We start from the raw sequence: 144,179 nt of genomic DNA on the forward strand, positions 1-144,179 counted from the left end.
TAATTTTTTTATTGTTATGGTCTGAAAAATAAACTGTGAAGCATTGCACAGACCATATACAGAGACCTCTGTTAATTTAATACATTTTAGCAATAAATTGCATTGTATTGTTTTTGTTTTTGTTTTTGCAAGATACAATAAAAATAATTGTTGATCATGTTTTACATTAATTTTATAAAATAAACGAGTAACATGTTGACGGTTAAAACTATTTACATTGTTTTCTCTATGATTTATTTATTTATTTGTAAATTAATTTTAGAACTACAGGTTAAACAAATAAAGTTTGCTGGCACATTATTTTGAAATATAAGCCACTTCCGGTTCCGCCACCGCTTGTTGTTGTTTCTGTCCGAACAGAGCTGTCAATAGTGAGTCGATTCTCAAAGATTCATTTGACTCTCTTGGACGTAGACTTGTTCAAGACAGTGACAGAGGGAATCGATTCCTTGTCGGAAACAACTCTCAACAGCAACTTCTTCTTGTAGCTCAACTTGGAAAAGATGAAACGGAACGCAGCGAAATCATCAAATTAAAACACTAGAAAGTTCGTTTGAGCGACAGACAGATGTTTGATTGTGTGCAGGCCAAGACACCAAACAAACCCTAAAGTGTGTTTTCTGTGTGATGTACTGCTCCAGTGTGGTGTAGTGTGTGAGTAAGATGTCTTTACAGGAGTATGAGAGGCATTACGCCTCTTTAAACTCGGGAGTCTGGATGTGAATCGTCAGTGGAAGATCTTCAACATCTTACAGTGGAGAAGAGGAGAAGTTACATTATATTCCCAGTCGAGTGCTGGGAAAAGGGGCTTTTGGAGAAGCGACACTGTACAGACGCACTGAGGTATACAACAACAAGTCATGAATATACTAATGAAAACATATGCAGTGTTGACAGTGTGGTCAAAAGTATGTGGAACCACTCTGATTGGTGGATTGGGGTGTTTTGGTCACGCCCACTGCTTATATGGCTATAAAGACAAGTAACCTCAGCAAATTAATCTCGATGATCACTTTAAAGTCCACTGAACCCAATAGGAAGAATACAGTAGAGTTTATACAGAGAGATATCAGTCATTTTAAAATAGTGATTTCTAGTCCAGCAGAAGGTTTGGAAATTAATGAAATCTCAGAGAAATTTCTATAGTGAACACACTTTTTTCTACATTTGCTCTGCTCTAAAATTTTCATTTGCTAAATGTTGCACTTTGTTAGTGTTTGTGAAAAATAAAAGTTGATGTGATAACCTGATATGGTCTGTGACCTTTATCCAATAAAGACAAATGCCTGGAAAAGTCATGGAAGTGCATCTGTTTTGCATCAGTTTTTGAAATGGAAAAGGTCATTTGAGAGGATATAAAGAAAGTACTATGGAATATGGAGTTGCGTGTGAAAACATTGCTGTTGTTTGTTCTTAATTGCAAGTATTGTAATAAACGGATACACACATGTTTTTAACCAGATTTACACTAACACTTTAATGTGCAAATGAATCTTTCTGAGTGGATTTACACACATGTTGTGGTCCCTTCAGGATAATTCTCTGGTGGTTTGGAAGGAGATCGATCTGAACAATCTCTCCGATAAGAAGCGCAGAGACGTTATGAATGAAATCAGCATCCTGTCCATTCTACAGCACAACAACATCATCGCATACTTCAACTACTTCATGGACAAAAACACGCTGCTCATAGAGCTGGAATACTGCAACGGTACGACACCACCGTCTAATGTTAAATACAACACTCCAGAGATACAGAGGATCATTATAAACCAATAACATCTACAGTAACATTACTGTTTTAACTCCATCCTAGTGTTTGCATTATTATTTAAAGATGATTTCCATTGTTATGATAATGATGATAATCAAAATGTTTGGATGATGATTTATTTTTGCTGGATGATACAATGAACGTAATAAATTTGATCAGAAAAGAATAAAACAAGCAATAATTTGAATGTTTTTTATGCAGGTGGAAATCTTTATGACAAAATCAACCAGCAGAAAGGGACACTCTTCAAGGAAGAGGTTCAGTATTGATCACGCGATATAATCAAAACCTGTTCAGATGCTTTATTTTGCATGACACATATGGCACAAAACGATTCAGAACAGTTTTTTGTGCAGTTTGTTATTTTAAAGGTCTCTTTCTTATAGGTTGTCATATGGTACTTGTATCAGATCACCGCAGCTGTTGCTCATATTCATAAAGCAGGTGTCTTGCACAGATAAAAGGGAAATTGTCTAATTTTCTGCATTGTTTGATCAATTCTTTATGAATATAATTCTATAATCAAAGCTCTTCTAGGATATGCATTAAATAGTGTTTGTTTTTCTTTAAAAGGGACATCAAAACCTTGAACATCTTCCTCACCAAAACCAACCTGATTAAGTTAGGAGATTACGGGTTGGCAAAGAAACTCGACTCGCAATATTCAATGGCTGAAACCGTGAGTTAATGCATACATTATCTTCTGTATATGACTCAATGGCAGTATAAAACAGTTATTCCATGTCAAATCAACCAGTTTTTATTAAGGCTTTTTCTGAAGAAAAATAAATATAAATGATGAAAGCCAAAATATGAAATGTCATGGATCAGTATTTACACTGAAAAAAGGGAAAGCAGCTCTTTTGAAAATACCAAACCAGTATACTTGAAATCAACTTAACACTTTCTGTTTGAGATGAGAACTTGGTTATATTGTGTAAAGTCCAAGTGATATTCAACGCAGTCATCAAAAAGTGATATGATCACATTGCTATGAAATGTTCAAATGGATTCAGACTTCTAACACGGATTGTGTTCACTCAGTATAATTTTTTCTGCCTGCTTAATTAACATATTTAAAATGAGCTAATGCAACACAATTCTTTAGCATTTGGTCTCAACTTTAATCGATGTTCACTTAATCTAATTGTGTTGGGACTATGTGAATAATATTTGTTGCATCAACGTGTTGCTGAAACCGGGCAGGGGATTTCCAGTTCCCAGCCTGCTTTGCATGGGGCTGGATTGGGAGAGTACATTGTAAAATTAAGTGTTATTTAAGTTGTCTTTCTATGCAAAATGAAACGTAGGAGACTTGTTAGTGTTGAATGTTCTTATGTTGAGATTAAGAGGAATGTCTGTCATGTTGAATGTTTTTGGAGGTTAGCATTGTGGAGGAGAGTGGAGCTAATGGTTTGGTCGAGGTTGGGTACATTACTACTGAAAAATCAATGCTTTTCTCATGATGCAAATACTGAAGGATCATCAGTATAATGACTGTAAACTCTCAGCAGCACCATACTTCTTATAAAGTTAAAAAAGATAAATATAATATGCTAAAGTGTTCATTGCTAGCTAGCAACAATCTGCAAGGTTCAATAGAGTTATTTGAACAGATCTAAGTTAAGTTGGGTTAACCCAACTAATTTAGGTTTTCGCTACACAAGGTATTTGAGTAGAGCCTACATTTGAATTTCATGTCAGAGAAACAAATTTTGTTTGTGTGGAACCAATGCGCACAATTGAATTAAGTTAAACCAACTCATTTTTTGTAGAGGGGGGTCAAAATGGCAATTTTCACCAATGATTTTGGAGCAAAACTACAGGTGAAAAAATAACCCTAGAAAGGTGTCAGCTTGATGATTTTCTATTTCTAAAATCAGTTGACTTCTGCACCTCTTGTTGCATTATACGCCGATGGTGCAAGTACAAAAATGGGGGGAAAAACACAATTTTGTGTTGTTTTTCCAAAGTTGAATTGCCTATAACACCAGAAGTATTAAAGATATCTTAAAATCCTTTTAGATTCTGTTTCAGAACAAACTTTCCTTTTTGTTTTTCATTTTAAAGGCCCTATTGTCTTCTTTACAGTTGCCTATGATTGATTTGATGTTCTTGATTTACTATCAAATTAAATCGCTCACATTTCTCATTGAAGTTGTTGTTTTTTCCTAACGTGATGTAATTTTACTCTAGTGTGTCGGCACTCCTTACCACATGTCTCCTGAGCTCTGTCAAGGAGTGAAATATAACTTTAAATCAGACATCTGGGCAATGGGATGTGTCTTATTTGAGCTGCTCGCCCTCACCAGGACCTTTGATGCAACGGTAATTATCCTCATCTGAAACATGAATCAACATAAATGTCCTTTAAGAGTTACTTACTTTCAGTCACAAACTTTAGATTGTAAAGCACTCATCTTATTTTGTTAATCAAATGACATGAGGTGTTCTTCAAGCTTTCGTGACATATGTGTGTTTGCTCTTTTCTCAGAGTCCTCTGAACTTGTGTGTGAAGATCGTGCAGGGCAACTGGACCATGGAGATCAACTCTGATGTTTATTCATCTGAACTCATCAAGCTGGTGTATGAGTGTTTAGATCAGGTGCTGCCCTGCACTTATTCTTCATATCAATGAGTGTTTATGGGTGACCGTGCCTGTCATGATGTCACGATGACAGTCGATGTGTGTTGATTTTGAAGGACCCTGAAAAACGACCCACAGCCGAGCAGATATTAGAGCAGCCCGTCATCGCTCATGTCAGACCGTGAGTGAACATGTGATCTGCTGTACGCTTACTGTACATTCATACTCTGAATCTCATAAAACCTGTCAAGAACATTTCCAGGTCAAATTTCACCCTAAAATCAAAGGAACGAAATAAGACATTACATTTAGTATGAAGAAAGCAAAGCCTATTTGTAGGAGCATTAAGGTTTTTAAAATATGATATATAATTTAAATTGTTAAGTATTTACTGTACACAGTACAGCACTTGTTGTACTACCCTGAATTTATGCTGATTTAAATCATAATAAAAAATATATATATTATATTAATTTATGAAGAACTAGAGTTTAGGGGGAAATGTGCTTGATTGTCATATTGCTAAAATATTAATGGTCCTAAAATAGTCTTTATTTTCTTTATAACATTTATAATTTATTTATTTATTTATTTATTTTTTTATGACGTGCCATGTTTTATTTATTTTAACTTTTTCTTTTCTTTTATAATAAAGAAAAGCCAGTTAAATAATATAAATACTGTACATAACAGATTTAACATATCAGATTTTGCTCTTATGTAAAGAAATTGGTACTTTTATTACCAAAGTGGCATTCAGCTGATCACAGTGTATAGTCAGGACATTAATAACGTGAAAAATTACTATTACAATTTGAAAAAAATGTTAAACTACTTCAAATAGTTCTCATCAAAAAATCCTCCACGTGCACCAATGACAGCTTTGCAGATTCTTGTTATTCTAGCTGTCAGTTTGTCCAGATACTCAGGTGACATTTCACCCCACACTTCCTGTAGTCTTGTCGGTAGGGCTGCACCTAACGATTATTTTTTTATCGATTAATCTAACAATTCTTTTTCCGATTATGCAGCCAGTCAGGATGCTCTCTACAGTGCAGGTGTAGAACCGTGTGAGGATGTGGCGGTTCATTCCAAACTTCCTCAGCCGTCTCAGGAAGAAGAGGCGCTGATGAGCGTTCTTCACAACGACTTCAGTGTGGATGGACCATGTGAGTTCCTCAGTGATGTGGACACCCAGGAACTTGAAGCTGCTGACTCTCTCCACTGGTGCTACATTGATGGTGATGGGACTGTGTTCTCTATCTCTTCTCCTGAAGTCCACCACAAGCTCCTTTGTCTTACTGACGTTGAGGGAGAGGTTGTGCTCCTGACACCAGTGTGTCAGAGTGTGCACCTCCTCTCTGTAGGCTGTTTCATCATTGTCAGTGATCAGACCTACCACCGTTGTATCATCAGTAAACTTAATGATGGCACTGGAGCTATGTGTTGCCACACAGTCATGTGTGTACAGGGAATACAGGAGTGGGCTAAGAACACAGGCCTGCAGGACTCCAGTGTTGAGGGTCAGTGATGAGGAGATGTTATTGCCCATTCTAACCACCTGGCGTCTGCTTGACAGGAAGTCCAGGATCCAGTTGCACAGCGAGCTGTTTAAGCCCAGAGCCCAGAGTTTCTCATCAAGCTTGGAGGGCATTATGGTGTTGAATGCTGAGCTGTAGTCTACAAACAGCATTCTCACATAAGTGTTCTTTTTTTCCAGGTGGGAGAGAGCAGTGTGTATTGTAGATGCAATGGCATCATCAGTGGAGCGGTTGTTGCAGTAAGCAAACTGCAGTGAGTCCAGTGATGGAGGCAGCACAGAGCAGATGTAATCTCTGATTAGTCTCTCAAAGCATATGCTGATGATGGGGCTCAGAGCAACAGGACGCCAGTCATTTAAGCAAATTATTTTTGATTGCTTTGGAACAGGCACAATGGTGGATGTTTTAAAGCATGTGGGGACTACAGACAAAGAGAGGGAAAGCTTGAAAATGTCCGTAAAAACACCAGCCAGCTGGTTCGCGCACGCTCTGATGACATGGTCCGGAATGCCATCTGGGCCCGCGGCTTTGCGGATATTCACCCGTCGGAAGGATCGGGTTACATCCGCTACAGAGACGGAGAGTGAACTAACCTCTGTAGCTTCGGCCGCGAGAGCTCTCTCCGCAAGGGCGGTGTTATTTTCCTCAAAATGAGCATAAAAAGTATTTAGCTCATCCGGGAGAGAGGCAGCGGTGTTCATGGCGGAGTTTTTATTCCCTTTAAAGTCCGTGATGATGTTAATTCCCTGCCACATGCTTCTAGAGTTGGTGGTGTTAAACTGTCCTTCAATCTTGCTCCTGTACTGATGTTTTGCGGTTCTGATAGTTTGTCGGAGGGCATAACTGGCTTGTTTATGCTTCTCCGCGTTCCCAGAATTAAAAGCGGAGGTCCGCACATTAAGTGCTGTTGGGCCTCATGTATTCAGATAGAAGACAAAGGCAGGCCTAACAGTCATAAAAACATTCCTCAAGCCCCCACCTTCTAAGTCGTAAATTTTACTGATAAAAATCGCGCCAAAATCAAACAAAGGGAGTCCAAAACAGACTACAAATCCAGGAAGCCTTGCTCACTAAAGGATCGAGCTCTCAACTCCTATTGGATGAGGCACACCACAGAACGTCCCTCAAACATGACATCATCAGGACTTCAAATAATTCTGAAATGCTTCCAGAGTTGCTTCCAGCGACTTAGTTCACCGAATACGGACGTAGCTTTTTGCTGCTCTCCGGTGCAGCCTCGTGGCATAAGGAAGTAATGTCCGACTTGAAACTGTAGCCATACAATCTCCATCTCGCTGGACGAGTTGAGATTACTCTGTGTTCAACCGAACACTCTAACGGATCCGAAGGAGACCGCCGAGCAATTCGCATCTTCATCCGTTTGCCTACAGAAGTGAAGAGATTAAAGATTTCTCTTCCATCTTCAATCAAGTCGACATTTCTGAGTTCTCCGCCAGCCCGCCGAGAATCAACAGCCGTACCGCCCTCTGAGAATCAACAGCCGTACCGCCCGCCGACAGCGCGAGAAAACGGCCTCTCGTCATCACACGAGCCTCAAGGAACCGGGTCAGAGTTAAGGGACGGAGGAAAACACATTCTACCTGTGTCCTCATGCGATTCAAGTAAGAGGTTACGTCTGGGCAGAGATAGAATATTATAGCATGTTATTCTTGTGTTTCAAGGTTTTTTGCTTGTACAGTTTACGGATCGCCATGTCCACTCATTATTAATACTCAGGGTACTAATTATCACGAATTTGTTTGCTGTATTGTGGTCCAACCAAATTGGATTGTTGTGCATTTTCGCCATCGCAGGTGAGACAGAAACAGAGTTCATCCATTAGAGTCAAATAACGCAGGACTTTTACGAGCCCCGCTCGTAAAACCGCGTCTCTGAGTGATGAACACGGCTGCTTTATCTCCAGCTATCGCGAACTCAGCTTTCGGGCTGTCACTGAATAATCTCTCTCTCTCTCTCTCTCTCTCTCTCTCTCTCTCTCTCTCTCACTAACCACACTGACACACACACACCTTGTGTTATAGAATTATTTTTATTTCCATATCTAATCATATCACTGTTTAGTTTGTAGTTGTAAGTCGGAAGTTTATTGACTGCATTGTATTAATTATTAATTGATATTACTGCATAAATAAACTTTGTTTATATTACAAAGAGAAGTGTTTTGGTTTGTTTTGCATACGGCTGTGTCATGCTGACGGGATGTCAGTGCTCGGATTCAAACCTTCATTCATTGTTTTTTTTTCCCGAAAATCGATATTCTTCGGATGCCGATTTTCCTAAGAAAACAATGTAATATTGAGACTGTTTTACTATTTGGCTATTAGTCCCTGATTTCAGGGTGGTGCCCCGTCAATGTTAATCCTTATTAATATTCTATTGATTTTTGATAATTGATAATTATCTTTGATTGAATTTGAATGATCAATAAGCTAGTGTTAATTTTAATTAATGTTTCATCAATGTTAACAATTAACGATTATCTTTGATAATTGTTCATTTTAAAGGATTAAAAAAAAGCTAACATTGATTCTCATCAATGTTCTATTGATTTTAATAATTAATAATTATCTTTGATAATTATTAATTATTGCTAATAACCAAACTTGCTCTTAAACGTAGCACACTACATTTACTGGAGTCCCATATGAGGTTTTAATGAGTTAGATCCAATTAATTAATTTAAATATTGATTAATAACTACAGAAATAATTATTAATTATTTCTGATAGTAACACTGATCTAAACAACCAGTAAAGCCCTACAGTGCCGCGCGAACATCGCTATTTATCCATGGTTTCTGATTCGGATAGATCCGTATTGTTCTGGTCGGAACCACGTCCTCTATATTTCTGTTATTAGCATAACAGAAATATATGGAAAATTTTATATATTTATAACATTCTTTTGAATGTCCATGTACTAAAATAAAATATTTGATGCCATGAGTGTACCTTCATTAACTATTACTATTATTTTGAATGGCCATGGAAAATGAAGCAATGTGATCATTTTACCTGGTCGTAAAAAGTAGTCCGTTAATTCACCTGATGAACTTTCACCTTTTGCTGATCCTTTATGCTTTGCAGAGCTAATGTGTGCTTCTAAATCACTTGCACCTTTATTAGCAACTGACAATTAAGTGCCAGCTTTACATGTCATACATTCTGCTTCAAACGGATCTCGACCTGGACGAAAGCATGGGAATTTTTTGTGCAAATCTTCTGTAAATTTGCACTTTCGTTTGGGCATTATTTCCACTAAGCTGTCATTTGCTGCTACTGTCAAGCAACTGTTTGATGCTGAACACAACAGCGCTTCGCACGTTCGCGGAGAGATTGACAGGCAGTAATTTGGCCAATAGTTGCTGCAAGCCTCTTATAATCGACCAACTGGTGTGCAAGAAGGCGGGACTTACAAAGAGGGGTTAAAGCAATGCAAATATGCACGCACACACAATGAAGTATTAGACCAGATGCACATCATAATACAACTAAAGCCGAATCCCGGACATTATCACAAATTTAGAAATCCCTGCCGGATGCTTTTTTAAGGTCTGAAAAAGAGGACATGTCTGGGAAAGAGAGGATGTATGGTAACCCTATGTTAGCAGTGGTGCAGAAATTACTTTTAATTTTTAATTATATTTATTTATCACACATTGTACATTTGCACATATACAGTGAAATTCTTTTTTTCACATATCCCAGCTAAGCTGGGGTCAGAGTGCAGGGTCAGCCATGATATGGTGCCCCTGGAGCAGATAGGGTCAAGGGCCTTGCTCATGGGCCCAACAGTGGCATCTTGGCAGTGCTGGGGCTTGAACCCCTGACCTTCTGATCAGTAACCCAGAGCCTTAACCGCTGAGCCACCACTGCCCCCATTTTAATATGGGGGCGATGAGGAAACATTTAGAAAATCAATTTTAAGTGACTACTACTAACAGAAACGTGTTGTAATACTAATATGTCATGCTTGGGAGGGGACAAAAAGTAAACAGGACTTACGGTGGTGCCTTGCTGCTGTCTTGAAAAAGTGCTCTGGGATGCTTTCGCTTCAAGTGTTCGTTCATGGTGGTTGTACTGCTGTGATAAGCCATTCCCAATTTGCATAGCTTACACAGCACCACATTGTTTGGTCTCTGGCTAAAATACTCCCATGCTTTAGATGACCGTGGGCAAGTTTTTTTAGCTGCAGCTTGTTCTTCGGGGGAATCCATGCTTAAACCGGGCGCTGCCATTTTAATTACTCCATTGCAACGCGCAGATGCATGTTATGCAAATCTACATATTTCTGTAATCGATGACATCGATTACGTCGATGAATCATCCCAGCCCTACTTTTTGGGCACTTCTCACGCACCTTACAGTCTAGCTGATTCCACAAAAGCTCAATGGGGTTAAGATCCATAACACTCTTTTCCAATTATCTGTTGTCCAATGTCTGTGTTTCTTTGCCCACTCGAACCTTTTCTTTTTGTTTTTCTGTTTCAAAAGTGGCTTTTTCTTTACGATTCTTCCCATAAGGCCTGCACCCCTGAGTCTTCTCTTTACTGTTGTACATGAAACTGGTGTTGAGCGGGTAGAATTCAATGAAGCTGCCTTCTGAGGACATGTGAGGCATCTGTTTCTCAAACTAGAGACTCTGATGTACTTATCCTCTTGTTTAGTTGTACATCTGGCCTTCCACATCTCTTTCTGTCCTTGTTAGAGTCAGTTGTCCTTTGTTTTTGAAACTGTATTGTACACTTTTGTCTGAAATCTTCAGTTTTTTGGCAATTTCAAGCATTGTATAGCCTTCATTCCTCAAAACAATGATTGACTGACAAGTTTCTAGAGAAAGCTGTTTCTTTTTTGCCATTTTTGACCTAATATTGACCTTAAGACATGCCAGTCTATTGCATACTGTGGCAACTCAAAAACAAACACAAAGACAATGTTAAGCTTCATTTAATGAACCAAATAGCTTTCAACTGTGTTTGATATAATGGCAAGTGATTTTCTAGTTCCAAATTAGCAAAAGGTGTTGGAGTGATGGCTGCTGTGTAGATTTGATCAAAAATGACTTTTTTCAAATAGTGATGGTGCTGTTTTTTCCGTCAGTAATGACCTGACTTTACTTTGTGATCAGTTGGATGCCACTTTGGTGAATTAAAGTACCAATTTCCTTCCAGAACAGCAAAATATGTACATTATTCTAAACTTTTGACTGCCAGTGTGTGTGTATATATATACAGGTGCATCTCAATAAATTAGAATGTCGTGGAAAAGTTCATTTATTTCAGTAATTCAACTCAAATTGTGAAACTCGTGTATTAAATTAATTCAATGCACACAGACTGAAGTAGTTTAAGTCTTTGGTTCTTTTAATTGTGATGATTTTGGCTCACATTTAACAAAAACCCACCAATTCACTATCTCAAAAAATTAGAATATGGTGACATGCCAATCAGCTAATCAACTCAAAACACCTGCAAAGGTTTCCTGAGCCTTCAAAATGGTCTCTCAGTTTGGTTCACTAGGCTACACAATCATGGGGAAAACTGCTGATCTGACAGTTGTCCAGAAGACAATCATTGACACCCTTCACAAGGAGGGTAAGCCACAAACATTCATTGCCAAAGAAGCTGGCTGTTCACAGAGTGCTGTATCCAAGCATGTTAACAGAAAGTTGAGTGGAAGGAAAAAGTGTGGAAGAAAAAGATGCACAACCAACCGAGAGAACCGCAGCCTTATGATTGTCAAGCAAAATCGATTCAAGAATTTGGGTGAACTTCACAAGGAATGGACTGAGGCTGGGGTCAAGGCATCAAGAGCCACCACACACAGACATGTCAAGGAATTTGGCTACAGTTGTCGTATTCCTTTTGTTAAGCCACTCCTGAACCACAGACAACGTCAGAGGCATCTTACCTGGGCTAAGGAGAAGAAGAACTGGACTGTTGCCCAGTGGTCCAAAGTCCTCTTTTCAGATGAGAGCAAGTTTTGTATTTCATTTGGAAACCAAGGTCCTAGAGTCTGGAGGAAGGGTGGAGAAGCTCATAGCCCAAGTTGCTTGAAGTCCAGTGTTAAGTTTCCACAGTCTGTGATGATTTGGGGTGCAATGTCATCTGCTGGTGTTGGTCCATTGTGTTTTTTGAAAACCAAAGTCACTGCACCCGTTTACCAAGAAATTTTGGAGCACTTCAGGCTTCCTTCTGCTGACCAGCTTTTTAAAGATGCTGATTTCATTTTCCAGCAGGATTTGGCACCTGCCCACACTGCCAAAAGCACCAAAAGTTGGTTAAATGACCATGGTGTTGGTGTGCTTGACTGGCCAGCAAACTCACCAGACCTGAACCCCATAGAGAATCTATGGGGTATTGTCAAGAGGAAAATGAGAAACAAGAGACCAAAAAATGCAGATGAGCTGAAGGCCACTGTCAAAGAAACCTGGGCTTCCATACCACCTCATTAGTGCCACAAACTGATCACCTCCATGCCACGCCTAATTGAGGCAGTAATTAAAGCAAAAGGAGCCCCTACCAAGTATTGAGTACATATACAGTAAATGAACATACTTTCCAGAAGGCCAACAATTCACTAAAAATGTTTTTTTTATTGGTCTTATGATGTATTCTAATTTTTTGAGATAGTGAATTGGTGGGTTTTTGTTAAATGTGAGCCAAAATCATCACAATTAAAAGAACCAAAGACTTAAACTACTTCAGTCTGTGTGCATTGAATTAATTTAATACACGAGTTTCACAATTTGAGTTGAATTACTGAAATAAATGAACTTTTCCACGACATTCTAATTTATTGAGATGCACCTGTATATAGTTGTGCTCAAAAGTTTGCATATCCTTGGAGAATTGGTAATATATGTACCATTTTTAAAGAAAACATGAGTGAGCAGGCAAAACACATTTCTTCTATTTCTTATGGGATTCATATTCAACTGTAGGTTATAAATCAAATCAAAATCAAATCAAATCACTTTTATTGTCACACAGCCATATACACAAGTGCAATGGTGTGTGAAATTCTTGGGTGCATATACCAATTTACATAACATCAAATTAACACAACACAATTTAAAGTCTAATATACACATAATTACACACAACACAATATACAAATAATAACATACACTGTACAGTATACAATACACACAATATAGATACACATTATTCACCAGTATATACCAGTATATATAGAATGTACAGTTGGTTGTATTGTACTGTAATGACATTCGGGCTGTCGGTTGATAGTAAGTTGTTAAGAGAGAATATAATATAATAATAATATAATTTATGACAGTCCGGTGTAAGATATAAGAGTAATAAAGTGCAGTGCTGATGTATTTGATCGTGGGAGATCAAGAGTTCAAAAGTCTGATTGCTTGGGGGAAGAAGCTATCATGGAGTCGGCTGGTGTGGGTCCTGATGCTGCGATACCGCCTGCCTGATGGTAGCAGTGAGAACAGCCCATGGCTCGGGTGGCTGGAGTCTCTGATGATCCTCCGAGCTTTTTTCACACACCGCCTGGTATATATGTCCTGGGGGGAGGGAAGCTCACCTCCGATGACGTGTCTGGCAGTTTGCACCACCCTTTGCAGTGCTTTGCGGTTGTGGGCTGTGCTATTGCCATATCAGGAGGAGATGCAGCCAGTCAGGATGCTCTCTACAGTGCAGGTGTAGAACCATGTGAGGATGTGGCGGTTCATTCCAAACTTCCTCAGCCATCTCAGGAAGAAGAGGCGTTGATGAGCCTTCTTCACAACGGCCTCAGTGTGGATGGACCATGTGAGTTCCTCAGTGATGTGGACACCCAGGAACTTGAAGCTGCTGACTCTCTCCACTGGTGCTACATTGATGGTGATGGGACTGTGTTCTCTGACTTTTCTTCTGAAGTCCACCACAAGCTCCTTTGTCTTACTGACGTTGAGGGAGAGGTTGTGCTCCTGACACCAGTGTGTCAGAGTGTGCACCTCCTCTCTGTAGGCTGTTTCATCATTGTCAGTGATCAGACCTACCACCGTCGTGTCATCAGCAAACTTAATGATGGCATTGGAGCTGTGTGTTGCCACACAGTCATGTGTGTACAAGGAATACAAGAGTGGGCTGAGAACACAGCCCTGTGGGGCTCCAGTGTTGAGGGTCAGTGAGGAGGAGATGTTGCTGCCTATTCTAACCACCTGGCGTCTGCTTGACAGGAAGTCCAGGATCCAGCTGCACAGCAAGCTGTTTAATCCCAGAGCCCGGAGTTTCTCATCTAGCTTGGAGGGCATTATGGTGTTGAATGCTGAGCTGTAGTCTACAAACAACATTCTCTCATAAGTGTTCTTTTTTTCCAGGTGGGAGAGAGCAGTGTGTATTGTAGATGCAATGGCATCATCAGTGGAGCGGTTGTTGCAGTAAGCAAACTGTAATGGGTCTAGAGAGAGAGGCAGCACAGAGCAGATGTAATCTCTGATTAGTCTCTCAAAGCATTTGCTGATGATGGGGCTCAGAGCAACAGGATGCCAGTCATTTAAGCAAGTGATTTTTGATTGCTATGGAACAGGCACAATGGTGGACGTTTTAAAGCATGTGGGGACTACAGACAAAGAGAGGGAAAGGTTGAAAATGTCCGTAAAAACACCAGCCAGCTGGTTCGCGCACGCTCTGATGACGTTCCGTCTGGGCCCGCGGCTTTGCGGATATTCACCCATCGGAAAGATCGGGTTACATCCGCTACAGAGACGGAGAGTGAACTAACCTCTGTAGCTTCGGCCGCTACAGAGCTCTCTCCACGAGGGCGGTGTTATTTCCCTCAAAACGAGCATAAAAAGTATTTAGCTCATCCGGGAGAGAGGCAGCGGTGTTCATGGCGGAGTTTTTATTCCCTTTAAAGTCTGTGATGATGTTAATTCCCTGCCACATGCTTCTAGAGTTGGTGGTGTTAAACTATCCTTCAATCTTGTTCCTGTACTGACATTTTGCCGTTCTGATCGGAGGGCATAACTGGCTTGTTTATGCTCCTCCGTGTTCCCAGAATTAATAGTGGAGGTCCGCACATTAAGTGCCGTGCGAACATCGCTATTAATCCATGGCTTCTGGTTCAGATAGATCCGTGTTGTTCTGGTCCTCTACGCACTTTCTGATGAAACACATTACGCTATCAACGTAAAGCTCGATGTCGTTATCAGAGGCAGACCAGAACATCTCCCAGTCCGTGTGATCAAAACAGTCTTGTGCTTCCTATTTCAGTTTCTGCCTGTAAGCGGGCAGAAGCAGAATGGAAGAGTGGTCTGATTTGCCAGATGGTGGGCGGGGGAGGGGTTTGTAGCCATCCCAGAAGGGAGAGTAGCAATGGTCCAAAACCCGGTCCCCTCGTGTGTTGAAACTAATGTACTGGTGGTATTTTTGTGTGATTTATTTGAAACTGGCTTATTTGTTAAATTCCCCGGTCAAAATGAACACGGCCTCAGGGTGTGTGGTTTCCTGCTTGCTTATAATCCCATACAGTTCCTTGAGTGCCCGGTCTGTGTCGGCTTGTGGGGGGATGTACACAGCAGTGATAATGACTGCTGTAAATTCCCTCGGTAGCCAGAATGGTCGACACAGAAGCATGAGAAATTCCAGATCAGGAGAGCAGAAAGACTTGATAGAATGTACGTTCCTCTGATCACACCAGGATTTGTTGATCATAAAACATACACCACCACCTCTGCTTTTACCTGAGAGGTCTTTCGCTCTGTCCGCTCGGTGCACAGAGAACCCCGCAGGTTCAATGGCTGAGTCTGGAATCTCCGCAGACATCCAAGTTTCCGTAAGGCAGATAATGCAGCAGTCCCTCATCTCTCGTTGGAAAGAGATCCGCGCTTTCAGCTCGCAGAGCTTGTTATCCAGAGACTGAACATTTGCCAGTAGAATAGTGGGTAGCGGGGGTCGATTTGCGCGGCGTCTTACTCTGATGAGAACGCCGGCTCTGTTTCCCCTTTTCCTCCTGCATTTCCACGGCTGTGCAGCACAGACAAAGAGCTCCGCTTGTGTGTTTGTAAACAGCGGGTCGGCATTGAGGAATTTGAAGTCCGGTTTATGGTGTGTAATTGCTGAACCAATGTCCAAAAGTGTTTGTCTGTCGTAGACAATAAGGCAGACAACATCCAAGACAAAAAAACATAAGAATTGTGAACAAAACAAACAAAACACTACCATGTTGTGTCAGAGCTCGCAACGCAGCAGCCATACAGTTATTTCTTTATAACAGAATGGCACAATCATAAAACAAAACATGGCAACAAATAAAAAAATGAAATGACCCCTGTTCAAAAGTCTTCATACCCTTAGTTCTTAATACTGTGTATTGCCCCCTTTAGCATCAATGACAGCGTGCAGTCTTTTGTAATAGTTGTCTATGAAGCCCCAAGTTCTTGCAGGTGGTATAGCTGCCCATTCGTCTTGGCAAAATGCCTCCAGGTCATGCAAAGTCTTTGGTCATCTTGCATGAACTGCACGTTCGAGATCTCCCCAGAGTGGCTTGATGACATTAAGGTCAGGAGACTGTGATTGCCACTCCAGAACCTTCACCTTTTTCTGCTGTAACCACTGAAGGGTCAACTTGGCCTTGTGCTTAGGGTCACTGTCGTGCTGGAAAGTCCAAGAACGTCCCATGCACAGCTTTCATGCAGAAGAATGCAAATTGACTGCCAGTATTTTCTGATAACATGCTGCATTCATCTTGCCATCAATTTTCACAAGATTCCCCAGGCCTTTAGAGCTCACACACCCCCAAAACATCAGTGAGCCACCACCATGCTTCACAGTGGGGATGGTATTCTTTTCACTATAGGCCTTGTTGACCCCTCTCCAAACATAGCACTTATGGTTGTGACCATAAAGCTCTATTTTGGTCTCGTCACTCCAAATTACAGTGTACCAGAAGCTGTGAGGCGTGTCAAGGTGTTGTCAGGCATATTGTAACCGGGCTTTTTTGTGGCATTGGCGCAGGAAATGCAGACCATGCAGTTCATTTTTGTTCAAGTATCATCGTATTGTGCTCCTTGAAACAACCACACTGTCTTTTTCCAGAGCAGCCTATTTCTCCTGAGGTTACCTGTGGGTTTTTCTTTGTATCCTGAACAATTCTTCTGGCAGTTGTGGCTGAAATCTTTCTTGGTCTACCTGACCTTGGCTTGGTATCAAGAGATCCCTGTACTGACTGGCATTTTCAAGGCTTTGGATATCTTTTTATATCCTTTTCCATCTTTATAAATTTCCATTACCTTGTTAAACAGGTCTTTTGACAGTTCTTTTCTGCTTCCCATGGCTCAGTATCTAGCCTGCTCAGTGCATCCACGTGAGAGCTAACAATCTCATTGACTATTTATACACAGACACTAATTGCAATTTAAAAAGTCACAGGTGTGGGAAATTAACCTTTAATTGCCATTTAAACCTGTGTGTCACCTTGTGTGTCTAACAAGGCCAAACATTCAAGGGTATGTAAACTTTTGATCAGGACCATTTGGGTGATTTCTGTTACCATTATGATTTAAAAAGGAGCCAAACAACTATGTGATAATAAATGGCTTTATATGATCAGTCATATTTTCAAAATCAATGCCAAAATTTCACAATTTCTGCCAGGGTATGGAAACTTGAGCACAACTGTATATATTTATATATGTATTTGTAGTATATATAGTATATATAAAGTTCTGTGCAAAAGGTTTAGGCACTTAAGATGTTTCACAAAAGCATTTGTCTAAAGATGGTTATTTATATCTTCAGCTTTAGTGTGTCAATAGGAAATATAAATGTTAGACTCCCAAGCATTACTTTTGCAAATAAAAAAGATTAGAATAGAAGAACAGGGAGCTCTGCAACAGATGTCATTGCCCCCACAGACCCCTTACTGAACATCGAGTTAGTCTGAGATTACATAAATAGACAGAAGCAATTGAGACAGCCTAAATAGATAGGAGAACTGTGGCGTATTCTCCAAGAAGCTTGAAACATCCTATCTGCCAACAACCAAGAAAAACTGTGTCCAGGTGTACCTAGGAGAACTGGTGCTGTTTTAAAGGCAAAGGTGGTCACACCGAATATTGATTTAGCTTTTTTTTATGTTTACTGGAAAAAGTAATGTCATTACTTTGTATGACATTAATTGATAAATGAAAACTATTTATGGCATTATTTTTGAAGACATCCTCAATAAGCAACAATTTTCACCAGTGCCTAAAACTTTTGCACAGTATTGTGTATATATGTGTATATATATATATATATATATATATATATATGCATATATGCATACACATATAAAAATACATACCTATAGGTATATTGTGTATATATATATATATATATATATATATATATATATATATATATATATACATACATGTGACATGTTTGCATGAGATTCAGCTATTTGTCCTGTTAAGCAGAGAGATTTTTAAGCAGGATGTAGAATGTTATTGGCATGAATGTTCAGTGATTGACTTCTGTGTGTTTAGAGAGCTGGAGGAGAGAGTGGCAGTGCTCAATTCTGCCATCAAGAAACCAAAGTAAGTGAAGTTTCATTACCAACAATCCACAAATCTTTCTGGTATGATCTGTTTTTGAAATCAAGATGTTTAATTAAAGGCCATTTTATTCGATTCACATGAAATTTGCCATCATTCATCCTGAAAAAAGTTAGCATAAGATTATTTAATTTTTTATTAGTCAGCTTGTTTTACAGATTTGACCCAATTAAATACCTTGGCGTGGCCTTGAAAGACTTATTGACCTGTATCTTGTGAGCACAAGGATAACATTATGTTGTACACATGACATTTTGAAGACAAATGCCAAATGTCTTCAATTTCCAGTGCTGGGTGGCACTTTAACTAAACAGTCGTCATTACATTGTCAAAACATTTTTTTTCAAACAGCGGTAGCACAACATTTGCATGATCTATTCATTTAAATGACAAGTTGTGCTCATTTTACTGTGGATCATCTGGAACCCTGTTGATGACATTTCCGGCTATATTTGTTTCAGGTTAAGCACAGTGACAGAGATGTCAGTTGCTGTGGTGACCACCCGCTCACGGGAGGTGTATTTCTGGGGTGGTGGAAAGTTCACGCCGCAGAAGCTGGACATGTTTAAAGGGGGCAGCAGCCGCAGCACGTGTGCGCAGGAGAGATGCATTTCGCAGTCGTGACAGTAGAGAAAGAGCTGTACACCTGAGCTGTAAGTGTTGTGTCTTATTTTCTCATTGAGTACAACTGAACTGACCATCATTCTGTGTTGTTCATCATAAGTCTATACATGCATGTGTGGAAGGAGATACAATAAATGGACAGAGTAAGAAAAATAATGAAACAGAGATGAACATTCATGTGTTTGTAGAGTGTTCAGGGAGGGGCGAAGATGGTGGGTCAGCTGGGTCACGGTGATCAGGCCTCGTACCGTCAGCTGCGGCGTGTGGAGCGTCTGCAGGGGATAGCCATCAGACAGGTGTCCTGCAGTGCAGATTTCACCGTCTGCATCACCGGTGAGTAAAGACACGCTATTCAGTGCCAGAGAGTCTAAAAGCTGGAGTGTACATTTGAGAAAACAGTTGTTGAATTTATTATTATTAAAGACACTGAATGGGACTTTGTGCTGTAAGATGAGATATACAGTGGGGTCCAAAATCTGAGACCACAGAAGAGTGTTTCTTTAACTTCTGGCACTTTCATGTCCCAGGGATTCATTTGTATCAAAACAAACAATTTTCAATGTTTTTCTTTTTGTTATGTGAAGGTCTCATTAAAATTGACTTGGAAACTTTTAATCAGGCCTTCATCATTTATTTTTGGTACTTTTCAGTGCAAAAAAAGTGTAAAGATGTGACTGTTTTAGCTTTCAACATTAAACTATGAAAATCCATGTTAAAAATACAAATTATTACGTGTATAAAACAATGATCATCTAATCAACGAGTGAAATAAACACAAACCATTTCAATATTTATTGTGAAAATGATTTCTATACATCTCAATCATTTCAATCACACCATTGTGAAAATAAAATGAAATGTATTTTATTTTAAAGTTAGTGTACTAGCATGCTTGAGATGAAATATGAGACAAAACAAAGAAAAATCAATGGAAATATCACTTTTTATTGGCCGTCATTTCCTATTAAGCTGTAATATTGAAAAATTACTTAAAGTGTGAAAATAAGATCTAATTTTGTGTATTTATGACACATAAAATGTTAGCTATGAAAATGATCCAGCCATTTCATTTGAATAGCGTTAAAAATATCATTTCCATCAGCATCATTTCCAGCACAGAATTCTGTTAAACACAATACAGAATTTGAGATGTGCTGGAAATGAACTTTCATGACTTGAATGACATAAATCTCCTGTGATGCATCAACACACACTGTTAAACACTGTTAGTAGACAAATTAAATAATAGTGAGTGCTTTACTTTCTAGAAGTCCAAAGTGCCTGAAGTTGAAGAAACAGCCACAAATAAATCTGGGATTTAAAGTCTAATTTAAACTTACAAGTAACTGTTTTAAATGTTTCAAATCCTAATAATTTCAAAGAAAAATGACCATGTAAAATGATTAAGAATTATTAAAGGCGAAGATGCTGCATCACGCAAAAACAGAAGTTTTCCGTTACTGATGACAGTGTAAAAATGCGCTTTTCGCAGTCAGTCGTGATTAATTATTCTGCAAGTGAAAGCATCCAATGTAGAGATCATGTGATCATGGTGGCGGTCATGAATGTGCGTCCAGCACATTATAAAGCATAATTAAGCAGCTTTTCTGATATATCTAGAGTCTTAATATCATCAAAATCTATATTAGTATTTCTTTCTGTTTAAAAAATTAGCAATTAGCTAAATAAATAGTTTGTGCAACTTTTCAGATTCTGCACCATTTCTAGCTCACTAATCAAATGTTAGTTTGTAGTTAGTTTGTTGTTTGTGTTTGTATGAAGAGGTTTTCTCATGTTCTTTTGTCAGATGAGGATCAGATGTATATGTTCGGGTCAGACTACTACGGCTGCATCGGTGTGGAGAACGAGATGGGCATGGAGGTTCTGGAGCCGGTTTTGCTGGAGTTCTTCGAGGAGCGTCCGGTGAAGCAGGTGTCGTGTGGAGATAATCATGTGGTGGCTTTGACTCAGAGCGGAGAAATCTTCTCATGGGGATGTGGAGAACACGGTGAGCTCACTCGCACGATCACATCACTGATGTACTGTCAATCAAGATGACATCATCAGTGACGGTCATGATTTTTTCTCTCCGCAGGCCGACTCGGTCTCGACTGTGAGGATGATTTCTCCTCTCCAATGCAAGTGAGTGACACTCTATTATAGTTCAGGAATCAGGAAACAGAGATTGTGGAAAGTTGACAGTCCTGCAGTGTGACATCTTATACTTGCAGCTTTATGGTTTTCTATGAACATGTTTAGCTCCAATTATTTTAAGTTCTCTCTTATCTAACTCTTTGTGTCTCTTACAGCTTTGTTGTTCTTTCTAGCGATGTTTTGTTTTCTAGCTTTTACGGGAGGCTCCTGAACTTCTGGCTATCTTATCATAAATTTTATGCTGACTTTATGTGTTATACCGAATACTGATGTCTAAAGGCCAAGGAACTTTAATGCCTTTTTTGCTTCAGTCAGTAGCTATTTGCAGTCAATAGATGGCACCAATTAGCCATTCTAACTTGCATTTATAGAAAGAAAAATCCATGAAGTATTGTTGAAAACCAGTTAACAGTTTAGCACTCATTATACAGAAATATTTGACGACCCATTAAGTATTCTAGAGTCATGTATAAATTGTTTTATCTATTATATATCTGGATTATATTGGCCTCTTGATCCCTAGATTTTGGCATCAGTTATTGAAAATGCCTATTCATCAGTAGTTTTTTTGTTGTTGTTTTAATATCTTTTGTTTGTTGTTGTGTGTCACGTGTAGGTTGAGGTTCCTAAAGGTGCGTTCATTGACTGCGTGTTCTGCGGTAGTGATGGGACTAAAGTTTTAGCATGTGGCAACAATGAACTGAACAAACTGGGTCTGAATCAGGGCATCTCTGGCATCAAAAACCACCCGGGGGAAGTATGTACTATAAGCAGAACGTTCACTCTACAAACATACTCTGTTATACTTTATGATCTCATAAGATAATGGACTGTTACTGCTTTATTCATTAGCTCTGGTCTAAAATTCAGTGTGCTTCCTCGCTGCACAAGGAGCCTCACAAGTGACTGATTTGGAATACTCGACATAGGTGCGACACATAGCGCTGCTCGCACGAAGTGCACGAGACACTCGACTTGCGATTGATTTCAATATTTGATGTTAGTATGTTGCAAAGCTAAATGTGTGATACTCTAATAAGCATAACAATACACAGTACACACAACTATTGGTAAAATAGTCAATTTTTTGTTAGGTTGAATGTTTAGTGATACTTTCTGGTATTGAAGGAAATATATTAATCAACATTTTTCTCGTTTCATCCGCCATCTTGGATTATTTTTGTTTTTGCTTTGCTTTGATTATTATTTTAGAATTTGACAGAAAGAAGGTGTCTTAAATGAGGTACCTACATTTTGAAATAGTTTTATATCTGTAGTGTGCCTATGATGCTTTAACCCTCAAGTTCTCTACGGTCCTTTTTGACCGATTTGAACTTTTATTTTTTTATAAAAATCATATCATTCATCGCAGAGGTATAAAAATGTGAGACTTTTATTCTTTTTGCCATCTAAACACAAAAAAACTCCTGAAAAGATTCCATTTAGTTTAAGTGGTTTTCTGAAAAAAGTAACACTTGTACTGTTCATGATAAAATTTGACAGACCATTGAAATGAATGGGGAAATGAATGGGTGAGACTATGACACTGCCACTGTTCAGAACATACCCTCCCCCCCACACACACACACACACACACACACACACACACACACACACACACACGAAGACAGATAGAAATTAATGGGTGGAACTGACACAGCCACAATACAGATACTGTTACAGAGACCAAGCTACAATAAAGTGAACACTGAGGCCACCTATTGGCTAAATTTGCCATTCCTATGAAATTGTCATGTTTTTGGCAGATGCAGATCCAAAAATGCAGCGGATAAAAACTAAATGGTGTAATTTGAGCTTATTGAGGTCTAAATCCATAAAGTCCACCAAAATGCAAAAATAAATTGTGATAATGCCAGTAGTTAAGAGATGTGACACACAAAATGTGTTATTATTTTGTGTTAATTTGATTTGATTAGATTATTATGTATATTGGAAAATAGGTGTAACACAAAGACTGATCCGGTCAATTTTGACCAAGAACAGTATAAGTGTTAGTCCAGAATGAACAGAACTTGAGGGTTAAATGCTGCTTGCTTAGGTAGCTTAATAGGTTTTGGATCAGAGCCATTGATGACATCAGTGTAATTGAACATGTCACCTGTGGTTTGCTATTAAAGTAATGCTGTGTCTCATGTAGGGTTATCAGGGGATACCGTACACCACCACTCTCACTCTGGTCAAACAACTGTCACGTTTCAAGATCCAGTTCATCTCTCCTGGAAAAACACACACAGCTGCAATAGATGGTGATGTGTTTAATTCACAACTCACACCTCAGGTTTTTTACTAGTTCTGCTGTTGATTGTCTTATATTTGAGATTCATTACTTGTCCTGTGCTGTATATACACTACAAGTCACTGGTTTGGACATGTTTGACTGTATTCGGGTCAGTAACTTCACACACATTTTTAGCTGGATCTATTAAGATATTCAAAAATACATGAAGAATACAATTCACACAAAAGAGTTACTTGAATACACCTCTACTTTGACAAAAAAAATCTTTCTTTCTCTCTGTTCAAAGTCATTTTGATATTTTTTCTGGGGCTTAAAGTAAAAAAATTCATGTGGTGTAACCAGGGGTGGAAAGAGTACTGAAAAATAATACTTAAGTAAAAGTACTGTTACTTCTTAAAAAATTTAGTTTGAGTAGAGTAAAACTTTTAAAACTCATTTAAAAGTACTCATGAGTAGTGAGTATTGAGTACTGAGTTGTGAAATCTATGCCCTGTTATAATAAAAACTCTATGCTGCAATTTAAAAATGTAGCACACATACCGTAATTTACATTCCCTTTTATGGCTACATCAGTAATGTCCTGACTATACTTTGTGATCAGTTGAATGCCACTTTGGTGAATTAAAGTACCAATTTCCTTCTGAAACAGCAAAATCTGTACATTATTCCAAACTTTTGGCCACCAGTGTATATATATATATATTTCTCCTGATTTACAAAAAAGAAAAAAGAAAGAAACATTTGAAGGCTTATGATTGAAAGTGAAAAATGTTTTGAAAAACACTTTGGTGACAAATTGTACGGAAATATTTTTAAGGAGATAAGTTGGAGAAAATAGTAAAGGAAAAGCAGTGAACTTGTAAACTCCTTCAATAGTGTTTAAAAGGTATGTCAGGATGCACCTCATGAAGCTGCTTCTAGTTCATCATAGTCATCATACTGTAGTTTTCATATCTTCTATTATTCTAAAATATGTCAAATATTAATAATAAAGAATGAGTAGATGTGTCCAGCTTGTAAACGGTTTGGATTAACCCAGTGGACACTCACCATCTGTGTATGTGTGCAGAACGCAGGCGTCTGATGACCTTCGGCTGTAATAAGTTTGGACAATTGGGTGTGAAAGACTTGAAGAAGCATCAAGGAGTTCAGATTCTCGTCGGGGCCTTCGGAGGCAAAGTCGTCACTAAGGTGTCGTGTGGAGATGGATTCACTATTGCAGCCACAGAGGGTGAGAGGAACACACATTCACCCCGGTGTAAACTAACATCACCGTGTCTAATACACCTTTCCTGATGATTTCTCCTGCAGATAATCAGATCTTTGCTTGGGGAAATGCAGGTAACGGGCGTTTGGGAATGCCCCCTAATAAAGGCTTCGGCTCAGAGGTTTGTCCGGCTCTTCCTCGTCCCATTTTTGGTTCCCTGCATCACGTGCCTGATCTGTCATGCAGAGGCTGGCACACCATATTCACCATGGGTTAGTAGCACACTACATTTATTAGTGTTATTCTTGCAACTGTTTCCTATAAAAGATGATTCTCTGATTCCTTTTATTTTATTGTTTTTACAGAAAAAGTTCTGAACTCAAAAACCATCTGTTCAAACAGTAGCGGACTGTCTATTGGAAGTGGTAAGCACAGATTTATATACAGTATGTATATTTAGATTCTGGTCTTCTCATCTGATTGGCCAAGTAGCATTCCAGGCAGTATGCATCTGTGGGTGGACCATCGTACCTCTAACTTTCATTTGTGTACTGATGTTTTAACATTTATGTGCAGGTCAATGCTCGACCACTTGTGTGGATCTGGACACAGAGTCACCGACAGAATCCGAGCTGCGTGAGGGGATGTTGGGAGGAACCGTAGAGGCTGACATGGATGAACGAGGTCTGGAGACCCCCATATTCTCCATGGATAGCAAGACCAACGAGAGCTCATGTCCCTCATGGCTGCGGAAGGTGATTCAATCTTTAACATCTGCCGTTATCTTCTCACCAGCCATAACTTTCTCATCATGTTCCTCTGGTGTGACTGCAGGAGCTGATAGATGCTGAGTTCATCCCAGTGCCTAAAGAATCCAGAGACTCCATCGATCCGCTCATGTGCTCATACACAGAGAGCCGAACGCTGCCATATGACGAGCTCGACAAGCTCAAAGCTGCAGCCGCTGCAGCCACTGGAAAAAGCCTGATGGTGAGAGATCAGCTGCACACTAATGGAAATATGCAGTGTGGAATTATTTACCCATCAACTAACATTACTAATTTTCCCACTAAGCTGCAGCCGTGTGGAGTTAAAAAAAAAAAAACGTCATAGCTAAATGAATGATCAGTGCTGCAATTCCAGATGTTTCTTGATTTTGCGTAAATAACTGAAGCTGTCAGTTGTAGTATGTGTGAAAATATGCAGCACTAATTCATTCATAAGATAAAAGTTACATCCTATACAGAGTAAATCTCGTCGGAAAAATTGCTGAAGAAAAGATGTGTTGACGAAGAGTTTTTTGATTTCATCACTAATAACGAAGACAATTCACCAAGTGTTTTTTTTTTATTATTATTATTATTTTTTTAAAAAGTAGATAAAGACAAATCTAGAAAGAATTGATTGAAATAATCCAGAGATAGTACTGTATGTGCATTTGTTAATCAAATTAATTACATGATATGCCATTTAATTAATTTACTGCATATGTCAATATTTGCTGAGAAAGGCCCCCAAATAAAAAATAATTAAATATATAATGAATATAAGGAAATATATTTAAATAATTACACATATACTGTATGTAATTATTCAGATCATTACCATACATTACGGTATTGTTGCAGATGAGTAAAGCATTGATGAGACAATACAAAAGGTTTTTTTGATTTTTGTCAAGGATAAGTAAGATGAGATAATATGGGGATATATGGCAGCGGGGGCGTGGTCAAGCGTCCGTCCGGAGTGAGGGAAAGCGGTAAGGGTGCTTACACCTGAGCTAGATTATGTCTAACACCTGTCTCTAATTCCAGTGAGCATGGGGAGAGCGGCATATAAACGGCCATGCCACCAGCAGAGGCAGAGAGAGTCTGGCACAAGGAAGCCTACGATGCTTGTGAAGCTAAATGAGTTTGATTGTCTACGTGCCTCTGAAACTGTTGAGTCTGTGAAAGTTGTAAAGCATTGAAGTGGCAATTAAAAGCCTTACCTTATGCTTCCCTGTGTCCTCCTTCCCTAGTGTTGTGGAGTCTTTCACATCCATATGTAAGATTGAAATGGTGACAAAATGAATGTTCCCGTGTAGCGAATGAATAGGTGGCTGAACAAGAAATTAGTAGTTCTCAAAAAGATGGCATTAGTGAACAAACAAACTCAAATTGACTAAACAAAGCAAAGTTACTGAGAAATGTTATTAGGAATCCTTCTGCATCATGTTGCCTTGATTTTTCTTTTTTTACTTTATTCAACAATTACTTTTTAAAGTGTACATTTTGCATTTCTATGTTTTTATGTTGCTGTATAAAATGAAATGCCCTTATAGAGGGTCTCTACCAAAATGTGATAAATATTAAAGAAATACAGAGTTGACAGAGTTTCTTTGTTAATAATGATGCAGTTAACACTGCACAGGTACATGGACTGTTTCTGCTCCAGTAACTGAAGGGGAAACAGAATTAGAAGGACCACTTCCTGAACAGAGTAGCTGTAATTCTAGTCACATGATTTCTTCACAGATAAAGAACAAACTTTTCTGTTGTGTTTGATTTGCAGCCGACAACATGTGTGGATTATGAGCGTGTGAACGGGGTTGAGACGGGACAATCTGAGCAGAGTTGCTGTGGAGCGAGCGCCGAGCTGGAACACGTACGATTTTAACGTCTTCATGGAGTTTTCCTCTATAAACTGTGGAGCTGAAGTTATTGAATCTGAAATGATGAATTCATAAAGTTCTGTTGTGATTTTCAGCTCAGAGTAACAGTTAACTTCCAGGAAACCCAAATTCAGCTGTTACAGAAACAGGTGAGTTCAATCTAACTGCAGGTTCAAAGATGCTGTATGATTAATGCTCTATAGACTTACAAGAACTGTATATAACTGTTATAACACTTTTATATAGATAGCTGTTTTTGTATGTATTAACTACCCTTGCCACAGTTTGAAGTGTTACCACCTGGCACTAAAATGGATTTTATTAGGATTGTTATTATTTGATTTACAAAACATGTTTTGCAGACATTTATTCATTAAATGTAATATTTTAATATATATTTATATAAAATATAAATATGCACCAATGTGCAATTGAAGTGTCACATTTTCTCAGTCAGAGACTATTTAGCAGAGACGGGTCACTTCTATTTAAATGAATGGGAGAAAGTGTTATGTCCAACCAAGAAACTTGCACCCAACGGTCAACGGATGTAGATAGGAAGTCCCGCCTTACAGTTAAAAGAGCCAATCACCTTTTAGATACAGACATCGCCTGTCAGTCAACTCTAGAACGCACATGCGCTTTAGCTTTACAATCCGGGAAAATTGCCTGTTTGTGTAAAATGAGGTAAAAATGTGCAATTTATGATTCCAGTATTGTCAGATTTTATTGCTGAATTGAAATATGTTCTTTGATCGTAATCTTGACCAACCGAGATTTTGGTTTTTCGCCATTCAAGTAGATAAGAGCTGCACTGGCATGACTGGAAATAACCTCCTGAGAGCGTTCTAAAGATGGCCGACAGTGGACTGACTTGCTAGAAAGACTTTGTCTCAGTACACCTTTTTCTGGAATACCCCAGAATTTGGTAGAGAAAGTTTTTAAACAAACATCAATATGAAGACCAAGGAGCAACAAAACAACTCAAATTTTCTGTCTTAATATTCCACATATCTTTCAAACTTTCTTAAAGAGATTTGGTTTGATAAATTGTTATTAAATTAGTTCTCCTTTCATCTTCAGTTCAATGATCAGCTGAAAGAGAACGAGAGACTGTGGCGAGCCATTGAGAGCATCAGAGCTGGAGCTGATCGTCACAACATCAGTAAAAATCACCACTCCAATCACGAAGGCTAGTGAGAGATCCACATGTGATCCAGATCAAATCTCAGTGCTCCTCAGAAAGGAACTTTAAATTATGGTTATCGGTGGTAACGGTGAGTATGTTAGTCATGACTCTAAATTCTGGTTGGACGAGGCACGTTTGAGCCACGTGGTGCCTACAAACACTTCTTAACCGTGGTAAAATCACTGTAACACACAGCCTCTTGTGACTTATTGCTTTATTCAGCTGCCAAAATCATTTAGTGCCTTTTGAAACCAAAGAGTGTATCACAAGGTTCATGCTGCTGATGTCAAGCCAAAGCATTTCTACTTATATTTCAGTGCTGTATTATTATTATTTTGGATACCTACAGCACGTTTAAGCACCAGCCTGATCTCATGAACATTATGTGACCATGGCAACATTTCCGCTAAATGAAATTAGGTGCTTCATTACATGTTTGGCTGCAGTTTCCCAGTGAAACAAGGCAGGCAAAAGTGAGTGAAATGGTGTCTTAATCAGACATTTTCTGAAGCAACCACATCATTTCATGTCACTTCTATGATACTTTCATCTCACATGTCAACTCTTGTGCTTGGCTGGGCTCGAAACTCGATCTTCAGAGTCCAAAGTGAGTCCAACACTCTATCAGGTGAGCTACCGCGCAAGCTAATCACACTTAAATAAGTGCGTAAATGTAGATGAGTCTGTAATAAAGTGTTAAAATGTGTCGTTTTTCAAATGATGCTTTATAGGAAAAGTGTTTTGATATCATGACATAGTTGTGTGCGAGTAACAGCGCGAATAATACGTTTTATAAAGTCATAATCAGCTGTTGTACTCGTGATTTGTGTGAAAGTGAATAAAACACACAGTTGTTGTAGCGCCTCTAGTGTTCATTTCAGCAGGAAATGAAGAAACTTAGAATTTGGCATGTAAAAGTCAGTTTGCAAACATGTAGTTATAGTAACGTTCGTTCTATGAGACTAGGTTGGTAAGCGCTTCACATGAAACGATCCCTACATGATGAATATAATAGAAGTGCAATAAACAGTCGTTTTAGTCCACATTCTGCAGGATTGCTCAGAATGCCTTTTATCAGACTTTTGTCTTTAAAAATCATTGAAGACAATATTGTTTTACTATAGTATGTTTTTTAAATGAGTCTAAATGGCTCTTTTATAATAGGACTGTCAAGCAGATTCCCAAAAGTGCCTTTATATTTGTCTTTAACATCAGTATTAAGGATAGTTTTACAGTGTTTTTCTTTGTTGGTTGCACATCTGTCACCTTTTTAAGCTGTTCCCCCCATTTCCTATTCTTTGAAACTACATATCACATAATTACGAGACTCGTTTTTTATTCTTTATTCAGACACTGAATGATGCAGATTTGTAATAAAATATGTTTGGTTGGGGCAGTGTCACGTGTTGTATTTGTTGTTGATATTATATTATTTTATTTTAATATTCTTTATATACACACACACACACACACACACACACACACAAATGGCCAATATAATGGAGTTTGAAATTTATTAACCCTTTTTATTTTGATGTTCCATTAATTGTTTCATAATTGCTTAAATTTAGCTAAAAACAACACTAAACAGTCTATGAGTCACACCACGATCTTACAAAACTTTTCTTCAGATTACTGCGGCCCAAAATGACTTTGCAGTGGCTTTTCTTAAAATTGTGATGCTATTTGCAACATTTTATTGGATAATAACTGAATTTGCATAAACTCTAGACACTGTGTGCAAGAAATCATTTGATTATGTATTCTGTAGCCAACACAGTAAGAAAATTTAAAACACTGACCAGAATTAAGCAATTCTTTTTCTATTGAGCTTTGTATGTTTAACAGATCACGAACTGCATTAGTTACATAAACCCAGAGCCTCATACACACAGTCTGACGCTCGGTCGGTAAATAAGAACGAGACATAGAAAACGTGATTTTGGCATTTCTGTAAACTTGATCATCGTCTACATACCCTACAATAGTCTGTTCGTTTTGCACATGCGCAGCTAGCAGGGATTCGAGAGCGTCAAGCGTGTTTGGGCGTTGGAAAGTCCGAATCATTTTAACCAATCGGTTCGTTCGGACAGTTCATTTAAATTAACCGATTCACAACAGAATCATCACACAAATGTGTTCTCATGCGGAATTTCTGCTGAATGTAATTAAATAATTTGCAATTAAAGAAGTTTATAATGTTTTCACTGTTGGGTTATATATTGTAGATTGTGACAAATGTGTTGTTTATTGTTCCAGTATTATTGTTCACAAAAGTGTTTGATACCATTATTAATAATATCAGTTATTAACAATGTGAATTATTCCCAACATTTCAAAAATATCTGACAGTCAGTTTTGCTCCTAAATAAAATAACTCACAGGTTGCTGTGTAATGAAATACATGTAACGGGATTACGTATTTAAAATACAAAATATTAGCAACTGTATTCCACTACAGTACAGTTGGAAATCAGAACAAACAAAAACTCTTTCACAAATTAAATAGCATTACTTGATTTTTAAATATTAATACTTGACTTAAAAAAACAGTTGTTAAAACCTTAAAACATGGTTTAGATTTACTAATATTGCTTTTATGTATATTTATTTTAAATAAAATATGACGTTATTGAGAAACTTCCCCTTTATATATTATATACTGTATGTTTTTTTTTTCAGAGAATGTATTAAGTGTTTTTGTCTAAGTGTACTTTTGTCTTAGTGTACAGATTTTTTTCACTTCTTTATAGTCAAAACATGTGAAAACAATCAGTTCTGAAGAAGTGATCCAAAGTATATAGATTACGTTACCTTGAGTAATCTAACGGAATACGTCACAAATTACATTTAACAACATGTATTCTGTAATCTGTAGTGGAATACATTTTAATAGTAACCTCCCAACCCTGAAGTCGAGTCATTTTTAAACGCTTTGCGATTCGTTTCGGCTGAATCGTTCAAAGGACTCGGCTCACAAACGATTCGTTCTGGATTCGGACATCACATTCAGCGTCATATAACGGGTCTGTGAGTTTGATCTGAATGGGCGATGGCTCTGACCGAAAACCCACACAATGGAGCTGGATCTGGAAAACTAATGTACAGCGTTTTATTGTATTTAACTACATGCGCGTAAAAGACGCTCGACAGCGGCATGCTGACGTCAGAGGAGCGTCCATCTGTGCGTCTTTACTGTAATTGTGATGTCCTCGATTTAACGCGTCTCTTTGAGCGAATGCTACAGTTAAATCTTTAGTCGAAGATGAAGTGCTGTTTGTTTGTAATGTAGAACGGCGGCGTGTGTATAAAATAGATCAGAATTAGTTTGATGTGTTACTGGAATGACCAGCTGTGATATTACCAAAGAATCTCAGCGTCTTATACTATAGAAATGCCATAATGAGGTGATTCTGTGCTGCTAAAGCATTTGAATTTTCTCTTTTATATTTACTGTCCAATCTACAATGCTGGTTCATTTATATTGACAGAGTTCTGGCTGGGGGTCAGTGTGTGTTTGGACACCCAGCCACCCATAGAGACTGTGTGTTGATATTTTACAGTCGGAGACACTTTTAAGCAACTAACCGTACATTCAAGTTACATTATTATTAGAATGATTATTGTTTTAATCAGAATGTGTTCCCTGGGATTCGAACCCCTGATCTTGCCATGCTTTACCAGCTGAGCTGGAGGAACTCCTGTGGTTGTGTGTTTTTACGTGTCCATGTCCATGTCCTGCTGTGGGACGTCTCTCCATCATTGTTCCTCTCCGAGGAGAATCGTCCAGAGTTCAGGCATCAGGACTTGTCTGAATCAGCCGTGTGCCAGTTCATCATCTGTAGGGTTCAGGATGCTGCAGACTGCTGTGAGTTTGGAGGGAGTGGAGGAGAGAGATGAGGAACCAGAGGATGAAGGTGAAGATCTGAGGGATGGTGGGATTCCCTTCATCATTAATCGAGGTGGTCTGCCTGTGAATGAGGAGACGTGGGAGCAGATGTGGAGGCACGTTGCCCGGATCCATCCAGATGGAGAGGCAGTGGGGAAGAGGATACGAGGAATCTGTGAGCTGCCCAAAGTATGACTACTGAGTTCTGCCTTTAACCCCTTTATTTGAAGGAATAATTCACCCCCCAAAAAATTCTGCCTTCATTTACTCTCCGTTCCAAACCAGAATGACTTTCTTCCACTGAACACAAAAGGAGAAAGTTTGAAGACTTTTCACGCAGCTCTTTTCCATACAACAACAATTCATAGTGACTACAACTGTCAAGCTCCAAAAAGGACCAAAAACACCATAAAAGTAGTGCATGTGACTCATGCGCTGTATTCCGAGTCTTCTCAAGTCATACGATAGCTCTGTGTGAGGAGCAGACCCCAATTGAAGTCGTTATTCACTAAAAGTCTTTCCGTCAAAGGTCTCGGGTCTCATTTGTGGTCATGTTCAATACAGATTTGGCTTTTAAAACACGTTGCACCTGGTTTGACGCCAAGCGGCATTGGTTTTCGTGTGTGTTGCAACCATATGTGGCATGCCTGTTCATACATGTGTAATAGAAAATGAGATTTGGAAGATGCAAATTGACATCAAATTTAAGTTCCTTACACAAAGACTTCAGGAGACTTGGAATATAGCACACGAGTCATACAAAGTACTTTAAGGATACTTTTATTATTGTTTTTTTGGGGGGGGCGGGGGGGGTGTTGTTGGTCATCACGGATGTGGAGCATTTGATTTATTATTTTAAATAATTAAATAGGTTTATTAATAATTAACCATATTTGTTTTTATTTAAATTATTAATGTATTATTGTTTAATATTTTAATATTAATATCTTCATAAAATGACAGTCTAACTGCTCACTATCCCACTTATTACAAGACTACTTGCCAAATAAATCGGTTTAAATTATTTTTTTAGCTTATTTTATTAGTAAGACGAGAAGTAGGAAAGATGACACAATACCAGGATGACCAGCGAAATCTGTTTGATGCCGTGGTTGACCAATCAGGATCAGGTATTCCAGAGAGCTGTGTAATAAGAACTGTTGTTGTATGGAAAATATTATTTTTGTCTTTCACAGAAAATATCACAGGTTACATACAGGTTTGGAACAGAATGAGGGTTGGTACATAATAACAGTTTTTTTTTCTTTTTGATTGAATTATTCCATCAATACAAGTTAATCTCAATCAGCAGTATTTGTGTCATAATGTTGATTACTCCTTTTCTTTAAAAAAGCACAAATCTGTGTTCAGTGAGACACTTACAATGGAAGTCAATGGAGTCAATCTGTAAACATTCAAATACTCACTGTTTCAAAAGTATAGACACAAGACATAAACAATATGTGTGTAAACATGATTTTACTGTGATTAAATCACTTATTAACCGCATCTGTGGAAAGTTATAGACAATATACAACTTCATTACCATGACGATGTAATGTCAACAAACCCTAAAATGACTGTAAAAATGACAATTAAAACAACTTTACAGCTCAAATAATACACGAGTTTCAACAGAAGAATTAATGTAAGTCTTTTATAAAATTATAATCTTCATATTTCTGCCTTTAAACCTCCAAAAATGTACCCCATTGACTTCCATTGTAAGTGTCTCACTGAACACAGATTTTCAAAATACATTTTTGTGGTAATCAACATTATGTCACAAATGCTGTTGATTGAACTTAACTTGTATTGAACCAGGAATATTCCAAACATATTTATTGGTTGATCAACACTTTAGAGGAAATCTAAGTATAGAAATCGAAATATCTGCTGATTAATTGTTCTGGCTGATATATCAGTCTAACACTTCTTGAACTCCACAGATTCCAACACCAAGTGTGCCTACATTCCTGCCGAATGCCAGTATTCCCCAGCGCCTGGAAGCCATACAGAGATACATCAGGGACTTGCAGTATCCTTTTACACTGATCATGCTCAATATACTCAGTTTCAGTCAATGTTATTCAGTCTGCAGGAATTTGCACAGTTATTGCATCCTATATGGACTTTAAAGAGTTTAAATGAGACAACACTGCGGTCCATGATAAAGCCTGGTAAATGTATCAGCTGAAAGGAACAGTTCATCCAGAAATGATCCTTTTGTCATCGTTTACTCATTTAATTCCACTTTGCCACTCTGAATGATGATGTGTTAAAAGTCAGTAAAAAAAAGCAAGTAAAACGTGTCATCATACACAAACAAATACAACATTTGGTACATAAAATATTTAAAAGGTTTACAATTGATAGCATTACTAAGTTTGTTCTGGCTTATGACAATCATGTTCAAAGGACATGTAAACATGTAAGCGGTCACAGATGTGCCTCATTTTTAATAAGTAGCTCATTGAGGCCCATTATAAAATTGCAAATTTTAAAATATTGTTACAATAAATGAAACAGTAAAATTTTAAAGAAATATGCAATTAATATTTGGATATTATTACCCTTTTCCTCACAATTGCATGTTAGAAAAAATATTACATTATTTTATTTACTTTTTATTTTTATTTTATTTACCTGTAGTTTCCCACCGGTTACAGTTGAAAGCTTTTGCGTGAATAATTGAAATTTGTTTTGTAGACAAATACAAATTGTGTCTAGATATACATTTATATTTATTTCTTGATTATTATTATTTTTTGTAATGAATGAGTGATGGTGAAAATGGTGAAGCTCAGTAATCTAGACAAGCATGGTCAAATATAAGAGAGTTTTGATTTGTCTTAGTTGGTATTCATCATCATTATTTTGATGACTTTAATATTATTCTAAAATGTGAACATTAGTAATAAAGAATGAGTTGGTGCGTCTAAACTTCTGACTGGTATTGGAATGTTTCTCACTTTTTTTCTCAGTTGTTTTGCCGATTAGTGTGGCGATTGACGTTATGTATGACATTATTTGTGTTGTGTACTTAACAGTGTTTCTCAGATACAATCACACTGGAACGCAGTTTTTTGAGATTAAGAAAACCAGGCCACTTACAGCGTAAGACCAATCCACACGTTTTATTTCATGTTTTAAGAGTTTCATCTTTAACTCTCAGAATGATGCTGTATCCTGTGAACTGCATTTGAACACAAAGAAAAACAGGAAACAGATGAGTATGATGTCACTTGAATCATGACAAAGCAAATCACATTTTGAAAACATGGGCTGTTTACACAGGACACATTCAATAACAGCCAGACAGATCGCAAAGAAATGGAACAAAATATTCTTTAAAAAATATTTTTAATTGGATGCATCTCAGATGTCCATCTGACACATGTACATTGACCAACAATAAACCAAAATGCACAAATTGTATGCGAACTTAAGGTAGTTAGACTATATTTTGGTGGAAATAACATTTTTAACGTTTTTGAAATTAAATACTCGACTCCGGGTGTCTTGCTAAGGTTAATTTCATAAATACATACAATTAAATCATAATTTGGCAATGATTGGATATGATGGCTGATAAAAAGTGATATTTCTCTTGATTTTTCTTTGTCTCATATTTCATCTCAAGCATGCTCTTCACTCACACTTTTGTCCACTTGGTTAACAAGTACGCTAACTTCTGAACAACTTTATTAAGGGCAAAATTGTTTGGTGTGCTGGAAATGACACCATTTTTGACAAATTGATAGAAATCATTTTCACACAAATTTTGAAATGGTTGTAGATATTTAAACATATAATCATTTGAATTCTTATAGTGGATTTTCATAGTTTAATATTGAAAGTCTGGGTCTGGGACAAGGCGAAAACTGTGAAATCTATTCATAAAAGACATTTGAAAAGTACCAAATGAATGATAAATGAAGACATGGTGAAAAGTCAGGTTTAATAAGAAAGAAATAAAAATCAACCTCCAAAGTTGAAGAAACACCCATGAATGTTTTGCTGAAATGATCTGTCATCAGCACATACATGATCTCATATCCACTCATTTGATCATTTCCTTTGATTTGTTTTTCAGATTAATGGACATTGCCAAGGAAATGACGAGAGAATCTCTACCAATCAAATGTTTGGAAGCCGTAATCCTCGGAATGTATCCTTCACTTCAGAGATCCTGATTTTAAACTGTTAATCGTGAATGATGAATTTGACATGAATGTAAGTTCTTGTGTATGTTGCTAATAGTGTTTAAATCAAATCCAGAACCCAGTTCAGTTTCAAGAATGTTCTAATGATGTTTGTGGAACTGTGGGTGTCCTGGTGAAGTCCAGTATTAAGGGCTTAGACAGATTTGTGAAGCTTAATGACTGTTGTGTTCTGACCAGACATCGGTCACAATTAAAAGATGCCATTTATTCCAATAATTAGTCTTATGTTTAGTTTGATTCCTATAAATAAAGGAATTGTCATCACTGTGATTCTGTGCCTTTAGTAACAAAGATTGGAAGGACTGTGTAGTTCACAGACCTCTTAATAGAACAGAAAGAACTGTACCTAATTCTACAAATAATGGAAAATGTACATAATTATAAGGGCCACCCCACTGGCCAAGGACGGTCTCCAGCGGAATGGTGAAGGGTCCTGTGCGTTCGTCTTTTCGGTTGCGTGTGGTTTTGGCATCTAAACTATTTGGTTTAGTTTAGATCGAATCTGACTCCATTATTGATTTGATCTGACTCAAATTGTATTAGACCTTGAATTTAGGTTTAGATTCCAATTATTATTGTTCATTATTTGAGATTCGATCTTGATTTGGATAATTGATTATTCTAGTTAATTCTATACTTTTGAATTGAACGGATGAACGAATGGGTCTTGATGTCTCGGGGGTTGCACCTTTTCTGCATAAATGAGGTAAGTTAGATGAAAGACCAAGGGGAGGGGCCCGTCCCCAGCAGCAGACAGAAGTTCTACAAGTTCTCAAAACTGTGTTACCAGATATTCTACTGCTGTGAGAATGAGACCATTGTATCAGTCACATTGAGAACTTTTAAATGATACCAAACATGAATGTTAAAATCCCTTGTATTCACAAAGAACATTCTATTTTCATTCAGTCATTCTAAGTGATTTGAGTCTAAAGAGAATGGAGTGAAGGAGAGAGGAGAGGGAACAGATGTGGAAGGACAACAATGAAGCAATTAACACTCAGTGGATTGTGATGCTTGAGATAGAGAAGGTAACTTTGTGAGAGTTCTTATGCTGACTTTCTTGGATACGAGTGAGATTTTGGGCTCTATTTTCATGAGTGCGCAAAGCACAGCGTTACGCACAACGACAGTGTGCTACGTCTTATCCAATTTCCGTGAGAGAGCTCATTTTAAGTGCATTTTTGTGCCAGCGCATAGCACAAGTGGCTGTGGGTGTTTGTGTTTGCACTATCTGTGGGTGTATGTGCACAAACTATGGGTGTATTGAATGTTAATGAAGTGGCACAAAGCATAATTTGCTATTTTCCAGAGAAATAGTTCATTGTTTTAAGACGTTTCAGCAGCAGGTCTGTTTTCAGCACAAAGTTTAAACTCAGTTCCTGCATTTGCAGTTTGGAGATTCCACCAGCAGGTGGTAATAAAGTTCATGTCCAAACTCTGAAAATATGGTGGAACATCAAATTATGTCCCAGACAATCACTGTTGTTGATGTTTTATGAAACAAACATTTATGAGATTTGTGTTAAACTATCTATAGGTCATGGTTTATTTTCAATTATTATGTTTATATTTACAAGTGTATTTATGATCTACTTTATAATGGGATTTTTCCTCCTGTCGAAGAGTGATTTTTAAGTCACTGCAAAAGAGGCTGGTGGAAGAAGTTGGAGAGAGTAAAATGTCTTGATTTGGTATGATTTTTTTCACCACCTTGTTATTTTGATTACATTTTCATTTCGTTCAAAGTGTAATTTGAATTTAGAAATATTTTTGGTACATTTCTTTTGTATTTCAATAAATGAATGTAATTTTTCAAAATCACAATTGACCGGTAGAAGTGAAGTGCGTGCTGATACAATCACTGTTAATTCTAGCCATGATTTGTGTGTCAGTAGATGAAAAGTATTAAAAATTACATTCCCTATAATTTAACTGAGTGTACATCCAAATCCTGACGAGAATCACATTTTCTAAGCTTATAAAAGGAGCATGTCCATATTTTTTATTCTCCACTATACAGTCCATTTAAACTGCCGACTTCCAATGAATGTGCTGTCTTTGTTTATATCGCTGGAATGGACTATATAATAGGATGCAAATCCTGCCATAACTGAAGAAAAACCTCCAAATTAGATTGCACTTGACCCAGCCCATTAACGCTTTGCACAGGGACAGCCACAAAATAAAATCTTCTATGGTTTTCTCTTTACATCGTTATTACTCATCTGGCCTTCCGACTGATTTTTGGTAAAATTGCCTCGCAGTCTGAAATGCTCTCTCATGCAACAGCATTCAGCCATCATCATTTATTCACTATTCTTGAAGTGTTAAACGGACGTGTCTCATCTGTTCAGGGTCTGTTGTGCATATAAAAAAAGTGATAATGTGAAACTGAACCGGAAAATATCCTGATTAAATTTGGTTCTATATACAGCTGTGAATCAGCCCTCTCAATCACGAACAACATCAACTCTGTTCTTCTTTTGCCAATGATTACCTACACAAATATCTAGCTACTGCACTGGCTATTGTGTGCAAATTCACAATATTTGCAGGACCAATTTTTTCCTCACAGAATGGGATTGTATAAAAGAGAAAAGGGGGAATATACATTTTTTCTTTTCTTTTTTTTTTTTTTTTTTCAAAAAAGAAAATTGCATTTTAATGTATTCTTAAAATGACAGTCCTAAATGCCCATTGTTTTCATATGTGGGTAGATATTGTGAGAGGGCTTTAGCAAATATGAATACAGTGCTATGAAAAAGCATTTGCCCCCATCCTGATTTCTTCTGTTTTTGTGTATATCTCATACTAAACTGTTTCAAAAATTCAGACAAAATCTAACAAAAAACAAAGGCAATCTGAGTAAACACAAAATACAGTTTTTAAATGATAATGTTATTTATTGAACCAAAAAATGTCCAATACCAACTGTACCTGTGTGAAAAACAATTTGCCCCCTTAGTTACTAAATCCCCAAATCTATGAAACAAATCAAATCAAAATCACTTCTATTGTCACACAACCATATACACAAAATTGCAATAGTGTGTGAAATTCTTGGGTGCAGTTCCGAGCAACATAGCAGTCGTGACAGTGATGAGACATATACCAATCTACAATAAACATCAGATTTACACAACACAATTTAAAGTCTAATATAAACATAATTACACACAACACAATATACAAATAATAACATACAATGTACAGTATACAATACACAGAATAAAGGGTACACATTATACAATAAAAAAATAGTACATATAAACTGTACAGTAGGTTGTATTGTACTGTATTGACATTCAGGCTGTCGGTTGATAGTCAGTTGCCAGTGTGTTGTTAAGAGAATATAATTTATGACAGTCCGGTGTGAGATAATAAGATTAATAAAGTGCAGTGCTGATGTATATTGATCGTGAGAGATCAAGAGTTCAAAAGTCTGATTGCTTGGGGGAAGAAGCTGTCATGGAGTCGGCTGGTGCGGGTTCTGATGCTGCGATACCGCCTGCCTGATGGTAGCAGTGAGAACAGCCCATGGCTCGGGTGGCTGGAGTCTCTGATGATCCTCCGAGCTTTTTTCACACACCGCCTGGTATATATGTCCTGGAGGGAGGGAAGCTCACCTCCGATGATGTGTCTGGCAGTTTGCACCACCCATTGCAGGGCTTTGCATTTGTGGGCGGTGCTATTGCCATACCAGGCGGAGATGCAGCCAGTCAGGATGCTCTCTACAGTGCTGGTGTAGAACCGTGTGAGGATGTGGCGGTTCATTCCAAACTTCCTTAGCCGTCTCAGGAAGAAGAGGCGCTGATGAGCCTTCTTCACAACAGCCTCAGTGTGGATGGACCATGTGAGTTCCTCAGTGATGTGGACACCCAGGAACTTGAAGCTGCTGACTCTCTCCACTGGTGCTCCATTGATGGTGATGTGGCTGTGTTCTCTATCTCTTCTCCTGAAGTCCACCACAAGCTCCTTTGTCTTACTGACATTGAGGGAGAGGTTGTGTTCCTGACACCAGTGTGTCCTCTCTGTAGGCTGTTTCATCATTGTCAGTGATCAGACCTACCACCATCGTATCATCAGCAAACTTAATGATGGCACTGGAGCTATGTGTTGCCACACAGTCATGTGTGTACAGGGAATACAGGAGTGGGCTAAGAACACAGGCCTGCAGGACTCCAGTATTGAGGGTCAGTGATGAGGAGATGTTATTGCCCATTCTAACCACCTGGCGTCTGCTTGACAGGAAGTCCAGGATCCAGCTGCACAGCGAGCTGTTTAAGCCCAGAGCCCAGAGTTTCTCATCAAGCTTGGAGGGCATTGTGGTGTTGAATGCTGAGCTGTAGTCTACAAACAGCATTCTCACATAAGTGTTCTTTTTTTCCAGGTGGGAGAGAGCAGTGTGTATTGTAGATGCAATGGCATCATCAGTGGAGAGGTTGTTGCGGTAAGCAAACTGCAGTGAGTCCAGTGATGGAGGCAGCACAGAGCAGATGTAATCTCTGATTAGTCTCTCAAAGCATTTGCTAATGATGGGGGTCAGATCAACAGGACGCCAGTCATTTAAGCAAGTGATTTTGGATTGCTTTGGTACAGGCACAATGGTGGACGTTTTAAAGCATGTGGGGACTACAGATAAGGAGAGGGAAAGGTTGAAAATGTCCGTAAAAACACCAGCCAGTTGGTTCGCGCACGCTCTGATGACGCGGCCCGAAATGCCGTCTGGACCCGCGGCTTTACGGATAGTCACCCGTCGGAAGGATTGGGTTACATCTGCTACAGAGACGGAGAGTGAACTAACCTCTGTAGCTTCGGCCACGAGAGCTCTCTCTGCGAGGGCTGTGTTATTTCCTTCGAACCGTGCATAAAAAGTATTTAGCTTATCTGGGAGAGAGGCAGCGGTGTTCACGGCGGAGTTTTTATTCCCTTTAAAGTCCATGATGATATTAATTCCCTGCCACATGCTTCTAGAGTTGGTGGTGTTAAACTGTCCTTCAATCTTGTTCCTGAACTGGCGTTTTGGTGCTCTGATAGGGCATAACTGGATTGTTTAACTGGCATTAAGTGCCGCGCGAACATTGCTATTAATCCAAGGTTTCTGGTTCGGGTAGATCCGTATTGTTTTGGATGGAACAACATCCTCTATGCACTTTCTGATGAAACAGGTTACGCTATCAGCGTAAACCTTGATGTCGTCATCAGAGGCGGACCAGGACATCTCCCAGTCTGCGTGATCAAAACAGTCTTGTAGCATAGAGTCTGATTGGTCCGACCAACACTGGATCATTCTGAGGGTGGGTGCTTCCCGTTTCAGTTTCTGCCTGTATGCGGGCAGAAGCAGAATGGAAGAGTGGTCCGATTTGCCAAATGGTGGGCAGGGGAGGGATCTGTAGCCATCCCAGAAAGGAGAGTAGCAGTGGTCCAAAACCTGGTTGGTGGTGGTATTTTGGTGCAGTTGATTTAAAATTGGCTTTGTTAAAGTCCCCGGTTACAAGGAACGCGGCCTCAGGGTGCGCGGTTTCCTGCTCGCTTATAATCCCGTACAGTTCCTTGAGTGCCCAGTCTGTGTTGGCTTGTGGGGGGATGTACACAGCTGTGATAATGACTGCTGTGAATTCCCTCGGTAGCCAGAATGGTTGACACAGAAGCATGAGAAATTCCAGATCAGGAGAGCAGAAAGACTTGATAGAATGTACGTTCCTCTGATCACACCAGGATTTGTTGATCATAAAACATACACCACCACCTCTGCTTTTACCTGAGAGGTTTTCGCTCTGTCCGCTCGGTGCACGGAGAACCCCGCAGGTCTGAGTTTGGAATCTCCACAGACATCCAAGTTTCTGTAAGGCAGATAATGCAGCAGACCCTCGTCTCTCATTGGAAAGAGATCCGCGCTCTCAGCTCGCAGAGCTTGTTGTCCAGAGACTGAACATTTGCCAGTAGAATACTGGGTAGCGGGGGTGTATTTGTGCGACGTCTTACTCTGATGAGAACGCCGGCTCTGTTTCCCCTTTTCCTCCTGCGTTTCCGCGTCCGGGCAGCCCAGACAAAGGGATCTGCTGGCGTGTTTGTAAACAGCGGGTCGGCATTGAGGAATTTGAAGTCCGGTTTATGGTGTGTAATTGCAGAACCAATGTCCAAAAGTGTTTGTCTGTCGTAGACAATAAGGCAGACAACATCCAAGACAAGAAACATAAGAATTGTAAACAAAACAAACAAAAAAACTACAATGTTGTTTCGGAGCTCGCAACGCAGCAGCTATACTCGGAGTCCAATCTGCATTCATAATGGGGTTCATCTGGACTAGACACACCCAGACCTGATTACTGCCAGCCCTGTTCAATCAAATCAAATCAACACTTAAATAGAACTTTTCAGCAGCATGAAGTTGGCTAAATGGTCTCACCCAATAGCACACTATGCTAAGGTCAAAAGAAATTCCAGACATTATGAGAAAAGTGATTGAAATACATCAGTCTGGGAAGGGTTACAAAGCTATTTAAAAGGCTCTGGGACTCCAAAGAACCACAGTGAGAGCCATTATCTCCAAATGGAGAAAACATGGCACAGTAGTGAACCTTCCCAAAAGTGGCCTATCTTCCAAAATTCCTCCAAGAGCACAGCGACGACTCATCCAGGAAGTCACAAAAAAGCCAGGGACAACATCCAAGGAACTGCAGGCCTCTCTCGCATCAATAAATGTCACTGTTCATGACTCCACTATAAGAAAGACACTGGCTAATAATGGCATCCAAGGAAGAGCGGTGAGGCGAAAACCACTGCTAACACAGAAGAACATTAAGGCCTGTCTGAATTTTGCCAAAACACCTTGATGATCCTCAAACCTTTTGGGAGAATGTTCTGTGGACTTCCGAGTTGAAAGTGGAACTGTTTGGACAGGGGTCCCGTTACATCTGGCGTAAATCAAACACAGAATTCCACAAAAAGAGCATCGTACCTACGGTGAAGCATGGTGATTGTAGTGTGATGGTGTGGGGATGCTTTGCTGCTTCAGGGTGACTTGCAATAATTGAGGGAAACATAAATTCTGCTCTCTAACAGAAAATCCTAAAGGAGAACGTCTGGTAATCAGTCCGTAAATTGAAGCTCAAGCGCAACTATGCAGCAAGACAATGATCCAAAGCATAGGAGTAAAATTAAAGTTTTGGAGTGGCCTAGTCAAAGTCCTGACTTGAACCCAATTGAGATGCTGTGGCAGAACCTTAATGGTCAGTTCATGCTCAAACCCTCCAATGTGGCTGAACTAAAGCAATTCTGCAGAGAAGAGTGGGATAAAAGTCCCCCACAGCGTTGTGAAAGACTGATCTCCAGTTATCAGAAGTGTTTGGTTGCAGCTGTTGCTGCTAAAGGTGACACAACCAGCTATTAAGTTTAAGGGGGCAGTTAGTTTTTCACATGGGTGATATAGGTGTTGGATAACTATTTTGCTTCAATAAAAAAATAAATATATCTGAAAACTGTATTTTGTGTTTACACAGGTGCCTTTGTTTTATGTTATATCTCATTTGAAGTTCTAAAACAATTTAGTAAATAAATACTACACAAAAAAAAAATACACAAAAATAGAAGAAATCAGGAAGGGGGCAAATACTTTTTCACAGAACTGTATTTCTCTTCAGTTACCATAATTTGTAAACAATGGCCTTAAAATGTTAAAATGATCATTAAGTTTTGTTTTGTTTTTTAAAGTGAAGTTGATCAAAACTGATATTTTGTAAATGATTAAAAGAGAGAAATGTTTCACCACCTGTTTGTGACCAGCCAGAGAAGCAAAGCGTTTTTTAAAGCTGTTTATGCTTTTTTCTGTTTGTTTGTGTAAATAGTTGTTTCTTTCTACTTGAATACTTTAAATAATTTGTATGGCTGTTTTTGGTACTTTTTTGCACAATAAACTGCATGTGGAAATGTAGCAATTATAGGCTAATAATAACAACAACAACAATTCAATACTTGCAAAGATGGTTTTTATGGGGGGCCTAAAATTAGACGGATTTGTGACATCTGCTAAAAAGGAAAGTTGTTTCAGAGGCGGAGCAAGTTATTACATTTTGATAAAAGATTATCAAACTCTTTCTTTCTTTGGAACATAGAACGTGCACTACGAAAGTAAATAGGATCAATTTTGTTGACTTTAAAGGTGAAAAATATAATTTCTGTTTTCAAACTGTTTACCAGAACACTCCTCCCATCTTCCATTGGTTGGAAAAATAGATGCCAGTGAGTTGAATATATGACTTTTGACCCTTAACCCCAGTAACCGGTCAGTTACCTCACTAACAGCATGCCGGCGGTTGAGCGGTTTCCTCTCAGCTTTAAGACGCAGTTCTCAGGGAGTCATTTCCATCACATCGTGCTGGGCGTGCACAGCGGCGGGCGCTTCGGCGCTCTCGGAATCAGCCGCCGCGAAGAACTGATGTACAAACCGCTGGAGTATAAAACCCTTACTGACCTCGTGCAGGAGTTCCGCGTGGCCTATCAGGGCTACTGGCACATGCTGAGCAAGGTGAAGATCGGTCATTATGTGTCACATGACCCTCACAGCGTGGAGCAGATCGAGTGGAAGCATTCTGTGCTGGACGTGGACAAACTGTCCAGAGAAGAGCTGAAGAAAGAGCTGGAGAGACACACTCGCGATATGAGACTAAAGGTAATGCACGAGACGCTTACAATTCCATATTACTACTGACAATACCAAAACATGCATCGTTCTGACATGTGTTGGATGTAATCTGATTACAAAGTAATTAGTAACTGAAATCAAATAACTTTAGTCAAAAGTAGTGTAAAACATTACATTTAAATCCTTGTAATCAGATTACAGCTGCTGACTTTTAATATATATATATATATTTATACACTCACCGGCCACGTTATTATGTACACCTGTACATCTACTTATTCATGCGATTATCTAATAAACCAGTCGTGCGCCAGCAGTGTAATGTATATAATCAAGTAGATACGGGTCAGGAGCTTCAGTTAATGTTCACATCAACCATCAGAATGGGGAAAAAATGTGATCTCAGTGATTTGGACCGTGACATGATTGTTGGTGCCAGATGGGCTGGTTTGAGTATTTCTGTAACTGCTGATCTCCTGGGATTTTCACACACAACAGTCTCTAGAATTTACTCAGAATGGTGCCAAAAACATCCAGTGAGCGGAAGTTCTGCAGATGGAAATGTCTTGTTGATGAGAGAGGTCAACAGAGAATTGACAAAGTCTACGGTAACTCAGATAACTGCTCAGTACAATTGTGGTGAGAAGAATATCATCTCTGAATGCTATTCTGAGATGCGGGTTGGCGCTGTTTTGGCGGCATGTGGGGGACCTACACAATATTAGGCAGGTGGTTTTAATGTTGTGGCTGATAGGTGTATGTATAATGTATATATACTGTATAGTGCTGTCAGTCGGTTCAAATATTTTATTGCAGTTAGATTTTCAGCAAGTGCTGAAATTCAACTCTATATATACACTTCTTTTCCTTTCAAAATGCATTTATTTCCTTTTTAAGAAGGAAAACAAAACATGTAAAAATAATATTTTATTAACATTTAACAAACAAAGCTATCCACATTATAAAGATAGAAATGCACTAAAATAGCACTGATTTAAGTAACATTAAACATGTCAAAATAGGAGGTTGACAAATTGAAAGACTTAGCCGTTATAGATTGAGTATTTGTTGCATTGCACATTAAATGCTCTTATTACAGTGCTCTCTGGAATACTGCATTCTGATTGGTCAATGGCGCCATCTAGCGATATGATATTTCTGAATAACAACCGCACATCTTTACTACTACTCTGATCACTGTGCGATCTCAACAAGTAAGCTAATACAATTATTTCAACTCAAATCAATGTTTCATGTCCATTTATTTATTAATTTGGCAAGTAGTCTTGTAATAAGCTAGATAATGAGGAGTCAGACGGTCATTATCTACAAAATAAACACAAACAGAACTCAAACCCAAGGTGGATTTCAGCTTTTCATAGATTGATTACTTCTCACATTATTTAAACACAAATCAATATTTTGTGTTCTTGTATTTATTTATTTGGTTAGTAGCAGTGTAATAAGTGGGATAATGTACAGTCAGCCGGTTGTTATCACAAAATAAACCCCTTCAGGCTGATACACGATCACTGTAAACACCCTGTCGGGTTTATTTTACGATAACATACTGGCTGACTGTACATTATCCCTGTATATTATCCCTTATCTAAACCCTCATCCTCAACAATATTAGTTAGCTGGCAGGCTCACATGATTTGCGAGGGCGTCAATGCACTGTTTAACCCCAGCATCAAGCGCTGCTTTAAGCTGCACACAAAAAGCACTGCGGAGAATGGCCGAGTTCGGAATGGCATACTACCCATACTACTACACTTTTACTACTTCTATCATATCTATGTATGGCAGAAATAGTAAGAGTAGTATTGGTAGTATGCCATGCCGAACACTGCCAATGTCTTGTTCTGCTTTTTAGCACTGGCACTGCCCACATGACGATTCTTCATCTGAATTATCTGGTAATCATTAGCTGATGCTTCGAATGGTCAGCGCTATCTGGGTCAAAATTGAAATTGTTTGAACTTTGAATAGCACATTGACAGACCATACATGGTCCCTCATCAATGCCATGTATTGTGTGGTTGGCTTTTTTATTTATCCCCTTTTTCTCCCAATTTGGAATGCTCAATTCCCACTACTTAGTAGGTCCTCGTGGTGGTGCGGTTACTCACCTCAATCTGGGTGGTGGAGGACAAGTCTCTGTTGCCTCCGCTTCTGAGACAGTCAATCAGTGTATCTTATCACGTGACTCACTGTGCATGACACCGCGGAGACTCACAGCATGTGGAGGCTCATGCTACTCTCCACAATCCACGCACAACTTACCACACGCCCCATTGAGAGCGAGAACCACTAATCACAACCACAAGGAGGTTACCCCATGTGACTCTACCCTCCCTAGCAACCGGGCCAATTTGGTTGCTTAGGAGACCTGGCTGGAGTCACTCAGCACACCCTGGATTCGAACTCGTGACTCCAGGGGTGATAGTCAGCGTCAATACTCGCTGAGCTACCCAGGCCACCATACGGTTGGCTTTTAACTAATAGTTTAGACTTGACATGCTTCTGTGGTAATTAAATTACAAAGGATGCAAAGTAATTTGTTTTGTAAAAGTTCTTTTATCCATCACTTGATCATTCACATGGAATCGCTGTTGTGTGTGTGTGCATCAGGGTAATGACCCCAGACACATCACAAAGCTTCTGCCCTGTTCTAACCAATGAACTCACACACAGCTGAATAAAATGTCAGAGTCTAACGTCAAAATTGTTAAATGTGTTAAATTAATTTTGACAGCTGTAATATATAGATATATTGTTTTATTGATTGACAGTGGACTAAATGAGCTGTTTGTGTTTCAGATTGGTAAAACTGCTCCTCCATCACCCACTAAAGACAGGAGGAAGGATGTCGGTTCTCCTCTGAGGAACCCCGGGAGCCCTATGCGCAAGAACAAAGACAGACGGTAAACTCAGACATTGGTGTTGTCCTCAAATAAATGCAACAGATTCATTCATACAGTAACTCTAATATTGAAGCACAAGCATTGTCGAAAAAACAGAATTCAAGCCACAGACTGCAGATATCCATTCTGTAATGCAGAATTTAAAACAATGTGCATTATGAAATGAACATCTGTTGTCTGTGTGTTGAATTAGCTGAATTTTAACTTCAAAGGCCCAATTTACTAAGATCTCAAATAACGGGTGTTAATTTGCTTGTGCAATCTATGAAATAGTGTGTGTGCGTCGTGAGCGTTCTGCGGGTGATTTACTAAGAAAAATTGCACAAATAACTACACATGCAAATATATTGGACACACCCACCAAAAGGAGGCTTTTGCATGTGGTAAAGTTAGATGCGTACGAGAGAGACACGGGAAGCTTGCACTCTCTGCTCGTTTCACGGGATCAAGACTAAACCTGTTCAGCATTCAGGTGAGTATCGGCCTGCTTCGAATACTGGAAAGAACCACCACTTAAAATATTTTGCAATATTTCGGCAGTTAAAAACTATGTTTAAAACAATCAATTACGACATCATTTGGGCAAAAATTGATAGTAGGCTAATGATGTTATCAGATATCGAGTTTTAAAATAATCAAATTAAAGTTTTTTTTCATGAGTATTAATTTAATTTCACATTAATGTGTGTCAAAGGGTGTTCAACATATTATCTGTTCTCCAAGTCTCCTTTTTGTCGCAATGACAGCATGATGCACAGTGCAAATCATTTTTTAATTCGTATTGATTTGCTCGAAATGTCAGATTCTGAAATGACTTTCAGACTTGATAAATCACTTAGCGGGTGCAATTTGATTAATATGTATCTACACCACCCTTTATAATGTATTCATATTCATTTCGGGGGAAACACGCAAAAATTGCCAAGACATGCTATTTTATGCATCTGAAATATGCAGTCTATATTAGTAGATCAGCTCGGACCTTTTTTTTTTTTTTTTTGTGCAAATGTTTTTATTCACACAAAACTTTAGTAAATCGGAACCAAAGTCAAAAGATCTGGAAACTATTAAATGTCTCATTTCTTTTAGCTTGGAATAATATTTTCATAATCATTCAGTGTGTGTATTTTCACAGGGCGTCAGTAGAGAAGAAACTGGTGCAGACCGGACCTGCTGCTGATGTGAATGGATACCAGATCAGAGTGTGATGTGGGTGATCAGATTTCTGGATGACTTTCAAATCAAAGATTAACTGGTCAGCCAAACTCTGAAAGATGGACAAAATACAGAAGACACAACAAGAAACAGACTGAAACTCAGGAGTATTGTGTTCACCTCTAATGAAAAGAATCACACTTCACAGGGAATGTGGTCACAATGGGTTTTTATTTAAGAATGTTCAATAACCGCACTATTTATATTCATTTTAATATTCACTTTTCACATTTAATATGTAAATACCCCATTATTATCCTTAACTCTACTAGAAACTAACTAGGCTTTTGTAGAGGCTAGTTTGCAATCCATTTATTGGGTGCCTTTTTATAAACTTTGTTTTCACACACACACACACACACACACACACACACACATGCATGTTTACTTATATTAATGGGGACATACCATATTGTTTTATATAAAACTAATTATAATAACTAGACTAATCCAAACTCTACACCTAAAAGAAAACTTTGCATTATTAGAATAATAATAAGAGACAATCATCAGGTGGAAATTCCTAAATCTTGGAAATGTTTGGTTGTAATGTGAGCAGCAGGGTATAAAGCACTGAAATAGGGTTATGTTTTCAAGAAACTGTTAAAATGGGCACCTTTAAAAATATTAATGTATGTGATTGGTGTTGCAATTAAATATATACAGGGTTTAGTCATTATACATAGTGAATGCAGCCCTTAACCCAACAACACACATTTGATTCGTTGACATTATTTTAAAAATATTTTGCATGTTGCCCTACACATTATTATACATATTTAATATTTAAAGTCAACATGAAATCAAAAGGGACCCAATTAAAAAAACAAACAAACAAAAAAAAAAAATGTTCCTTTTCATCACGTCACCAAGCCCTCTAATTCTTCAGCCACCTGTCATCTAGAGACACTTAACACCATCTAATCAATTCATCATTTGTGAAATCAAGTCCCACCCTACATTTCTTCTCTTTGAAAATCCTGTTTCACTGAAATATGTCACATTACAGAAGCAAAATGGGTTGCAAAAGCTGTTTCATGTTGACTTTAAGAGTTTCCTGATCTAGATGTGGAATTTGGCTAATAGATTTTTAGGAATAGCAATTTGTTTTTCTAGTTACATCTTAAATATTAGATTATATTTTTATAAAGACACTAAACACTGAAATGTAGACTGTAGGTACATTTACATAATGGTTTGCATAAAGCCATACATACTTGGTGTGGGACACAATGAAGTACACATCTGTGTACACTCTCTACACGAGTATGAATCACTACAAGTGCAAATATCCGGAGAATCACAAAAGTGAATGGTGCTGTTCAATGCTCTTGTTTGTTTGTCACCTCTGTCTTTTGGCCATGTTGTTGATCAGTGACGTGAAGCAGAAATCACTCTATTCTGTTTTTTTTTTTTTTTTTTTTATTTCTGAGAGCAAATGTAGAGTTGATCTGTGATGTCACAGCAATGTAATGTCATTGTTACTATTACTAGCCACTTTTTGACACTTGAAATAAAATGTATGATTATTGCCTTGTATAATTTTATTATTATTTATATATATTTTTTTATTTTCAAATAAGAAACATCTTGTTCCTTTCAGGATTCACTTTTAATGACATTGAACTGCATGCTGATTGAATCTAGAGAATCCAGTGAAAAAAACGGGATCTTATGCTCAACACATCAGGTTATTTTGCTTCATTCAAAATAGAAATTCAAAACCAAAACACAAATGATATATACATAAAGTATAAGGTGTATTATAAATGCATACAATTGCATTTTGATAAACTTTTGTCAACCAAAAGCAATGTAGCTTATTTCCCTGCATTAAATGACATACTGCAGAATATTTTGGCTCAAGTCAACGTCACAGTTCACTCAGAGTCAAACACCTGTTTTGTTATTGAAAACCAAAAAACGTCATGGTTACTGGTGTAACCTCCGTTCCCTGATGGCGGGAACGAGACGTTGGTGTCGATGTAGTGACACTAGGGGTCACTCTTGGGAGCCCGAGACACCTCTGGTCTTTGATAAAAGGCCAATGAAAATTGGCGAGTGATATTTGCATGCCACTCCCCCGAACATACGGGTATAAAAGGAGCTGGTATGCAACCACTCATTCAGGTTTTATGCTGAGGAGCCGATATAAGGTCCGGCCATTTCAGCAGGTAGTTCAGCGTTGTGGCAGGAGGGACCAACGTCTCGTTCCGTCCATCAGGGAACGGAGGTTACACCAGTAACCATGACATTCCCTATCTGTCACTCACTCGACGTTGGTGTCGATGTAGTGACACTAGGGGTCCCTATACAAAATGCCACAAGGCTGAACTGTGTTACGTGAACTGGCGGTGTGTGGTGGGCAGACTTGCTGTGTGCCTCATAGCCAGCACACCAGGTCGACACGTAACCTCCCCAAACACAGTTATGAGTGTCGAACGGCCCTCTTTGGGGACAAGTCGACTACCCAAAGATAGAGACGGGCTTAACCCAGTCGTGGCCTCTTTTCCCCTTCTCTTTTTCCACTCCCTAAAAAAAGAAGGGGGATTATCCGACTGGGCCGCCAGGTCTAGTCGGGGGGTGTCCCTCCCAAGGGGAGGACACCGCGGAAACCACACCTCACCCCTGAGAGGGGGGGATATTTAAGTGGAAAAATACGTCACATGGTCTTTCCAACCATGTGGAGAGCCTTCAAGGTAGATCCTGCCCAATGGGGGAGGAGGTACTACAACATGGAGACTGAGGCAGAGGGGCTCTGCCCAAGGAAGACGCAGTTTGCCAGCAGGGAAACGAGTTAGCGGAAGATATAGATCGCATGGGGTTAGCCTTACAGGGAACCGCCACATGCGGAGCACCTACCCCAGAACCGGGCTCTTAGCTAGCGCGTGTACTGGGCCGGCAGTGAGTTTCTCCGAAGACTCGACTGCCACAGGGCTCGGAGGAAGTCAACCAGGGAACAACTTTTGTGAACACTACTGGGAATTAACAGTGCACGTCTTCAGCTCAAAAGGAGGTGGAAGGCGCTATGTGCAAGCGATACACCCGGCTGGCTATCCCGGGCTTATCCGCTTGTGTTGCGTGCCACTACCTGGGATGAAACCGGTTCCACCCGGAGGTTGTAGAACCTTGCAAAGGTGTTGGGTGTTGCCCAGCCCGCTGCTCTACAAATGTCTGTTAGAGAGGCACCTCTGGCCAGGGCCCAAGAAGCCGCTACACCACGGGTAGAATGGGCTCGTAGCCCTACCGGGGGCGGCATGTCTTGGGCAAGATATGCCATAGATATGGCATCAACGAGCCAGTGGGCGATCCTCTGCTTGGAGACAGCGCTTCCTTTCCGCTGTGCACCGAAGCAGACAAAGAGCTGCTCAGAGAGTCTAAAGCTCTGCGTGCGATCCAAATAGATGTGCAAAGCGCGCACCGGACACAGCAACGCCAGGGCTGGGTCTGCCTCCTCCTGGGGCAGCGCTTGCAGGTTCACCACCTGGTCCCTAAAAGGAGTGGTGGGAACCTTGGGCACATAGCCCGGTCGGGGTCTCAGGGTCACGTGAGAATAGCCCGGACCGAACTCTAGGCACGTTTCGCTGACAGAGAACGCTTGCAGGTCACCTACCCTCTTGATGGAAGTGAGCACAGTCAGGAGGGCAGTCTTCAGGGAGAGTGCCTTAAGCTCGACTGACTGCAAAGGCTCAAAGAGGGCACTCTGTAGGCCCTGAAGAACTATGGAGAGATCCCATGAGGGAACGAAGGGCGGTCTGGAGGGATTCAGCCTCCTAGTGCCTCTTAGGAACCTGATGATCAGGTCGTGCTTCCTTAAGGACTTACCGTCAACTGCGTTGTGGTGTGCTGCTATGGCAGCAACATACACCTTCAAGGTGGAAGGGGACAGCCTCCCTTCCAACCTCTCCTGCAGGAAGGAAAGCATTGATCCGACTGCGCATCTCTGGGGGTCTTCGTGTTGAGAAGAACACCACTTAGCGAACAGAGACCACTTCAAGGCATACAGGCGCCTCGTAGAGGGGACCCTAGCCTGAGTGATCGTGTCTACCACCGCGGGTGGTAGGCCACCTAGGTCTTCCACGTCCCGTCCAGGGGCCAGACATGGAGGTCTGGGCGCGGGTGCCAGAGGGTGCCCCGTCCCTGAGAAAGAAGGTCCTTCCTCAGGGGAATTTGCCAGGGGGGAGCTGTCGCGAGGAGCGTGAGGTCTGAGAACCATGTCTGGGTGGGCCAGTAGGGTGCTACCAGGACGACCTGCTCCTCGTCCTCCCTGACTTTGCACAGTGTCTGTGCAAGTAGGCTCACTGGGGGAAATGCGTATTTGCGAATGCCAGGGGGCCAGCTGTGTGCCAGCGCGTCTATGCCGAGAGGAGCCTCGGTGAGGGCGTACCAGAGCGGGCAGTGGGAGGATTCTTGGGAGGCGAACAGGTCCACCTGAGCCTGACCGAATCGACTCCAAATCAGCTGGACCACCTGGGGGTGGAGTCTCCACTCTCCCCTGTGGGGAACCTGCCGTGACAGCGCGTCCGCTGTAGCATTGAGGTTGCCCAGGATATGAGTGGCTAGCAGCGACTTGAGGTGCTGCTGACTCCGGAGGAGGAGACGGCAGGCGAGTTGTGACATACAGCGGGAGTGCAGACCGCCTTGGCGGTTGACATATGCTATCGCTGCCGTGCTGTCTGTCCGAACTAGCACGTGCTTGCCCTGGATCAACGGCCGGAACCTCCGCAGGGCGAGCAGAATTGCCAGTAACTTGAGGCAGTTGATGTGCCAACGCAGCCACGGACCCGTCCAGAGGCCGGTGAATGCGTGCCCGTTGCAAACAGCACCCCAGCCCGTCTTGGAGGCTTCTGTCGTGACTACGACGCGCCTGGAGACCAGTTCTAGGGGAACACCTGCTCGTAGAAACGAGAGGTCGGTCCAAGGGCTGAAAAGACGGTGACAGACCGGCGTTATGGCCACGCGGTGTGTCCCGTGGCGCCATGCCCGTCTCGGGACTCGAGTCTGGAGCCAGTGCTGAAGCGGCCTCATATGGATCAACCCGAGCGGGCTGGCCACTGCCGAGGATGCCATATGCCCCAGGAGCCTCTGAAAAAGTTTCAGTGGAACCGCTGTTTTCTGTTTGAATGCCTTCAAACAGGTCAGCACCGACTGGGCGCGCTCGTTCGTAAGGTGCGCCGTCAGGGAGACCGAGTCCAACTCCAAACCGAGAAAAGAGATGCTCTGAACCGGGAGGAGCTTGCTCTTTTCCTAGTTGACCCGAAGCCCTAGTCGGCTGAGGTGCGAGAGCACCAGGTCCCTGTGTGCGCATAACACGTCTCGAGAGTGAGCTAAGATTAGCCAGTTGTCGAGATAGTTGAGAATGCGAATGCCTACCTCCCTTAACGGGGCAAGGGCAGCCTCTGCGATCTTCGTAAAGACGCGAGGAGACAGGGACAGGCCGAAAGGGAGGACTTTGTACTGATACACCCGACCCTCGAATGCGAACCACAGGAAGGGTCTGTGTCGAGGAAGGATCGAGACGTGAAAGTACGCGTCCTTCAGGTCTACCACCGCGAACCAATCTTGATGCCGGACGCTCGCTAAAATTTTTCTTTGCGTCAGCATCTTGAACGGGAGTCTGTGTAAAGCCCGGTTCAGTACTCGCAGGTCCAAGATTGGCCGCAACCCACCGCCTTTCTTTGGTACGATGAAGTAGTGGCTGTAAAACCCTTTCTTCACCTCGGCTGGAGGGACAGGTTCTATCGCGCCCTTCCGTAGGAGGGTAGCGATTTCCGCGCGCAGAGTAACAGCGTTTTCGCCCTTGACGAAGGTGAAGTGAATACCGCTGAACCTGGGCGGGCGCCTGGCGAAATGAATCGCGTAGCCGAGTCGGACGGTCCGGATCAACCACCGCAATGGATTGGGAAGCGCAAGCCATGCATCCAAATTCCGTGCGAGGGGGACCAAGGGGACAACGTCGTCGGACGTACCGGCAGGTGGGGCCTCGCAGCGGGGCGGAGCGTGAGGTGCCACAGCATCAAAGCACTTACCTGGCTCCTTGTGACCACCCCCGGAACAGCCTGGGAAGGGGGAGGAAGAGGCCTGTCCTCGTGACCCATGGAGGCTGTCACATCGGGGGTGGATTTGTGCCACAGTTGGGTGCTCAGGGGCAAAAAGGGCACCGCTGGAGCACCAATCCTGCAAGATAAAGGCCGTGGACGGTAGTCATGGTGACGACCGTACACACCGGGTATGTGACCCAGGGAGGAAGGAAGCCGCTCTTTTGTTGAACTGTTGGGTACCGCAGCCACTTGGGCGTGCTGCGAAATCAAACAAAAAGGCAAAAAGATTTTCCACCCGGCCCTCCACCGGGGGATGGAGTGGTCTTTCTACCAGCTCCAGGTGAGTGGGTTCCCTCGTCCCTGGGTTGCCCGTCTCAGGGGCACTTCGAAGACCTCCATGGGTTCTTCGGTGCCGGCTGTGAGATGGGTGGCGTCGGATTCCTGCGGTGGGCTTCTCGCCGGGGCCGGGCCGGAGGGGCGTGCTGCGGTGGAGCTGGTGCAGTCACCGCAGGGGGACGCCCTTGGCGACGAGCAGACGGGGTGCGGGGTCTTGAGCCGCGCCGGGACAGGATGTGCCGGATTGCCTCCATCTGCTGCTTTACCGTCGAGAACTGCTGGGCAAAGTCCTCAACGGTGTCGCTGAATAGGCCCACCTGGGAAATGGGGGCAGCAAGGAACCGTGTCTCGTCGGCCTCGCCCATCTCTACCAGGTTGAGCCACAGGTGGCGCTCCTGGACCACTAGTGTGGCCATCGTCCGCCCGAGAGACCGCGCTGTGACCTTCGTCGCCCGGAGGGCGAGGTCGGTCGCCGAGCGCAGTTCCTGCATCAAATCTGGGGCGGAACTACCCTCGTGCAGTTCTTTCAGTGCCTTGGCTTGGTGGACCTGCAGGAGAGCACTGGTGTGCAGGGCAGAGGCGGCTTGTCCAGCAGCACTGTAGGCCTTGGCCGTCAGGGACGACGTGAGCCTACAGGGCTTGGAGGGGAGCTTAGGGCGTCCACGCCAGGTGGCGGCGCTCTGCGGGCATAAGTGCACTGCGAGCGCCTTATCCACTGGGGGAATCGCCGTATAGCCCCTGGCCGCCCCGCCATCGAGGGTAGTGAGAGCGGGGGAACTGCGGAGTCGGGGTCGGGCAGTAAAAGGTGCCTCCCATGACTTCGTCAGCTCCTCATGCACCTCCGGGAAGAATGGCACTGGAGCGGGGCGCGGCTGGTCTGAGTGGCGCCGCGAGCCCAGAAACCAATCATCAAGCCACGAGGGTTCAGGGGAGAGCGGAGGTTCCACTCTAGCCCAACGCTCGCGGCTGCCCGGGAAAGCATGTCCGTCATTTCAGCGTCGGCCTGTACGACCGTCCCCGAAGGGGGAAGCCCAGCTGAGGCTTCTGTGTCCAACTGGACAAGCCCGCTCTCCGATGCTGCGCTCGAAAGCTCATCATCTTCGCGGGCCTCGAACAAGAAGCCAGACTCGCCGTGCGACGAGCCGGCGAACTCATCTGGAAGCCCGATTGGGGCAGACGAGCGTGCTGGGGAATGGGAGGTCCGCGGGGGGATACCCGGCGGAGGCGATCCCATTGAGGTCCCCAAATCTTACGATTTCTTTGAAGCAGCACCTTCAAATTCTTACGAAAGCAAGCTGCGATCGCAACGTTGCCATGGTCATGTTCTCGCAGTGAGAACATGAGCCATTCATAAACGCTGCCTCCGTGTGGGTCGCGCCCAGACACGAGAGACAGCGATCATGACCATCTGAAGTTGAGAGAAAACGACCGCAACCAGGAATAACACACGAACGGAAAGGCATCTTTAGAAAGACGCGTCTTTAAAAAGATGTTCCGTGTGTGCGCTCTTTTAGAGAAATATACTCTTTTAGAGGGGAAAAATGCTCTTTCAGAAAATGTACTCTCTAGTTTTTCTGCCGAAGTGCCCAGGGGCGTTCTCTGCAGTGCACCAGTGCAGAGGAGGGAGAAGCCTCTGAAATGCGCCGTCAGATCCAGCAGAGGTGAATGAACAGTGCTATTCAGCTCAATGAGCATGACCGTTCGGCTCCGAAGAGAAAATCTGAATGAGTGGTTGCATACCAGCTCCTTTTATACCCGTATGTTCGGGGGAGTGGCATGCAAATACCACTCGCCAATTTTCATTGGCCTTTTATCAAAGACCAGAGGTGTCTCGGGCTCCCAAGAGTGACCCCTAGTGTCACTACATCGACACCAACGTCGAGTGAGTGACAGATAGGGAACTAAATATATTCATCTGGCCATAAATGTCAAATGTCTTTTAACTACTTAATGCGTCGATAGTTAAAATGAAAAACAATCCTAACCCTAAACAAAGTAGCACATCTCGGAACTCAGTTTTAATAAAAGATATCTGTAAAAGAAGTGTATTATAAATGACAAGTAGCACCTGTTCTTATTTTACCATGAAAAACTCTACAGAACTGAAATCGGACCAGCAGACTGAGGTGATCGGAGGGAAATGTTTTGTTGGGAAGTCCCTTGAGTGACCAGAGATCCGACTCCAATAACAAAGGCAAATATATATATATATATATATATATATATATATAGCTGCGTGCCACTATTGTGGTCGGTGGTTATAACAATTACAGATTTTCTAGCACTAAACCTGTCAGAGAATGCAGAGACAGGATCCAGGCGCAGAGCTGAAGAAATAAAAGGGAATTTATTAAATACAAAATAAAGGGAAAAAACTCAACCAAAACTCCCACAAGGGGGAAAACAAACATAAACAACCCTGTATGGGAAAAAGCTAATCCAGGGCTAGGGCAGAATGCAGCAGAAAACAGGACCGAACAGGGACGAATATATAAAAAACAGGATCAACCGACTTGTCCAACTGGAATACACACAAGACTGGAAACAAGACGAACTGGCACTGGACAACAAACATGAGGATACCAAAATAGGGAGAGAAATTACCAGGTTAACAGAGGACAGGTGAGACAAATGAACTAATAATAAGCAAACAAGGAGGCGGGGTATGACAGAAAGATGCGGTGATACAGAAACAAAACAAAGCCACAAAACAAAGCCACGTGCTCTCACAAGACAAAGCACCTAAATGGGAGCGCACTTCGCTAAGGCAATATACGCCCATGCCAACTGACAAACAAGATGAGAGAATGCATAGCAACGCCAAACAAAGCGATGCCACGCATTCTCACACTAAACGAAACCTGAGCGTACATCGAGAGGCAAATGCCACACGATGCACACAACAGATGACAAAAACAAGACAGGACACCTGTGCAAGAGTTCGGCCACACACACTCGACACCTTAGACTGAAGTGACCTTAGACCCAGCACAACATGAAGACAGCTCGCGGCCCAGGTGAGCAACGTGACGTGAGGGGCACCTGTGTTCGCGAGAGACAAACTATTGACGCGAGTGCATGCTGCCAAGATGACAAATGCGATGCACCCACATCAATAACAGACAGACATGGAGCTTGAGTGTCCAGATCCCAACACAGACCAAAACCGAACCAGACAGGAAGTCAGGATCCAGACACCGTGCTCCCGAAATGAAACAAGATGGACTGAAGAGTGCACGGCAGGGAATACAACCGAAACCGCACACTCACACAAAGACACACAATGAAACACAAGACATGGGAAGACGATGCCACGATCCTGTCATACCAAAACCCAGACTGACAGAGACAGGACTGTGACAGTACCCCCCTCCCGGCGTCCCAAAACGGGAACATTAAACAATACACAAGACAGACAAAACGAGCACTAACATAAAACAGAAAATACAACAGAAAGGGAGGGAAGGGAGGGAAACCAGGGAGGGAACTTAAGGAAAGAGGTGGGGTCCAGCAATCTGGGTGGAGGCCTCAGGGTGGAGGCAGGGTCTGGCGGCCTGGGGGGAGACCTCAGGGCGAGGGGCGGGGTCTGGCGGCCTGGGAGGAGGCGGGGTCTGGTGGCTTTGGAGGGGGCCTCAGTTTGGAGGCGGGGTCTGATGGCCTGGAAGAAGCCCTTCTCCTCCTCCTCCTCCTCTTCCGGCAGCCGGGAGCACTGCCGTGGGGGCGGCCGTCATGACTGAGGACGCTAGCACTGGGACGGCCCGAGGCTTCAGGCGCTAGTTCTGAGACAGACAAGGCTTCAGGTGCTGGCTCTGGGACGGACGAGGCTTCAGGCGCTGGCTCTGGGACGGACGAGGCTTCAGGCGCTGGCTCGTTGACCATGGCAAGCGTGGGTGCTGGCTCATTGACCGTGGCAGGTGTGGGCACTGGCTCATTGACTGTGGCAGATGTGGGTGCTGACAGCAGCAGGGGAATGGCTCACCCCTCCCAAGCTGCGTGGCGGCCACATTTTGAATTACCTCGACTACTGGCTGCTTTTAGCGCAGTCGGAGGCTCAAATTTGCGAACACAGAGACATTCTGCTCGCACATATGCAGTAGTTGGGCCTGAAAGTCAACTGGGTGAAGACTTCTCAACCCAAGTGCATCAGATTTTTTAATCTGCTCAGCTGCCTTGCTCGAGAGGCAGTCGGCTAAATCATCCACCAAAAAAGACCAAGCCTCACCTTCTGATGCCATGAGAGACATCACATCCTCGTCCGGGGAAACAGCAAACGAGATCATGATGTGCGCCTTGCGGAGGGACTGAGATCATTGCTAGTGTATTCTGTGGGCAAAGACACTGTATAAGGAGAGCAGGAGGTCCGCAAAGCATGTGCTGGAGGTAAACCCTCCTAGAAATCTGCACCCTCGATATCCGGGCCTCGCGCACCACCCTCGTGTTCCATCAGGAGACACAGAAGGGGCATTGTGAGAGGTTGAGGGACCAGCTTCGCCTTTCAAAAAGAAGGCTAGCCGCAAACCTAATGAGTACAGTCTGCCTCACCGAGTGCTGCCATCGGGTGGCGAGATGTGCCTCTCGCAAGGTGGAAAGCATTTGTGAAATCCATTTTGATAAAGACGTTGAGTCGCAATTGTGCTCTTTTAGTACACTGTACAACACAATAACACACAGTGAAAGGATACGTTCCATCGAGCATGCAGGGGAACAGAATTCCTCTTCTCACTGAGCCCATGCAGCTGCGAAGCAGGAAAATCCTCAAATGAGAACAGCAGGAGCAGAAAAGGCAGTTCTGTCCGCTGAAAAAATTGTCAAGTAGGTGTGCACATCCAAAACCCAAGTTGGGCTCAGGTGCAGTTCTGTCCGTTTAAACAGGTGCAACAATTTTGCGACAAAAAGTAGGCGTGTATCTAAGAGAGATCCGTATAGACTCTGAAAGAGTATTTTGAGGGGATGATGCATGCAGCTCCTATTTATACACTTGCTTTTGAGAGCATGCTCCGGGGGCGGAGCTTCATGCATAATCTGCCAGTAGGATTGGTGTGATTTTATAGTATTCAGGGAGATTGGGGCTACAAGGAGCAACCCCTGACATCAGCTTTGTGATGCAGCATCGAGAGACCGACTTGAAAGAGAACACTAAGCAAATTTTCCAGTGCTAAACAAACATCAGTAAATAAAAAGTTTAAAACACTGATTTGAGTGAATTTTCTAGCACAAAACAAACATCCGTTAATACAGTTTAAAACAGATTTGAGTAAATTTTCTAGTAGTAAACAAAAATCTGTAAATAAAGTTTAAAACACAGATGTGCGAATTTTCTAGCACTAAACCCATCTTAATAAAAATAAAAAATAAATGAAACACTATGCCAGAATATGTTACATAGTCGCGGGTAACAGGCTTTTAGATTTAGCTTAATTTCATTGGTATTTAATTATTGATAAACTTTATCCCATAAATTAAAGAATAGATTTTACTTTAAAAAAAAAAAAAAAAAACTCTGTGAATTTAATATCAATTGAACAGTTTGTGTCAAAAATACTGTTGTTTACATGGTTGTATGACTTTAATTATTGCAGGCAGTCAAGAAGGTCATCACCTCTGAGGTAAGAACAAAATCACCATTTTAAGGGGGTATTTCAGACTTTTGATGTGTTTAAAATTAATGTTCATGCAATGTTCATTTTAAGTCAGATAATAGTTTATATTACATCCGGTATCTAATAGTTCTCACGACAAAAAACATGATTTGTGCCTCTAATGCTTTATAAAAAAGTAATGGGCAAACAAAGTGTACCATATTCCAACATGAACTTGTGTGTATTCTAGCGTAAAGTTTTGTTCTAGTAAACACTAAATTTTCTTATGTTTGCATAGATACCAAAATGAAGAATATTGATGTATTGACAGCATCCAAAAAGTCATTTTATGTATTAACACCTTTAGAAACGTACAAATGTTTACGTATACTGATTAAATTGATGACCATTGAATTTATGGAAAAACCAGTAAATTTCATTGCATTTATAATCAATGAGATTCGTTAAATGTTAAATGCCATCACATTTATTTAACGCAGTTGATGCATTTTTGACATTATAACGGTTTCATTGGGATGTGATTTCTGCTGCCCTATTCAACGTTTTAAAGGATTATATCACTTTAGTCAAGACTAAACTTTAAAATGTTTAAATGAATAACAATTCTGCAACCGTTTATTCATTCATTAAGCATTTAATTATTATTTTTTAGTTATTTATTTTGGGACACAAATGGAGTTTTCAGAATATGCTAAAACAAATAATAAAAATAAACAAAATAAACCAAAAAAGTACCAAAAAAAAAAAGTAAACAATTTTATTTCTTCGCAGTGTTCCAAATCTTCAGGTAGCTTTGTGTGAGGAATAAACCCAGATTCAAGCCTTTATTCAGCGATCTCCATCTCCGCTTTCCATAACCGTCAACTCGCACTGGTTTAGTTTACATAATTAAAAAATTGCCGCCTCAAGAAGCATTATGACAGGTTTTACGGCAGCGATTTCTAATGCTCATTAGCTCTCGCGTGTCTCGTGCCTAATTGCGACATATGTTCCGTCATGGTTAGGTTTGAATGAAACTATTAATAATTTAAATTCCACTCTCTACCTCAAACAAAGCTATTGTATGCCGCCAGCGAGCGCATCAGATGCAGTTTTTATTTTTCTGAATAAATTATAGTGATTACATTTATCTACCTGTTACGTTTTTTATATGGTTTAGAAATGGCTATGGTTAGGGTGGGATTAGCAGCTGTAAAATATATATAAATGTATATATTATAACAAATTATTGTCACTGTACATTAATCTGCCTGTTACATCTTTTTATGTGGTTGAAAAGTTTGTTTAGGGGTTGGGTTAGGGTTAAGGAATCTAATATAAAAAATAAAAAAAAATTACTTTTTCAATATATAAATACTTTATACAAATATATTTGTAATGGATTAGAGTGTCCAAATGTATATGTAATGTATTTGTAAATATTTTACATTTCTAAAGCTGTAAATATGCAAAAATGTTTACGTGTTAGATGTGTTTAAAACGTCCATTTGGTAAATTTTAGCAGAACCCTTCTAATGGGGAGCTTGCAAGCTTAGCCTGAAATTGCATAAAGTGGTGCTCCCATAGACATTCAATTGGCGGTACACTGCCGAGGAGACAAGAGGTCATTCTTTTTGAAAGGATGTGTGGAGTTTACTAAAATAAATGGCTGTTTTATAAGAGAAGTCACGGACAATTTTGCGACAGGTAGATGTCAGTTTATGGCTCTCCCCACTTATTTGTATGGTATCCGCTAACACCATTACGCTCTCTCCTATTATAGAACTGCAGAGGTTGAAAATATGACTGATCATGCTGTATTTATTTAAGGATAGTGATCATATGAAGCCATTTATTATCACATAGTTGTTTGGTTCCTTTTTAAATCATAATGATAATGGAAATCACCCAAATGGCCCTGATCAAAAGTTTACATACCCTTGAATGTTTGGCATTGTTTCAGACACACAAGGTGACACACACAGGTTTAAATGGCAATTAAAGGTTAATTTCCCACACCTGTGGCTTTTTAAATTGCAATTAGTGTCTGTGTATAAATAGTCAATGAGTTTATTAGCTCTCACGTGGATGCACTGAGCAAGCTAGATACTGAGCCATGGGGAGCAGAAAAGAACTGTTAAAAGACCTGTGTAACAAGGTAATGGAACTTTATAAAGATGAAAAAGGATATAAAAAGATATCCAAAGCCTTGAAAATGCCAGTCAGTACTGTTCAATCACTTATTAAGAAGCGGAAAATTCAGGGATCTCTTGATACCAAGCCACATTCAGGTAGACCAAGAAAGATTTCAGACACAACTGCCAGAAGAATTGTTCGGGATACAAGGAAAAACCCACAGGTAACCTCAGGAGAAATACAGGCTGCTCTGGAAAAAGACGGTGTGGTTGTTTCAAGGAGCACAATACAACAATACTTGAACAAAAATTAGCTGCATGGTTGAGTTGCCAGAAAGAAGTCTTTACTGCGCCAATGCCACAATAAGCCTGGTTACAATATGCCCGACAACACGAATGACATGCCTCACAGCTTCTGGCACACTGTAATTTGGAATGACGAGACCAAAATAGAGCTTTATGGTCACAACCATAAGCTCTATGTTTGGAGAGGGGTCAACAAGTATTGTGCTCCTTGAAACAACCACACCGTCTTTTTCCGGAGCAGCCTGCCATCTCTTGCAGAACACCCTGTTCTTCTATTCTAATCTTTTCTATTTACAAAAATAATTTTTGGGAGTCTAAAATGTATTATTCCTATTGACACACTAAAGCTGAAGCTATAAATAACCATCTTAAGACAAATGTTTTTGTGAAACATCTTAAGTGCCTAAAACGTTTGCACAGTACTGTATATGAGTATCTCTTGTTTTAGTGTCTATCTAAATGTAAACAAATACATGTTAAAGTGTCACAATTATTAACGTATGAATAGCTACGTATAATAATGAGATAAGGCTGCAATTTCATGAAAGTGCCAGGAGAAAAACATTTTACAAGCAGACTAGTTACAGATTATCTGACAACTGCTATTAAACCTGGTTAATTTAATTCCATCTTGAGCAGTGTAAAACAGAAATCTCTGTGCATTACCTGTACATCCACCACAACAGTTTGTCTGTGTGGAGTAAAAGATGTAGTCAACCATGGCTCTGCCCTCAGAGTTAAGAGTCGTCACAGCACTGTTCTGAGTGTCGGGGTGGATGTGACTGTACACTGACGTCAGACACAGAGAGTGATATAAACTGTATCGGAACCTGACGAAACAAATTCCATTCCTTTTATTAGCAAATTCTCTGACTGGTGGATCTTGCTTATGGGTAATGTAGTTCTTCCACAGTAATGACTTGCACTGCACATAAATAACTAATATTTGCATTATATTCATTTAGTCAGAGGGGAACTGGCCCCCACAGTGAGTCTGGTTTCTCCCAAGGTTATTTTTCTCCATTAATCAGCATCTTATGGAGTTTTGTGTTCCTTGCCACAGTCACCTTCAGCTTGCTCACTGGGGTTCTAAATACAAATATTATTTAATTATTTAATTTTATACTCAATTTACAATCATATTTAATCAAAATACACAATGATCACTCTAAGACTTTATAGATATTACAGTTTCATTTTCTGTTAAAGCATAATTTTCTGTAAAGCTGCTTTGAAACGATGTGTGCTGTGAAAAGTGCTATACAAATAAAAATGACTTGACTGTTGCACTCTATTGTCATCATGTGTCTAGTTAAATATGTACTGATATTTTTCAGATTTTCCATTATAAATAGTTTAGTGTGCAGGAACAGTGTGTAAAAGTGAATAATATTCACCTTGGACTGAACATTTGGATTTCTTCAGGGTCTGTATTGAAAAGAGCACATTTAAAGATCTAAACATGATTGTGAACTCAGGCTCATGATCTTCAACAGTTACACACAGTAAGTTTTTGAGAGTAAATGAGTCACCTGGTTTATTGTCAGTGACTCCAGGTATGAACTCCAGGTCTGGTGGCCGCACACACGCTGCCTCACAACGCAACTGACAGAGAAAATCATGACTGTATTGTAGTTTACTTACAGGAGAAATGCATGTATGCACAAAATTAAATGCATATTTATTCATGCACATTTAATTATTAATTTAAAAACTGTTATCACTAATGTAAAACCATATTTGACTGCATAACTGAAAGTCTATTTGGGTAGGTCTTTGGTCAAAATGAAGAACACTTTTAAAGCATTTTCAGGGTCTTTTAATGATATTTTCTATTATTAAATCTATATTCAGTTGAAGTCAAAAGTTTACATACATCTCAGCCAAATACATTTAAACAATTCCTGACATTTAATCGTAGAAAACATTCCCTGTCTTAGGTCAATTAGGATCACTACTTTATTTTAAGAATGTGAAATGTCAGAATAACAGTAGAGAGAATGATTTATTTCAGCTTTTATTTCTTTCATCACATTCCCAGTGGGTCAGAAGTTTACATACACTTTGGTAGCATTGCCTTTAAATTGTTGAACTTGGGTCAAACTTTTTGGGTAGCCTTCCACAAGCTTCTCACAATAAGTTGCTGAAATTTTGGCCCATTCCTCCGGACAGAACTGGTGTAACTGAGTCAGGTTTGTAGGCCTCCTTGCTCGCACACGCTTTTTCAGTTCTGCCCACAAATTTTCTATTGGATTGAGGTCAGGGCTTTGTGATGGCCACTACAATACCTTGACTTTGTTGTCTTTAAGCCATTTTACCACAACTTTGGAGGTATGCTTGGGGTCATTGTCCATTTGGAAGACCCATTTGCGACCGAGCTTTAACTTCCTGGTTGATGTCTTGAGATTGCTTTAATGTATCCACATAATGTTCCTTCCTCATGATGCCATCTATTTTGTGAAGTACACCAGTCGCTCCTGCAGCAAAGCACCCCCACAATATGATGCTGCCACCCCCATGCTTCACGGTTGGGATGGTGTTCTTCGGCTTGCAAGCCTCACCATTTTTCCTCCAAACATAATGATGGTTATTATGGCCAAACAGTTCAAAAATTTTTGTTTCATCAGACCAGAGGACATTTCTCCAAAAAGTAAGATCTTTGTCCCCATGTGCACTTGCAAACTGTAGTCTGGCTTTTTTATGGTGGTTTTGGAGCAGTGGCTTCTTCCTTGCTGAGCAGCCATTCAGGTTATGACGATATAGGACTCATTTTACTGTGGATATAGATACTTGTCTACCTGTTTCCTCCTGCATCTTCACAAGGTCCTTTGCTGCTGTTCTGGGATTGATTTGCATTTTTCGCACCAAACTACGTTCATCTCTAGGAGACAGAATGTGTCTCCTTCCTGAGCGGTATGATGGCTGCGTGGTCCCATGGTGTTTATACTTGCGTACTATTGATTGTACAGATGAACGTGGTACCTTCAGGCATTTGAAAATTGCTCCCAAGGATGAACCAGACTTGTGGAGGTCCATATTTCTTTTGATTTTCCCATGATGTCAGGCAAAGAGGCAATGAGTTTGAAGGTAGACCTTAAAATACATCCACAGGTACACCTCCAATTTAGTACACCTCCTTTCAGAAGCTAATTGTCTAAAGTCTTGACATCATTTTCTGGAATTTTCCAAACTGCATAAAGGCACAGTTAACTTAGTGTATGTAAACTTCTGATACACTGGAATTGTGATTTAGTCAATTAAAAGTGAAACAATCTGTCTGTAAACAATTGTTGGAAAAATTACTCATGTTATGCACAAAGTAGATGTCCTAAACGACTTGCCAAAACTATAGTTTGCTAATATTAAATCTGTGGAGTGGTTAAAAAATGAGTTTTAATGACTTCAACCTAAGTGAATGTAAACTTCTGGCTTCAACTGTGTGTGTGTGTAAAATATAAAATATTTTAAATATTATACTTTATTTAATATTTTACTATTCTATAAATATACAAATAATATTCAAAATATTTTTTCTTAAAATATTGCTCAAGTTCTTAAATCACAACCACATTTCTGCACATTCAAACCTGGTGTGTTTGTGATTTTATAAACCCTTAAAGATTGGTTAAAAAATCATAATTATTATTAAAGACATACATGCAACAAGAGATGTAACAACACCACAACAGCCTGCAATTTTTAATAAACAAGCATCAACAGAGATGCCATGTTGTGTTTTTGTTATTTAATCTGCTGTTTTCAACAGCGTACTCTCTCTGGATTGTAATGAAAAGATGTGTTTTCCCGAGAGCACCGGACTGATGGGAGAAACAACAGTAGAAAAAGACAGACTGCTGTCAAAATGAGTCCAGACACATACCTCTGTTTCTGTGATTTTATAGTACAGCTCCTGGAGAAGAGACACACACATCTCAGTGAATGAGAACAAAAACAATCCAACTGTCCTGAAATCTGCAAATGAAAATAACAAATGCACATTTATTTTTATTTTTTTATTTTTTATGGTAAGTCTGCTGTGTGTCACAATAGGGATGAGCGGTATGGCACAATTCTTAAATCAAGGTGTAATATATATATATATATATATATATATATATATATATATATATATATATATATATAATCACAAGTTATTTTTGCTGGAAATTTAACAATAAATGGCTTATTTATTAAATAACCATGTACTGTAGCAATGCTATTTTTTGGATAAGCCAGTGAACACTGAAATACACTTTACAACTAAAAGGTACATCATTTCATTTGATTACTTCTCTTCTTATTGGAACATTAGGGACACAAACCATAACATAAGATTATTTATAACATGAATAAGTTACATCATGTAACACGAGTTAAAAACTAAAGTCAGTCAACAGTCAAACTGATATTATTAAACAGATACACACACCTGTAACAACAGTTGAATTCTGTATTAATTATTCTGTATTGCAAGTTATGTAGTTGCTCTGAAATCATTAACAATACAAACTCCAATTAATGTTGTCTGTACAAAGAGTTCACTTGATCAATGTCAGTAATTTACTAGAGTTAGACCAAAATATCAGTTTTACTGATTAATCGGTGCCGATAGCTGCTTTTTGGAGCTATCGGATATCTGCAGAAATCTATGGCGATAGTTGCTAATCATTTTTCAGCATTTTGTCATTTCAAAATAAGAGTCCCTGGTGTGTTTTGGGTTTGTTGATACTTAAAAATCCCGCGTTATGCACGAAATCTTGGTTGAACAATAAACTGCATCTAGGATTTTATTCATTTTAGACTCTTTTTCTGTGCCCGCCATAGAAAATATATATATATTTTACATTCTATAAATCAATAGGCCAATTAATCGGATATCGGCCTTTCCTACCACCTTAGTTACAGTATCGTCAAAATCCAGTTTCGGTCGACCTCTATAATTTACATACTAACATTTGATTACTCACCTAGAAAAAGTGCAGAATCTTAAATATGTCATTTTATGCTATAACATTCCTATGATTTAAACGTTTAAAAATCCTAAAAAATACACTTATGTCTAGATTTAAATTAGATTTTGAATGTCAGATTTTCATTGTGGTCTCAGACTTTTGGACTCCACTGTATATCTACCATGGTATAAACAGTACAGCAGAATCTCTACTGGTTCACACATTTAGTATAACTATTGTTGCTCTGATAATGAGTGTTTCTTTAACTTTGGCCACGTTTAGCACTGTGGACTTCTAGAAAATTAAGTGATGTTAAAAAACACTCAAAAAATATTTCAGTCTATTTTTAGGATTTACCAAGAATTATTTAATCTTTAACAAAATGTAATTATTAAAACTTAAAATATAATTTTTTAAATATAATTTTTTTAAAGATTATTCAATTCAATTAGATTAAAATTTGTCATGAAACTGAAATGCGTAAATCCTGAAATCTTAAAATGAGTGAATTTCATATTCTCACCATTTTTCTTTTTTATGTGACTATTAAAGGAATATTCCAAGTTCAGTACTAGTTAATCTCAGTCAACAGCATTTGTGGCATAATGTTGATTACCACAAAAATGTATTTCGTCTCGTCCCTCCTTTTCTTTAATAAAAGCACAAATCTGTGTTCAGTGAGACACTTACAATGGAAGTCAATGGGGTACATTTTTGGAGGTTTAAAGGCAGAAATGTGAAGATTATAATTTTATAAAAAGCACTTACATTAATTCTTCTGTTGAAACTCATGTATTATTTGAGCTGTAAAGTTGTTTAGGGGTTTAGGGTTTGTTGACATTGTCATGGTAACAAAGATGTAAAATTGTCTATAACTTTTCACAGATCACAGTAAAATCATGTTAACACACATATTGTTTATGTCTTGTGTCTATACTTTTGAAACAGTATTTTAATGTTTACAGATTGGCCCCATTGACTTCCATTGTAAGTGTCTCACTGAAACTCAGATTTTTGCTTATTTTAAAGAAAAGGAGGAACGAGTCAAAATTAATTTTTGTGGTACTCAACATTATTCCACAAATGCTGCTGATTGAGCTTAACTTGTATTGAACCCGGAATATTCCTTTAACAGTGTGTGTTCATGCATCACAGGAGATTTATATCATTCAAGTCATGAAAATTCATTTCCAGCACATCTCAAATTCTGTATTGTGTTTAACAGAATTCTGTGATGGAAATTATTCTGGTGGATTTTATAATGCTTTTTAAAAATAAAATAGCCGACTCTTTTGTCTTGCTAAGGCTAATTCCATTGCAAACATTTTATGTGTTCTAATTATACACAATTAAATAATATTTTCACTCATTTTGCATAATTTGGCAAAATTTCAGCTTGATTGGAAATGATGGCCAATAAAAAGTTATAATTTGTCTGATTTTTCTTTGTTTTGTCTCATATTTCATCTCAAGCATGCTCTTCACTCACACTTTTGTCCACTTGGTTAACAAGTACGCTAACTTCTGAACAAACTTTATGAGGGGGAAAATGGTTTGATGTGCTGGAAATGAAGCTACAATTGTGGGACACAATTGATAGAAATAATTTTCACACACTGAAATGGTTTGTGATTATTTCACTCTTTATGATTTTTAAACAATAATTTGAATTTTTCGAATGGATTTTCATAGTTTAATATTGAAAGTCTGGGACAAGACTGAAACAGTCAAATCTATACATAAAAGGCAAGACAATTCAAGCCAAGTCAAGTTTATTTGTATAGCACTTTTCACAACAGGCATGGTTTCAAAGCAGCTGTACATGAAATTATGCTATTACAGAAAATAAATGAATATAATGCCAATATTAGTTATTTATGTTAAGAACTATCAGTGGTTAAAATTATTAAACTACTGTAAGTGTTGTGGGTCAATGATTAAACAAAATGATTTTGTATGAACTATAAGTTTTGGTGTTGAATTCCTTGAAGTCATCCCGAATTAACTGAGGAAATACACGTAGATGCATTGTCCTTTGATTTTGGCAGATGAAGACTTTTGTTAGTGGTTAATTCATTTTCTATGCAGTTTAAGAGAGTGTTGCCCCTCCTTTGACCAAGTTGATATAGGTATCATTCGGTGAGGAGCATCACTGTCCAGCTGGAAGCTTATGGCAGGTAATTTTTGGTGTTTCAGACAGTGGCTCATGAAGAATCTCATGTCTTTGAGTTTGCATCAATTCGTCCTCTGTGAAGTCTGTCTTAGTAGACTGAAGTGAAGTCTGACTGGCACATACAATTAACACATATAATCCCGAGGTTTAGACAGGGAAAGAAATAGAATAAAATTAACATAGATGCCATTCACTTTAAAGCAGGGTTAAATAATAAAATAAGTGTTTTTGGTTCTGGCAGACATAATTAAAGCAGCATAACTATGAATTGAGGGGTAAATTAGGTGCATACCTGGCTGAATAGATAAGTCTTTAGTCTAGACTAAAACTGAGAGAGTGTGTCTGAGCTCTGAACCCTACTAGGAAGACAATTCCATGGTTTAGGAGCCAAATATGAAAATGATATCCCTCCTTTTGTGGATTTTGATATTCTCTGTATTGTTAACAGGCCAGAGGTTTGCGATCGTAGTGAGCGCAATGGATTATAGCGTGATATCTTACTTAAGGTCACTTAAGTACTTTGGAGCCATACCATTCAAAGCTTTGTAAGTAATTAACAGAATTTTAAAATGAATACAAAACTTACCAGGTAGTCAATGTAACAATGATAAAATGGAGCTGATATGATTGTATTTCTTGGTTCTAGTTAGCACTCTCGCTGCTGCATTTTGAACCAACTGAAGTTTATTTATTAAACCTGCAGGACATCCACCTAGTAATGCATTACAATAATCTAATCTTGAGGTCATGAACGCATGAATTATTAGCATATGTCGTGATTTAGCAATATTTCTGAGGTGGAACAATGCAGTTCTACAAATATTGGAAATTTGTTTTTCAAAGGTTTTTAAGGAATGCTATCAAATATAACACCTACATTTTTGGCTGTAGGAGTTGATGCTACAGTACATCCATTTTTTAGGTTTTTGTTCCAGGAAATGTCTAGCCATCCACTTTTGTATATAAATTATACACTATTAATTTGGAAAATTGTGAAATTTTGTTGGGTTTCGGAGAAATATAAAGATGGGTATCGTCGGCATAGCAGTGAAAACAAATTCCATGGTTCCTGATAATGGCTCTCAGGGGGAACATATATAGGGAGAAAAGTAGAGGCCCTAAAACTGTGGCACTCCATTCTTTAATTTGATCTGATTTACACAGACAAAGTGGTAACGGTCAGAGAGATAGGACTTAAACCAAGCTAATGCCTGTCCACAAATGCCAACATAATTCTCAAGCCTATCCAAGAGAATGTCATGATCTATGATGTCAAAGGCAGCACTAAGATCTAAAAGCACTAGAAGTGAAATGCAGCCGCGATCAGATGATAAGAGCAAGTCATTTGTAACTCTGATAAGTGCAGTCTCTGTGCAATAATGGGGCCTAAATCCTGACTGAAATTCTTCATATATACCATTTCTCTGTAAAAATGAACATAGTTCAGAGGACACTACATTTTCTAGTATTTTCGACATAAATGGGAGATTTGAAATCGGTCTATAATCAGCCAATTCTCCTGTATCAAGCTTTGGTTTCTTGATAAGCGGTTTGATAACTGCCAGTTTAAAGTTTCTTGGGACATGCGCTAAGGATAATGAGGAGTTAATAATATTAAGAAGAGGTTCTGAGATTATAGGAAACACCTCTTTTAGGAGTTTAATCAGTATTGGATCTAACATTCATGTTGCTGATTTTGATGTTTTGATCATTTTTGATAGCTCTTCCTGATCTATAACAGCGAAGGATTTAAGTTGCTCGTAAGGAATAATTTTAGTCTTCTGGGGTCTTGTGGCAGGCGTATGCATAATTCCAATTTTGATTCTGATGATTTCAATTTTATCAGTAAAGAAATTCATAAAGTCATTACTTCTATGCTGCGATGGAATATCTGGTTCAATGGAAGTTTTATTCCCAACCAATTTAGACACAGTACTGAATAAACACCTAAGATTGTTGTAGTTATTTTCTATGAGTTTACTCAAATATGCAGACCTGGCAGTTTATAGTGCCTGTCTGTGTTTAGAGACACTATCCTTCAAGGCAAAATACCTCTAATTTTGGATTCTTCCACTTACGCTCCATTTTCCGAGCTACTTTCTTGAGAGCATGAGTGTGACCATTGTACCATGGTCCAGGATTTTTCTCTTTAACTTTGTTTAATCGAAGGGGGGCGACACTATCTAGAGTGCTAGAGAAGACTGTATCAATATTTTCTGTGACAACATCAAGTTCTTCAGAACTTTGTGGCATCCTTAGTATTTGAGACAAGTCTGGAAGATTATTAGTGAAGCTATCTTTAGTAGTTGAAAGAATAGTTCTACATGAACGATAACATTGCATAGATTGAGATACCTTTGCGTAGCACAGCATACAAGAGACAAGGTAATGATCTGAGATATCATTGCTCTGCGGCAGAATTTCTATTTTATCAACATCAATTCCATATGACAAAATTAGATCTAGTGTTTGACTCTGGTGATGGGTTGGAGCTGTCACATTTTTTCTAACCCCAAAAGGGTTGAGAATATCGATATATGCTAATCCCAGTGTATCATTTTCGTTATCTATGTGGATGCTGAAGTCACCGACGATTAAAGCTCTATCCACAGCAACCACTAGATCTCACAGAAAATCAGAAAATTCTTGAAGGAATTCAGAATATAGCTCTGGTGATCTATATACTGTTGCAAGAGCAAAAGATGACAAAGATTTTTTATTTATATCTGACATTAAGCATTATCAGTTCAAAAGAATTAAACTTATATCCAGACCTTTGAGTAACACTGAAAATATCACTGTAAATTGTAGCAACACCTCCTCCTCGACCTTGCAGATGAGGCTCATGTTTATAACAATAACCTGAGGGAGTAGACTCATTTAAACTAATATATTCATCTGTTTTAATCCACGTTTCAGTCAAACAGAGTGAATCCAAACTATGATCTGTAATAATTTAATTTACAATTAGTGATTTGGATTAAAGTGGTCTAATGTTTAGTAGCCCTACCTTTATATGATGTTTATCTTCAGTTTTTTTTTTTTTTTTTTTTGTTATTTTCATGTTTGACATTAATAAAAAACATTTTTTAAATGACTTAATGACGGTTTTGTGTTTGGTAGTTCAGGGAACAGACACAGTCTCTATATGATATATAGTTGATTCATTCTTTATGTGTTGTAGTTTGTGACCTGTGTGATGTCTCAAGGCAGCTAGCAGATGTTCTGATTAGCCAGTTTGTCTGCTTCCTGACCTGGGCCCCAGTTTGTCAAATACTATCACTATTAAGACTATAAGCCATATTACTAGAGAGGAGAGTGGCACCTTCCCTGGATGGATGGAGTCCGTCTCTCTTTAGCAGGTCAGGTCTTCCCCCAAAACTCTTCCAATTGTCTATAAATCCTATGCTATTCTCTGGACATCCAGCCATTCAGTGACTGGATATCCAGACTACTATAAGCCTCATCACCATGATGAGCAGGGAGGGGGCCAGAGCATATTACAGTGTCTGACATCATTTTTGCAAGTTCACACACCTCTTTAACATTATCTTTAGTGATCTCCGACTGGCGAAGCTGGACATCGTTAGTGCAGACATGAACAACAATCTTAGAACATCTACATTTACCATTAGCCAGCACTTGTAAATTTGATCTAATGTCAGATGTTCTGGCACCCGAGATGCATTTAATAATAGTGGCTGGAGTCTCTATTTCCACGTTCCTTACAATAGAGTCACCAATAACAAGGGCCCTTTCAACATGATTCTCAGTGGGTGCATCACTGAGTGGGGAGAATTGATTGGAAATCCAAACAGGAATGGGAGAGTGGTGTCACTTTACCCTATGAGTATGCCACCGAGATGTCACCCAAACTTCCTGCGGCAGGGGCTCTACAGCCGGAACCAAAGTGTGTGTGTTGCTCGCTGTATTACCCACATCTGAAACAGTATCTTCCGGCTTCTCTTTCTCACTAACCTCCACTAGCATTTGGTTGCGTGTCTCTAACTCATTAACCTTCTCTGTCAACCTGACTAATTCCTTATATTTATCACATGTGAATCCCTCACTGCTAACGGAAGAAGCTATAGTAAACACGTGGCATGCAATGGACAAAGCAATAATATGATATTTAAACAGTACCAAAAATAAATGATGAAGTCCTGGTAAAAAGTTTCCAGTTTAGTTTTAATGAGACTTTCATATAAATAAAAATCAACCCCTGGGACATGAAAGTGTCAGAAGTTGAAAAAAACACCCATTTGTATGTCATATATGATGTAATGTGCCACTCACCATCCAGGCAGGTAAGCCGTGGTAGTAGAGCTGTCCACTGGTGATGAGTGTGTTGGGTAAACAGTTAAAATCTCCACATAAGATCACCTCACAGCTTCGTCCTTCACTCTTACACTTCATCATCATGTCAATTTCAGCCAATAGAATGGCGAGCTGTGCGAGCTTCACGTCGCCTCTCTGCGGGTTAAACACCAGGTGTGTGTTGGCCACACATATAGGGCGGAGTGCTGTGTCCTGCTCTGTGATTGGCTGGAGAAGCAGCACAATGCCAATGTTGTCACGATTAAGTAGCTCGCAGTCAGATCTGTAAAACTCGAGCAAGTTGACAGACAGCTGGGTGAAGCGGTTGCTGTGGTAACACACTGCACAGCCGGCGGTTTTAGTGTCTGTGCGCCGTTTGTAGATGCAGATGTAACCTGAGTTAAAAAAACACTATCAACTGGATTCTAATGGTGATCAAAATTGGCACAGTTTACTTCCACTGTAAGTGTATTACTGTAACTGCGGCTTTTGCTTTATAAATACAAAAACTGAGGGACGAGTCAAAATTATTATCTGTGATTAATGGCCATTATGAATCTGGAACATTCCTTTAATTGTAAGATGTTATAAAACAGTAGCTCTTCAGGTTAATCCACTAATTTTAAAAGGAAAGTATGTGGAATATTTCACCCAAAAATTAAAATTCTCTCATTATTTACTCACCCTCTTGTTGTTCAAAGCCCATCTGCTGTTATTTTTTCAATGATACACAAAAGGAGAAATATTAATTCAGCTCTTTTCCCAACTCTTTGTAACCACTACTGTCATAAGTATCATTAAAATAGTACAAATGGGGGAGGTCACGTGACACCATATGAGGATCAGTCATGTGAATGGCAAGCTCTGCCCACTTTGCTAGTTTTTGCACTTTTAATGACATAAACTGGTGAGATTCGATACACTCTGATCCATAACTGTTCCAGGAGTCAAAAATCCTCGGGCTCTGGAGACATTAAAAGACACTTACGTGGTTGTTGCTGACATGGAGGATCTTGCAGTGATACGTTTGATCGATCACTGCCAGAGGTGGTTACAAGAGTGGGGGATGTTAAGAAACGGATCGATTATCTGGAGTCAGCGGAGAGGGAATTATTTGCTAATCCGCTAGCGACCAAGGTGGATTTGGAGCGTGTCTGGGAGAAGTTGGAGGACATGGAGAACCATAGCCGGTGGAATAATGTCCATATTGATGGCATTCCTGAGGCCAAAGTGGGTCAGGATATGGTGAAATGCTTGGACGGGCTCTTTCCACATCTGCTTGACATAACAGGCCATAAGCTGGAAATCGAGCGAGCTCACAGGGTTCCTTCTTGGCGAGCTGCGAGGGGGGAGGCCCCGATTAATTCTGGCCAAATTTCTGAGATCATCTGATAAAGATCTCGTGTTACGCGAGGCAAGGAGTAAAGGAAGGCAGCATTTTCTTGTACCCAGACTTTGCGAATTCGACGAGAGAAACGTGATCGATTCATGGAATGCAAGAAACTTTTACATCAACGGAAGGTCGCTTTTGCACTGATATTCCCGGCCAAATTGAGAATAGATGCTAAATTTGGCCATAAAACATTCACATGTCCACAGCATGCGATGTTCTTCATAAAGTCAATGGAGTAAGTTATCTTGTGGTACTCATGCTGCAGCCGAGTGGACCGACTCACTGAACATTCACTTGACTATTCGAGCTTTTTTTTTTCTTTTTGTGCTGGTTCCGCCTAGTGGCTGGAGTTTGTTTTGTGGAGTAACACTCCTTCTGGACAGTTTTGTGGATGAATCTGCGCACTCTTTGTGCTTATGCCTCATATTGGCTGGAGAATGTTTTGTGGAGTATTTCTTGCATGACATTGGAGTGAATAGGTAATTTGTTGCACTCATGTAGCAGCCGAGTGGGCCGGCTCACTGAACATTCGTTTGAATGTCCGAGGAAACCGAGTGCCTTTTTTGTGCTGGTTCTGCCTAGTGGCTGGAGTTTGTTTTGTGGAGTAACACACCTCGGGACAGTTTTGTGAATGAATCTACGTGCTCTTTGTGTTTATTCTGCCTATTGGCTGGAGTTTGTTTTATAGATTATCTTTTGTTGTGTAATTCTGTCTAACAAAATTTGTATAGAAACACTGGACTTGAGCAATCCGACGGCATATATGGACTGTTTGAGTTTAGAGGGACAGACGCTAGTTGGCACTATCGTGCGCGACGTTAATGTGCATGTTTTTCTTTTTTCTGTTTGTTTGGTTCTGGGGGAAGTTTGGGGTTTGATTGTTGCACTAATGTTGGAATGTGGTCTTTATAACTTTGTTTTTGACACACAATCTTTTTTCTCTTATATGTCAAAATGTCAAATGTTAATATGAGTGGATTATCTCTCTCCATGTGGCATGTGAAGGGGTTGGGGCACCCCATAAAAAGAAGGAAGGTTATTTATTTTCTTAAACGTAAGAAATATGATATAGTGTTTCTTCAAGAAACGCATCTTTCCCAGCAGGAAGCTGAAAAATTTGTGAAGATATGGGGTGGACATGTTTTCTTTAGTGCTGGCTCAAGTAAGAGCAGGGGAGTCATTATATTGATAAGTAAGCATCTACAATTCAAATGTCTCAAACAGATTAAAGAAAAATTAGGAAGAGTCATTATTGTTTTAGCAGAAATTCAGGGGCAAAGTCTTATTTTGGTTAATATTTACGCACCTAACATTGATGATTATGGCTTTTTTATAGATCTTGAAGGGATGTTGCAAGCCGCTGGCACCGCTCATAATATAATATTGGGAGGAGACTTTTGATGGACTCAGTCCTTGATCATAGTGAAGCAAAAGTGTGCAAGCCCCTTAAAGCAACATTGACGATTCACAGGATGTGTAAAAATCTTGGTCTTACAGATATTTGGAGACTTTTGAACCCATCTGGTTGGGACTATAAATTATTTTCATCAGTCCATAAATTTACTCTAGATTTACTCATCTGTTGTTGATTGCTCAGTTGGAAACATTTTAGTCTCAGATCACGCACTGGTGAGTTTAGAGGTGTTGCCACATATGGAGAAAAGGAAATCATATAGTTGCCACTTTAATGTATCCCTTTTGCAAAATCCTGAATTCCAACAAATGTTAAAGGCTGAAATCAATGTTTATATGGAGACCAACTGGTCCTCATTATCATCTGTGGGCATGGCTTGGGAGGCACTCAAGGTGGTTCTTAGGGGCCGGATTATACAGTATGCCTCATTCACCAAAAAATCCAAAGAACAAGAACTCGTGGAATTGGATGGGAATATTAAAAGTGCAGAGGCAGAGCTGAAGTGCTGAATGTCATCTGATGACCTCAGAAAATTGACCCGATTGAAATACAGATATAATACAGATTTTGTCACAGAAGGTGGAGTTTTGGCTATTCAGGGCAAGACAGTCTTACTTTGAGTTGGGGACAAGGAAGGGAAGCTTTTGGCTAAATATATAAAGCAGAGAGAGTCTTTTTCTACCATTCCCTCAGTGAAATCTACTGGTGGTCAAAGCCATTGATAATAATAATGCTTTTAAAGAATTCTTTCTTGATCTCTATAGTTCCACGTCTTTGTCTACTGATGAAGATATTAGAAACTTTGTGGAACCATTAGAACTTCCTAAACTGATTCTGAGGAACCATTAGAACTTCCTAAATTCTCTTGATTCTGAGATAACCTTGGAGGAGCTTGACAAGGTAATTAAGGCCTTGCCTACATGGCTTTGCCGCTGAGTTTTTTAGATCTTATGCTACAGAATTGGCTCCACTTTTGCTAGAAGTTATTTGTTATTAACAATTTTTATTGATTCCAGTGACAGATTAAATAAACGTGACAGAAAATACGGAATCAAATTATATGAACTTAAACCCCCCCACCCGACACAAACACGAACCTCAGTGGTCTGATAGTAAATTAATAATGACACATACAAACAATAAATCAACAAAGTATTTAGAAACAAACAAACAAACAAAAAAAAAACAATAAGAATGCACACACACATTTAACATTGACTATCTCCCTCCACTGTCCTCCAAAAAAACCAATTTTTTATTAAATATACCCATGTTGCCCAGCCTTCTTTATATCATCCCCTCAAATGTCGCCACCCTGCCCAATTCTGTGCACCACTCCCGAAACGAGAGCACTCCAGCTGACTTCCATCCCCTAAGGATGACCTGTCTTCCAATCATGACACCAGCCAGGACCCAATTCTTTATGAACCCATCCCCTTTATTAATAACTGTCCCATCACCTAGAATACAAAATTAAATTTGAATACCCAATACACCACACATACAATTCTTAACCCTCAACCAAAATTCTTGGATCATAACACACCACCAAAAAACATGGGTTGTGTCCCTGTCTTCTGGTTAGCATCGCCAGCAGGTGGGTGTGTCTCTGGGACCAAGTCTATACAATCTAGAGGGGGTCCAATAAAATCGGTGTGAAATCTTAAATTGCATCAGACGAACCCTAGATGTAGATTTGAAATTTTTTAGAATCCTAGCCCACACTCCCTCCTCCAATACAAAGTTTAAATCTTTCTCCCATAATCTCTTGAGAAAAGTTGAAGCTCCATTCCACAGACTCTGAATTAACAAGGAATAATACACTGATGCCTCATGAACTTTTCCAAAGGCAGTGATCACCACTTCCAGAGTATCTGCCGCTTTAGGGGGGTGTATGCTACCCCCAAAAACAGTACAGAGCAGATGGCAAAGCTGTAAATACCTAAAGAATGGAGATCTGGGAATCCTAAAATGTTGAACCATATTTTAAAAGGATCTCAACACTCCACTCACATATAGGTCACCGAGCGTATTAATCTCCCTCACAATCCACTCTGACCAGCAGAAAGGGGACTTATGAATACATAATTTTGGGTTCATCCATATGCTTGAGAAAACATTTAAATAAATGTCTGAATTAAATACTCTGGACACTTTTGTCCATACCACGTGCAAATGCGAGATAGCAGGGTGTGACTTAACTTCTCCGGTTAGTTTAATAGAAAGGCATTGCAATTGCAAAATAGGGGCAAGAACTTCCTGTTCAATACAAAAGCAGAGAGGGGCTCTCTCAGGTGGAAGCGACCAATGAGCCAAATGTCTGAGACTGAATGCATAATAATAAAACAACATCTTGGGTAGGCCTAGCCCACCTTTGTCAATCGGCCTATGTCACTTATTGAAATGTAATCATGGATGCTTACCATTCCAAATGAAGGATTTCACTATGCTATAAAATTGCTTGAAATAAGAGAGGGGGACATCTACAGGGACAGTCTGTAGCAGGTAGTTGAATTTTGGAATACAATTCATTTTAATAACATTAACCTTTCCAATCATAGATAAATGTAATGAAGCCCACATCGCTTGAAAACCTTTTTATTAAGGGGACAAAATAAACTAACTAAATCACACAAATTTGCTGGGAATAAAATACCCAAATACTCAATGCCCTGTTTGGGCTACTGGAAGGCGCCCGGCTGGAAAGCCGTCGCTTCGGATTTAGACCAATTGACTCTGTATCCCAAGAACTTAGAAAAGGAATTAATAATTCTGTGGAGGCAAGGCATAGATCTAGTGGGATCAGAGAAGAATAATAAAATATCATCTGCGTAAAGCAAAAGCTTATGTGCCATTCCTCCCGCCACCACCCCTGGAAAATCATCTTCTTTTCTTATCGCGGCTGCTAATGGTTTCAGGGCAAGACAGAACAATAATGGGGAAAGAGGGAAACCCTGCTGGGTGCCCCTGTCCAGAGTAAAATAATCTAAAATTAATCCATTTGTTTGTACTGCCGCTACCTGGTGTCTATAAAGTAACTTAATCCATCCAATAAAAGTGTTCCCGAACCCGTATATTTCCAAAATCTTAAAAAGATAATCCCATTCAACCATATCAAAAGCCTTTTCGGCATCAAGTGAGATGGCAGCGACCGGAGTCTGATCATTTGCCACTGACCACATGATATTGATGAGAAGCCTGATATTATCAGAAGAGCTGAAGCCCCGAAAAAACCCTACCTGATCTATATGTATAAGAGATGTCATAACTTTACTTAATCGGTTAGCCAAAGTTTTTGACAATATCTTAACGTCTAGCTGGATCAGGGAAATTGGAAGGTAACTCTTACGCTCGCTTGGATCTTTGTCCTTTTTAAGAATCAGGCTGATCTGAGCTTGTGTCATGGTTGGCAGAAACTTTCCATTCTTTAATGCTTCCGTATAAACTTCTAACATAATTGGAGCCAGTTCTGTAGCATAAGATCTAAAAAATTTAGCGGAAAAGCTATCTGGCCCCGGAGCCGAGGCCTTAATTACCTCGCCAAGCTCCTCCAAGTTTATCTCAGAATCAAGAGAATTTTTTCGCTCAGTCGTCAGTTTAGGGAGTTCTAATGGTTCCACAAAGTTTCTAATATCTTCATCAGTAGACGAAGATGTGGAACTATAGAGATCAAGATAGAATTTTTTAAAAGCATTATTAATATCAATGGCCGAGGTAAATATTTCACCACCAGCAGATTTCACTGAGGGAATAGTAGAAAAAGACTCTCTCTACTTTATATATCTAGCCAAAAGCTAATGAGGCATACTGCATGATCCGACCCCTAAAGGCCTTAAGTGCCTCCCAAGCCACGCCCACAGAGGATGCTGATGACCAATTGGTTTCCATATAAACACTGATTTCAGCCTTTAACATTTGTTGGAATTCAGGATTTTGCAAAAGGGATACATTAAAGTGCCAACTATATGATATCTTTTTCTCCATATGTGGCAACACCTCTAAACACACCAGGGCGTGATCTGAGACTAAGATGTTTCCAATTGAGCAATCAACAACAGATGAAATGAGGGACTTAGATATATATAAAAAAATCTATTCTAGAATAAATCTTATGGACTGATGAAAAAAATGTATAGTCCCTACCAGATGGGTTCAAAAGTCTCCAAATATAAGACCAAGATTTTTATACATCCTGTGAAGTGTCAGTGTTGCTCTAGGGGGCTCACGCACTTTTGCTTCACTATGATCAAAGACTGAGTCCATCAAAAGATTAAAGTCTCCTCCCAATATTATATCATGAGGGGTGCCAGCGGCTTGCAACATCCTTTCAAGATCTATAAAGAAGCCCTGATCATCAGCATTAGGTGTGTAAATATTAGCCAAAATCAACCTTTGCCCCTGAATTTCTGCTAAAACAATAATGACTCTTCTAATTTATCATTAATCTGTTTGAGACATTTGAATTGTAGATGCTTACTTATCAATATAATGACTCCCCTGCTCTTCCTTGAGCCAGCACTAAAAAAACATGTCCACCCCATATCTTCCCAAATTTTTCAGCTTCTTGCGGGGAAAGATGCGTTTCTTGAAGAAACACAATATCATATTTCTTACATTTAAAAAAGAAATAACCTTCATTCTTTTTATGGGGTGCCCCAACCCATTCACATTCCACGTGAAGAGAGACAATCCACTCATATTAACATTTGACATTTTGACATATTAGAAAAAATAGATTGTGTCAAAAATAAAATTATAAAGACCACCTTCCAACACTAGTGCAACAATCAAACCCCGAACTTCCCCCCAAACCAAACAAACAGAAAAAAGAAAAACGTGCACATTAACCCCGCGCATGACAGAGCCAACTGGCATCCATCCCTCTAAACTCAAACAGTCCATATACACCTACGAGAGTCCCCACGACAAATTTGCCGTCGGATTGCTCAAGTCCGGTGCTTCTATACAAATTTTGTGACAGAATTACACAACAGAAAATAATCTATAAAACAAACTCCAGCCAATAGGCGGGATAAACCCAAAGATGTGTAGATTCATCCACTTAACTGTCCCAAAGGAGTGTTACTCCACAAAACATACTCCAGCCGCTAGGCGGAACCAGCACAAAAAGAAGCACATAAGGCGCTCAGTTTCCTCGGACATTCAAGTGAATATTCAGTGAGTCAGGCCCACTCGGCTGCATAGAGAGTATCAGACAATGACTTACTCATTCCATTGACTTTATGAAGGACATTGCTTGCCGTGGGCATGTAAATATTTTGCGGCCATCCTTAGTATCTATTCTCAATTTGGCCGGGAACATAAGTGCAAAAGCAACTTTCCGTTGATGTAAGAGTTTCTTGCAATCCTTGAATCGATCACGTTTCTCTCTTGTCAAATTCGCAAAGTCTGGGAACAAGAAAATGTTGTGGTTCTTCCAAGAAAGCCTTCCTTTACTCCTCGCCTCGTGTAACACGAGATCTTTATCGGATGATCTCAGAAATTTGGCCAGAATTGATCAGGGCCTGTCTCCCTCCGTGGATCTCAGAGCCAGAACTCTGTGAGCTCACTCGATTTCCAGATTACGGCCTGTTATGTCGAGCAGACTTGGGAATAGCCCATCTAGGAATTTCATCATATCTCGGCCTTCCTCGTCCTCAGGGATTCCAACAATTCAGATGTTGTTTCTGAGTGGTGGTGGTGTAGTGGGCTAAAGCACAAAACTGGTAATCAGAAGGTTGCTGGTTCAATCCCCACAGCCACCACCATTGTGTCCTTGAGCAATGCACTTAACTCCAGGTTGCTCTGGGGGGATTGTCCCTGTATAAGTGCACTGTAAGTCACTTTGGATAAAAGCATCTGCCAAATGCATAAATGAAATGTAAATGTTTCGCGGTTACAATTCTCAAGGTCTTCCAACTTTTCCCAAACACGCTCAAAGTCTGTCTTGGTCGCTAGTGGATTAGCAGCTAATTCTCTCTCCGATGACTCCAGATAATCGATCCGTTTCTCAACATCCGACACTCTTGTAACCATCTCAGTGAATTTCATCTCCATGGCAGTAATCGATTGACGTATTACTGCAAGATCCTCTAAGTCAGTAACAACCTTCGCCAGTATTGCCGATATGCTCGACAGTTGACGCTGAATCTCTCCCACCGCACCGTCCAAGTGCCCAGTCTGCGACCCTGCCAGGGGTATCAGCTTGAGAATGTAAGTGTCTTTTAATGTCTCCAGAGCCCGAGGATTTTGAATTCTTTGACATGTTGTCTTCTGTGAACAATCAAGAATCAGAGTGTACCGAATCTCACCGGTTTATGACTTAAAAAGTATTAAAACTAGCAAAGTGCGCAGAGCTCGCTGTTCACACGTCCGACCCTCGCATGGCACCACGCGACTCCCCTTTTGTTAGAAGTTTATACGGAATAATTAAAGAATGGAAAACTTCTGCCAACCATGACGCAAGCCCGGATCAGTCTGATTCTTAAAAAGGACAAAGATCCTAGTGAGAATAAGAGTTACCGTCCAATTTCCCTGATCAAGCTAGACGTTAAAATATTGTCAAAATTGTTTTGCTAACCGATTAAGTAAAGCTATGACATCTTTTATACATATAGATCAGGTGGGTTTATTCAGGGCCGTAGCTTTTCTGATAACATCAGGAGTTTCAATAATATCATGTGGTCAGTGGCGAATGTTCAAACTCCGGTCGCTGCCATCTCACTTGACGCTGAAAAGGCGTTTGATATGGTAGAATAGGATTATCTTTTTAAGATTTTGGAAATGTATGGGTTTGGGAATACTTTTATTGGTTGGATTAAGTTACTTTATAGACACCCAGTAGCAGCAGTACAAATGATTGGATTAATTTCAGATAATTTTACTCTGGATAGGGGCACCCGGTAAGGTTGCCCTCTTTCCCATTATTGTTCTGTCTTGCCCTGGAACCATTCGCAGCCACAATAAATAAGGAAGATGATTTTCCAGGGGTGGTGGTGGGAGGTGTGGCACATAAGCTTTTGCTTTACGCAGATTATATTTTATTATTCATCTCCAACCCTACTAGATCTGTGCCTTGCCTCCACAGAATTATTAATTCCTTTTCTAAGTTCTCAGGATACAGAGCTAATTGGTCTAAATCCGAAGCTTTGGCTCTGACAGCATACTGCCTGGTAACGGCTTTTCAGCCGGGTGCCTTCCAGTGGCCCAAACAGGGCATTAAGTATTTGGGTATTTTATTCCCAGCAAATTTTTGTGATTTAGTTAGTTAATTCTGACCCTCTAATAAAATGGTTTGAGCGATGTGGGCAGGTGGGCTTCATTACATTTATCTATAATTGGGAAGGTTAATGTTATTAAAATGAATTGTATTCCAAAATTCAACTACCTGCTACAATCTCTCCCTATAGATGTCCCCCTCTCTTATTTCAAGCAATTTGATAGCATAGCGAAATCCTTCATTTGGAATGGTAAACATCCCAGATTACATTTCAGTAAATTGCATAGGCCGACTGTCAAACGTGAAAATTTTGTTTTATTATTATGCATTCAGTCTCAGACAATTGGCTCATTGGTTGCTTCCAGGGTTGGGGAGTAACGGAATACATGTAACGGGATTACGTATTTAAAATACAAAATATTAGTAACTGTATCTGGGAATCCTAAAATGTTGAACCATATTTTAAAAGGATCTCAACACTCCACTCTCATATAGGTCACAATCCACTCTGTCCAGCAGAAAGGGGACTTATTATTACATAACTTTGGGTTCAGCTATATGCTCGAGGCAACATTTAAATAAATGTCCGAATTAAACACTCTGGACACTTTTGTCCATACCGAGTGAAAATGTGAGATAATGGGGTGTAACTTCTCTAATTAGTTTGATAGAAAGGCTTTGCAATGGCGAAATAGGGCCAAGAACTTCCTGTTCAATACAAAATCAGAGAGTGGCTCTCTCAGGTGGAATCGACCAATGAGCCAAATGACTGAGACCGAATGCATAATAATAAAACAAAATCTTGGGTAGGCCTAGCCCTCCTTTGTCAATCGTCTTATGTAATTTATTGAAATGTAATATGGGACGCTTACCATTCCAAATGAAGGACTTCGCTATTCTATCAAATTGCTTGAAATAAGAGAGGGGGACATCTACAGGGAGAGATTGTAGCAGGTAGTTGAATTTTGGAATACAATTCATTTTAATAACATTAACCTTTCCAATCATAGATAAATGTAATGAAGCCCACCTGCCCACATCGCTCAAACATCTTTTATTAAGAGGTCAAAATTAACTCTAACTAAATCACACAAATTTGCTGGGAATAAAATGCCCAAATACTTCATACCCTGTTTGGGCCACTGGAAGACGCCCAGCTGAAAAGTCGTCGCTGGGCAGAATGCTGTCAGAGCCAAAGCTTTGGATTTAGACAAATTTACTCTGTATCCTGAGAACTTAGAAAAGGAATTAATAATTCTGTGGAGGCAAGGCACAGATCTGGTGGGGTCGGAGATGAATAATAAAATATAATCTGCAGAGAGCAAAAGCTTATGCACCATACCTCCCGCCACCACCCCTGGAAAATCATCTTCCTTTCTTATTGCGGCTGCTAATGGTTCCAGGACAAGACAAAACAATAATGGGGACAGAGGGCAACCCTGCCAGGTGCCCCTATCCAGAGTAAAATAATCTGAAATTAGCCATGACATCTGTTGCAGGGCTCCCTGTTCTTCTATTCTAATCTTTTCTATTTGCAAAAGTAATATTTGGGAGTCTAACTGTTAAGTGGCCTGACGGTCAGAGTAAAAATGATGTGCTGGTAATAAATGGTGGATCCCAAGAAGTGTTTATTACGGTGCAAAAGTATTTACTGTGAAAATATTTTCATAAGTATAAACAACAACTACACAAAAGAAAATTGCAACAATGTGCAATAATGGCTAAACCAACAAATGGCCATAAATTTGTTATTGGAGGAGGGGGTGTGGGCAAGGATTCTAAAAAACAAAGTCTGCATCTAGAGATGCAAGGGTTCGCCTTATGCAATTTAAGATTTTACATAGATTTTATTGGACCCCCTGTAGATTGTATAGGCTTGGTCTTAAGGACACACCCATCTGCTGGCGATGCCATACTGAAGGTGGAGACACCATCCATGTTTTTTGGGGGTGCCTTAAGATCCAAGAATTTTGGCTGAAGGTGCAAAGTTTTGTGTGTGATGTGTTGGGCACTCAGGTCTCGTTCTGCCCCAGACTCTGTATTCTTGGGAAAAAGGGAGGTCATGGATTTGGTAGATAAGTACAAGGAGGACTGGGTTTTGACCAGTGTGATGATTAGTAATCAAATCAAATCAAATCAAATCAAATCACTTTATTGTCACACAACCATATACACAAGTGCAATGGTGTGTGAAATTCTTGGGTGCAGTTCCGATCAACATAGCAGTCGTGACAGTGATGAGACAGTACCAATTTACAATAACATCAAATTAACACAGCACAATTTAAACATCTGTTATACATAATTACACTCAACTTAAAACATCAAATTAACACAACACAATTTAAACATCTGTTATACACATAATTACACTCAACAATATACAAATAATAACATACACTGTACAGTATACAATATGCTGTTTTTGTTTTTGTTTTTTGTTTTTTTGTTTTTACTATATAGATACACATTATTCAATAAAAATTAAAAATTAAAATATATATATAAAAAATAAAAGTATATATATATATATATATATATATATATATATATATATATATATATATATATATATAGAATGTACAGTATTGTACTGTATTGACATTCAGGCTGTCGGTTGATAGTCAGTTGTTAAGAGAGACATAATATAATAATAGTAATATAATTTATGACAGTCCGGTGTGAGATAAAAGAGTAATAAAGTGCAGGGCTGATGTATTTTGATCGTGGGAGATCAAAAGTTCAAAAGTCTGATTGCTTGGGGGAAGAAGCTATCATGGAGTCGGCTGGTGCGGGTCCTGATGCTGCGATACCGCCTACCTGATGGTAGCAGTGAGAACAGCCCATGGCAAGGGTGGCTGGAGTCTCTGATGATCCTCCGAGCTTTTTTCACACACCGCCTTGTATATATTTCCTGGAGGGAGGGAAGCTCACCTCCGATGATGTGTTTGGCAGTTCACACCACCCTTTGCAGTGCTTTGCGGTTGTGGGCGGTGCTATTGCCGTACCAGGCGGAGATACAGCCAGTCAGGATGCTCTCTACAGTGCAGGTGTAGAACCGTGTGAGGATGTGGCGGTTCATTCCAAACTTCCTTAGCCGTCTCAGGAAGAAGAGGCGCTGATGAGCCTTCTTCACAACGACTTCAGTGTGGACGGACCACGTGAGTTCCTCAGTGATGTGGACACCCAGGAACTTGAAGCTGCTGACTCTCTCCACTGGTGCTCCATTGATGGTGATGGGACTGTGTTCTCTGTCTTTTCTTCTGAAGTCCACCACAAGCTCCTTTGTCTTACTGACATTGAGGGAGAGGTTGTGCTCCTGACACCAGTGTGTCAGAGTGTGCACCTCCTCTCTGTAGGCTGTTTCATCATTGTCAGTGATCAGACCTACCACCGTCGTGTCATCAGCAAACTTAATGATGGCATTGGAGCAATGTGTTGCCACACAGTCATGTGTGTACAAGGAATACAGTAGTGGGCTGAGAACACAGCCCTGCGGGGCTCCAGTGTTGAGGGTTAGTGATGAGGAGATGTTGCTGCCTATTCTAACCACCTGGCGTCTGCTTGACAGGAAGTCCAGGATCCAGCTGCACAGCGAGCTGTTTAAGCCCAGAGCCCGGAGTTTCTCATCTAGCTTGGAGGGCACTATGGTGTTGAATGCTGAGCTGTAGTCTACAAACAACATTCTCACATAAGTGTTCTTTTTTTCCAGGTGGGAGAGAGCAGTGTGTATTGTAGATGCAATGGCATCATCAGTGGAGCGGTTGTTGCGGTAAGCAAACTGCAGCGGGTCAAGATTGAGTGGCAAGACAGAGCAGATGTAATCTCTGATTAGTCTCTCAAAGCATTTGCTGATGATGGGGTTCAGAGCAACAGGACGCCAGTCATTTAAACAAGTTATTTATGATTGTTTTGGAACAGGCACAATGGTGGATGTTTTAAAGCATGTGGGGACTACAGACAAAGAGAGGGAAAGGTTGAAAATGTCCGTAAAAACACCAGCCAGCTGGTTCGCGCACGCTCTGATGACGCGGCCCGGAATGCCGTCTGGACCCGCGGCTTTGCGGATATTCACCCGTCGGAAGGATCAGGTTACATCCGCTACAGAGACGGAGAGTGAACTAACCTCTGTAGCTTTGGCCGTGAGAGCTCTCTCCGCGAGGGCGGTGTTATTTCCCTCGAAACGAGCATAAAAAGTATTTAGCTCATCCGGTAGAGAGGCAGCGGTGTTCATGGCGGAGTTTTTATTCCCTTTAAAGTCCGTGATGATGTTAATTCCCTGCCACATGCTTCTAGAGTTGGTGGTGTTAAACTGTCCTTCAATCTTGCTCCTGTACTGGCGTTTTGCTGTTTTGATAGTTTTCGGAGGGCATAACTGGCTTGTTTATGCTCCTCCGCGTTCCCGGAATTAAAAGCGGAGGTCCGCACATTAGTGCCGCGCGAACATCGCTATTGATCCACGGCTTCTGATTCGGATAGATTCGTACAGTTCTGGTCGGAATCACTTCCTCTACGCACGTTCTGATGAAACACATTACGCTATCAGCGTAAAGCTCGATGTCGTCATCAGAAGCGGACCGGAACATCTCCCAGTCCGTGTTATCAAAACAGTCTTGTAGCGTAGAATCTGATTGGTCCGACCAGCACTGGATCGTTCTGAGGGTGGGTGCTTCCTGTTTCAATTTCTGCCTGTAAGCGGGCAGAAGCAGAATGGAAGAGTGGTCTGATTTGCCAAATGGTGGGCAGGGGAGGGATTTGTAGCCATCCCGGAACGGAGAGTAGCAATGATCCAAAACCCGGTCCCCTCCTGTGTTGAAACTAATGTGCTGGTGATATTTTGGTGCGACTGATTTTAAACTGGCTTTATTAAAGTCCCCGGTCACAATGAACGCGGCCTCAGGGTGCACGGTTTCCTGCTCACTTATAATCCCATACAGTTCCTTGAGTGCCCGGTCTGTGTCGGCTTGTGGCGGGATGTACACAGCAGTGATAATGACCGCTGTGAATTCCCTCAGTAGCCAGAATGGTTGACACAGAAGCATAAGAAATTCCAGATCAGGAGAGCAGAAAGACTTGATAGAATGAACGTTCCTCTGATCACACCAGGATTTGTTGATCATAAAACATGCACCACAACCTCTAGTTTTACCTGAGAGGTCTTTCGCTCTGTCCGCTCGGTGCACGGAGAACCCCGTGGGTTCAATGGCTGAGTCTGGAATCTCCACAGACATCCAAGTTTCCGTAAGGCAGATAATACAGCAGTCCCTTGTATCTCGTTGGAAAGAGATCCGCGCTTTCAGCTCGCAGAGCTTGTTATCCAGAGACTGAACATTTGCCAGTAGAATAGTGGGTAGCGGGGGTCGATTTGCGCGGCGTCTTACTCTGATGAGAACGCCGGCTCTGTTTCCCATTTTCCTCCTGCGTTTCCGCGGCCGTGCTGCCCAGACAAAGGGCTCCGCTTGCGTGTTTGTAAACAGCGGGTCAGCATTGAGGAATGTGAAGTCCGGTTTTCGGTGTGAGATCGCTGAACCAATGTCCAAAAGTGTTTGTCTGTCGTAGACAATAAGGCAGACAACATCCAAGACAAAAAACATAAGAATTGTAAACAAAACAAACAAAACATTGCTATGTTGTGTCGGAGCTCGCAACGCAGCAGCCATACTCGGCGCCATCTTGAGTCGGCAGGTTATTTTGAGGAGTTGGAAGTTGGATGGAGCACCCTCATTCCCGGAGTGGTGTGCGGAGATGGGGAGGGTGGCTGCCTTCGAGGAGGGGTCGAGTATAAAGGATGGGGGTTAGGGATTCTTACAATAAGAAATTGGGCAATTATTTAGCATTTTTTAGGGAATCTCGAGGAGGGGCGGTGGAGGGAGTAAGGTAGAGTTTAGTTTTTTTTTATTATACTTGATTGCATTTTATTTTATTGTTTTAGTTTTGTTTTTGTTTTTTTTCTCTCTCTGTTTGTGTGTCTATATTCTATTGACCACAGGGGTGTTCATGGGGGGGTGGGGGGTCAGGGTGGGTTGAGAGTTTGGTAGGGGGAGGGGATATAGTGGGGTTTAATGTTTAAAGTGTTTGATTCATATATATGTATATATATATATATTAGTATTTTTTGTGTTCACTGATGAATCAGTAAAAAAAAAATAAAAAATAGGGACATGACATGAAAAGTATTAAAACTAGCAAAGTGCATGGAGCTCGCCATTCACACGTCTGAACCTCGCATGGGGTCATGTGACTCCTTTGATTCATGTTTTAAAATTTAGCCAAATATAAAATTAAACCATTTTTAAATTGACAAATAGGCATATTTAACAGTTTAATGTTTTTAAGTAGTTAAATATAAAATCATACATTTAAAACTGACTTTTTTCCCCTCCCCAATTTGGAATGCCCAGTTCCCAATGCGCTCAAGTCCTCCTGGTGGCATAGTGACTTGCCTCAATCCATGTGGCGGAGGATGAATCTCAGTTGCCTCTGCGTCCGAGACCGTCAATCCACGCATCTTATGCGGCTTGTTGAACACATTACCGTGGAGACCTAGAGCTTGTAGAGGCTTCACGCTATTCTCTGAGGCATCCATGCACAACTCACCACGCACTCCACAGAGAGTGAGAACCACATTATGGTGACCACGAGGAGGTTAACCCAATGTGAAACTACCCACCCTAGCAACCGGGCCAAATGGTTGCTTAGGATACCTGACTGGAGTCATATAGCACGCCCTGGATTCGAACTTACAACTCCAGGTGTGGTAGTCAGCATGTTAACATGCCAAGCTACCCAGGCTCCCATAAAAAGACATTTAAAACGGTTTATTTAATTCATGTTAAAGTGTAGGCGTTAGGGATTCAATCCACACAAGTTTAGTTTTTTTGGAATCAGGTGCAAGAGCATTTAATGAGAACGCAAAAGGTTTACAGGAAATACATGGTGAGATCAAAACACAGATGGGATGACACAGGCAAGTAAACAGGTAAGTTACGGTAAGTAGACTTCTCAGGAAGATGAAGGATCAGCAAGGTGAGTATCCAGGTGATATTGTCCACAGAATTTAAGAAAAATCAGGCAGAGAAACTTGGTAACCATAAACAAACAACAAGGTAAATCTTCAAACTTCAATAAAGTTACACTGCATGGGAGCAGCGCAGTCAAACTATAGTCCTTAGTGAAAATTGACAGTGAACTGAAGTGAAGGTGACTTATTTAAGCAGTCCTTGATGAGTGAGCTGATTGTGTGAAGGTGTGATGAATTAGAAGTTGGGAGAAGAGGAGTGGAACACTGAGGGATGTGGAAAGCCCGAGGGAGGTGTGACAGTAGGTAAATACATAAAATTATAAATTAAATCATTTTTAAATCGACAAATAAATATACATTTAAAACTGTTTATTTAATCGATGTTTTAAAATGTAGGTAAATATAAAATTGTAAATTAAATCATTTTTAAATTGACAAAAAATAGACATACTGTATTTAAAACGGTTTATTTAATTAATGTTTTAAAATGTAGGTAAATATAACAAAATAATAAATTAATATATCATTTTTTAATTGTATTTCAAAAAAAGCATTTGCCAGTGGCTTTTCTGTATTCATTTGCCAACTGAGTTAAAAAAAAAAGCCAATTCACAGATGATCTTTTACAGTTCAACCATGAGAGCAACCAATTAACTTTTTGTTTTAAGACACACCCCCTCTCCCACATGCCAATTCAAGTAGACATAAGACGGACTGTCATGTACCATGTCAACACCATGTTTTTTGGACATGCATCATGGTATTATTTGAATGACCTTGGAGAGTACATACTTATACGATATGGTAATCATTCAGTACCCTGATATAGGAGAGTGGGGCTAGATGTCCCACCTTTACTAAACTTCTATTGACACAAACCATAAAGTCTTGACAACAAAAAAAGCTACTGAACATTTCCATTGTTATTTCACAGGAAAAAAGAAACAGATAATTTTGTGTTGTCACAGGCATAAGTTGTCACCATCAAACTTCCAATTAAAGGATTTTCAGAAATATTTAAACAATGAAACAATTATGAAATACAAAACAATTCATGAAAGAGCAAAAATGTAAACAGTAACAATACAAAAATATTGAAACATTGCTTTAGCAGTCAAAAATTTTGATCATTTTTTTTTTTTTTTTTACATAACTCACAAATATGAGAACTTATTAGAACTTATTTTACGTAATGTCACAGTGTGGTATTATAGAGTTTATTTTTTTACAGATATTACAAAAATGCTCACAATGTGACCTGCAAGGCAGACAAACAAGAACCATTATTGTCCACTATGATGTACTAGACATAGAACAGTGATCTTATACTACGATATAATGAACCTTCATAATGATATAATTCATTGAAACATCATGATGGTGCCGCAGATGGCCGCCTCGGTGTGGAGCTCCTCAGTTCTTTTGTTGTTTTTGTTTGTTTGTCCTGTGTTTAGTAATCTTTTTCCAGTCAGTTTTAACAGAGACGAACTGCTGAACATTCGACAGCATGTACCAGACAATCTTTTCCCGGTTTTTGAATATTCATACATTTTGCTAGATATTTTAGTTGGAGGCACGGCTTTGTTGTTCAAGAGACACAGGCGAGGGAGACGAGTCGGTGCGCTGGTCAAACTCTCTCGGCACAGATTTCGAACAGCGCTGACGAGTATTCATTTAGCGAATCTCCGCTCTCTTCCTAACAAAACGGACGAACTACATCTCACCCGCACAAACAAGGACTTTTCAACCTCTGCTGCCTTGTGCTTCACAAAAACCTGGCTGAGTGAAGCCATTCCGGACAGCGCGTTACATCTTCCGGGCTTCCAGCTGTTCAGAGCGGATGTGCTGTCCTAATTTGGAAGTGCTCTTTATTAACTGTAAGCCTTTCTACTCGCCGCGGGTGTTTTCCTCGTTTATTCTGGTGAGTGTGTATATCGCACCAAACGCGTGTTTGAACACAGCGCTGCAACAGCTGGCTGATCAAATCACAGACATGGAACAACAATACCCAGACTCAGATATTATTATTCTTGGGGATTTTAACAAAGAAAATCTCACACATGAACTGCCCAAATACAAACAGCACAGCACATGCCCCACCAGAGACAGGAACATACTGGATCATTGTTGCATAACAATAAAGGATGCATATCGCTTTGTCCCTAGAGCAGCTTTGGGACTCTCTGATCACTGTCTGGTGCATCTTCATCCAACCTACAGGCAGAAATTAAAATCAACCAAGCCAGTAGTAAGGACTGTAAAGATGTGGACCAATGAAGCAGAGCGGGAACTACAAACCTGCTTTGACTGCACTGATTGGAGTGTTTTTGAGGCTGCAGCCACAGACCTGGATGAGCTCACAGATACTGTAACATCATATATCAGTTTCTGTGAGGATATGTGCATTCCTACTAGGACTTATTTAAAGTTCAACAATGACAAACCGTGGTTTACAGCAGAGTTCAGGCAGCTTTGTCAGGCCAAAGAGGATGCTTACAGGGGTGGGGATAAAGTATTGTACAATCAGGCCAGGAACACACTGAACAGGGAAATCAGAGTGACTAAAAGGAGATACTCTGAGAAGCTGAAAAACAAGTTTTCAGCTAACGACCCTGCATCGGTGTGGAGTGGCATGAAACAACTCACAAATTACAGGACTCCTACCCCCAACCCTGTGGTGGACCAACAACTGGCTGATGACCTGAATGTGTTCTACTGCAGATTTGAAAGGCCCAATCTCACACCCCACACCCACTCTGACCTTCACTTCACACAAACACCAACACCTCCTGCAACCCCCCTCCTGCTACTCCCTGCTACACCAATGACTGCATTGCCAAGGACTCCTCTGTCAAGCTCCTGAAGTTTGCAGATGACACCACTGTCATCGGCCTCATCCGAGATGACGATGAATCTGCATACAGAAGGGAGGTTGAACAGCTGATTGTCTGGTGCAGTCAAAACAACCTTGAGCTGAACATGCTCAAAACGGTGGAGATCATTGTGGACTTTAGGAGAAACACCCCAACACTGACCCCCCTCACCATTCTAAACAGCACCGTGGCAGCAGTGGAGTCATTCAGGTTCCTGGGCACTACCATCTCATAGGACCTGAAGTGGGAGACACACATTGACTCCACTGTGAAAAAGGCCCAGCAGAGGTTGTACTTCCTTTGCCAGCTGAGGAAGTTCAAACTGCCACAGGCGCTGCTGGTACAGTTCTACTCAGCAGTCATTGAGTCTGTCCTCTGCACTTCAATAACTGTCTGGTTTGGTTCAGCTACAAAATCAGACATCAGAAGACTACATAGGACAGTTCGGACTGCTGAGAGGATTATTGGTTGCCCCCTGCCCTCCCCTCAAAAACTATACACTTCCAGAGTGAGGAAAAAGGCTGGAAAAATCACTCTGGACCCCACTCACCCTGCCCACTACATTTTTGAACTGTTGCCTTCCGGCTGACACTTCAGAGCTCTGAGCACCAGAACCGTAAGGCACAGGAACAGTTTTTCCCCTCAGGCTATCCATCTCATGAACAGATAAATTGCCCCACTGAGCAATAACTATGTGCAATACACAGTTTAGTCTTTTTTTATATTTATCCAACACATCCAACCTCTTCTGCCATTTAATTTCTCTGGAAAAAAAAACAAAAATACATTTGCCCTGCACATAACAGATTGTTTAGATTTGCACTACCCATGTGTATGTGTATGTATGTGTGTGTCTGTATGTATGTGTACAATTATTTTTTATGTTTTATTATTATCTATGTCTTGCTGCTGTTTTTGTATTGTTTTTGTATTGTTGTACATTGGAAACTCCTGTCACCAAGACAAATTCCTTGTATGTGTAATCATACTTGGCAATAAAGCTGATTCTGATTATGAAAAATATTATTATATTGCACCTGACATACAAAGCCACTGCTAGAGAAAACACATTTGTGTAACTAGCTACTGAGAAACAGCCTTTTGAGACAACTTCCTCTGTGACAACTAACCCTGGTCTCCCCCATATCAATACCATAGTGTTACCATCACTGTATTATGGCTACAGTACATGTTTTGTAAGGCACAGATGAAATATCTCATGAATTTATCAGCTAATTCTGTGACATCTGCTCTACTGCCCTACACAAAAACACTGTGGCAGTACCATGGCACAGTGATGGTACCATATGGTAGTACTTTTAGACATATACCATGGTATGATAGCTATTTTCATGTACTGTGTTAATCACATCCAATGAACTTCAACAAATGCCATGGTGTGACCATGGTACATGTCCATGAAACATGGGATTACTGCACCATGGTGCCATGGCAGTATATGGTAGTTTGTTAGTGTCACATTAATTTATGCGTGTAAAATAATCATTAAAGGCCTTAGAATTAAAGTAAATGCCAGAAAGTGTGGCCACTAAGCGCCGTGAATGTTTCTATGGTTACCAACGACATTCAGACATTTCATTGTTAAATGCTAAATGTTTAAGTGACCATTTTGATGTTTGATGGCTTGTTGTGTCACATTAAATTCAGTCCATGTGCACGCTGCTGTTGTCAATTTTATTTTGGTGCACACATGCACGTGCTCGTGAACAGTAACTGCAACATAAACAAACAAACAAACACACAAACCATGAAACAAAACACTTTAAACCTCATATGACGTCAGTGTCATTACCTGAGACACGGCTGATGAATCTCGTGAGTGGATACAGCGTGTAAAACATCAGAGTCACGACCATGGTTGACGTCAGAGTGCGAGCAAACTTTATTCATTACACTGAGCTCGAGGTGACGTAACCAGCAGGACGACACTCCAGGAGACCCAGACAGCAGAATGATGTCACGCCGAAACCCAAAAAGGAAAATTGACATTTTTGGTTTATGTTAGTGGGGAAATATTACATTAATCAGATAAAATTGTTTAAAACTTAAAGTCTTCCATTTACAGATGTGCTGTCAGTGATTTTCAATAGAACAAATAAACTGTCACTGAGATATCTGGGAAATAATGTTTTAAGTTGTTTCTTAAAAAAAAAAAAAAAAACATGAAGACTTTGCTTAATGATTTTTATGTAATATCTACAAGAATTTATTTTTAATTTGTTCATTTATTTAATTTGACTGTATTCTATTCATAATGTTTGTTTTTTGACAGGATATGATTGTGGTTTGCAGTGTTATGAGTTATCAATAAGCACTATTTTGACAAATTAAATTGGATGACTAAAATAAATGATGATATTAAAATTGTTGTAGTTATGCTATAAACCTTACAAGTAAAACAAATAAAATAAGGATTTTACATACACTAAACAAAATATTTTAGCCTATTTTTAAGATTGACACATTTCAATTTCAATTTCAATTTTTTTTTTTTTCAGTGTGCACATTTTAACCCTGACTATTGTCACCATGGTAATGTTTTTGTAAAGGAAGGTGATATGACCTCGACAGGACAGCATAATAATACACAAAATGATTACAGCCTACATGATTTTCTTTATTTAATTGCTTGTTTTTGTTTTCCATGTGTGTTTGCTGCTGTTTCAATGTGTAGTTATTAAATAATGTTGTGTGTTTTTCTCCTCAGCTTTGAAAACGGCCTGTAGGAATTTGAGTGTGTACATGACTGTGTGTTACATCCATTTTTAATGACTTTTCTTCCACTTGCACAACACAGACAGATTCCAGCAGTAGTGCAGGTATCACATGTACACCTGTTGCTAAGACACTAACCTGCAGCTTCAATATCAGACAACACTAGAGAACTGATGCCCATCTATATCAATACGACAGATATTGTACTGTATGTAGAAGATGAGCGGTGATGAAACAAATGTTTACAGTGTCTCTCTGGATTCCCTCAGTTTGACCGAGCAGGAAAATCCACATGATGTCTCCCTGGATGAGGAATTTGACACAGACCTGCAAGCTCAGGGTGAGACTGGATACTGAACATACTGGACATGAGAATGAACAAATCCCGTTACATTTATGATGCGTTCAGGCTGTGCACCATTCAGAATTGAATTGAGAATGCCTTTTAAATTCCAGTTCAATTCCTGAATTTGATTTAATTTTAACTGACATGATTCAGACCTCTTATTTAGATTAACTCATTAAACTCTGTGCTTTTCACATCATGAAGCCAAACCAACTCCGATATACAGGTACATCTGCCTTTTTTTTATAGCACATGACTCAAATATCAAAATAAGACTTTTTTATTGTCATTTTATCATCCTTATAAATACATTGTTTATTGCACAGTTCCTTATTGCTGTCTGTTGATCTTTTACTGGGATGGTGGGGTTAATGTACATTGTATATAATTTATGAAAATAGGTAAATACATTTTAAACAGGACAAGATAACTTGGTTTCATTACTAAATTTGATTTATACTTTTAAAAACTGCATTTAATATTGGTGGGAGTTTCAAATGAGGTTCAGCTAGACATATTGAAATGTATTTGTATTTTTGCATCTGTGCTGGGAGTATATCTTTTTTTTATTATTTATTTCTTGTGATACGGTGGTGAGAGAAGGGATATGGTTGAATGAATATGACAGAATCTGGTGCCGAAACCATCACAACGCTGCATTTGAGCTCATAAACTCTAAAGAGACGGCGGCCTGAATAGCCGAATCAGTTGGGAAGAGATGATAAATCATTTCTGTGTATATTATTTTATATTAGCCATTAGGCATTAGCCACAAACCCGTAGCAGAAGTAGCTTTACCCTGCGGTGACATAGTTTCCAATTCTTGTGAAAAAGGCTAATTATATAAGCAATACATAAAAATTTTGATGTCAATATTTATTTATTTTGATCTAAAAACACCACAGTCTTTGAATTTCCATATTGAGTTACTTACCTGTAAGCACTTGTGTTTTATCTGTCAGTGGTAAAACATATGAAGAAGGACGTGACCACTGCTGAATTATACCTGCAGGCCTGTAAACTGTGTGGTGTCGTTCCAGTCAGATATTTTATCAGGAATCTGAGCTGTGAAACCATGAACCTCAATCATCACGGACTCGGTCCTTTGGGAGGAAAAGCTCTGGCAATCGCCCTGGTGGTAAGAGACATTTTTTGTGTCCATCGGGTCAAATATATGTTCAAGCAGTGGTGATATTGACTAATATTGAGTCAATATATTCTGTGTCTTAAGACAGACATGCACACCTCAACCCTGGAGCTGGCAGATAACTGTTTGTTGGCTGAAGGAGCCAAATATCTCATGCAGATGCTGAAGGCCAATTTCACCATTCAGAATCTTGTATGTTTTGTCAGAGTTTATATTTTCGTGATTAAGTGTTTTTGCCCCCTGAAGAAATTATTCATCAATGATCAATGTAATGACAGTGTCTGCACAACATGACTGTTATTTGTCCACTAGAGGGAAGCAAAACATTGAAATGTGACTTTGATCTCTTCAGGATCTGTCCAATAATAATCTTCAATCTGCCGGTGCTGAATGTGTCGCTAAAATGCTGCTGGAAAACATTTCCATTAAATCTTTAAAACTTTCAGGTATTTTTATGTGATCAGTGATGACACTCATTTATTTTGTCTGGAAATGCAGAAAAATAGTCACGTGAAAATGGTTGTAATACACCTCTTTTTTTAATTTAATACACCTCTTCTGAGTTCTGAATTAAAATGACATGTGTAATGTGTGTGTGTTTGTGTGTCTATCTGTTAAAAAGGTTAAAGTCAGGAAATAATAAAGTAAAAAAACAAAAAAAAAAACAAATGAGGAACATCATTTTTATCATTATTTTACTATATCTTTAAGAAAACTTCAATAAAAAATAGTTGTTTGCTTTGCCATAATTATATACACACACACACACACACACACACTGGCGGCTAAATGTTTGGAATAATGTACAGATTTTGCTCTTATGGAAAGAAGTTGGTACTTTTATTCACCAAAGTGGCATTCAACTGATCACAATGTATAGTCAGGACATTAATAATGTGAAAAATGACTATTACAATTTGAAAACAATGTTCAGAACTTCTTAAACTACTTCAAAGAGTTCTCATCAAAAAATCCTCCACGTGCAGCAATGACAGCTTTGCAGATTCTTGTTATTCTAGCTGTCAGTTTGTCCAGATACTCAGGTGACATTTCACCCCACACTTCCTGTAGCACTTGCCATAGATGTGTCTGTCTTGTCGGGCACTTCTCACGCACCTTACAGTCTTGCTGATCCCACAAAAGCTCAATGGGGTTAAGATCCATAACACTCTTTTCCAATTATCTGTTGTCCAATGTCTGTGTTTCTTTGCCCACTCGAACCTTTTCTTTTTGTTTTTCTGTTTCAAAAGTGTCTTTTTCTTTACGATTCTTCCCATAAGGCCTGCACCCCTGAGTCTTCTCTTTACTGTTGTACATGAAACTGGTGTTGAGCGGGTAGAATTCAATGAAGCTGTCAGCTGAGGACATGTGAGGTGTCTATTTCTCAAACTAGAGACTCTGATGTACTTATCCTCTTGTTTAGTTGTACATCTGGTCTTCCACATCTCTTTCTGTCCTTGTTAGAGCCAGTTGTCCTTTGTCTTTGAAGACTGTAGTGTACACCTTTGTATGAAATCTTCAGTTTTTTGGCAATTTCAAGCATTGTACAGCCTTCATTCCTCAAACAATGATTGACTGATGAGTTTCTAGAGAAAGCTGTTTCTTTTTTGCCATTTTTGACCTAATATTGACCTTAAGACATGCCAGTCTATTGCATACTGTGGCAACTCAAAAACAAACACAAAGACAATGTTAAGCTTCATTTAATGAACCAAATAGCTTTCATCTGTGTTTGATATAATGGCAAGTGATTTTCTAGTACCAAATTAGCAATTTAGCATGATTACTCAAGGATAAGGTTTTGGAGGATTTGATCAAAAATGACTTTTTTCAAATAGTGATGGTGCTGTTTTTTACATCAGTAATGTCCTGACTATACTTTGTGATCATTTGAATGCCACTTTGGTGAATTAAAGTACCAATTTCCTTCCGGAACAGCAAAATCTGTACATTATTCCAAACTTTTGGCCACCTGTGTGTGTGTGTGTGTGTGTGTGTGTGTGTGTGTGTGTGTGTGTGTGTGTGTATATATATATATATATATATATATATATATATATATATATATACTGTATTATAATGATAGAGATGTGTACACATGTATTCAAGGTGGAAGGAAAATATATTACTTTTACTTGATGGTCATAGCACTTGTAATTTTTAGGGCCAAAATCTTTGTTGAAAATTGTGTATATGTTTATTTAAAACCATATGAACCCAACACACAAATTACTGCAAGTTTTAGAACTTGGCACATGCATTTTAAACTACATTTTTACATTTTTGAAAGATTTTTCCTTTTCATTGTCTTGGAGATTGTTATGACATTGATTTATATTGACAGACACACAATTTTTAATGTTTACAGGGAATAAATTCACTGAAGATGATGCCAAGTGGTTTGCAGATGTTTTAACGGTAAGTTAAGAAGTAAAATTCAAACCATTCTATTTCTTTTAACTCTTTATTTTTTTATTTTTTTTTATTTTTTTACAAGAAAATAAACATCACATGAATATGTTTTCAGAGTAACTACAGAGTGAAGGAGTTGGATTTGAGTCACAATCAGTTCTGTGGGAGAGGTGGAGAACATCTGGGTCAAATGATCGGTAAATAAGATATTATAAGGGATCCCTGTGATGTGTTATTGCATGAATTCTAATGTGTCAGAATAAAAAATAAAATAAAAATACTATTTCTGTTTCTACAGCAAACAATGACGGTTTAGAAGTTCTTGATCTGAGTTGGAATCATTTGCGGATGAAAGGAGCTGTAGCGTTCTGTGCTGGACTGAAGGTGCAACCACACAAATACACTATTATACAAGAAAGGAAAGGGATTATAACAGTAGATTGTTGAGAGTTAGCAAGATTCATATGTATATTTAATTGAGTCCCTTAGTCTTGTTAAAACACACATATATAGCATGGAATCTCAGACTCTTGTCTGTCTGGTGAGGACAATGTAGATATACTGTGTGTAGGCAAAACTTGACCTGTTCACACTTCTATCAACAGCGTCCAAACTCAGTTTCTATGGTTTTTCTACCTCACTGACAGCACAGCTCTATTCAAAACATAGCAAGCTGCCTTGCCTTCTACCATCTACATAGGCAGTTACCTTTTAAGGCAGCATTCTCACCTCATAAGTGAATGGTTTGAAACCCCTACATAGGCAGCAACTAAAATAGTGCTCCTCACATGAAGCGCATGAGAGACTTGACTGTTCAGTCATGACATCAGTTTGAAGGCCAACTTGAAAGGCTAATTCACCATGGGTTCCTTCAGGAAATTTCAATGGGCTATTCAAATAGCTGTTTTTGATTTATGAGGTATGAACACAAGTGACTTTAGGAAGATATGCAAGAACGTGTATTGTAACTTGCAATAGAATCACGTTATTGTAACTACATTTCTGCTGAATGATTTTTACATGACTCATTGTACGTATTGCAGCAGTTTCCTGGTGAAATGAACACTAGAGGCACTACACCAACAATTACTTTTATTCACTTTTACACAAATCACGAGTAAAACGAGTGTTCATAAACACTTTTCGCTCTGTTCCTCACACAATGTATCTTATGACATCTAAACACTTTTACTATAGCGCGTGACTCATTTTAACGTTTGCATCACATAATCAACTACATTTACAAGCTTGTTTGGGTGTGATCAAACTGTGTGGTAGCTCAACTGATAGAGCGTTGCACTTGTGATGTAAAGAAGTGGGTACGAGTCCTAAAGAGCACATGAGTCCACATGTGAGCCGAAATTGTCATAGAAGTACCACAAAATGACATGCCTGTGTTTTTCATCTCACATTTGCCTTTTCTGACACTATTGTTTAGGTTTAGGTTTAAGGTTTAGGGTAGGGAGGTCACTTGTGTTGATTTAAAATGCAATAGAGTATTAACTTTAAATCCTCATCTGTTTGGGATAACATTTAACTCGCTTTTAGCGCCACACAGTGGACATTTCACCTCAAAAATGCCGCGATACTTGTAATGAACCACGTGATGTAATGTTACATTACATGTCAATCACATTTAGCAAATTATGCAAATCCAGTATTTGTGTCTTATCAGGTGAACACGACTCTGAAACACTTGGATCTGTCATGGAACGGCTTTGGAAATGAGGGGGCTTTAGCTTTGGGTGAAGCACTCAAGTTCAACAACACCCTTGTCTACATGTACCTCAACAACAACCGCATCACAGATGAGGGTGTGAGCATGCTCTGTAAGGGACTGGAGTTTAACGATACACTCAGAGTACTGCAGGTGAACATCGGGGATGATTATACTACAGTATAATAGATTCAAGTAATATTTTTAACATCATTGCACAGTGAAGAAAGTGGTAACCTACAGGATTGTACAATTGTTACTTCAAGGATCTGTACTGTCGATGGTGCAACCTAATTTGTCAGATTGATTTAGTCCAATTAAACAACATCTTTGACTTGAATAAAATTAGATAATTTAGATGTTACCCCTTGAAACACATTTTTTTTTTTTTTTTTTTACAGTTTTTATGTGATTCTACAAAGTACAAATGGCTAAATCATATGAACAAGTAGCAATTAAAAAGGGAAGAAAATTAATATAAGAAAATAAAGAGAGCACACAACATAACAGTAAAGTGCAAGAGATCAGTTGCAGCATGCAGTTATCTGACCTGTAGTTGCGAAGTTTATACCTTATACCTACACAATGTGTATGCTAGTTTGGGTAGTACAGTGTCAGTTAAGTATGGAAGCCAATTTCTGCCACATAAAAAGAAAATATATAAAAAAATATAGATAAATAAAAAAATTGTGCTTTGGTAAATCAAATTTATGAGATACAGAGCCCTATTTTAAGAGCTATTTTTAGCACTAAGCGCAAAGTCATAAGGGCATAACCATGAAGTTTCTGTATTGTCATGCAAGAATGTGCAAAGTCTTGAGCTAAGTCTAGGCGCAAGTGGGTTTGGTGAAATCGTGCATGCAATGTGCTAATGGGCTGGGTCAAGTGCAATTTAATTCTGAGGTTCTTCTCCGGTTATTGAACCATCTGCATCCTATTATATAGTTCATTCCCTCAAACACCAGCGATCTAAACAAAGACAGCACGATCATAAGAAGTTGGTAGTGAAAATGGACTGTGTGCAATGAATTCGAAGAATAGAAATAAGGACACACTCCTTTTATGTGCTTTGAAAATTTGATTCTCATCAGGATTTGGATGTTCACTCTGTTTAAATATAAGGAATGTAAGTATTATTAATAATTTTCATCTACTGACACACAAATCATGGCTAGTATTAACAGTAATTGTATCGGCATGCACTTCACTTCTACCATTGTTTTTTAATTTTGAACAATTCAATTAATTTATTGAAAAAAAAAAAAATATCATACCAAATCCAAACATTTCCAAAACACAAAAATGTAATTATGAGATAAAAATTATCAAATTTATCATAATTATCAAAATTAGAAGATAAAATTAAAAATTACAAGATTAAAAAGTCAAAATTATTAGATGAAAAGTCCCAATTATGAGATAAAATGTTGAAATTATTACATAAAAATGCAAAATTGAGATAAAAAGTCATAATTATGATACAATCTTTAGATAAAAGTCAAAGTTATGAGATTAAAAGTAAAATTTTGAGATAAAAAGTCCTAATTCTGAACTACTAGATCAAAATTAGGAGATAAGAAGTCGCAATTATGAGATAGAAAGTAGAAATTATTAGATACAAAGTCAAAATTTGGAGATGCGAAGTCATAATTTTTGAAATACTAAATCATAATCATGAGATGACTTTTGAATCTAATAATTATGACTTTTTATTTCAACTTATGACTATTTTGACTTTTTATTGCAACATAATGACTTTTTATCTCATAATTTTGACTTGCCAAAGCTCTCTCTCTCTCTGTGTGTGTGTGTGTGTGTGTGTGTGTGTTTGGCGGGAATGCGCTTCCATTGGGTTAGGGGATGGGTGGTCCTATAATAACGTTTTGAGTAATTATATCTCAGTAGCAGTAGTGTATAAATGACAATAGCAATTTTTGCGGTAAATCTTGTCTTTCGGGACGCAAACCAAAAGATGAGATTAGTCATAACAAATGCAAGTCTGACATCTGTGCAAAAACAGCTTCACATTATGTAACACTTGAGACACAAACAAAAGACTCAATATTACAGATAGACAGTTTAGACAAAGAATGTCATGATTTCATTCAGCAAAACTAAAGTGAAGTGTTGAAAATATACATGCTTTTGAGTATGCATAAGAAACAATAAAAACAGTACAAGATTACTTTGAACAATAATGTTATGATCTACATGTATGCTATATTTATTACTAACTTATAATTGTCATGTTCTGTTTTATTACAGCTGGCATATAACTCGCTGACAGTGGAGGGAGCTTTTACTTTGGTTAATGTTGTCAAGAACATACCTAAAACTGCCATTGAAGAGATCAACATTTGTGTGAGTCATGTAGACCAGCGGTCCTCTACTGGTTTTGCATCAGGACCAAGATTTTACACTGAACATCAAGTGGAGACCCCAGTACTTCGGGCAAAAGAAAACAAATGTCCTTAAAAAAAATCCAACATGGGATTTTATTAGCTTTTATTACCATGAACTGCATAAGCCTATCAGTATGCAAATTATTAGCATTTCAATGGTTTCATGCTCACAGCAGCCAATAATTACCACAATATTAACCACAAAACACATTGTGGTTTACACAAACCATGTTTATCTTTGTTGCAAGTAGGGTTGGGAACCGAGAAAAAATACCATAACTGAATGCTTTTCATGACTTTCTGTTCTATTAACAGTTCTTGAAAGTGCATTCCTTCGCTGATGCGGACGGAACACAGTACTAAATTACTCTGACAACATTTCCAGCTACCACTCAGCGGCACCACAATACATTCTGCCGCGTGAAACATACAGCGCGACCAGTGTAGTCGGATTCCCAAACTAATGGCTCTTATGAACCGGTACTTTTAAATCTACAGCGTAATAAATACAGTGCTATAAAGAACAAATTAAATAATATGAATGATTATGTGACGTCACAAACACATAGAGATTGTGTCTGTTCCCCGAACTACCAAACACAAAACCTTTAAGTCATTTAGAAAAAAAAATATTTATGTCAAATTAGAAAATGACAAGAAAACTGAAGATAAACCTCTAAAGTTTGGGCAAGTAAACATTAGTTATGGTCCCTATTTTAAGAATGCTAGCACTAAGCGCAGCACTATGGGATAAATAATAACTAAACAAAAATATAATTAAAATAACGATGAGAAACTTCTTTCACTGGCCCCTTTTGCAGTAATTTAAAAATCACTCTAAGACAACAGGTGGAAAAACACCAATACAAATTAGATCATAAATACAATTGTAAATATAAACATAATAAAAATAATTGAAAAACAAACTATTACCTCTAGTAAGTTTAACACAAATCTCATAAAAGTTTGTTTCATAAAACGTCTACAACTGTGATTGTCAGGACATTAATTTGATGTTCCACTATATTTTCAGAGTTTGGATATGAACTTTATTACCACCTGCTGGTGGAATCTCCAAACTGCAAATGCAGGAACTGAGTTTAGACTTTGTACTGAAAACAGACACTTAGAATTAGCGCCCTCACGAAACCGTATAAGAAGTAGCGCACAGTGGTTGCACCTACTGCTGTGCTTAGCGTGCTCACTAAAATACAGCCCAATGAGTTTTGTTGTAATTAGTGGTATTTTATAAAAATTCATGAATTAATCAAATATATTAATTAAAAAGTGTAATAGTAATCTGCATTTAATGTAGTCTGGGTGGAATTTTCTTTACCTTGTGTAGTTTTGTTGATGGTTTTTGAGGATGAGTTAATGTCATACGATTTGACGAGCTTCTGTTAAGCGACTGATGAATTTGTGCCAAAATAATATATGAGTTTGATTCCATGCACGGCCTTTGAAATCAACAAAAGAAAGGGATGCGTTTTTGCCTTCCTTTTAAAAGCTGATAAGTCTTTTATTTTGCGATCATAACTCTGCACGGTTATATGTATAGTTGCATTTAATTTTTTTAGCATTGTTTTTCCCTGCTGTCCGCAATTTTATCAGACCTGTGAGAACCCAACAATAAAGAATCTTTGCTGCAGACTGTGATAGTATGAGAAATCCAATATAACAGTATAATACAATAATACATTTTTTTTTTCTTTAATGTGAAATGCAGTTGATGCAGTTATGCATCAAGTTGTGTGTGTTGTGTTAAAGAATGTGCTGGTGAATGAGAACTTCGTCCAGCTCTTAGAGCTGATCTGTCAGGAACATCCCAGTCTGGAGGTGCAGTATGGAGGTGTCGGTGGATTTATCGCGAAAAAAGCTCGCAAACGCATCGACCCCATGAAAGTCATTCAGGTAAATTGTCTAAACAAATGCAAATCTGCTGAGGTATCATTAGCAAATTAATTAGTAAGCAAATTTTGGGGTGCCAAATATTGTGATTTTATTTTTAAATTCTGTGATACATGTCTTGAGGTATTGTGCGTTCAAAATGTCAAATTATGTTTTTTTTGTAGGATTACCTTGACCAGCGGAAGCTTCGCCTGTGGGACTTCTTCCGTAACATTGATAAGGACGGGACCATGCGTGTTCCTGTCATAGACTTCAGAAAAGCAGTTCAGGTCTGGATCTGTGTTGTGTTGAATCTGATTGTCAAATGCATCTACTGTGCTTGTATACTCACTTAATATAGAACATGCATTCTGTCCTCCGATCATGCAATAGCTAAATATTTACTTCAGACCATTAAAGAACTCGAGAGATTACAACTACAACCTCAAGAGAGGTTTCAACATATGTATAACATGGATCTAATGGCTTTAGAGCTTCTGTCTCTCCGGCAGGGGACAGACTCAATTGAAGAATACACAGAGATTTTCTGTACACTGATGAACTGTAATGTGAACTGGGGTGACATTGAGCTTAAAGTCGGCATGAAATGAAAATTCAACTTATCTATTTTCTAAATGCATGTTATTGATCTTATTGTGAACGATTCATCCATGAATGTTTTATTTATTTATTTATTTATTTTTGACCTTGTAATCTTTAATCAGAATGATCATAACTCGATCTTCCAGTGAAACAACATTCTCTCTGGTGACATATGGAGGACATCTCCAATCATTTAGTCAGCTTAAACCCAACTCCCTTCTTATAAATACCACAACCTTGCGTAGAGTTGAACGAAACATCAATCACATGTTGGTGAAGATAGCAAGGTGTATTTTCATCTGTTTTCCTTCAAAACTATTGCTCCTTAACCCAAACTTCCTTGGTTTCGGGTCAGCTGGCTTGAATTTACATTTCAAATGAGGAGGAATAACGGCGAATTCAGACATGCCTCCGTTCTGCAATGCAACGCCCATATTTTCACAATCCAATCAATAACCAATGGATAAACTCAAATCCCAGCCCTAAATTTTTTTCTTGTTGGATAAGCTGTTTCACTTGGAAATACGTCACAATGCGGAAGTGAACTTCCGTTTCATGCCGACTTTAAGGATTTGTACAGGTTTGGGCTCAACGAACCTGATAAGTCCTGTTATCCGGGAGGTAGATGTGAACTCTCATTGATGGACTATATTGATTATGCTTTGAGGCTCTGTAATAGAAGTTGTAATACTATATACTAAGTTATGTGTTATCACAATCATACATTAAGTCTTAAGTGAATATACTGTGGGTTTTTCTGTGTTTCTCTCTGGGTGCATGACTAAAACTCACACTCCCTGTATCTGTGTAGACAAAGTGGCCATGTACCACTTCCGCCTCCTTTCTTCTTATCTAACAAATGACTGGGGCAGGTCGGGGAGGTTGGAGCTGGGGGCGGCTGGCCCCAGAGAGAAACCAATTATTAGCTGAGAGTGAGTCTGTTATCAGGAATGCTGAATGATGGAATCCAGCTGCATCCTAGGACCCATATAAGCTAGAGAATTCTAAGGTTTCATTGCTCACCACCAGTCAGAGTTAGAGTCTCTGTATGGTTTTGAGTCCACCTTGCAAGTGTGTTCATTTAATACTAATTGGAAAGGCACCTCAGTCTTTGAGTCTTTATTACAGAATTTTCACCACAGGCTCACGGCAGGTTCTAAGAGGAGGAGGAAAAAGCCCCCTTCTCTGGTGGTTCCGGAGATCTCCACTATGGTGGCCCCTCTGTTCCCTTCTCTGGTGGTCCCGGAGAGCTCTATGGTGGAGGCTCCTCTGTTCCCTTCTTCGGTGGTCCCAGTGGTCTCAACCATGATGGTCTCAACCTCACTGGTCCAGTTGTCCTAACCTTGGAGGTACCAGCTTTGGTGGTCCCAACTTCTGTGATTCCAACTATCATCCTCATCCTCGATGGTCTCTCCTTCAGTGGCCCGGCTGACCACACTCTCTGCATCGCCATCTGCCCTGACTGAGCCCTGTCTGTCCCTAGCTGCCTTGACCACTGAGCCCTCAGCGTCCCCAGTTACCTTGACCGCTGCATCGCCGGCCGCCTTGACTATGTTTCAATCGCCTTCAGAGTCTCCGCCTCCTGCGGCCTCGTCCCTAGTGTCTCCACCTCCTTCGGCCTTGTCCCCAGAGTCTTTAGTGGCTCCACCCCCTGAGTCTCTTAGTACTTTTCTCTCTAGTGCCTTGCTCTCTGAGTCCCCTAGTGCCTTGCTCTCTGAGTTCCCCTAGTGCCATGCTCTCTCAGACCCCTAATACCTTTCTCTCTGAGTCCCCTAGTGCCTTGACATTTAAAGTCCCCTAGTGCCCTGATCTCTGAGCCCTCTGAGGCCCCAGCTGCTCTAACCTCTGAGCCCTCTGAGGCCCCAGCTGCCCTGACCACTGAGCCCACTGAGGCCCAGCTGCCCTGACCTCTGAGCCCTCTGAGTCCCCTGTCACCTTGGCCCTGCCAGAGTCCCCTGATCCGCCCTGGTCTCCTGGCCATCCGCCTGGTCCGCCCTGGTCTCCTGACCATCCGCCTGTTCGACCCTTACCTCTTGGCCATCCTCCTGATCCCCCATGGTCTCCAGCATCAGATGCTAATTCCCAGTGGTCTCCTGCACCTTAGCCTAGTCCACCCTGGTCTCCTGGCTGTCTGCTGGATCCCAGGTGGTCTCCTGCTGCCTTGCCAGGTTTGCCCTGGTCTCCTGGCCTCCTGCTGGATCCGCCCTGGTCTCCTGGCCTTCTGCTGGATCGTCCCTGTTCTCCTAGCCTCCTGCCAGCTCCACGCTGATCGCCTGGTTTACCCTGGTCACCAAGTCTTTTGCCATTTCTACCCTGGTTGCCTGAACTGTCCTGGACTCCAATGTCCTCTCCTGACACCCCCTGTGGTCACCAGTGGCCTCTCCTGACCCTTGATGGTCACCAATATTCTTCCCGATCCTTGTCGTCACCTGCCCTACCATGTTTCACTTGGTTTTGTTTTGTTTATTTTGGTGTTGTTTTGGGCTTCAGGAGGGGGGCTCTGTAACATATGTTCTGGACTTTAGTTTTGTATAGATTCTTTTTTTGAAACCAAGTTTTTGGTCTTGTCTCTGTTCCTTGTTCCCCTCTGATTGTTCCCCAGGTGTTTCTTGTTAACATTGTCCCTGTGTATATATTATTAACCTTGTCCCTGTGTATATACAGTACTGCCCTCTTGTGCTCTCTGTCTTTGTCAGTTCTTGTCCTGTGTTAGGCTGTAGTGTTTGTGTTCCAGTTTCACTTGTTTCCAGTGTGTCTTGGTTTTTCTTGTGTTTCCAATGTTTGTTTTGCATTTCTTTATTAAAATAGCTGCACTTAGATCCAGTATTATTGTCTTATCTCTCCACCTACATGACAACAACAAAGTGTCATGTTGTTTCATTCAAAATGGCCGCCTTTCAAAAATAGCTTTGTGTTCTTATGTACTAAAATCTTTATTTTACTGTATATATCTGATCAGTCAAGTCCAAGTTTAGACAAACCCACTCATTCTTAATTCTAACTATTTTGCACATTTTAGAATAGTAGTAAAGTCATCAAAACATTGTTGGTAAAAAACTTATTTCAATGATAAAAGCCTTTTAGGTGAAAAAGTTTTAAGATCATGAGAAATTCTGTCATTCATAATAATGACAGAATTTTTATAAATTACATGTAATATTTTTTGACAACTTTACAGCAATCTAGCATCCCGTTGGAGAGATTCCAGATAGAGGAGCTGATTCAGAGATTGGACAGAGACAGAACAGGCATGGTGGACTACAGGTGAGCTCTCTTTTATTGTTTGGGAAGTCACTAAATATTAAATGTTTCATTACATATACAAGTAATGTGACATGGCAAATGAAGTATGCCTGTGGACCAGTGCATCTGAACATTTCTCACCAATTTGATAATTATGACAGTTGACATACTTGAGGATGATATGTCATTAATCATGAGCCCTGCTGCAAAACCTAGTGAGCTGTCTTGCCACCTACTGCCTACATAGGTAGCTACCTTCTAAAGTGGTATTCCGATGGGATTAATTTTCAGGATACAGTATGTCTGTAAAGTAACTGTTACAGTGGATATGTTTAATGTTCACCGTCAATACATATGGAATAAGCAATGTCTGTAGAATTTGGAGAGAAAAATGTGTCTTAGTCATTTATGCTTTATCGTCATGTTGAAACAGCCCTGTGCGTCATATGTAATCTAGCTCTGACACAGTTCCTCATGGCAAAATTATTCCTGAAACCTTACACTGTTTGATGCAGGTCTCATATTAATGTATTAGTAATGACAACTGTAACTATGGTATTTTGCTGGAAACTATGGTTACCATGGTATATTATTTTAAGGGCTAATTGAGGGTTAAACTTTACCCTTAAATCTGTCACAGTATTTATTTAGCTGATTACTTTTGCAGCAACTGGGTTATCAAATATTGTCATTATGGGTGATTTATGTATTGGGAGATGCATATGTTAATCTAGTCTAGTCTAGAGGTCTGCAACCTGACAGAACCCGACAGGTTTTGGGCTGGGTTCGGGTCAGTTTTAAAGTAGGACTTCGAGTTCGGGTCAGGTTCGGGTTTGTATGAGTGAAAAAATAAACAGTCTTACCGAACTTGTTTCACACATGTGCTGTCACTCACAGACACTCGTGAATGGACGAGATAGGGGCCGTTCACACTGAATGTGTTTTTGCACTTGTCTCTTTTGTTTTCCCATTGTTTTCCTATGTAAACACATGCTGGACGAATGTCTTTGACATTTGCACCGCATCTCACTTTTTCTTCAGCATCTCGCTAAGTTAAAAAGAACTTCAAATAGTCAAAAACGCATATTGAGACACCTGCGCTCTGTTTCATTCTTTGCGCTGTGTCTAGATTGAACAATCTGAACAAGTTCAGGCTGCATAGAGGGAACTGTTGCATTGTTTCATATTATTCCAGATTGTTCTGCACCAAGTGAAGTTTCAGCAAATAAATACTAAGACAATGCTTTTTTCCCCTTCTGCTCTAGTGTACTAAGGGGCTGCTGTGCCTTGTTAAAACTGTATGTTTACGGTTTCAGTACTATTACAAATGTTGCCTATATGCTTACATAAAATACAGGGGGTCATTCCTATGTTCCCAGGGTCCTATGTTCCCCAGATTTATAGGGTCCTATGTTCCCAGGGTCCTATGTTCCCCAGATTTATATGGCACATAATGAACACATGACAAAGGGTCCTATGTTCCCAGGGTTCTATGTTCCCCAGATTTATAGGGTTAGGGTTAATATTTATGAAATATAAGGGGGCCTGGGTAGCTCAGTGAGTAAAGATGCTGACTACCACCCCTGGAGTTGTGAATTCGAATCCAGGGCATGCTGAGTGACTCCAGCCAGGTCTCAGGACTCAATGCCCAATTCCCAGTGTGCTCTAAGTCCTCCTAGTGGCGTAGTGACTCGTCTCAATTCGGGTGGCGGAGGACAAATCTCAGTTGCCTCCGCGTCTGAGACCATCAATCTGCGCATCTTTTCACGTGGCTTGTTGAGCACGTTTCCGCGGAGACATAGCGCGTGTGGAGGCTTCACACTATTCTCCATGGCATCCACGCACAACTCACTACGCGCCCCATTGAGAGCGAGAACCACATTATAGCAACCACGAGGAGGTTACCCCATGTGACTCTACCCTCCCTAGCAACCAATTTGGTTGCTTAGAAGACCTGGCTGGAGTCACTCAGCACACCCTGGATTCGAACTCGCGACTCCAGGGGTGGTAGTCAGCGTCTTTACAGGCAGAGCTACCCAGGCCCGAGTAGGCATTTTCAATTCATCTCAATGGGAGCTGAATGACGTGCATGCGGGGGAGATTGTGGGATTGACAGCAGAGCAAGCTTTGAGAGTGTTGAGAAATGCGAACTTTTTGAAAATGAGGAGCAAAAAATGGTGGGCGGAAGTCGATCACTTTGAGCTAAGGGTAGTAACGTATGTCGTAAGCGCTTATTCTGCTGATAGTGCCACTTAAAAAAAAAATCGAGAGTACATGGCAAATTTTCAGCAAACTTGCTACAGATTCGCCACTGATCATTTACACATTCAAATGAGATTTGCGGCAAACTTGCAGCAAATTTTCCATTGTTGCCAAAGGTTTGCTACAGGTTTACCACTACTGGTGAAGAGCTGCAAACTTCTGGACAACATTTGTAGCAAATCACAAGCGCATTTGCATGTGAAAATAATGAGTGGCAAATTTGTGGCAAGTTTGCGGGTAGTTTGCCAGAACTCTAGATTTTTTGCATGTCAAACACAAAGAAAACTCCAGGGTTCAATACAAGTTCTGCTCAATCAGCAGCATTTGTGGCATAATGTTGCTTTCTACACAAAATAATCATCCCTCCTTTTCTTTAAAAAAAAGCAGTGAGGCACCTACAATGGAAGTCAATGGGGCCAATTTTTGGAGGGTTTTAAGACTGAAATTTTAAGCTTATAATTTGATAAAAACGCTTACATTAACTCTTCTGTTAAAAATCATGTACTATTAGAGCTGTAAAAAAAATTAAATCACCATTTTTACAGTGATTATAGGGTTTATTGACATTATGTTGTCATAGCAATGAAGTTGTAAAATTGTCTATAACTTTACACAGATGCGGTTAGTAAGAAATGTTATCACAGTAAAATCATGTTAACACATGACAATCATGTTTGTCTTGTGTCTATACTTTTGAAACAGTGAGTATTTTAATGTTTATGGATTGGCCCCATTCACTTCCGTTGTAAGTGCCTCACCATAACAATTTTTTTGTTTTTTTAAAGAAAAGGAGGGATGAATCAAAATAAACTTTTGTGGTAATCAACATAGTGCCAAAAATGCTGTTGACTGAGCTTAACTTGTATTGAACCTGGAATATTCCTTTAAAATGGTAATTGTACACATTCGTTGTGGCAATGCTGTTGCTGGGTAAACCAAAGGGTAAAAAATCCACACCGTTTATATACTTTGGGAATTCAGAAATAAAGTTAGAATCTTTCCAACTGTAATCATACAAATACAGTATGTGATGATTTTATTGACTGTGTACTGAAAGCAATCATAAACAAAACACACTCGCTATTGTAGGGCTTTACTGGTTGTTTAGATCAGTGTTACTATCAGAAATAATAATTGTTTCTGTGGTTATTAATCAACATTTAAATTAATTAATTGGATCTAACTCATTAAAACCTCATATGGGACTCCAGTAAATGTAGTGTGCTACGTTTAGGAGCAAGTTTGGTTATTAGCAATAATTAATAATTATCAAAGATAATTATTAATTATTAAAATCAATAGAACATTGATGAGAATCAATGTTAGCTTTTTTTAATCCTTTAAAATCAACACTTATCAAAGATAATCGTTAATTGTTAACATCGATGAAACATTAAAATTAACACTAGCTTATTGATCATTCAAATTCAAATTCAAAGATAATTATCAATTATCAAAAATCAATAGAATATTAATAAGGATTAACATTGACGGGGCACCACCCTGAAATCAGGGACTAATAACCGAATATTAAAACAGTCTCAATATTAGATTGTTTTCTTAGGAAAATCGACATCCGAAGAATATTGATTTTCCGGAAAAAAAACAATGAATGAAGGTTTGAATCCGAGCACTGACATCCCATCAGCATGACACAGGCGTATGCAAAACAAACCAAAACACTTCTCTTTGTAATATAAACAAAGTTTATTTATGCAGTAATATCAATTAATAATTAATACAATGCAGTCAATAAACTTCCGACTTACAACTACAAATTAAACAGTGACATGATTAGATATGGAAATAAAATAATCCTATAACACATAAGGTGTGTGTGTGTCAGTGTGTGTGTGTGTGTGTGTGTCAGTGTGGTTAGTGAGAGAGAGAGAGAGAGAGAGAGAGAGAGAGAGAGAGAGATTAAGTGACAGCCCGAAAGCTGATTTCGCGATAGCTGGAGATAAAGCAGCCGTGTTCATCACTCAGAGACGCAGTTTTACGAGCGGGGCTCGTAAAAGTCCCTTGTTATTTGACTCTTTAATGGATGAACTCAGTTGCTGTCTCACCCGCGATGGCGAAAATGCACAACAGTCCAATTTGGTTGGACCACAATACAGCAAAACAAATTTGTGATAATTAATACCCTGAGTATTAATAATGAGCGGACATGGCGGTCCGTAAACTGTACAAGCAAAAACCTTGAAACACAAGAATAACACACTATAATATTCTATCTCTGCCCAGACATAACCTCTTACTTGAATCGCATGAGGACACAGGTAGAATGTGTTTTCCTCCGTCCTTTAACTTTGACCCGGTTCCTTGAGGCTCGGGTGATGACGGTAGGCCGTTTGCTCACTCTGTCAGCGGGCGGTACGGCTGTTGATTCTTGGCGGGCTGGCGGAGAACTCAGAAATGTCGACTTGATTGAAGATGGAAGAGAAATCTTTAATCTCTTCACTTCTGTAGGCCAACGGATGAAGATGCAAATTGCTCAGCGGTCTCCTTCGGATCCGTTAGAGTGTTCGGTTGAACACAGAGTAATCTCAACTCGTCCAGTGAGATGGAGATCGTATGGCTACAGTTTCAAGTCGGACATTACTTCCTTAAGCCACGAGGTTGCACCGGAGAGCAGCAAAAAGCTACGTCCGTATTCGGTGAACAAAGTCGCTGGAAGCAACTTTGGAAGCATTTCAGAATTATTTGAAGTCCTGATGATGTCATGTTTGAGAGACGTTCTGTGGTGTGCCTCATCCAATAGGAGTTGAGAGCTCGATCCTTTAGAGGGCAAGGCTTCATGGATCTGTAGTCTGTTTTGGACTCCCTTTGTTTGATTTTGGCGCGATTTTTATCAGTACAACATCTGACTTAGAAGGTGGGGGCTTGAGTTATGTTTTTATGACTGTTAGGCCTGCCATTGTCTTCTATCTGAACACATGAGGCCCAACACTATACATGTTACAGACACACCCTAAAGTACTTTAGCGTTGGGAGTGGATTTCTTCCACACCAGTGGACACGTACCATCCGCTCACAACTTATTCCGAGCACAGTTGTGAAGATAAAAAAAAAAAAAAAAAAAGTTGCAAACAAAATGTTTTCTTTTTGTTTCTGTTCTTGTTTGGCAGGTGGAATGGTCTTCAATTGGTATAATTGATTGGTTTAATTGCCTGTTAAGCTTTAATTTAATCTCCTCATTCATTGGTTTAAGTCCCAGGTATTTTGGTCAGTTTTTATTTGAGTTCATTGATTCCAAGTTTGGCACCCAAAACCTCCTTACTAGTGCCTCCTGTAAAAAGTATTTTACATCAACACTCTAATATGCATTCAAATACACAACAAACACAAATATTGTGTAAAAAAAAAAAGAAGTACATTTTGAATCCTATTGAACTATTTTTAATGAAACTTTTCTTTTTATTGATACTTCAACATCTTAGTTTTCCTGTTGTGATGGTTGTCTTTGTCTTGCTCATTGGTTCTTGTACAGTAAGGCACTGAGTGTGTCCACATACACACCAATCCACTTATAACTACCAAAAATCTGCTTATTCAAATGAATCGGTCAATGCAAGAAATTCGTATTTACACGAGTCTCTAAAATTGCATTTTTACTTAACTGTCGGTAAGGTTTAGGGCTGGGGTTTGGGTTAGGAGGTAGGATTAATAAAATATGCATTCCTGTTGACTGTATATATCATTTCGAACTAAGAATACAACTCACTTTTGGTGCCCCTCGGTGGACATTTCACCTGGAAACTGGAGCTCTCATGTGCGCATACATTCAACAACACTTCCAGCTTCGGCCACTGGGGGCAGAGATTTAAAGTTCTGTAAGCACAGACAGAAATTTAGCAGAGCAACGTTCGACTTACTGTCGCCAAATTCATATTGAGATCAGTCTGCCATAAATTGCTAAATTAATGGCTACTTTAAAAACAGGTTCCCTGAAAACACTGCCTGTCTGCCTTTGGTAAAAATTGAAAAAAAAGTCCCTCCCCAACCTCACACAAGTGGTTAAGTCAATGTGGCAGTGTTTGTCATGGGAGGATTCATTCTGTCGATTTGTTTCTGTGTGTCTCCCTTGTGTTGTTGCAGGTACGGGGTTAATCACTCAGCAGCGTTGCCCAGCAATGCTCATTACCAGCCGCTGCTTGATTAGCTCAGCACCTCAGCTCCAGCCATTTCCATCTCCTCCATTCACCGGATCACTCACCTGTGTTTCTCTCTGCTCCAGTCACTGCCATTACACACATTGGAATATTACCTCTACTCTCTCCCCGCTGCAGCTGTCGCCATCAGAGTCCTTCACTATCATCTTCTCCCATCTCATCTCTGGACTGATCCGTTGTTTGTGCAACTTCTCATTTATTAAACAGTTATATTTTTACTCCTGCGTCTAGGTTCTATTTATCATGACAGTGTTGGGCTTGTCGGGATGCTTAAACAAACAGATCAATGTTTTGATAGCGTCACAGTGTTTACATTGGTCAGGAAGCCCTACTAATGGCTTACTTATATTTGATTCTGAGCATTAAACTGAGATATGAGAAAGCATTTAAATATACAAAAAGACACAATTCACCTTTAAAATGCTTGATGGTTTTTATTGAGTGTTTATTGCACTTGTAGCCTTTTTTCCAACAATAAGATTTTCACAGTCTGAACCCTCTGAATGATTGTCTCATCCTACAGAGGTCTGGCAGACACGAGGAAACAGATGATGCGAGACCACCGGCGTCAGCTGCGGAAAGTGGAATCTCGCCAGAAAAAGGAGAAGCAGAAAAGCGAGAGGATCCTAAAAACCTTCGAGAGCGCCGTGGAGGCTGTGACCCCACGCAGCTCCATGATCATATCACCCAGTGGGGCTAAAGAGGATTCGAGAGGCCCACAGCACTTTTCTGCCACCCCGCTCAGCTCCTGGCACCACATTGTCATGTCCACGAGCAGCCGCTACTCTGTCCAGAACATGAGCAGTGAGCACGTCCACCTCCCCATGATAGCGGGCATGATGTCATACAAACCCCCGAGCTCATCGGGCATGCGCTCGTACTCGCAGCCGAACCTGTTTGAGAGCGCCACTAAACCATCCATCAGTAAACCAGCATCGGCTCAGGGAATGCACTGCACCTCCAACCCCAGTGTGACCAGCAGTAAACTCAGTCCCACTGCAAATTTAACCAGATCCAGACCCGCGTTAAACATTGAACCAACTAGTAAAGCCAGTGTGAAGGTGAAGAAAAAGAAGACAAAGAAAAGAAAAGATGTAACATCAAAAGGACATAATCAAAATACCACATAGCGTACAAAGTTACAAGCTATTGGTCTTATTCATTAAACATGAGCAGAACCAATTTGTGAGTATATCGTTCACAAATCCATTTTCAAGAATGGTTTTTACTAACAATTTTCACACAAATTCCAACATATACTAATATACTAATACATCAAAAGTTGTGTTAGTTAACATTAGTTAATGCACTATGAAATAACAATGAACAATTGTATTTTTATTAATTAACATAAAGATTGGTCACACTTTATATTAGGTGTCTTTAACTACTAGGGGTCGACCGATATGGGTTTTTTAATGGCTGATGCCGACATCCAGAGAGCATGGTGGTAAAATTGGTAAAAAAATTAATAAACTCTTTTTTAGCACTATATTTACTCAACATTTTACATAAAACTTTAATTTAAACGTTTAAAAAATAATCTTTTAAAAAAAAGATTGTATTTTAAATGGTAGATAGCAGTTTCTTCTGATTTCTATTTAGTCATCCAATTGTAGTAATGAATTTGCACAAAGAAATTGTTACTATATTAGGAGGAAGGAAATAACAGTGCACACAGTATTCTAGCATCCACGGATGGTATGAGCGCATTAACAATTGCATTTTCTCACAGAATCAAACCAATTGTACATACAGTGAACAGTGAATATGATATTTACTTATAGCACACGTGAAGCGCTTTAACTTTGAAGTTCCTGTCATGCGCTTGTGCTGATCAAGCATCAAGCAGGCAGCAATCTCCTTACAGCTTACACGGCCCAGATGGCCTGCTTGGATTTTCACAGACTGACCTTCAACCTCATGCAACATTCCTAAATAAGAGGAACTGAGTTTTGATCCTGGCTGATAGACGCTTCAGGGGAAGATATTAAATGAGCGCTCGACAGGAAGAAAACGCTGACTTTCCGTGAGGTTCGTGAATTACATCTGTTTAAACGAGATATTAGCATATTTGCAGGCAGTATATGATATTAGTTTTATTGATTTTTGCCTTTTTAATCATTAGACAAGACAGTTAAAAGTTACAGGGAACTGTTAAAAAGAGTCTTTTAGAATATGTGCTTTAGAGGAAGAAATATGAGTGCTTCACAGGATGCTGGATCTGCTCAAGTTGTGTGAAATTTGTTTATTACATCTGTTTAAACGAGGTGTCAGCATATTTGCAGACAGTATATATATATGTATATATGTTTTATTAATATTTGCCTTTTTATCATTAGACAAGACGGTTAAAAGTTACAGGGAACTTTGAGGAGAGAGAGGGAGAATGAAACAGGTGAGCACTTTAACATAATGAGCTCAAACGCGTCTGTCGCGGCTCTGATTTGCGGACCATTTAAATGAAGACTGTGTTGCACACCAGTCTTATTGTAGTAAAACAATGGCACATAACAACAAAACAAACCGGGATTGTTAGTTTAAGTGTCTCAGACGTCTCCTTCATGTGCAAGCAGGCAATTCGGTGCCCTCGTGGCCTTAAACAAATCGGCCAAACAGTAAATTGTATTGGCCGATGCTGATAATGAAAAAATTCAGAATATCGGCCAAATTATCAGCCTTGGCGATATATCGGTTGACCACTACTATATACTAACATTAAAATACATACAATACAATGTATTTATTGTGCAAAATTCTCACAATATTCACATTTGCTGCTACTGAGGTTGAGGTACGGGTAGGTTTAGGAGTAGGGGTAGGGTTAGGGGTTAGGGTTAGGTTTTAGGGTAAGGGTTGGGTTAGGGTTATGTTTAGGGTTAGGAGTAAGGATAACAGTGTAATTAAAAATGTAATTAAATGCAGGTACTTTAAAGACACCTAATATAAATTGGGACCCGAAGATTAATAAATGCTGAAGAAAACAAAACAAAACATTAATTGTTTGTTAATGATACCTAATGAGTTAACTAATGAAACCTTATTGTGAAGTGTTAACCAAATTTGTTCTCTTTTTTTTTTCCTTTTACGAATAAGGCTCAATGTGGTTTGAACTGAAATAAAACAATAGAGATTACATTCCTCAATGATGTGTTTGTTTTTATGTCCCAGGGGTTGATTTTTACTTTACATTAACTTCAGATTTCAACTTCTTTTATTTTTGTTATATGAGGTTACATGAAAACTGAATTCTTCCAAGGCCTTAATTTATTTTTGCTACTTTTCAAATGCCTTTTATGTATAGATTTAATTGTTTTACTCTTAACATAGACACAGACTTTCAAACTAAAAGTATAACAGAATGACTGTTTGCACTAGGTGTAAATAACACCTGCCATACAGTGTGGCTATTTACACTCAAAGTCTGGTGGAAACGCAGAACAAACTGCATTCTCAGGTGTTGCTGCAGTGGTGTAGTGTGTAAAGATGGTATGCTCTGGGAGAGTGAAAATGTGCCCTGCCACTTTAAGGATCTGCCACTGTTTATTTACACGACAACGGCGTTTTGGGGCCTGAAAACACAAACTTTTGAAAACGGGTTTCAAAGTGCGAGTTTTTGAAAACGATGCCGTTATCGTCTCCTGTGTAACATACAAAAATGTGAATTTGTGAAAACGATGACGTCATGTGCACGCGTATCACGTGTTATACAAAGAATGATGGATTGATAGGCATCAATTTGAGATGTATCATTATCAATATGAATACTGATGTCTGTGCAAATAACAATAATCAACAGTTTATTCATTTGGAGTGTTTTGTATGGAGTGTGAACATTGTACAGTAGGCAGAACCTGCAATCTGAAAATCTTGAAATCAATGTATGGATTCAGATGGGAAAAATGTATTTGTATTTTAAATGTTATTTATTTATTTAATTTTATTTGATGTACCTTTACCCTGCAATTCATTCACCCACCACTTATGTATATAGCCCATAGACAGAGATGTGATGCCATGTACAGTATTCAATGATATGCTTAGAATATGAAAACATGAGGCGGTGAAAATGCATGTTAGATCCAGTGTACACAAGACCTCTCTCTCTGTCAGAAGATATCCATATATCAGAGTTCTGTCTGATATCCAAAACCAGTCAACATCAACAGCTTGTTATGTTAACTCACTCTCCTACTAGCCCAAGAGTCAGCAGGGGGAATACAGAAGAAGGCAGGAGACGAAGTGATGGTAAAAATGTTTATTGAATAATCTTGAGAGTTCAGTCTATTGGCATGTGTGTGAGTACTTCAAAACAATGTGCGAGACATTCAAAACTACAATGGCGGACTACAGGACTGTGTTTGTGCTGCTCAAGATTTTGAGTTTATTGACGTTTCTTCAGCAAAGTGTACATTTACTGCATCACTACTACGACCAGCGATCACCATCTTCATTGTTTGTATTCGTTCTGTGGAAGAATGCTTATGTGCGCAGGCACGTAGTGTTTCTTTACAAATTGACATCGCCAACTACTGGCCTGGCATGCATAATACAGCGTTTTTAGTCGTTTTCACTGATCCATGTGAACGGGGATCGTTTTGACAACGTTGTCATCTGCATGCGAAACTTTTCAAAAACACAAAGGAAAACGTTTCTGTTTTTAGTACATCATTGTCATATAAACGTACCCTGAGTGAGAGTATAAAATGGCCGCCCGTCAGGTGTTACACGTGTGAAGTAAAAGCAGAGTGGTGCAAAGACGGTCGAGGAGAAAGTTTGCCAAAGTGTACTGTGAGTACTAGGGATGCCATTGGAGGAGAAAGAGAACAAAACAAAGCAGGGACTTATAATCAGTGCTTCCCACTTCAAAGTGTAGCCAGAATTATGGACAGAGCTAACACAGACAACTCGAGTTTTAATGTGGAGGGGCGTGAGTACGGAGAGCATGTGTCATAATTTAGCAATATTTCTTAGGTGGAAGAATGCTGTTCTACAAACATTGGTAATTTGATTTTCAAAGGACAGATTGGTATCAAATATAACACCTAAGTTCTTCGCTGTTGAAGACAATGTAACAGTACATTCATCGAGAGTCAAATTATATTTTAGCGGCTTATTTTTAGAGGTTTTTGGTCTAATATTTAGTACCTCTGTTTTGTCAGAATTGAGTAGAAGGAAATTTTTGGCCATCCAGTCTTTTATTTCATTGATACACTCTGCTAATTTGGAGAATTGTGAAATTTCATCAGGTTTTGAAGAAATATAAAGTTGGGTATCGTCGGCATAACAGTGGAAACTTATTCCACGATTCCTGATAATAACTCCCAGGGGAAGCATATACAAGGAGAAAAGCAGAGGCCCTAAAACTGATCCCTGTGGCACTCCATACTTTACTTTTGTTTGGTTTGACAATTCCTCATTTACTTAGACAAAGTGGTAGCAGTCTGCTAAATAGGACCTAAACCATGCTAATACAACTCCACAAATGCCAACATAATTCTCTGCTGCGTTGCGAGCTCCGACACAACATAGTAATGTTTTGTTTGTTTTGTTCACAATTCTTATGTTTTTTGTCTTGGATGTTATCTGCCTTATTGTCTACGACAGACAAACACTTTTGGACATTGGTTCAGCAATTTCACACCGTAAACCGGACTTCACATTCCTCAATGCTGACCCGCTGTTTACAAACACGCAAGCGGAGCCCTTTGTCTGGGCAGCACGGCCGCGGAAACGCAAAAGGAAAAGGGGAAACAGAGCCGGCGTTCTCATCGGAGTAAGACGCCGCGCAAATCGACCCCCGCTACCCACTATTCTACTGGCAAATGTTCAGTCTCTGGATAACAAGCTCTGCGAGCTGAAAGCGCGGATCTCTTTCCAACGAGATACAAGGGACTGCTGTATTATCTGCCTTACGGAAACTTGGATGTCTGTGGAGATTCCAGACTCAGCCATTGAACCCACGGGGTTCTCTGTGCACCGAGCGGACAGAGCGAAAGACCTCTCAGGTAAAACTAGAGGTGGTGGAGCATGTTTTATGATCAACAAATCCTGGTGTGATCAGAGGAACGTTCATTCTATCAAGTCTTTCTGCTCTCCTGATCTGGAATTTCTTATGCTTCTGTGTCAACCATTCTGGCTACTGAGGGAATTCACAGCGATCATTATCACTGCTGTGTACATTCCCCCACAAGCCGACACAGACCGGGCACTCAAGGAACTGTATGGGGTTATAAGTGAGCAGGAAACCGCGCACCCTGAGGCCGCGTTCATTGTGACCGGGGACTTTAATAAAGCCAGTTTAAAATCAGTCGCACCAAAATATCACCAGCACATTAAGTTTCAACACACGAGGGGACCGGGTTTTGGACCATTGCTACTCTCCCTTCCGGGATGGCTACAAATCCCTCCCCTGCCCACCATTTGGCAAATCGGACGCTTTTAATTCCGGGAACGCGGAGAAGCATAAACAAGCCAGTTATGCCCTCAGAACCGCAGAACGCCAGTACAGGAGCAAGATTGAAGGACAGTTTAACACCACCAACTCTAGAAGCATGTGGCAGGGAATTAACATCATCACGGACTTTAAAGGGAATAAAAACTCCGCCATGAACACCGCTGCCTCTCTCCCGGATGAGCTAAATACTTTTTATGCTCGTTTCGAGGGAAATAACACCGCCCTCGCGGAGAGAGCTCTCGCGGCTGATGCTACAGAGGTTAGTTCACTCTCCGTCTCTGTAGCGGATGTAACCCGATCCTTCCAACGGGTGAATATCCGCAAAGCCGCAGGCCCAGATGGCATTCCGGGCCGCGTCATCAGAGCGTGCGCGAACCAGCTGGCTGGTGTTTTTACGGACATTTTCAACCTTTCCCTCTCTTTGTCTGTAGTCCCCACATGCTTTAAAACATCCACCATTGTGCCTGTTCCAAAACAATCAAAAATAACTTGTTTAAATGACTGGCGTCCTGTTGCTCTGACCCCCATCATCAGCAAATGCTTTGAGAGACTAATCAGAGACTATATCTGCTCTGTGCTGCCTCCATCACTGGACCCATTGCAGTTTGCTTACCGCAACAACCGCTCCACTGATGATGCCATTGCATCTACAATACACACTGCTCTCTCCCACCTGGAAAAAAAGAACACTTATGTGAGAATGCTGTTTGTAGAATACAGCTCAGCATTCAACACCATAGTGCCCTCCAAGCTAGATGAGAAACTCCGGGCTCTGGGCTTAAACAGCTCGCTGTGCAGCTGGATCCTGGACTTCCTGTCAAGCAGACGCCAGGTGGTTAGAATAGGCAGCAACATCTCCTCATCACTGACTCTCAACACTGGAGCCCCGCAGGGCTGTGTTCTCAGCCCACTGCTGTATTCCTTGTACACACATGACTGTGTGGCAACACATAGCTTCAATGCCATCATTAAGTTTGCTGATGACACGATAGTGGTAGGTCTGATCACTGACAATGATGAAACAGCCTACAGAGAGGAGGTGCACACTCTGACACACTGGTGTCAGGAGCACAACCTCTCCCTCAACGTCAGTAAGACAAAGGAGCTTGTGGTGGACTTCAGAAGAAAAGTCAGAGAACACAGTCCCATCACCATCAATGTAGCACCAGTGGAGAGAGTCAGCAGCTTCAAGTTCCTGGGTGTCCACATCACTGAGGAACTCACATGGTCCATCCACCCTGAAGTCGTTGTGAAGAAGGCTCATCAGTGCCTCTTCTTCCTGAGACCGCTGAGGAAGTTTGGAATAAACCGCCACATCCTCACACGGTTCTACATCTGCACTGTAGAGAGCATCCTGACTGGCTGCATCTCTGCCTGGTATGGCAATAGCACCGCCCACAAACGCAAAGCACTGCAAAGGGTGGTGCGAACTGCCAGACACATCATCGGAGGTGAGCTTCCCTCCCTCCAGGAAATATATACAAGGCGGTGTGTGAAAAAAGCTTGGAGGATCATCAGAGACTCCGGCCACCTGAGCCATGGGCTGTTCTCACTGCTACCATCAGGTAGGCGGTATCGCAACATCAGGACCCGCACCAGCCGACTTCATGATAGCTTCTTCCCCCAAGAAATCAGACTTCTGAACTCTTGATCTCCCACGATCAAATACATCAGCACTGCACTTTATTACTCTTATATCTCACACCGGACTGTCATAAATTATATTATTATTATATTATATTCTCTCTTAATAACTGACTATCGACCGACAGCTGAATGTCAATACAGTACAATACTGTACATTCTATATATACTATATATACTTTTTTATATATTTTATTTTTTATTTTTATTGAATAATGTGTATCTATATAGTGCGTATTGTATACTGTACAGTGTATGTTATTATTTGTATATTGTTGAGTGTAATTATGTGTATATCAGATGTTTAAATTGTGTTGTGTTAATTTGATGTTATTGTAAATTGGTACTGTCTCATCACTGTCACGACTGCTATGTTGATTGGAACTGCACCCAAGAATTTCACACACCATTGCACTTGTGTATATGGCTGTGTGACAATAAAGTGATTTGATTTTGATTTGATTTGATAGCCTATTCAAGAGAATGTTGTGATCTATCATGTCAAAGGCAGCACTAAGATCTAAAAGCACTAGAAGTGAAATGCAGCCGCAATCAGATGATAAGAGCAAGTCATTTGTAACTCTGATAAGTGCAGTCTTTGTACTGTGATGGTGCCTAAATCCTGACTGAAATTGTTCATATATACTATTTCTTTGTAGAAATTCACATAGTTGGGAGGATACTACCTTTTCTAGTATTTTTCGACATAAATGGGAGATTTGAAATCGGTCTATAATTAGCCAGTTCTCCAGGATCAAGTTGTGGCTTCTTAATAAGCAGTTTGATAACTGCCATTTTAAAGTTTCTTGGGACATGTCCTAAGGATTGCGAGGAGTTAATAATATTAAGAAGAGGTTCTGAGATTACTGGGAATACTTCTATTAAGAGCTTAGTTGGTATTGGATCTAACATACATGTTGTGGCTTTTGATGTTTCGATAAGTTTTGTTAGCTCTTCATGACCTATGAGAGCGAAGGATTGAAGTTGCATGTGAGAAATTATGAGACACTGTTTTCTGAGGTACTGTGACAGATGATTGCATAATTCCAATTTTATTTCTGATTATTTCAATTTTATCAGTAAAGAAATCCATGAAGCCATTACCCTTGAGCTGCGACGGAATATCTGGTTCTGTTGAGGCTTTATTCCTAACCAATTTAGCCACAGTACTGAATAAACACCTAGGATTGTTGTGGTTATTTTCTATGAGTTTGCTAAAATATGCTGACCTGGCAGCTTTTAGTTCCAGTCTGTAGCTACAGACACTATCCTTCCATGCACCACGAAATACCTCTAATTTTGTATTCATCCACTTGTGCTCCATTTGTGTGATCATTGTACCATGGTGCAGGGCTTTTTTCTTTAATTTTCTTTAATCGAAGGGGGGCGACACTATCAAGAGTGCTAGAGAAGACTATTTATATTTTCTGTTATTTCATCAAGTTCTTCTAGACTTGGTGTTTAAGTGTATGAGATAGATTGGAAGATTATCAGTGAAGCTAACTTTAGTGGTCAAAAGAATAGTTCTACCTGAACGATAGTGTGGTGTAGATTGAGTAACATTAGCTGATCGCAGCATACGAGAGATGAGGTAATGATCCGAGATGTCATCGCTCTGTGGCAGAATTTCTATAATATCAACATCAACTCCATATGACAGAATTAAATATAGCGTATGATTATGGCGATGAGTTGGTCCTGTCACATTTAGTCTGACTCCAAGAGAGTTGAGAATATTGATAAATGCTAATCCCAAAGTGTCATTTTCTTTATCTATGTGAATGTTGAAGTCACCAACAATTAAAGCTCTATCCACAGTATCTACAAGATCTGATAAAAAAATTAGCAAATTCACCAAGGAAATCAGAATAAGGCCCGGGTGATCTATATACTGTAGCAAGGGTAAAAGATGACAGTTTTTTTATTTATATCTGACAGTGTCACATTAAGCATCATTAGTTCAAAAGACTTGAACTTATATCCTGTCCTCTGAGTAACACCAAAAACTTCACTATAAATTGTAGCAACACCTCCTCCTTGACCCTTCAGATGAGGCTCGTGAGACTCGTGTTTATAACAATAAACACGATAATCCTCCCTGGGGGAGTAGATTCATTTAAACCAATATATTCATCCCGTTTAATCCAGGTTTCAGTCAAACAGAGCGCATCCAAACTATGATCTGTAATAATTTCATTTACAATTAGTGCTTTGGTAGTAAGACATTTAATGTTTAGTAGCCCTACCTTCATATGATGTTTATCTTTATTTATTTATTTATTTATTTCAAGTTTGATCTTAATAAAAATTTTCTAAATGATTTAGTGAGAGTTTTGTGTTTGGTAGTTCGGGGAACAGACACAGTCTCTATGTGATATCTAGGTGATACAGTCTCAATGTGTTGTAGTTTATGTGACCTGTGTGACGTCTCAAGGCAGCTAGCAGATGTTCGGTTTAACCAGTTTGTCTGCTTCCTGACCTGAGCCCCAGTTAGTCAAATACTATCATTATTAAGACTACGAGCCAAATTACTAGAGAGGAGAGCGGCACCTTTCCTGGAGGGATGGAGTCCATCTCTCTTTAGTAGGTCAGGTTTACCCCAAAAACTCTTCCAATTGTCTGTTAATCATGTGCTATTCTCCAGACACCACTCAGACATCCAGCCATTCAGTGACACTAATCTACTATAAACCTCATCACCATGATGAGCAGATAAGGGGCCAGAGCATATTACAGTGTCTGACATCGTTTTTGCAAATTCACACACCTCTAACATTATCTCTAGTGATTTCCGACTGGCGAAGCCGGACATCATTAGTGCCGACATGAACAACAATCTTAGAAAATCTACGTTTAGCATTAGCCAGCACTTGTAAATTTGATCAGATGTCAGATGCTCTGGTACCCGAAATGCATTTAACAATAGTGTCTGGAGTCTCTATTTCCACATTCTTTACAATTAAATCAACAATTATTAGGGCTCTTTCAACATGATTCTCAGTGGGTGAATCAATGATTGGGGAGAATCGATTGGAAACCCTAACACAAACAGAAGAGTGGTGTCGCTTTGCTGACTGAGTATGCCACCGAGATGTCACCCAAATGCCCTGTTGCAGGGGCTCTAGAGCCGGAAGCAAAGTGTGTGTGTTGCTCGCTGTACTACCAAATCCGAAACAGTATCTACCGGCTTCTCTTTCTCACTGACCTCCACTAGCGTTCGGATGCGTGTCTCTAACTCATTAACCTTCACCGTCAGCCTGACTATTTCCTTACATTTATCACATGTGAATCCCTCACTGCTGATGGAAGAAGCTATAGTAAACATGTGACATGCAATGCAGGAAGAAATAACATGAGCAGATGCCATGACTTACCACAATTTATTGTTGTTTGTAGTTCCTGAGCGGTGAGGGTTTGAGATCAATGTCAATTGTTTGTTGTTATGGTTGTTCTTGATAAGTGGTGCTTTGAGATCGATGCAATAATCCGTGTAACACAGAGCAAATGCACGCAGTTTAATCGCAATAAAAATAGAAAGCGGATGCACGTGGAAAATGCACACAGTTGAATCGCGATAAGAGAATAATGCGGGGGAAAACCCGATGCGTGCTGAAAAATGGCAGATGTTAAGGATTAAAAGCTGAAAGCAGATAAGCGATGCTAAAAAAGCTAGCAGGCTACAAACACAGACTCAAGCTAGGCGCCAGCAGCAACAGGTAAAATACACACAGATGAAACAGTAGAAAAGTGGAAAAACTCGAAACGTGGTAAAATAAAAGGATAAAACGATGAAGGTATGAGAATAAGAATAAGCAATGCTAAGCAGACTAACAGGCTACAAACACTCGTGCAGCATGCCGTCAGCAACCATAGAGAGAGAGTATGTATGTGTGTGTACATACATTATATATATATATATATATATATATATATATATATATACTATATAATTTATAATGTAAATTATAACCACAATAGGAAAAATACATCAACTATTTAAAGAAAAGGACAATTTCTTCATTTAAACCTGGAAAATCCATTGCATTCATCTGATAAATATAGAATGTTTCTCTTCGTAATAATATTTTTAAATGATCCCCGCCTCGTATGTTTTTTCAACTATTACTAAAGCTTCCACTATAAGACTCTTAGGGTTGCTATTGTGGGCTGCCTGAAAATGCCTCACCATGGGATAGTCCATATTATTTAAGGTATCCATATTATTATTTCCTAATGGCATTCTTATGTTCAGAGACCCTATCCTTTAAACGACGCTTCATTCTCCCTATGTAGAAGCAACCGCAACTGCATGATAGACGATACACTACATACTGTGTGTTGCAGTTAATGAAGGACTTAACCTCATAGGCTTTTTTATCTTAAAGTCAATGTACTGTTTACCCTCCTTTTATATTACAGCAATGATTACATGAGGCACATTTATATAAGCCCTTTAAAGACTGATGAAGCCAAGTAATTTTCTTTTCGCTAGATAAGTGACTTTTCACTAATTTGTCTTTTAGGGATGGTGCTCTTCTGAAACTGATTTTTGGAGGGCTAGGAAAAACTTCCCTAAGAGTGGGATCACTGTGGATCAAATTCCAATTGTACTTGTTTTATATGATTGGACAAATGACCATATTCAGTAACAAAATAGACTTGATTTTCTGTTCTTTTTTCTTTTCTCTGTGCAGTTTTAAAAAATTCTGTTCTAGAGGTTAGAAGGGCTCTATCACGTGCACTGTGGACCAACATGTAAAGCACTCTACTAATGAATTTGCCTGTGTTTGAAACTCATTATCCATGTCACAAATATGTCCAAGATGTTGAAATTGTCCAAAAGAGATATTATCTTCCAGCCATCTCGGATGGAAACTGTCAGCTCTTAATAAAGTGTTTCTATCTGTTGGCTTCAATTATACCGTAATGTGCAGACAGCCTCCCTTCTCTTTTGAAATCAGAAGGTCTAAAAAACTGATTTGACTATGTGAATGATCTATTCTCAATTTGACATACAGTATGTCATCATTATTAATATGATCAAAAAATGTCCTGGTTACTTGCGTAACCTCCTTTCCCTGATGGAGGGAACGAGACGTTGTGTCGATGTAGTGACACTAGGGGTCACTCTTGGGAGCCCGAGACACCTCTGGTCTTTGATAAAAGGCCAATGAAAATTGGTGAGTGGTATTTGCATGTCACTCCCCTGGACATACGGGTATAAAAGGAGCTGGTATGCAACCACTCATTCAGGTTTTATGCTGAGGAGCCGAGACAAGGTCCGGCCATTACAGCGGGTAGTTCAGCATTTTGGCAGGAGGGACACAAAGTCTCATTCCCTCCATCAGGGAACGGAGGTTACGCAAGTAACCATGACATTCCCTATCTGTCACTCACTCGACGTTGTGTCAATGTAGTGACACTAGGGGTCCCTATACGAAACGCCACAACTGGCTGAACTGTGTTACGTGAACTGGTGGTGTGTGATGGGCAGACCACTGTGTGCCTCGTAGCCAGCACACCAGATCGACACGTAACCTCCCCCAACATAGTTATGGGTGTCGAACATCCCTTTGGGGACAAGTCGACTACCCAAAAGATAGAGACAGGCTAACCCAGTCGTGGCCTCTTTTCCCTTTCTTTTTATCCACTCCCTAAAAAAGAAGGGGGATTATCCGACTGATCCGCCAGGTCTAGTCGGGGGGTGTCCCTCCCAAGGGGAGGACACCGTGGAGACCACACTTCGCCCAAAGAGAGGGGGGGATATTTAAGTGGAAAAATACATCACATGGTCTTGACGACCAAGTGGAGAGTCTCAAGGTAGATCCTACCCAATGGAGGAGGAGTTACTACAAACATGGTGACTGGGGCAGAGGGGCTCTGCCCAAGAAAGATGCAGTTTGCCAACAGGGAAACGAATTAGCAGAAGATATACATCGCATGGGGTTTTACCTTACAGGGAACCGCCACAGGCGGAGCACCTACCACAGAACAGGGCTCTTAGTTAGCACGTGTACTGGGCCGGCAGTGAATCTCTCCGAAAACTCGACTGCCACAGGGCTTAGAGGAAGTCAACCAGGGAACAACTTTTGTGAACACTACTGGGAATTAATGGCACATGTCTTCAGCTCAAAAGAGGTGGAAGGCACTATGTGCAAGCGATACACCCGGCCGGCTATCCCGGGCTTATCCACTTGTATTGCGTGCCACTACCTGGGACGAAACTGGTTCCACCCGGAGGTTGTAGAACCTTGCAAAGGTGTTGGGTGTTGCCCAGCCCGCTGCTCTGCAAATGTCTGTTAGAGAGGCACCCCTGGCCAGGGCCCAGAAGGCTGCAACACCCCTGGTAGAATGGGCTCATAGGCCTACCGGGGGGTGGCATGTCCTGGGCATGATATGCCATAGTGATATGCTATGGCATCAATGAGCCAGTGGGCGATCCTCTGCTTGGAGACAGCGCTTCCTTTCTGCTGTGCACCAAAGCAGGCAAAGAGCTGCTCAGAGATTCTAAAGTTCTGCGTGCGATCCAAATAGATATGTAAAGCGCGCACCGGACACAGCAATGATAGGGCTGGGTCTGCCTCCTCCTGGGGCAGCACTCGAGGTTCACCACCTGATCCCTAAAAGGGGTCGTGGGAACCTTGGGCACATAGCCCGGTCAGGGTCTCAGGATCACGTGAGAGTAGCCTGGACCAAACTCCAGGCACGTTTCGCTGACAGAGAATGCTTACAGGTCTCCTACCCTCTTGATGGAAGTGAGCGCAGTCAGGAGGGCAGTCTTCAAGGAGAGTGCCTTAAGCTCAGCTGACTGCAAAGGCTCAAAGGGGGCTCTCTGTAGACCCTGAAGAACTACAGAGAGGTCCCATGAGGGAACGAGGCATGGTCTGGAGGGATTCAGCCTCCTGGCGCCTCTCAGGTACCTGATGATCAGATCGTGCTTCCCTAAGGACTTACCGTCGACTACATCATGGTGTGCTGCTATGGCGGCAACATACACCTTCAAGGTGGAAGGGGACAGCCGCCCTTCCAACCTCTCCTGCGGGAAGGAAAGCACTGATCCGACTGCGCATCTCTGGGGGTCTTCACGTCGGGATGAACACCACTTAGTGAACAGACGCCACTTAAAGGCATACAGGCGCCTCATAGAGGGGGCCCTAGCCTGAGTGATCGTGTCTACCACCGCGGGTGGTAGACCGCTTAGGTCTTCCACGTCCCGTCCAAGGGCCACACATGGAGATTCCAGAGGTCTGGTCGTGGGTACCAGATGGTGTCCTGTCCCTGAGAAAGAAGGTCCTTCCTCAGGGGAATTCCCGGGGGATGTCGCAAGGAACGTGAGGTTCGAGAACCATATCTGGGTGGGCCAGTAGGGTGCTACCAGGACGACCTGCTCCTCATCCTCCCTGTCCTTGCACAGGGTCTGTGCAAGTAGGCTCACTGGGGGAAACGCATATTTGCGCAGGCCAGGGGGCCAGCTGTGTGCCAGCGCGTCTATGCCGAGGGGGGCCTCGGTCAGGGTGTACCAGAGTGGGCAGTGGGAGGATTCTTGGGAGGCGAACAGGTCCACCTGTGCCTGTCCGAATTGACTCCAAATCAGCTGGACCACCTAAGGGTGGAGTCTCCACTCTCCCCTGAGGGTAACCTTCCATGGTAGCGCATCCGCTGTAGTGTTGAGGTTGCCCGGGGTGTGAGTGACTCGCAGCGACTTGAAGTGCTGCTGACAGTTGTGACATACAACGAGAGCGCAGACCGCCTTGGCGGTTGACATATGCTACCATTGCTGTGTTGTCTCTCTGAACTAACACGTGCTTGCCTTTGGTCAACGGCTGAAACCTCCGCAGGGCGAGCAGAATTGCCAACATCTCGAGGCAGTTGATGTGCCAATGCAGTCGCAGGCCCGTCCACAAGCCGGTGGCTGCATGCCCATTGCAAACAGCACCCCAGCCCGTTTTGGGGGTGTCTGTCATGACCACGACGCGCCTGGAGACCAGTTCTAGGGGAACACCTGCCCGTAGAAATAAGAGGTCGGTCCAAGGGCTGAAAAGACGGTGACCCATTTGTCCCATGGTTTCATGCCCATCTCAGGACTCGAGTCTGAAGCCAGTGCTGAAGTGGTCTCATATGCATCAACCCGAGCGGGGTGGCTACCACTGGGAATGCCATATGCCCCAGGAGCCTCTGAAAAAGTTTCAGTGGAACCGCTGTTTTCTGTTTGAACGACTTCAAACAGGCCAGCACAAACTGGGCGCGCTCGTTCATGAGGCACGCTGTCAAAGAGACTGAGTCCAACTCCAAACCGAGGAAAGAGATGCACTGAACCAGGAGGAGCCTGCTCTTTTCCCAGTTGATCTGAAGCCATAGTCGGCTGAGGTGTGAGAGCACCAAGTCCCTGTGTGCGCACAACATGTCCCAAGAGTGAGCTAGGATTAGCCAGTCATCGAGATAGTTGAGAATGCGAATGCCCACTTCCCTTAACGGGGCAAGGGCTGCCTCTGCGACCTTCGTGAAGATGCAAGGAGACGGGGACAGGCCGAAAGGGAGGACCTTGTACTGATACACCTGGCATGCAAATACCACTCACCAATTTTCATTGGCTTTTTATCAAAGACCAGAGGTGTCTCGGGCTCCCAAGAGTGACCCCTAGTGTCACTACATCGACACAACGTCGAGTGGGTGACAGATAAGGAACGAAACAATTTGAAATGAAAACATCTCTCTTTATTGTGACATCATTTACTATGATATAAGTACCTAGATATACACCACCTAGTGGATTTCTGACACTAAATTATGTGTGTTGGTGATTTCTTCTGAGCAGTTGTGCCCAATTTAGCAATAATGAAGTGAGTCTTTTCTTAAGTCACTTTTGTGTGTTGTAGGCTGCACCCTGAAGAAGGCATTTTTGCCGATATGTGTAGGTTTGCAGCCCTCATTTTTTCCACTGTTTTTAACTATTGTTATAGCCATTGACAAAGGCTTTTACTAATCTCAGCAAAAAAAAAGAAACGTCCTCTCACCTCTAACTGCTTTTAGTTTCAGCAAACTTAACATGTGTAAATATTTGTATGAACATAAAAAGATTCAACAACTAAGACATAAACTGAACAAGTTTCACAGACATGTGACTTACAGAAATGGAGTAATGAAGTGTCCCTGAACAAGGGGGGGGGGGGGTCAAAATCAGAAGTAACAGTCAGTATCTGGTGTGGCCACCAGCTGCATTAAGTACTTCAGTGCATCTCCTCCTGCACCAGATTTGTCAGTTCTTGCTGTGAGATGTTACCCCACTCTTCCACCAAGGCTATTGCAAGTTCCCAGACATTTCTTGGGGGAATGGCCCTAGCCCTCACCCTCTGATCCAACAGGTCCCAGACGTGCTCAATGGGATTGAGATCCAGGCTCTTCGCTGGCCATGGCAGAACACTGACATTCCTGTCTTGCAGGAAATCATGCACAGAATGAGCAGTATGGCTGGTGGCATTGTCATGCTGGAGGGTCATTTCAGGATGAGCCTGCAGGAAGGGTACCATGAGGGAGGAGGATGTCTTCCCTGTAACACACAGCATTGAGATTGCCTGCAATGACAACAATCTCAGTCCGATGATGCTGTGACACACCGCCCCAGACCATGACGGATCCTCCACCTCCAAATCCATCCCACTCCAGAATACAGGCCACGGTGTAATGCTCATTCCTTCAAGATAAACGTGAGTCCGACCATCACCCCTGGTGAGACAAAACCGTGACTTGTCAGTGAAGAGCACTTTTTGCCAGTCCTGTCTGGGCCAGCGAAGGTGGCTTTGTGCCCATAGGCAACATTGTTGCCGGTGATGTCTGATAAGGACCTGCCTTACAACAGCCTATTGCAGACAGTCTGAGCACTGATGGAGGGATTGTGCGTTCCTGGTGTAACTCGGGCAGTTGTTGATGCCATCCTGTACCTGTCCCACAGGTGTGATATTCGGATGTACCGATCCTGTGCAGGTGTTGTTACACATGATCTGCCACTGCGAGGATGATCAGCTGTCCTTCCTGTCTCCCTGTAGCACTGTTTTAGGCGTCTCACAGTACGGACATTGAAATCTATTGCCCTGAGTAGTGATAACCTATACTATGTGTCAAAATGTCAAATTGATTGATGACATGTGATTTATGATCCTCCTGTCACCACTGATTGACAGGTATGTGTGACATGTGGTAGCATGTCCTTCCAGGCTGATGGGGTAGAAGATAGTCCGGACATGTTAAAGAACATGTTTGGACATGATCTTCCTGGAATGTATTGGCCAGTTGTCGGATGTCAATGATTGTTTATGGTGTGTTTATGTTAATGATGTCTTACCTCGCACCATTGTTCCTTCCTGGTATGCTTTTCACACCTACATCACTACCTACATCCTGAATTTGTTGTTTAAATAATGGTTTAAGATGCCATCGTTACGTAAAACCCAGAAGACACTCTGCAACTTTCTGCTACAATAGCTGCTCCGAGAACTCCTAAAACCCCTAGAAGAATGATGTGTACAAGAGGGCCTGTTGAAATGAGAGGAACTGAATTTTGCATCAAGGAAAAAACAAAATGTTAGCTGGACAAAGTTTCTTCATGAAGATGTGGATTTTGTGAAACGTGATTTCTCATTGTCTGGTAATCGTGTAGGAAGATATGTGTTTGACAAGGTGATGCGGACTGTGAAACTCTGTGCTGTGGATATTGGAGATGATTTTACATCACAGGAACCCTGCCTGATTTTCCCTGCCAAAGGGTGGTTTATGTTTTACGTTTAGAGAGATTTGAATGACTGTGGCGACGAGCCATTTTACATCGCTGAGTGGGATGGCATGACTCCTTATATTTTTTGCTGCAATGACAAGACAAAGGTCCGCAAACATGCATGGCCTATTCCTGAGTCTGAGCATCACATGTACTGTGACATAAAATTTTTGTTTCAGTGGAAAGATGTTCATATGCTTGACGACATTTTTACTTGTATTGACAAGATGTTTAGATGGTTTGACATGTATGATCACTACAGTTCTGTAAAGACGATATTGTTTCACCCTGAGCAGGGCATTACCAACCCCGAAGACCGCCTCTTAAGTCCGCCCCCATATTACAGCCATTAAAAATGCCTGCAGAACGGACATTCGCTACATACATTCACCATGTCTCAAGAATCTGTCTGTCTACTGCTACAGCAACACTCCTGAGATAGCACTGGCAATGCCTGATGACAACGCAACACTGCTGGAGCCCCACCCACAAACTTGTGACAACAGCTGGTTGGATAAATTTTGCAAGGATCTGGGGTATCACAACCTGACCTACCTTACAACACCGTACGGCAATGCTGGAGCAATAGCTAGAGCTGTGGCCTATGTTGGGATTGATGACACAGACAGTTGTATCCACTCTGACGGCTTCAAAATCATAAAAGCGACTGTCGTGGTCCTTCTGGAACATCTCATCAACAAAAAGCTGAAAGAACTCTGTTTGGGCTGCGAGGTGGACCATCCGAGTCATATTAGACATTCCTGCTTGTTTGAACCTGACGCCTATTTCTTTGACGCGTACTTTGAGGACTGTCATGTAATCTGGTTAAACCAGGACTTAAACACATCATAGCTCAAGCATTGAGCCGGTGTGGTTTGAGGATTCTCCCCCAGAGGATTCAGGGGATGGTGGACACTATTTTGCATAAACTGCATGACGAAGTTTACATTGTGAAAAAGTTTCGTGGATGTCAGCAGCGAACAGATTGTCTATTACGCCGTGGACAGCTGGAAAGGCTCCGCACAAGTTGCCTGAATGTGATACTGAAATGGGGAACACATGCTGTGCAACAGGATTGACAAAGTGTCTAATTAAACATTGTATTAGATGTGAGATGACCAACTTAATGTACAAGATCATTAATGACTGCGTTGATGTACCTGTTGCTGTAAACAGATGTGGTGTTAATCCCAAACTTTTAACAAACCTCAAGAAGCAAATGTCTGTTGTAAGTGGTATGTCAAATGAGTGGACATGCGTATGTGTATTAATGCGGGCTAGACCTGACCTAAATACTAGACCTGGTGACTGAATGTAGCAGTTGTATTAGAATTGCTGACATAATGTGTACGTATGTGACTGATTTATGTGTAATCATGTTGTCAAGAAATGACCAGACTGATGTCTGTGAAATTATTGAAACACTAGTTGATTGCATTCTTGAGAAAAACACTGTGATGTGTATAAAATTTCTACAGTACCTCGATGCTGTATGTTGCCATTGTTCTCTTTTACTGAAATAAAAACCCAAAACACTTAAACTGAGTTATTCTTTTGTGGAGACTGAAGTGACAATATGTCCGAAGAAATTAAAATATTTATTATACTAACCCGGGTTCTTTAGGAGATAAAAAACGTTTCAAAGATGGTGTTTTAAAAGAAACGGGTGTTCATTTAACTGATAAACAAGTTTTGGACTGGCTCGCCGGCAAGGATGCTTACACACTACGCCCCTCTAAAATACAAAAGGAATCAGATTTTTGTCTATGGTATTGATACGCAGTTCCAGGCCGATCTAGCTGATATATCTGCATATGCCACGGAAAATAACAACAATCATTTTCTGTTGACGTGCATAGATCTGTTTAGTAAATATGCATGGATGCGTGTTAAAAAACAAGAGCAGAGCCGAGGTGACTAAAGCTTTTGAATCTATACTGAAAGAGGGCCGTGTGCCACACACATTACAGACAGACAAAGGAAAGGAGTTTTTTAACAAGCATGACAAAAAAGTACAACATCACACATTTTGCACCCACCACAGAATTAAAAGCTTGTGTCACTGAGCAGTTTAGAACCTTAAAAGGTAGGATGTGGAGGTATTTAACAGCTACAAACTCCAAACGCTACATCGATATACTTCAAGACATCACAGATGGATACAATGTCAGCTATCACAGAAGCATCAAGATGAGACCGGTTGATGTGAACAAAGAAAATGAATCTGTGGTGTTTCATAATCTATATGGGTCTAGTGGGGGTCATGGTGTCAACCCAAAATTTCAATATAAAGTTGGCGACATTGTTAGAATTACTAAAGTAAGAGGCCCGTTCACAAAAGGGTATGAGGAAAACTTTATGCAGGAGTTTTTCACTTTAACAGTGTGCATCCCACACGACCCACCTGTCTACAGATTGTGTGATTATGATGGTGATGTCATTGACAGCGTTTTTTATGAGGAATTACACAAAATATTTGTGAACAAAAAACAAGACATGTAAAGTGGAAAACATTTTAGACAAGAAGAAACAAGGCCGGAAAATGTTAGTGTTGGTTCGCTGGCTCGGATGGCCTGCAAAATTCACGTCATGGATCAACCAGAAAGAATTGGTTGATGTACAGAAGCCATAAAAACAAAAGACCTACATAGGTCACACACATTCATGTAAAAACCAACCATGGCTGAGGGTGGATTTTATGTCACGCTGCCCTACAACGCCTCGTTATCTGTTTATCCGGAAAACCGTATATCTAGTTATACAACCAGGTTAGCGAGAACTATAAAGCTAAAAGGAGAATGGCAAGTGGCGACAGATAGTGAGAAACACATCACCGAATATCCGGTTGAAGGCAAAGAGATAGAGATTTTAGTCACCAGCGATCAAAAGATATCAAATGTACCTTACAGGTTAAAGACTGGATATTATGATGACATCATTTGTTTTATCAGGGAGATCAATGCAAATCTTCCATCGCAGGTGAGTCTTGGTTATGACCATGTTAAAAACAGAGTGTTTCTGAAAGCCCCTCCGAAGATGTCACTGACATTTTATGGAAAGTTGGCTAATATTTTAGGATTAAAACCAGGGGTTGCTTTAGAAACTGGTAACCAAACTTATGAAAATCATAGTGTTGGGTACACGCCTGTGATGTATGCGACCTGCCAAGCAGACATAAATGGGGGGGTTCTACACCATGTATATCTATGGATATTATAGAATATCAATCAGTTGGTGATCATCATGTTCCGCTACTAAGGTGTGTACATAGAATAACAAGATTGTTAGTGTTAGATACGACAGACCGCATTACGTATCAGTTAATAAATCACCGAGATAACCATACAAGTGAAAGACGATCAAAATCAAGACATACGTTTCAGTTATGGGAAGGTGTGTGCTAAGCTACACTTTAGACCTGTGAAACAATTTGTTTAAAAATGGCATATTTCAACAATCACAACCCTGACCCCATGCGTTATGTGGCCTATTATCAGAATCAGGCTGGCAATAGACTCCCCGGCCATGTCGGGGGCGGGGTTAAGTATGGAGCTGGTTTGGGGGGGATGTTTGGAGGACTCTTTAGAATGGCTATACCATTGCTAAAACGAGGATTTAGCATAGCCAAGCCACATCTTAAATCAGCTGCAAAAAACATACTAAGCGACATTGTTAGCAACACATTATCACAGTCTTTTAATAACAACAATACTCAAGACGGATCCAGGCTAATGGTGATGGCTCAGAAAAGAGCATCTAGGCCACCAGGGCTGCGGAGGAGTGGCCAAACGCAGAAGAAAACAAAACATACACCTAAGAAAGTGTCAGTCATAAAACGCAAGCGCAAGGAGACAACAAAACTTACATCAAAAAGACCAAAGAGCACTGTTAAAACAATATTATATATATTATATGTCTTTACTACACAACATGTCAGAAGAGTGTTTAAAAACCGAACTGGATCTGTTCACAGTGCCGTTGACTCAAACATATAGAATTACCACCATTATCAGCAATATTGGACTCATTGCCTTTGGAGTTTTTTTATCGCGGGGACTGGAGAGGATTATGTAGACCTATACAACACATTGGTGTTTTTGTGTCTCAAAATCACTAATGCTGACGGCACATATATTGTGTGTCTTACCAATTATGGTAAAGATGCCCTTGAAACGCTTTTCTCTGCAGGGCTCTTTTACAAAGACACAGCTGGACATATGGATGTGGCAGACCCCGCTGGGTGTAATCGTGGTCTGACAAAGAGAGCAGCCTTTACCAACGGCAGTAATATGGTTGAGCTACTCACACCCGTTCACAGTGATATTTTCTTTCAAGGAAAACTGATGCTTAACGGGGTGGACATTAAAATTAGCATGACAAGAGGAAAAGATGAATTCTGCTTGATGAGGAGCGATGCTGTAGCCTATAAACTAAACATCCTGTCAGCCTCGCTATTTGTGAAAAAAGTGTCTATCACTGTTACGACCATATTAGTCTAGGGGTATCGAAGGGACATCAACATAAACCAGAACAGAACCAACTTGAACAACCTTGTGCAAATAAACAGAAGGAGGCTTAAGCAGACCACCAACAAGGCTTGAAGCGTAAGCAGTGAGCTTTACTGAGAATAATTAAACATATTTACATATTTACATAAACATAGTCCAACAAAAGAAAAAAGAAAAAAGGTAAAAAGGGGAACAAGAGTGTTGCCAACAAAAAGAAACAAGGAAAACCAAAAAGCCAGCTAACTAAAGGCAGAAAAGGCTTGCTGAAAACAAAACAAAATAAATCTGCCTACTCTAACTAAAACAAAAATGTACAATTGGTGGCAACCACTCCTTACCTGGTGTTACTAGACAGTGTTAAGGTCTACATGTGTTGTGGAGCGTGGAAGATTTTTCTCCCCTCTCTATAAGAAAACTCTCGAAGTCAGGAGTTCCAGGTGTCAAATGTTAGAGTTTGTTGAACATACCAACAAACCTGAGATGTCAGCTGAGATCTGACTGTCTCAGTCAAAACCCTCATGTTTTATGCAGTTTGTTATCTAGCATTTATATTTTTATCAAATGGATTCTGTTTCCCACCATTATTTCACAGAACCTTTGACCTCTTTTCAATGGTGGGAACCTGGTTTTTAATTAAATTATTTTATCATGAAAGTATGCATTGCTGTGCTCTCTCAGAGTTTTCTCATGTCTCAGCACCATTATTCTCTGCTTCAGCCAAGGACACAGAGCAATTCTTGCAGCATCAGCACATTCAGTGTCCTCAGATGCCCTCTTCTGTGTCACACAAAGTCCAAACTTCTAGTAAACTCATATGCCCTCTCCTGAGTCACACACAAAGCTATTCTATATTAGTATTTTTGCTACATTTTATATATAAAAATCTACTATATATTCTCTCCTTTGAGACATATAAAAAGTCTCACCTTCTATCGCCCTTTTCCCAGAGTGCAACCTCACAAGACAAGCTCCATCATTTCTTTCAAGTGACCAATATAAGTCACACATTCCTCTAACAATGCCTATACTTATGGAACTGCACTCCGGAGAAGCAACGAGACCAAACATCTCCCTCCACATTTGACTAGAGGGAAGTAAAAGATTGTATCGCTCCCTACCTAAGTTCTTTTCTGGAGGGTAACAATAATCAAATTCTTGTATAAAGCATGTGCATGCAAAGGTGGCCTTGCATTATGTAGAGTACACATTGATTAGACTTATTTCAGTAGGTTAACATACTATAGTGATTAGACAATATATATCAGTAGATCATTCAGCATATGATATGTCCCACGGTGCCAGAGGAACTCACAGACATTTCCAGTAGCCTGGAGCACTATCTGGTGGTGTTGGAGCAGACAACGGGTTTTTAAACCACCAGTAGAGTCTTTTTTGCTCTTGCTGCTAAGCACTGTGGTGCTCGTCGATCCTGTCTTTGTTATGTTGAATGTCTCTGGACCTCCAGTGGCACTTTCAGTGATTTTTGAGTTCATAAAGGCACATTCTATAGTAATTTACTTGATTATTAGTACCTTCAAAAATTAGTTAAACAAAACATTTATAAGTGCATATAGTGCAGATAATCACAGTAAACCTTCTTTCATTTTAAACTCTGGTTACATTACCTAGTTACATTACCTCATAACATGGATAATGCTCTGCTTCAGACCTTCATAATTCTTTTTCATTCACATGGTTTGATTAAACCACAAACATCATTTAAAAGAAAATAATCACTTCAGGAAGGGGTATATGCCAAAATAATAAACATAATACCTTCTTACTTCCTGCCTACTCTATCCATTCTAAAGTACTACCTAATGTTATTACAAAAGAAAATACAATAAGTATATTGACTCCCTTGCTATCCAAAAACAAGAGAAAATTAAACACAAAGAGTCAAAACAAAAAGGCACCCCTTCCCTACCATTTTATATCATGCCAGGGGTTTTACTAGAATTCATCCAGCTAATCCAGTCCAGGGCCTATGGTACATACGATGGCCCCAATATCAATTCCAGATGGCTTTACAGTCACAATGATCATCTGTTTGACTGCAGCTCTGGCCAGCATTGATCTGAGAAGAGGCACAACACAACAAAACAACAACACACAAATAACAACAGCTATGGCTGTTATTACTCCCACTTTAGTAAGCCATTCTCCCCAGGATCCAAATATGTTGTCAAACCAATATCTAACCATGCCATTTTACTTGTAGGTTCTAGTTGTTCTCCTAAGGCCTTCAATACATCATCAATGTAATTAATGAATCTTTGCTGATTGTAGTAAATGTAATGAATCCATTCTGTATTCTTATTAACCGGTATCCATACAAATATAGACTCAAAGCCTGATTTTATTTAATCTCTGTCCTTAAATTATTGTGGTATTCCTCTTGGTTGACCAATTGCATCTAAATAAACATTAGGGTCTGGGTTGTATGCTCTCTTTACTCTGCATTTGTTTGGGACAATTTTTCTTGGTTCAGTCTGAGTTTCAGATTCTTGGGGGTCCCATGTTAACATGGTTACTTCTTGCACTAGTCTTACTCTAGTACATATTCCTTTCCAATTTTTAAGTAATATAGCTCTCAAATGTCTTCCTCTGCAAATCCAAAAGTAATTTGCTATGGCTGCTGTTTGTT

The 144,179-nt window shown here is 40.2% G+C and overlaps 4 protein-coding genes across 4 annotated transcripts; 3 read left to right on the top strand and 1 right to left on the bottom strand.

Moving 5' to 3' along the window:
- The first annotated feature begins 417 nt into the window (after positions 1–417).
- LOC127410933 (serine/threonine-protein kinase Nek9-like) lies at positions 418–28,608 on the top strand. Its single transcript, XM_051646200.1, is given in 24 exon segments — positions 418–843; positions 1,534–1,711; positions 1,976–2,031; positions 2,161–2,229; positions 2,346–2,453; positions 3,971–4,102; positions 4,269–4,379; positions 4,478–4,542; positions 18,410–18,460; positions 18,940–19,058; positions 19,061–19,131; positions 19,291–19,435; positions 20,910–21,110; positions 21,198–21,244; positions 21,873–22,013; positions 23,415–23,523; positions 24,586–24,747; positions 24,828–24,995; positions 25,089–25,148; positions 25,300–25,478; positions 25,558–25,713; positions 27,277–27,369; positions 27,472–27,525; positions 28,460–28,608. Coding segments are annotated over 24 exon segments (2,769 nt in total). The 5' UTR covers positions 418–663; the 3' UTR covers positions 28,574–28,608.
- A 3,684-nt stretch (positions 28,609–32,292) lies between these two features.
- Positions 32,293–51,296, top strand: LOC127410974 (tubulinyl-Tyr carboxypeptidase 1-like). Its single transcript, XM_051646275.1, has 7 exons — positions 32,293–32,643; positions 34,404–34,492; positions 35,515–35,571; positions 36,551–36,625; positions 44,973–45,354; positions 48,151–48,254; positions 49,390–51,296. The coding sequence occupies exons 1-7, from the start codon at positions 32,293–32,295 to the stop codon at positions 49,460–49,462; spliced, it is 1,131 nt and encodes a 376-aa protein (XP_051502235.1). The 3' UTR covers positions 49,463–51,296.
- A 6,455-nt stretch (positions 51,297–57,751) lies between these two features.
- Positions 57,752–98,145, bottom strand: LOC127411132 (protein angel homolog 1-like). Its single transcript, XM_051646480.1, has 9 exons — positions 98,103–98,145; positions 76,297–76,346; positions 75,281–75,719; positions 67,772–67,776; positions 67,638–67,684; positions 65,399–65,505; positions 65,264–65,285; positions 64,533–64,696; positions 57,752–58,040 (listed from the first exon to the last, which is right to left on the bottom strand). The coding sequence occupies exons 1-9, from the start codon at positions 98,143–98,145 to the stop codon at positions 57,895–57,897; spliced, it is 1,023 nt and encodes a 340-aa protein (XP_051502440.1). The 3' UTR covers positions 57,752–57,894.
- Positions 98,146–98,183: 38 nt separating this feature from the next.
- On the top strand, positions 98,184–119,285 carry LOC127411133 (leucine-rich repeat-containing protein 74A-like). Its single transcript, XM_051646481.1, is given in 13 exon segments — positions 98,184–98,304; positions 99,216–99,448; positions 99,542–99,649; positions 99,810–99,903; positions 101,826–101,875; positions 101,985–102,066; positions 102,168–102,253; positions 103,545–103,739; positions 105,852–105,947; positions 107,756–107,899; positions 108,061–108,165; positions 111,657–111,742; positions 118,679–119,285. Coding segments are annotated over 13 exon segments (2,007 nt in total).
- Positions 119,286–144,179: the final 24,894 nt, after the last annotated feature.

The sequence above is a fragment of the Myxocyprinus asiaticus genome, chromosome 20 (genome assembly GCF_019703515.2).
Source record: "Myxocyprinus asiaticus isolate MX2 ecotype Aquarium Trade chromosome 20, UBuf_Myxa_2, whole genome shotgun sequence".
Lineage (NCBI taxonomy): Eukaryota > Metazoa > Chordata > Actinopteri > Cypriniformes > Catostomidae > Myxocyprinus > Myxocyprinus asiaticus.

What these genes read in the sequence shown, in the direction of transcription:
- LOC127410974 (XM_051646275.1), top strand. Translation starts at nt 32,293, where the DNA reads ATGTCCATGTCCTGCTGTGGGACGTCTCTCCATCATTGTTCCTCTCCG. An exon ending in AGATACATCAGGGACTTGCA is followed by an intron (nt 34,493 to 35,514) that starts GTATCCTTTTAC and finishes AGTGTTTCTCAG; the next exon opens with ATACAATCACACTGGAACGC. An exon ending in CTCGCGATATGAGACTAAAG is followed by an intron (nt 45,355 to 48,150) that starts GTAATGCACGAG and finishes TTTGTGTTTCAG; the next exon opens with ATTGGTAAAACTGCTCCTCC.
- LOC127411132 (XM_051646480.1), bottom strand. Translation starts at nt 98,145, where the DNA reads ATGGGCATCAGTTCTCTAGTGTTGTCTGATATTGAAGCTGCAG. An exon ending in TTCATTACAATCCAGAGAGA is followed by an intron (nt 65,506 to 67,637) that starts GTACGCTGTTGA and finishes TTCTCCTGTAAG; the next exon opens with TAAACTACAATACAGTCATG. An exon ending in AGTCACTGACAATAAACCAG is followed by an intron (nt 65,286 to 65,398) that starts GTGACTCATTTA and finishes CAGACCCTGAAG; the next exon opens with AAATCCAAATGTTCAGTCCA.